This window comes from Hirundo rustica, chromosome 26, assembly GCF_015227805.2.
Source record: "Hirundo rustica isolate bHirRus1 chromosome 26, bHirRus1.pri.v3, whole genome shotgun sequence".
Taxonomy (NCBI): Eukaryota; Metazoa; Chordata; class Aves; order Passeriformes; family Hirundinidae; genus Hirundo; species Hirundo rustica.
In genome coordinates, this window is record NC_053475.1 from 2,878,374 (window position 1) to 2,988,843 (window position 110,470).

The 110,470-nt window shown below is 48.1% G+C and overlaps 2 protein-coding genes across 7 annotated transcripts; both read left to right on the forward strand.

The window, feature by feature from the left end:
- Positions 1–224: 224 nt before the first annotated feature.
- On the forward strand, positions 225–55,575 carry INSR (insulin receptor). Its single transcript, XM_040086502.1, has 21 exons — positions 225–309; positions 7,975–8,526; positions 31,461–31,776; positions 33,359–33,504; positions 33,770–33,914; positions 34,156–34,370; positions 36,633–36,759; positions 37,359–37,609; positions 37,966–38,133; positions 38,766–38,967; positions 43,590–43,858; positions 44,055–44,197; positions 45,158–45,317; positions 45,640–45,739; positions 45,995–46,062; positions 46,233–46,462; positions 47,025–47,135; positions 47,422–47,581; positions 48,384–48,513; positions 48,749–48,883; positions 49,942–55,575. The coding sequence occupies exons 1-21, from the start codon at positions 225–227 to the stop codon at positions 50,294–50,296; spliced, it is 4,068 nt and encodes a 1,355-aa protein (XP_039942436.1). The 3' UTR covers positions 50,297–55,575.
- A 2,346-nt stretch (positions 55,576–57,921) lies between these two features.
- ARHGEF18 (Rho/Rac guanine nucleotide exchange factor 18) lies at positions 57,922–108,635 on the forward strand. Of its 6 annotated transcripts, none has more exons than XM_040086548.1 (31): positions 57,922–58,078; positions 65,287–65,423; positions 65,724–66,223; positions 67,827–68,037; positions 68,673–68,787; positions 69,428–69,485; positions 69,696–69,740; positions 70,018–70,098; positions 70,461–70,566; positions 71,048–71,222; positions 83,367–83,434; positions 84,946–85,009; positions 87,906–88,050; positions 88,806–88,918; positions 89,076–89,216; positions 89,671–89,921; positions 90,614–90,739; positions 91,958–92,075; positions 92,821–93,069; positions 93,908–93,984; positions 95,696–95,874; positions 96,262–96,353; positions 96,663–96,851; positions 97,498–97,629; positions 98,612–98,724; positions 99,120–99,176; positions 99,683–99,730; positions 100,296–100,763; positions 101,465–101,789; positions 103,497–103,619; positions 103,712–108,635. In XM_040086548.1, exons 2-31 carry the CDS (start codon positions 65,409–65,411, stop codon positions 103,870–103,872), a joined length of 4,545 nt encoding a protein of 1,514 aa, XP_039942482.1. In that variant the 5' UTR covers positions 57,922–58,078; positions 65,287–65,408; the 3' UTR covers positions 103,873–108,635. The 6 variants fall into 6 exon arrangements, with proteins under 6 accessions (XP_039942482.1, XP_039942481.1, XP_039942479.1 ...); XM_040086547.2 differs by lacking the exon at positions 57,922–58,078 and adding an exon at positions 58,508–58,718; XM_040086545.2 differs by lacking the exon at positions 57,922–58,078 and adding an exon at positions 59,929–60,277.
- Positions 108,636–110,470: the final 1,835 nt, after the last annotated feature.

Genomic DNA, 110,470 nt, shown 5'->3' on the forward strand with positions numbered 1-110,470 from the left:
ACGGGGGCAGCCCCTTGTTTACTGGCCGGGGCGCCGCCGCCAGCCCGGCCTGCGCTGGAAGGGGCCGCCGGGCCGGGGCCGACACCGCGGGCAGGGAGGGGCCCGGCGCTATAAAGGGGCTCCGCGGGGGCTCCACCGGCGATGCTCGGCCGGGCCCGGCCCCCGCGCCCGCCCCGCGGGCTCTGATTCGCGCCGGGCGGCGGCGGCCGCGGCAGCGGCGCGGGATGGGACCGAGAGCGGCGGCGGCGGCGGCGGCGCTGGCCGTGGCCGTGGTGCTGGGAACCTGGTGCGGCCGCGGCCGCGGCGAGAGTGAGTCGGGGCCCGGCCGGGAGGGTCGGGGGCGGCGGCGGCGGCGGCGCGGGCCCGGCCCCGCCGTGCCCTTTGTACCTGCGCGGGGCCCGCGGGCAGCGCGGCCGCGGCCCGGAGCGCTCCCGGGTCACCTTCACCCCCGGCCCGGGGCCGGCGGGGAGGGCCCGGCGGCGGCCGAGATTGGAGCGGGCACAGCCGCGGGCACGGCGGCGGCTCCCCCGGCGCGTCCCGGGCCGCGGGGCCCCGCGCGGGCGGGCGCTGGGCCGGGGTCAGCGGGGGCCGCGCCCGGGGCAGGCGCGGGGAAGGGCACGGGCCCCTCTCCGCTGCCGCTCCCCGGCTCCTTCCACGGGCACTTCCCACGTCCCTTCCCCGTTTGCTCCCCGGGTCCCCTGCCCAGTCCCCTCCCCGGGCCCTGTCAGGGTCTCTTCCTCGGTCCCTTTGCCGGTCCCTTTCTCGGACCCCTCTCCGGCCCCTTCCCTGGATCTCCTCCCCCGATCCGCTCCCCGGTCCCTTCCTCGATTCTTTCCCGTGTCCCTTTCTCAGGCTCCTTGCCCGGGTCCCTTCCTGGCTGCCCTCCCCGGTCCCTTCTCTGATCCCCTCCCCGCTCCCCTCCCCAGCCCTGTGCCCCCGCCGCTCCTCGGCTGCCTCAGAACCGGCTCCGGTTTCAGGAGGGTTTAGTGTGGCCAGACGCGGAGGTTTTGTCTTTAACCACTTTTAGGTAGTGTGCCAAATCCACAGGTATTAAGATGGGAGAGCTCCGGGGGGAGGCTCTGTGTGTACACAGGGGCTTGTAAAATACAAGACATGGGTATAAAAGATGTTGTGTTGGAGGTCACAAGCTTGTTAAACCCACGGCTGGCTCGAGGTTAAGCCTTACGAGCTGTTTTGATGGGTTACATTAAATAAACTTGCTCAGGAAATCCTTTTAATGAGAGGTTCTTTAATTTTGGGTGATTCTTACAAATTTTTTTGACAAAAGGAAAACATTTGTCTAAAGACAGCTAGCTGGATCTGTGGGTCATGTCTCCCATAGTCAGTCTGGCTGTTGGCTTTCCCATCAGAAAAGGCAAGAGCAAGAGGATCAGTTTAAGTACAGACAATACAGTGATGGACGTTATTGGGATATGTATGGGATTCAGGGAATAAAGCGGGATATTTCTGTAAAGCAGCCTCTTTTTCCAGCACTAGGACGAGTCACATATTTCAAAAATAACCCAGTTTCTTTCCTCATATATATTTTTATGTTTGAAACCTTACAAGAGGCCGGTGACACTGCGTTACCTTGGGAGGGTCAGTCCCAGCTGCTGTGGGCAAACCTGCCCGCCTCCAACAGAGATGGAAAAGGCAGTTGACATATAGCACTAATAATAAATAAATACGTGTGCAACTGGAGTCCAGCAGTTCCTAATTTGAAAACACTATTATTACTGCCACAGCGCAGCCTGTGATTTGGTTATTTATTTAAATCATATTTGCTTTTTGGGGTTCAAGCGTGTTTGTGTTCTAAACTCCCTAATCTTTGCTGTGTTACAGCGTGGTAGGAAAATGTGCTCTTGGGTTCATGGTTGGAGGAACAGTGGCACAAGACAGCAAGGCAAAGCCTGGGCTGAAACATTTCCCTATCATTTTTTACGGTGCAGATACTTTATGAAGTATTCTACAGCCAATTCGGACCATCGGGGCCCTGCTTTGAGAGGTTTTCAGCTGCTGTGGTGTTTGATTCTGTTTTCTGGGTGCTTGGCTCTGTTTTTTGGGAATGCTGAGGTCACGGAGCAGCACGGTGGGGATGGAAAACAGCGCGGGGCCGGCACCGGCCTGGCTGGGGGGAAATGCACCCAGAGAGTTGCATAAGCAAACAAGCTGTTCCCTGAGCAACGGCTCTGATGGAGGCAGCTTTCTTGGAGATCTGTGTCCTGTGTTCCCACAGACAGCCCCCGAGGTGGCTCCGCTCTCCAGTGACAATTTTCCCCCGATCCGTGGTTCTCCTCGCGCCCCGTGAGTTTCTCTCCCCTTTGGTGCCTTTAGGCAGCGTTGGGGGTGAGCAGCAGGTAGATGGAGGCGGTTCAGGAAACAAATGGGGTGGATGATAAAGTTCACATTTATGTCCAGATCATGAGTTCTCCCTCCTCAATCCATCCCGTTTTCCTAAATATTTTAGGAATACTTCACGTGAGAGCACTCTTCTTCTCTTACATGTGGCTAAAGGTAGTTGCTGAGTTCAGGAATTACTGACAGGAGTAGAAAAAAGGGTTAAGGAAAGAAGGCCTGACCTGTGCATTAAATGAAGATCCATTTGTCTTGTTTTGGGAGGAAAGACAGGTTTGTGTATTTTTTTTTTTTTTTTTTTTTGGCCACTGTGTAAACATAATGCAACTTCTTGAAATAAATCTCGCACATGACTCATGCCTGTCAGTTCATTAGCTCTGGTATTTGGGGTGGGATTTACCTCACCTCGTTTTAGGCATCTGCTAGTGGAGCAGCTTGCTTTGGGCTCCTTTTCTGGTTAATAGAAAACTGATCAATGCAGTCATGGGAGCCTCGAGTGCTGTTCCTCCCCTTCTAAACTCTTCTCCTAAATCTGGGAGCTGCACTTGTGCTCCAGTACCTGCTGCTGCTGGGGGAGTTGGGAATGCAGTTCAGAGATCTCTACCTGAGTTGTCCTGTGGGACAAATTTCACTGTATATTGCTGTAGTAACACACTTATAAAATAGGTTGCTCTTTAGTTAGTATCATATCTGTCTGATAACAGATATTTTTGTGCTCATAAACTCATTAAGAAACTGTTCCCTTGTTCCACCTCAAGCCTGCGTTAATTTTTTATGTTGAGAGACTCGGTTTAGAATGAAATTTTGCTCCTGGGAGAATAAAGGAGGAGAAGTGAGTGCAGAAGGGCAGGGCTGTACCAACCCCAGGCCCCAGCGTGTCCCATCCCTTTTTTTGGGGACAGGCAGCGCAGTGGCTGTCTCTGAGCAGTGTAACACCCCAGAGCTTTCTGGAGGTCAATTTTGGGGTGACTGCCTTGTGGAATAAAGCGATGTTGATATGGGCAAGGTGTAGAACCTGTTCCTGCTGCCTTGGGAGCAGGGAGGATCCTCAGGTGTCGGCACCAGCAGGGACCTGGCCGTTACCCCGCGTGGTCCCGGGGCTCCTGGGGTGCTGTGCCCCCAGAGCTGGTTATCTCTGATGGAAACGAGTTCTGTTTGCTGTCTGGCTTTTGAAGGACAGCCCAAACCAGGCTTGAAAGGCCAGACTTTGAGGGGTTTGCCCTTGAGTGTGAGAGGTAGCAGGCACCTGAGATGTTCCCTGAGGTGCTGGGGGTTTTAGGGGCTCATTTTGGAGTCCATATCCAGCTCGCTCAGCTCGAGGCGTCTGAGGTGCAGAACTGAAGCTTAAAAATCCGTATTTCACAATGAGGTGGTTTTTATGTTCACTAAACAATAGCTGCAGTAGGCTAGAAGCTGCGGCACAGTCCTTCCCTCTAACCTGCTACCGGGATGCTTTCCTGTCTCAGCAAGTTATCCCAAGAATCACCCAAAAATCCTTTTCCCACTTTCCTAAAGCCGCTTCTAAAAATCAGCCTTATGTAGAACTGCAATGCTTTTGACCCAACCCAAGCAAGTGTAATTTCTCTGCAATAGTTTGTTTATTCAGTAGGCAGCAAACACTACAAAAAAAGAGCAGAATTAACTAATAGTTACCTCAGATGGTTTGCAGTCCTCCTGTGCCAGATTACGCTGGTCTTGATTGTTGAAGGCCAGAGGTCTGAAGCAGTGAATCATTAAGGTTTGGTATCCACATGATTTACTATAAACAAGGTTTAAGTTCCAGCTATTCCCCTGGTTAGACTCTATCTTGGAAACTTAACCTCTGGCATCAGATCTGGTTTCTTCATTCAGGGCCTGAAGGTTGTTACCAAACCAGTTTGTCCAAAGAGGCTTTGGCATCTTGGGATTTGTTTGATTGTTTGTTTGTTTTAAAAAAGCGTGGCTTCAGCTTGGTTTTCTGGGGGGGGGCTGATGGAACATGTCTAGGGTGATTTAGTAGTTTTTTGAGCGAGTAGCTTGGTAGCAGGGATGGAGCAGTGCTTCCTTTGGCAGCTCCGAGCTGTGCTGCTGTTTCTGCTGAAATTTAGGGATTTATGTGTAGTGGAGGATTTGCCAGTAGTTTGCACAGGAGCAGCTTTGGGCCTACTACTGGAGAATCAATTTGTGATTTTTTTTTTTTTTTTTTTTTAAATTTCCCTGAAAGCTGATTTATGTGTTTTTTGAAACCAGGTTGTCTGTGTTATAATTGATGGCTCAACTTTGCTCTCCTTCTTCTGGGATCAAACCTGCCTTGCCGTCCTACTGAATGGTTGATTAATTCCCCTGTCCCTGCAGAAGAAATACTATGGAGGAAAGCTGTGGAAAAACACTTATTACTTTGCTTAAAACTGCTTCTTGTTGTCTTGGTAACAATAAATTTATGGGGTGACTTAAGCTGCTACTGCATGAACAGGAGATATAAACTGCTGAAAATTCAAAGGCATGAAAAGATGGAGAAACCTCCAACTAAAAAGCATATTTTGTTTCAGATGTTCTTAATTCCTTATTATTCTCTTTGATCTTTGAGGTGTTAAAAAGAAGGAGCTTAGATACCAATTATCACTTAAAAACGAAGTTGAAGTAGAGCCTGAAAAATAATTAAGTGTGTTTTTTCTCTAAACGTGGGGAAAAGCAGCTGATGAACCATGGGTGTTGTACTTCCAGCTCTGGTAGATTTATATTTTTAACTCTTCAAAAGCTTCACTCATCTCTTTTTAGGTTCACCTTTAGCTAACCTCTGTTCCTTAAGGCATCTTTTCAAGATATTTGGAGCTGTTAGCCTTTGGTCACCTTTTCTGCAGCCTCCAGTGGGGAATCTGTGTCAGCGTGGGGAGAGCTGGAAGCGAGGGAGGTTTGCACTCCGTGGGGGTCTTTAGATGGTTGCAGTTTTTGTGGAGGTTGGAAGATCTTTGAGCAGCTTTTGGGCTCTTTGGACCAGGAGCAGCAGGGCTCATGGTAGTGGTGATCTTGAAAGGTTCAGGAGCAGAGTAATTTAACTGGTTTTGAGTGTTTAAGGGAAGGGGTGAGAGCTGTGAACTCCAGGGCTGCAGGGACCAGGAGTGCCAGGACACAGGGAATGGCTCCCAGTGCCAGAGGGCAGGGCTGGATGGGAGATTGGGCAGGAATTGTTGGCTGTGAGGGTGTTGAGGCCCTGGCACAGGGTGCCCAGAGCAGCTGTGGCTGCCCCTGGATCCCTGGCAGTGCCCAAGGCCAGGCTGGGCAGGGCTGGGAGCAGCCTGGGACAGTGGGAGGTGTCCCTGCCATGGCAGGGGTGGCACTGGATGGGCTTTGAGGTCCCTCCCAACCCAAACCATTCTGGGATTCAGATCATCCTCTCTCAATCCCTGCTGGCTGTGGATCTGTTCCTCTGCCAGACAGAACCATGAATTTCCTCAGTGCTGGGCACCCACCCTTGGACCCTACAGCCTACCTCAGGTAGCTCCTCCAGACCAAGCTCCTTGGCTCTGTTCCTGCAGAAAAGGAAGATTTCCAGAGCCTGGAAATGCAGCCAGAGCACTCAGAGGGCTTTGTCCTGACCGCACCTGAGTGCAGATCTTTCCAGCCCTGCTCAAGGTGCCCTGTGCAGGGAGAGTGTGGGAGCAGGGCTTGTGTCCAGCCCCTGCTGACTCACCTCGTTCTACCCAAAATGATGAAAGACAGAGGCAATTGTGCTCAGGGTATTCATGCATCTCGTGGCCTTCAGCCACAGCAATAGCCCGGAGCTCTGACTCTCCGAAGTAATTCCTGGTCTGTATTTTTTGACCTTCCCTTTTCCTTAAGGTCAGCTGTCCATTCCAACGGGCTGGAGGTCATCCTGTGGTGCAGCAGCTGGTGCTGGGTACCACCCCAGCATTGCCTGTGCGCCCCACAATAATGACAACCAAGAGCAAATAAGAACCAAGATGTTGCATTTTGAATTTATCTGGTAATTTTAGCTGCACTGGTGACTTGTAGGTTGAATTCAGTCTTTCATTTTCTTACGTGTCCTTCTGTTACTTCTCCTTTCACTGCCCTGACCTGCCACGCGTGCGCTTCTGTGGAAATTCCAATGTTATTTATTGCAGATAAATATCCAGAGCATTTAAGGCGGATCTGTTGCTCTCCCAGGTCTTTCAGCCCAGGTTGGGATGTGCAGCAGTGCAGTTTGGGGCAGAGAGGTTGCTGCTGGCTGGTCACCAGGTTGCTTTTCCCACTTTTTCCAAGGACATCCTTAATCCTTGAGGCACCGTGTGCATTGGCTTTTTTCTTCCAGAAAGCAATTTATGAAACGACTTGGATATAGTGCCAAAAAATCCCATTGGGCAATAGCATTGCTTCAAATCCCATATTAGTGTTGCCAATTTTTTTTTTCTTGCAGTCAGTGGAGCAAAATTTTGAATAATCATTAGGAAATTTGCATAGAATTTGGTTTTAACCCCTACAGCAGTGGTCTGTGTTAAACTATGAGGACTCAGACAATCCTAACTATGAAGTTTTTGTGTTCACATCAGTTTTGTAAGGCTGGCTCATCCCTTGGAGCTGTGATGTGGTGGTTTTATAGTTGGTGAATTTCACATATAGTGAGAGAAAGAGGAAAGAACCTGTGTTTGTTGTCCTTAAGTGGAGAGGGAGGACACTGGCCCAGCTGTAGACAAAAGAGAGAATCCTTTGGGTGGATGCAGTCTTGAAAAAAGAAAAATTCAGGAAGAATCCACCTGGATTTGAACATTAGGGTGTGGCTGATATTTCTGTGAAGTTGGTTTCAAAAGGGTTGTCACAGGGACTTTTGTTGTGCTGTAGAGAGGTTACAAATTTCCTTCTTGATTTCTTACCTGTGCTTAGAGTTGAAAAAAAATTTCCCTATTCAAACTTTTTTATTTTGCTGGATTCCTGTTATTCAATTTACCTCCTAATTTATGCTTCATGTATTTGTTCACTTTGCCCATTCTTTGGTTACTGGTTCTGTGAAATAAAGCGCCCAGATAGTCAAGACAGGGAGATTTGCACCCTTGAGAAAATAATAACAAAAAGAAAGCCCTCATCTGAAAAGAATGCTCAGGGCAAAAATTACTAATGTAGTAAATGACTCCTGTCAGCAGAGTCTGGGCAGGAGCGTGGGCTGTGCTCCTGTGCGTTTCCAGGTTTTTCTGCTCCCTTCCCACCATCTCTGGCCATTATTCTTTTCCTATCTTCCCCTCCCTGCAACCATTCTAAGTGACTCCCTCTAATCCCCGGGCATTAATTACACAATCTGAGATGAAGTAGGTGTGTTGCTGGCAGCTACCTAAAGAAAACAGCCCAGACATCTCTTCCCTTTGTGAGCGCCAAGCGACGTCCCAGGACTGGTGTTAACCACTGCAGTCGTGACACAGGCAGCAGGCAGGGACTCAAGATGGCAGAAAAAATGATGAAATACTCTTGTTTTGTAACCATATACCAGGGAATGTTCCCCACAGTGGATTTCTTAACACTTGAAGCTCGCCTTGCTGAGAGGGCCACGTGTCCCGAGCGGCGCTCGCTGCGGTTGGACTAAACCGAGCCTTTAGAAAACGACAACAATTTACCTTCCGTTAAATAAATGAATTGTCCTTTGCCTCCCAGTTTGCAGGAGCATGGACATCCGCAACAACCTGACCCGGCTGAACATGCTGGAGAACTGCACCGTGATCGAGGGCCACTTGCAGATCCTGCTGATGTTCAAAACCAAGCCCGAAGATTTCCGCGAGCTCAGCTTCCCCAAGCTGACCATGATCACAGACTACCTGCTGCTGTTCCGTGTGTACGGCCTGGAGAGCTTGAAGGGCCTCTTCCCCAACCTCACCGTGATCCGAGGGACTCACCTGTTCTTCAACTACGCCCTGGTGATCTTTGAGATGGTTCACCTCAAGGAGATCGGCCTCTACAACCTGATGAACATCACCCGCGGCGCCGTGCGCATCGAGAAGAACAACGAGCTCTGCTACCTGTCCACCATCGACTGGTCCAGGATTTTGGATTCCGTAGAAGACAATTACATCGTGGCCAACAAGGATGACAAAGAAGAGTGTGGAGATGTGTGCCCAGGCACCGTGAAAGGGAAGAGCAACTGTCCCCCCACGGTGATAAACGGGATTTTCATCGAGCGCTGCTGGACGCACGATCGCTGCCAGAGAGGTGAGTGCGCACGGAGAGGTCTCAGCTGGGGCTTTGCTGTCAAATTTTGACCTGTCAGGAGCTGTGAGGCCCTGGCACAGGGTGCCCAGAGCAGCTGGGGCTGCCCCTGGATCCCTGGCAGTGCCCAAGGCCAGGCTGGACAGGGCTGGGAGCAGCCTGGGGCAAGGTGTCCCTGCCATGGCAGGTGTTGAGGTCCCTCCAACCCAAACCTCTCTGGAATTCTTGGAGGCCTGATAGATGCCTACTGATTGCTACCTGTAAGCACAGGTTCCAACAAGCAGGGCTGAAAACTGACATTAGAAGATGAAGAGAAAACCTTTGGGATGGGTTTGAGCCGTTCTTTCACCTGTGTTTAGAAGGCATCCAGAATTCTGTGTTTGGTTCTTCTGCAGAGTCAGGAGCTGCCCAGAGCCCACCATTGTAATGGACTGTGGGTGTGTTTATTGGGGTTTGGGTTGGGAGTGAAGGTCCAGACTGACTGAGAGGCTGCAGCAGGTAGAAGCACAACAGTGAGGAAAAGTCTCAACAGAATAAACCCCATTCTGGAAAGGTGCAATTCCACCTTTACCAAAACCTTCCTGCCGTGAAAAGGTGTAAGATCTGTGGATGAGAGAGCAGCATTCTGTGAGCAGAAGAAGCTGGGAGCCAAGGCAGACCTGAAGGGGAAGGGAGAAGGAGAAGAGAGGACCTGGATGGGGTAGAGGGTGAAATAACAGGGTTTGGTTCAGGGGAGAAGCTGTGTTCCAAAAGCTCACTGCTGTTGCCACCCCAGTCCTCAAATGTATCAGAGTTGCTTTTAATTTCATACAGATTTGTTTTTTTCCAAACTTGGAACCGACCTTAAGCTTAGCTTTAATTATATATTTGCTTTGATTTATGTTAAATCTGACTTGACGGGGAGCAAAGTGAATTGAGGTGAGAGTGACACATTTAGGGTTGTCTGCCTTTCTGGAGGTCGTGCATCCAAACGAACCAGTGTGTCCTGAGACGAAATTAGGAAACTTGTGGGCTGGAGAGAAATTCTTGCCAAGCTTTAAAGGGCAGCTCGGAGTGCTAAGTGCCAAATTTGAGGAGGAATTCCTACCAGTATGCACAAACTAATGCAATTAATGTGGTTTCCCCTCTGCTACTCTTCGCCCCAAAATCGTCCAGCTTCCTTTTAAAGAAAGTGGTTATTTTTTGTGGCCAGAATAACAGGGTATGAGCAAGAAGATGCAAGTGTGTACGTGTGTTCCTTTTTTAAAATGAAAAATAAGATTGTAAAGCATTTTATTTATAAACTTTCAGGTATGCAGTTACATCAGCACTGAAACCTGGTTTCTTGTGCATTTCATGTGCTGTGTTTTCTGCTGTTAAATAAGGTTAAAGGTCCAATTGGCACTTTTTTAGTGCCTAGACCATAATGCCCCAAAATTCCTGTGAATTTTCTGGGGCTGTGTTGCAGCAGACTGGAACGGATGGTTTTCTCTCCTTTTAAAAACTGCTTATTTCCATGAAACCTGGAGAAATGTAACATTTTAATGATAATATTTTACCACTGGGACAGAAATCTGGGCTCCTGAGCCTCTGGTGCAAGAGTTTGTTGGAGGGCACCTGTCCAGAACCTGCCTCAGCTCAGTCACCGCGTCTGTTTGACCCAAAAATCCAGATTTTAATCAGAAAATGGTTTCTAAAGGCGCTGTTCACAGATGCTCTGGTTTTGTGTGTCCCTTGCAGAAGGAACAGCAGGGAAGCCGTGCTCCTGCATATTTGGGCAGTGACTGGAATGCACTTCCCAAACCACTTAACAAACTGAGCTTATCTTTGTTTTGAACGCTCGGATTTGGACTTTAGTTTTTTGGTCGCCGCTGTTTTGCACAAGCTGGGATCTGTGTGATCCCGTGCCTTGTGACACCTGCCCCTGTGCTTCTGCAGTTGTTTTGACAGCCTGAGAGGTTTTTTTAGACCTTTTTTTGCCTGTTTGTGAGCAGCCTTTCGACTCTGAGCGCACGCCGATGGCGGAGATTAAGTGACATTTATTTAGCGAACCTGCCGGTGCAATCGCCGCCTCCTCTGTTCTCCTGCCAGCCCTAATGTATCCTTAGCATGTGTAATTGTTTTGTCAAGATTATTAAAAGCTTGTGTGAATTGTATTTTGGCTTTCCTTAGCCTGAAGAGCCTCGCAGCAGCTCCCAGTACCCAGGGTATTAATGGCATGAAATCTTTCCCTCTGCGCTTCTGCAGCTTATCTGGGAATCTTCAGCAGCTAATGCAGTGCTGAAGTCTCCTGGCTCTCTGGATTTAAGTGTATTCTCTTTTATTTTTTTCTCTTCATCTTCTAGCCAGAATGAAATGTAGCAATTTCGGTATCATTTTCGCAGGGAAGTTTGGTTTTGCGCGGAGTTTTTAACCGGGGTCATTTGTACCCCTGGTTTGTTTAATGAAACTCGGTGCAGAATCTCCCCGTTCTGTTTTTTTTTTTTTTAAATTTTTTTTTTACATCTCTGGATGGGAAGTTGTTGCTGTCTAAACTGGGACTGGGAAAAACCCTTCAAGGATATGTAAATATTGATTGTTTTGATTTTACAGAGTGGGTGTCAATTGACAGAGACCAGTCCCAAGCTGACCGGCTTTTCCAGCCTGCTGAGCTTGGAGTCTCGCTGGAAAATATTAGGAGATGGGCAAGAAATTTGGGAGAGCACCTGTGGGAAGGCTGGGAGATGGCACAGACAATGAACTCCTGGCAGGAGGGGACAGCCAGGTCTCTTCTGCCAGGGGCAAGGGACAGGATGAGGAAATGGCCTCGAGTTGCCCCAGGAGAGGTTTAGATGGGAGACTGGGGAAAACCTCTCCATGGAAAAGGTCGTGAAGCGTTGGAAGTGTTGGAGTCACCACCCCTGGAGGTGCTCAGAGGCAGTGAGGGTGTGGCACTTGGGGACAGGGCTTAGGGATGAGCACAGTGGTGGGACTTGATCTGAAAGGTCTTTGCCAGCCGTAGGGACTCTGTTTCTCTGAAAGGTCTTGTGCATGTGGGAAGAGGCAAAGTTGGGGCAGGAGTGGGGTCCCGGTGTCCCCCATCCCTTCCACACCATTCCCTGCCCTTCCCCTGCCAGCTCTCTGTGGTTGCTCCACATTATCCCTCCTTTATTTAATTACTCCTTTATTTAATCAGGACAAATATCCCAGTTGACTCCAAAACTAACTTTTTAGTTATAGCATGGAATTATCTCCAAGGCACACATCCAAGCCTCTGAATCATCCCCCTAGCTACAATTCCAGCCTGGAATTTTTATTTTTTTTTTTTCAGTTGGTGATAACATGTTCAGGACAACAACCAAAGGATCTTCTTACAGACATTGGAGCAAAGGTTGGGGATGAAATCAGTGGGGAGGAACTGAAATCATTTGTAGACAGCTGCACCCTTGGAAAAACCTGTGGCAGCGTTGAGGATTCTGTGTCTGAGAGCAGGGATGTGTAGGTGGATGCAGCACGGATTGAGATCCGTCAGGATGTGCTTCCTCAGAGTTCTTTTGGGTTTTTTTTTCCCTTAAATCACTCATGTTGGTGTGAAAACCAAGTCGGTTCAGTTAAGGCCAACTCATGTTATATTTTGGGTAGGCAGGGAGGGAAATGTGTAGTCTGTTTGGAATTTGGGTCTAGCCTGATGCTGTTTATGGCAGCCAAGTGCTGTTCCTGTTCTGGGGGTTTTGCACCTCTTCACTGACATTTTTAACAGGGTTTTTTTTTTTCCTCACATACACAGTTATTTTATTGCCATCCAAACGCACTTCTGGGTCCTGCACTGCAGAGAGCGTCTTTGCTGAAGAATGCAGACAACAAAAATGCTGGAAATGCCACGTCCTAGACCTCGGTCTGGATCTGCCAAACATGATTTTCATATTTCACATTTTTTCCACGTCTCTTTTTTTTTTTTTTTTTCTTTCTATACGTCTGTCACTCCTCTTGCGGAAGGAACAATTCCCTCTGAAATAGGATTTCCTGCCAATTCCCCCTGCAGTCAGGCTGCTCTGTCCATGCAGAACTTGGAGCAGCCTGATGGCTTTGACACTCTAATTGCTAAGGCGGGTTCAGCCTTTTATTGCACGTCGGGTCATGTGCAAACAGAGTAAGGCAATAGGAAGGAAAAGTGGAATGGCCAAATAAAAGCTACCAGCAAAATTATCTGCAATATCAGACGGTCCCTTGGTGAGCATTGGAGGGCCGCATTCCTGGAATGTAAGGATGGATATCTGAAATAGTTTCTGCAGGGCCAAGTAGTGATAGGGAAAGGGGGAACTGTTTTAAACTAAAAGAGGAAATATTTAGGCCAGATGTTAGGGAGAAATTCTCTACTCAGAGCGTGGGCAGGCCCTGGCACAGGGTGCCCAGAGCAGCTGTGGCTGCCCCTGGATCCCTGGCAGTGCCCAAGGCCAGGCTGGACAGGGCTGGGAGCAGCCTGGGGCAGTGGGAGGTGTCCCTGCCATGGCAGGGTGGCACTGGATGGGCTTTGAGGACCCTTCCAACCCATCCTAAGATGAATTCTATAATTCTCTGCACAGGCTTCATTCCTTAAAGGATAAGACAGAATTCAAGTTCCCTTGTTCATCCTGAATGAAACCTTTGTAGGAATCTGTTATCCTCTTGATCTTGGAGCTTCTTTCTACCAGGAAATTCGAGTTATTATGAGTGTGAGCCATTTCAGGTCTGTCAGTAGGCTTCTTTTTTCCATCTAATGTCTTGTTTTTCATGATAAAAACAAAAGTTGTTTTTCCAGTAGTAAAATTTAGAATTTGTGGCAGAATATTGACTTTGTAAGTAGATGAAACAATGAAACAATTTGTGTCCACTGAAGACAATGTAAAGCAGCAGATGGAAAGGATGAGTCTGGAATAGTTGACATAAAGAGCTGCTAAAGAAAGGTTCTGTGTGGAAATAATAATGTTTTTCCGGTTTTGGTGGGATTTTTGGGGCTGTCTTGTGCAGAGTCAGGAGCTGGACTCTATGATCCTTGTGGGTCCCTTCCCAGTCAGGACATTCTGTGATTTATTTTTTTTTCCTATCATGTTGGGAAACGTCTAGAGACAAAGGGCTACGAGAGGATCTCTCTTTAATTTCCCTGTGATTTATCTGGGGAAAGTTCTGGGACAGATAAGGGACAGGTAAGGAGATGAGGAGTTGCTTTGTTCCCAAGTACAAGCAGCACAACAAAGCCCTGAGAAAAAACCACTGCTCAGCCTGAAATGTCTTTCAACTGCTGTGAAGCAGCAGCGAGCGGCGGCGGCAGAAATTCTGCAGCTCCGAACATCTTCAAGGCAAGTTTGAATAACAAAGTTCAGAGGTGTGTGTGGGAAACGCTTTGTGATGTTTACTTAGGTAGAAATATTACTTAGCAACAGCTTCCTGTAATTTTTAAGTGCTGGGAATTTCTGTGACCATGAGCTTGGGTTTATTACCTTTGTATGGGAAAGGGGTCTCGAAGCGCTGAGCAGACTCAGCCAACCTCAAGGGCAAAGATATTTTTAAAGCTTCGAACACAAAGGAAATTTTTCCAGTTGCTACTACATGAAGTGGAAGTGCTCCTTTTATTTGGAGATCTGATAAGGGCTGCCTTTTCTCCTTTTGCCTTGCTCTGACAAATGCCAGATGGAAGCTGACACCGGATAATCTCGCTGGGGTGTCTGTGCTGACCCTGCCAAGCTGCAGCTTTATGGAGGGCCCGTGGCTGGGGCGGTGGTGACACTTTGCCAACGCTGAGACATCCTAAACTAATTCACTTCAGCTCCTTAAGAGTGGTTCAGAGATTTATGGTGCTCGGGGTTGTGATGCAGCCCGCAGTTGGGGGAGAAGGGGTGGAAACAATCCCTCCGTGAAAATCACTGTTTAAGGGTATGCTCCTTTGGAAACACCAGACGTAAGTGGGGAAAAAGCATCTGGAGCAGCTTTTTTCCACGGAGCTGGGGCGATGCAAGGCTGTAGGGTTTCAGTACAAAGGGTCTCAGCTTGCTGAGAAATCCCCACATGTGCAGCTGAGCTGATGTTTCATCAGGTTCTTCACTGCTGCACCTTTGCTTAAATTTGGGGTTGGGAAGTGAAGATTTTCTGTTCCTGCCCCAGTTTCCCAACCAGCACTTCAGAAGCAACTGTCTGACCCACGTCATCTTTAGAAATGTAAATACACAGTAAATACAGAGAATTCCTTCCCATCCTTAGGAGTTCTGAATTCCTGTACAAAAACCTTGTCAAGGCAAAGGTTTTTGATGAGTTAAAAAGGAGAACAAGGTGTTTTGCTGCTGATACTGTAAAAACTGGGAGAGTTTTCTCCTCCTTTGGTTCAAGCTGCTGTTTTAATTCTTTCACCCTTAGCCTTTCCCCAAAACACTTGTTATTTGGGTCTGTGTCTGGGCCCTTGGGGAGGCTGAGAGGAGTTCAGTGCCTTCAGTGCAGTGGTTCAGCACCGAGGATACTCGAGGTGTTCTTAAATCTCTGCTCCTCAGTGCTGACGTGGGCTCCTGGGGAGCTCCAAGGGTGCTTCAGGTAGAACTTCTCCCCCTTCAAGAACAGTTCCAAGTTACCCTTTTTTTTTGCTTAAGCAAGGGAACCTGCGCTGCCCCTTGTTAGATAAAAACCAGGAGACCTGGCAGACCCGTTTTTTGGGAAATGCTGCCGTCTGGGCGTGCAAGGGGGCAGTCAGAGAATGTACAAGATGATAATAGTGAGTGACAGAGTTAACGTGTGTTGGTAATGCATGAATGGGAGAGCAGGAAATGGTTCACCTGGCATCATGTGTTTGCTCAGGGAGGGGGAGATGTGTTCCATTCAGAGCAAATCCTGCTGGATGTTCAGGGTGCTTCGGTGCTGTGAGCAAGGATGGGGAAATAGCCAGCTTGTGTATTCTATCTGTTTTCTTCCCTTTACACCACCTTCATGAAATTCTGCATTTTAAATCCGTGAATTAATTGCAAAAGTATTCTAAATTGAGCGCAATTCCGATGCTCTTTCCTGGATTTAGGCAAAATGAGCAGGAGAAATGTCAGCTGTGTGGTGGGACAGCAGTCTCTGATTTTTACAGGGAAGGGACTGGAAATCTTTGTTGTTCAAGGCTGTGAAGGGATTGTGAACTGTTGGGTCTGTACAAAGGAGTGCATTCAGAGTGTGTGAGCAGACCAACTGAAATATGTCGCTTGGCAAAGCTCTCTGAAACATCTTTTCCTATCAGGAATTTGATTTGACAAGGATTGCCTCTGTAAATAATGGCTGTGCTTAAAAAAAATCCCAGCAAAACAAAAAAAAACCACCCCAAAACAAAACGCAAAAAAAAAAAAGGTCAAAAGTCCCCAGGTGTGACCAGCAGAAAGATTATTTCTTACTGAAAGGTTGAGGATTTCAGGACCTTTTGATTAATTACAGAGCTGGGGAATAACCAGCCGTGTCCTGGAGGAAGCAACACTCACCCTCCTCTCAGCTTGTAACAATAGCTGGGTACAAGTTCAATGATTAGGCTTCCCAATTATATCCTATAATTGTCTGCAAATTCCCATTGAGGGATGTGAATGAACTTGCTGGGATGTTTATGCTGCTTAATTAAGGCTGTTGGTTAGGTGGGAAAGAAAAAAAAAAACATTGGGGCAGGGGAAGTTGTGGGGGTCCTGGCTGGGATTGCCTGCGTGGGGTGAGCCTGTGGATATTCCAGGTCCTGCTTTGACCCCAGTTTTTGTCTGGCATTGCAGAAGTGTGCAGGGAGATACGGATCACAGCCATTGCCTTGTCTTTATCTCAGTTTTTTAGATGAGGGTACTGGGGGGCACGGGCTGACGTCGCCGCAGGTTTGTCAGCCTGGCTTTTCTTTTGGCTTGTGACACGTAAAACAAACAGAGAATTAACTTTGGCTCTGTGCAGTGCTTAAATGCTGGCTGGGTGCTTTAATGGTTTGAAGAGTCTGGATTCCTTGTGAATCTGGGTTTAAACTGACAGAACAGGGCAGGACGCTCGGCACCTGTTCTTGCCCAGAAAGTTTTATCATTAGAATTCAACGCTCTGTGCTAAGAAGGAGCTTCTGTGCTCTCAGCAGGAATTCGTTAATTTGAGATTGTGTTTATTTCCTGGGCACCTTGAGGGGTGAAGGCTCTGAGGAAGATGATGATTTGAGGGAAATCCCAGCGAAGGTTGGAAAGAAAGTCCAGTTAGAATTCAGCAGAATGTTGGGATTAATTCTCTTCAGCACGTTTCTAAAGAACTCAGGGCGTGCGTGGTTTTGGTGCACTCCAGAAAGAGAAATGTGATTTTAATCTTGTGTATCAGGTCAGAGGTGCCCTTTTCCAAGGATGCCAAGAACTTCTGCTCCATTGGAATTATAACCGGGGCAGTTTCAGCTTTGCAGAGCTCAGCTCCCACTGGCAGATGCTGGATGAGTGAACTGTCAGGAATTGTGACTCTTCTCAGGTGTTATGTCTTGTTCATAGGCATAAGAGTGTGGCAGGTACTTAGCAAGATTGGTCTGATGAGGAATGTATAACTTGCAAGGTCTTTTTAGTCTGTTTTCTGGAGCTGCACACATCGAACTCTGGTGACTTAGGACTCCCACAGGATCAGTGCTGGTGTGTGGCCACATTGGAATTTCAGGGCCCTGATGTGATGAGCTGAGCCTGAGCTCAGCCTACGGCACAAGACTGCTGGTTTTTAAGTCAGAGTTAAGGGAATTTAGTGAGCAGGTTTGTCAGAGATCAGAGGGAACACCTGCGAGCTGAGCAGCGACGTCTGCGGTTCTGCTTTCTGCTCCCTCGTGCTCCTCTCAGCTCACTTTGGTCTGACCCCTGGGCACCATTCCTCATTTCAGTGGTTTTTAAGATGTGAATTTTCTGGGGCGGGGAGGCAGGAGGTCCATCCCAGTTCATCAAAACAAAGCCTTGGACTGTAGGGTGTGAGGAAGGGAGGGCTCATAGGGCGAGGGAGCGGGTAGGTTTGGAGTTGTGTAGCTGTAATTTCCAGCCCAATTTTTGATGCTTTTCTCTGGTTTTGTAGCTGTGGGAGCTGAATTATGCTGAGAGCACACAGCATGATTGCACTGCAAGGCTCTAACCCCGTGAGCAGGAGTCCCAGGGCAGGAGCTGGGGCTCTCCACGTGTTCCAGAGGTGCAGGAGTTCCTGTCCAGAGGAAGGAGTTGGGTGCTGGGATGTGATGTTTCACAGGGCACTTTGATGACACAAAATGAGGCTGTTTGCTGGCTGATTTTCTCCCACAGATGTGAAGAGCCCAAGTCTGACCCTGGGATGGATTATTTGGGGTCTGTGGCAGAGCTGCTGAACTTGGCAGTGTCGCTTGCAATAACGTGAGCGAGACGCTGTCAGCTTCTGCGTTGTTTGCTCTGAAATAGCTGCAGTAACTGGGAGTTCACTCAGCAACCTGCAGCAAAAAAGTCAAGTTCCAGCTATATTGCACTGACCTGGGCACTGGGAAATCCCTCACACAGAGGCTCCACGCAAACTGTTGTATCAGCAGCGTTTTATGATTGATAGAGTACATAAAGAGTGTTTGCACTTGAAGGTGGGCTTGATTAGAAAATCTCAAGAACTGTGCAGGAAGCCTTATCCCTGTGTTGGTTTCCCAGGGGTAAGGCATGTGCAATTCCACAGACATCACAGGATAACAAAGCATTTTTCTGTTTCCATTTTCAACTTCATTAAGCGCATCCATGTTGCGTTACGGCACTGCAAGGATTTTAATACTTCATGAGCAGTGAAAGGGTTCATTAAAATTTGAGTATCATACAAATGTTCTTCTTGTCTGTTCTAGGAAGACAATCCATTTATATTCTCTGGGTACTGCAAACGAAGAGCAGTGATTTAATGAAATGAGCAGGACTGGTTTTTTCTGTTCTTCGGTCTTTTCTGAATGTCGTCTTTCTGAAGTCAGGCCGATCACACTGATGTGTTTACACAGCTTCAGTTTGGGATGGAGGAGTCCAAGAGCTCCCTCTAAGTACCCCTCCAAAGCTCCCAAAAGCCAGAGAGGAAATGGAGCTCCTCAGTGTGATGTCTGAGTGTCTGAAAGTCTCGCCCAGTGGAGCCTTAACAGGGCTTAAAGGAATCAGGCTTTTGTTTTAAAACAGTGCTTGAAGAGAAGCCTTTAAAGCTCAATAAATTATTTCTCTGTTCATTCAGTTCTGTGGATTTTAGGTTCTGGGAATCTGAGCACTGTTTCTGACGAGGGGAGCATAGCACACAGGATAGTCTTACCTGGAGACTTAAGGATAAAGCAATTCATGTGGAAACTGATACTTTATCTGAAACAACTCCTCACCTCATCAGCATCTCTACAATTATTAAATTAGCAAAAGAAATGCCACGTGTAGATTTTCCTTAGGCTTCTCTTCCACACTCCAATACCCTTATCTCCAGAGCTGCTTAAATAATTTGTGTAATGTTTGGCTGCTCTCTCGGCGCTCGGATATCGAGTTTCTAGTGCACAAAACCAGTCCATAGGAGCTGTGTATCTGCACATGGAGTGTCCGTTTTTGTTCTGGGAAGTAGGAAATGTTCTGCTTTGAGCCTGTACAGTGTGTGAAGTTGGTGGGCGTGATAAGAAAAACGTCGCCGTGTTTTGCATGGCTCCGGCGGCGAAAGGAGGAGCAGCCGCGTGACGCTCCTTGCTCATCAGCACCGGGGGAGAGCCTGTTGTTTTTCCACATGCTCTAATCTGTGATAACAAAAAGAACTTCAGATTGTGTTTTTCAAACATGCTGTGGGTCTCTCGGTGCTCAGATTAGCCTGTGACTCTCTCTGCTGTGGGAACGCGTCCGTCCACCCAGAGCCTGGTTTGAGGTGGCTCTGGTTCAAATCCGCGCCTTGTGTTGGTGCTGGAGGAGGCTGAGCAGGACTCAGCCATCAGCTGGAACCAAGTGTTTTGCTTTGCTCTGGGTGTTCTGCAGAGGGTCAAGTGCTGGCTGTGGACTGGGGGTACTGCCAGTCTCCTCCTGGCACTGACAGATTTTGGGCCCCGTTTTGTGACTCCCAGAAACTTCAGCCGGCCAGTGCAGGGAGTACTTCCAGGCAGAATTTAACTTTAGGATGGGTTTAGACAAACAACCATCAGAAATAGCTTAGGTGGAGTATTTGAGGTGGCCTCAGGTGAGTGGGTGGGCTGGGTGGCATCTCCAAAACTCCTTGGGCTCCCTTCCACTGGCAGACTGATTCTAGTGCCAGCAGCTCTGAGCTGAGACTTGAAACCTCCAGAGTTTGGGGAAGAAAAAGACTCTTTGTCCCTGCAGAAACTGATGTGCTTCAGGTTACTTGTAGAGGAGAGTCCCATCTCTTTTTCTTGCTAGGTAATGCTGATTCGTGTAATTTTTTTTTCCCCAGAGGGCTCTCTCTATTGTAAGGTGATTTCCACCCTTTTCCCAGTGACTCCCCCATGAGGGATCTGCAGGTGTGTGGCTGTGGCGTCAGTTAGAGAGCTCTGAATAATCCTAATTGCTCTGCAGTGGACAATGCTGATGGCAGCTGGTGATTAGACCATATCTGAGTCCTGTGCTGATAAAGTGAAGGTTTTTTAGCACCGTGGCACACGCCTGCAGGGGTGGGGGATGTCAGCAGATCCTGTTCCTCCCCATGGATAATGGGATTTTTGCTACTTCTGCACTTCCCTGTGACCTCAGTGGCAGTCAGTTTTATTTTAAGAGCTTACCAGGGTATGAAATAAAGCAGAATTTTCACAATTCTGACCATTGAGTTGGAGCCATCAGCTGTTGTGGAAGGAGGATTGAGAATCCAAGATCTCCCCTGAGTTCAGTGTAACTTCGGATGATTCTCTTCCCCTGTTGTTGGCTTTGTTGAGATGGCACAACTAGTTTGGCATTAAATGCCTTCAGATTACGACTTTCTCTTGCATAATTTACAAGGAGAGCTGGATTAATGGCCTCCAAGGGTGGCTTGTGCAATGTAGTTCATGGTTTTTGTACTCGTCTCCAGTCGTTTGGTTTTCCTCAGGGTTGTGTTTGTGTGACTTCTGGTCATTTTTATCATTTCTCATTTGGCATCTGGGTTAGAGCAGCAGAAGGATGTGGCACAGACACAAAAAAACTCCAGGGATCAGTGTGTTTGTAAGGAGAAGCTGTTAAGCCAGTGGATATCTGGGAAGAGCTGAGCTGGATAATTTGTGCAGTGCCACATATTCATATACAGTGAATTACTCGAAAATGGGCATTGCTGGTATGCCAAGGATGACGAGGGCGAGTAGTAAATAAAAATACATTGCACATTGCTTGGCTCTGCAGGCAAACAGTATCTATTTCAGTCCTGCTAAGGAAATTCTTCTGCCTCGAAATAAACCGTGGCAAGCGTGTGTAGAGCTTTGGGCAGAGGAATGGGCAGGAGCTGAGGAGGCCACAGCAACTCGAGGAGTTGAGGGAAATTTATAAGGGTGCACAGAACTGATGGATTTGATACTGGTTAACAAGATACTGCATCCATTTCTCCTTTCCACTGTTCAGATCTTGCTTTGGAAAAAAATTCCTGTAGGCTCCAGGGAAAACTGAAGTGACACCTGTGGAGCGTACGAAGGCACAGCACGGTGTGGAGCCCCGTGTGGGAAATCAGTGGAGGATGGATGTGTCAGTGAGCCTGGATTTGGGCAGCTTGCTAAGTCACAGTTCATACACCGTGATAAATTCAGAAAAAAAAAAAAAGAAAAAATGTATTTGGTAGAGCCGGTTAGCTCTGCTTCCCAGGAAAATCCACCTTTCGTAGCACGACTGGCCTTCAGGTGATGCTTTGCCTTTCTCTCTCTCCTCATCCTCTCTGGAAGGTGAGGCAGGAAGGGGGATCTGGAGCAAGAAAGGAGGATCTGGAGTGAATCCCCTTCCTTTTCCCTCTCTGTTTGTTTTCAGTCTGGTCACCCACAAACACAAATTTGGTTTCAGTATCGATGTTTACAATTCGCGACTGCGCCGTGGAATCTGCCCAGATTAAAATCTTAACCTCTGCCTGCCATTTCTGTGTAGATCATTAGTTATCAGCATAATCTCCTTGTGGTTAATCTTATACTTCCTCCCATTCCATTGCCTTTCTCAGTTATGGACAGCTCCATTTTTGCTGTAAACTCTGCCTCTGTTTTGGTGTAGATTTGTTGTTCTCTCTGTCTGGATTACGTTTATGTAACGTATCTAAAATTCCATCTTTCCTCATCCCCACGTGTCAGCATAGCTTTCGTTCTTTCATGCCTTGTTTACTACAACATCCTTCCCCGTGGCCTTGAGGAAAGGAATCTTGTCCCTCCCTTATCTCTGCAGAAAGCAGAGCTTGGACGTTTTGCCTCGTGCCTTGATCGTATCATCGCTCCTCATTTTCAGGACGGGCTTTGTACGTAAAAGTAATAACCCGTGTTTGGAAAAATCAGATGGACCTTGATCTTAAACCATCACCAAGTCCATTTGTCTCTGCTTCTCACATATCAGCTCCCAGAGTCATAGAATTGTGGAATATCCTGAGCTGGAAGGGACCCACAAGGACCATCACTTATTTTCAGGGCATGCCTGGACCACGTTCCTGTGATTTGGGGGTTGCAGTGAGTGAGCAGGTTTGGCAGGAGCAGGTTAAAGTGAACAGGGATGTTTACAAGATGCTGTACATTGGAGAGTAATAAATAGTTAAATATTAACATGAAGCTTTCATGAGGCTCCCAGGTGGCATCAACCGTTGGATGATAACGCCAAATCCTTGGGTTGCAATAAAGATTGAAATTTAACAAACCATAACAACAGAAAAACAACCTTACTGTTGTGAGTAAAATTACGATCAAAGCTTTACAGGGAAATGCCCCAAATTAACGTTAAAGATTCTGGTCTTGGTCTAAATTACAACTTGTCTCTTCTGCTGTGCAGAATAAAGTACAATATTTTGCCTGGAGACGCGGTGTCAGTTTTGGGGCTGGCATATTAAAAAACCCAGCTGCCAAGCAGAGGTGGGTGGTTATTTCTGATCCCTTCCTCTAAGCTCCCATGTAATTTTGAACACAAAGTACAAGGAGCTGACTTGACCTGCTTGCCAGAGAATGGCACAACAGCACTGTTGTAGACAGTGGGTAAAGTATTTACAGCTTCTGGTCGCTATCCTGGTGTGCACTTTGTGACACTTGTCCCACCTTTAACAGTTGCTGCCGTGTTTTCAAATCAAACTCTGTGTTTTGGTAGGTTGGGCTTGATGGCCAACAGCTTTGCTTGATTTCTGCAAGTTGTTTGTACCTGCATGAGGAATCAGCTCGATTGAAAGGTGCCAGGAGAATGAAAACAGACCTGGTCTTGAGGTTTAATTTCTTTATTGATTCATTTTTTTTTCAGGGTGAAGTGCTTTGCTCTGTAAGTCCAGTTCATGAGGGGTTTGCAGCCATGGTGTGAACACCGCTGCTTAAAATGCACAAAAGGAAAATGTTTCTTTGATATTTATTCTGTCTGAGCAATATTAGGGATTCTTAGGTAGGAAACATCCAGTTCTCTGTGTGTAAATAGTTGGGGTGACAGAGGAGAGCAGGAGTGAAAACCTTCAAGGGGGAGAAACAGAAAGGTCTGAAAATTCCATGAAAATGAGAGCCTGTCCTGAGGGTTCAGTGGAAGATGAGGGCCTTCCATAGCTGAGGTTTGTAGCCCAAGAAGTCCTGTCCCCAAAAATAAGAGATGATATTGATGATACTGTCAAACTCCATCCTTGGGATCTGAATTTACACAGGACCTGACGCACCTGGGCCCTGCCTCGTGCCTCGGTGTGGAGCTGGAGAAGCTCATTTGCAAAGGCTGTCACTTCCTAAGAAGGTTAAGAACAAGTGACCAAAGGCATTGTGGGTCCATTGAGCTTGATAACTCCTCCAGGCTTCACCATATTGAGATGACTTATATATATTTAATCTATTATATGAGCAAAATGTGTGCGTACGCGTGTGTGCGAGCTCCTCTCACCACGCTTCCCATATTGCTTGTCATAATTCACACAGGAGTAAATATGTATTTTCAGAGAAAAGCCCCACCAGCAGGTGTAGTGCAGAAGATAATGAATTACTCCTCAGTTTAAACAGCAGAAGGTTGGCACAGAGGAGGCTGTTTCTGGAGAGATCTCCTGTTATCTGCCCCTTTCCTCTGTAAACAACTGAGCTCAAACCTTTCCTGTATCTCCATTCAACAACTTCTTCCACAGACCTCCACTATCACGGCAGGACAAGGTGGCACACGGCTCCAACTCTTTTATCTTGTCTAAACTCACATTTGCTGATCCTCACAGGTCCAGCATCCCCGTGGGCTTCATCTGTTCCTGGCGGGAAGCGGCCGAACCTCGGCCCCGCTTTGGAATATCTGAGACATTCCGTGTAGCTCCAGTTGAGCACGTAATTTGTGCAAGGGTTGGGAGGAGAAACGTTTGTTTTTTTTCTTGTCCTTACTGATAGATGAGATAAGAGGTGTAATGTTGTCCCGAGAAATGTCAATGGGAAGAGCTTCCTTGACGTTGTAGTAAGTGTGTTGTTTTTGGAAGTCACTGTCCATGGGAAGGGAGGCACCTGCAGTTAATTTTATCTGTTCCTGTGTAAATACAGACCTCCTAACGTTCCCAGCTCGCGGTTCAGAGGGGTCACGGCATTATGTACTGCAACATCTTATTTTATAAATAACACTTTATTTTAGTGCTGATTGTAAAATCTGGGATTTATTTGGCACTTGCTCCTTCCCGAGCTGGTGCTGAGAACCGCAGCCCTTTGTTGTGGGTTACAGCGCTTGAGTCGATGCCTTTTGGAAGGGCTGTTCCTTGGTTGTCTGTGGGGAAAAGGGAGGGATGAGTGTTGTTAGAGCAGCTCAGCTCTGAGAATAAGTGACATTAAATTTCGTGATTATTTCCTGAGTTTTGCTTGACCACTGTGGCCAGCGCAGGATTTTGGTATCACCGCGTTAACGTCTTATTTTTTGTTCTCTTCTAGTTGCTCCGTTTATTCTGTAGGTTCAGGAAGGGCTGGGGGAGCTGCTGTTGTTTGTCACCAAGGCGATCAAAAGTCCTTGTGCTTTTTACAGTCCACTGGAGCTCTCCAGCCCTGTTCCTCCCAGGCACGTTTCTGCTGCTGGTGGGGTTTGGGGTTTAGGTTTCTGCCTCTTTGGCCTCTGTGACATGAAGAAATAATTGAAGGAATAAGCCACAGTGCAGTGGAGTTTGCAGTACGTTGGTTTTCTTGCAGCAATCCTCTGTCCACCCACTCTTCTGTGGGTTTTAGATTTATTTTTTAGTCTTCACCAGACAGAGTTTTGCTTAATTTAATAGCTGTTTTCAGCCTTATAATACACTAATGCTCTGGGATCAGGTGTTGTCTTGATGTGTTCAGATCAAATAAATGCTCACAAGAAAGCAGATGATCGTGAGTGAAAAAATTAAAAATTGGTTTAGGGATAAAAATTACATCTATAGGAAGAATGGCATTTAACAACTGACTGAATTAGGGGGTCTGATTGACTGGAGGAGAACGAGTGAAAGAGCAAAAGCGATCAAATAGAAAATACTGTGTATGTACAACAGGATTTCATACATGATTTTATAAGGAGGGAGACCCATATGGATTTCCATAGCAGCGATGCTGCTCAGCACTTGCAGAAGGAAACAAGCCCGGGCTCTGTAGTACTAAATTAAGATCACATGCTTGCAACACACTGAGGAGTTACTGCCGGGGGTGATTAGTCCTTGGGTTTCCTTGTTGTTTTTTTTTTTTTTCCTTTCCCTGTTGGTTTTGTTTTTGTTTAGAACCACAAGAGCCCATTGCTGCGGAGGTCGCTGTACCGTTAGGAAATGAAATTACAGTTCCCTCTGCAGCCGTAACTCAAGCAGGACTCTGTGTGTGTGGGGATAAATTTATATGTCACATCTCGCAGCCATTTACAGTAAGAGCAGGGGGGAAAAAGCCACGGGGACGTGCAGGGCGCTGCGATCCTGTTTCTGTGGGGCTCTGGCTCTGTGTGCCCGTCATCTGACGTGACACCAGGCCAGCCCTGGCACCAGGGCAACCGTGGCACGGCCCAAACAAGCCATTCCCAGCCGTGGCACAGCCTAAACAAGCCATTCTCTGCCATGGCACAGCCAAAACAAACTATTCCCAGCCATGGCAATGCCAAAACAAGCCATTCCCAGCTGTGGCACAGCCAAAACAAGCCATTCCCAGCTGTGGCAATGCCAAAACAAGCCATTCCCTGCCATGGCAATGCCAAAACAAGCCATTCCCTGCCATGGCAATGCCAAAACAAACCATTCCCATTGGTGGCACAGCCAAAACAAGCCATTCCCAGCCGTGGCAATGCCGAAACAAGCCATTCCCATTGGTGGCACAGCCAAAACAAGCCATTCCCAGCTGTGGCAATGCCAAAACAAGCCATTCTCTGCCATGGCACAGCCAAAACAAGCCATTCCCAGCCGTGGCAATGCCAAAACAAGCCATTCCCAGCTGTGGCAATGCCAAAACAAGCCATTCCCAGCTGTGGCAATGCCAAAACAAGCCATGCCCATTTGTGGCACAGCCAAAACAAGCCATTCCCAGCCGTGGCAATGCCAAAACAAGCCATTCCCAGCTGTGGCAATGCCAAAACAAGCCATTCCCAGCCGTGGCAATGCCAAAACAAGCCATTCTCTGCCATGGCACAGCCAAAAAAAGCCATTCCCAGCTGTGGCAATGCCAAAACAAGCCATTCTCTGCCATGGCACAGCCAAAACAAGCCATTCCCAGCCGTGGCAATGCCAAAACAAGCCATTCCCAGCCGTGGCAATGCCAAAACAAGCCATTCCCATTTGTGGCAATGCCAAAACAAACAATTCCCAGCCGTGACAATACCAAAACAAGCCATTCCCAGCCATGGCAGTGCCAAAACAAGCCATTCCCAGCCGTGACAACGCCGCTTCGTGCCGCCTCCCTCCTGCCTTTCCCCTCCCGCTTCGAAACACCCCGCGCCAAGAAAACGCTGCAAAACCCACGGCAGCCCTTCAGCTGCATTAAGTGGCATTAAATTGCATTAGGCTGATGAGGTTTTCGGGTGGTGGTGGGAGGCCAGGGCTGCCTGGGGAGCTGGCAGGGTTCGGGCTGTTTGCCTTGTGCAGATAGCGGGCGGTTGGGTTGGATGCCTCCCCTGCGCAGGCAGCAAATGCATTGGCTGAGGTTGAGGGCGGTTCTCCTGCCGCAGTTGTTTTGTGTCCTGGACTCCGTTGGATCTGGAGCCTCCTAATTGCCTTGTCTGTAATGAAAATAGAGTTTGTGTAAGCCAGGGGAGAGGAGCTGACGGTGCGAGGAGAGTTTGCTGCTGGCCGCCGCACACCCGTGGTGGCCCAGATTGCCTCCACTGACCCCCATCCACACGCCCAGGGCTTGTTATTGCACCCTAAAACGATCACTTTTATTCACAACAAATCAGTCCCAAACCCATGTGCCTGCACAGCGCATGTGCAGCATCTTGATGTTCATATGTGTGGTTTAGAATTTGTCCTTAATGCGCCGTGTTCCTCTTACCCAGCCCGAACCCATGTGAACACCCAGTCCAGCTCACCCAGGATGTTGCTATTTAAACCCAGCCAGTGGCAGAGAATCCCAAAAGTAACAGCAAAACTTAATCCTGAGTGATGTTTTCCCCCTCTTTGTCGGGCAATTCACCGTTTTATTAACGGAAAACAGGAAGAAAGACCTAACACCGAGGTTTTTATTGCTTCAGCTTAATTGACTTGCTTGTTAAATACCGATCTCCTGGTTACCTGTGCTGGCTCGGGAATGTGTTTACAGTCTCGGTGTGTTTTGTTCCACCTGGAGCATAGGGAAGTGCTGAAACACGGGAGCGATCCGGAGGTAGAAATTCCTTTGCGCTGACTCCGCGGCCGCCTGTCCCCCCCCAGCTGGGCCTCAGCAGCACCGAGAAATGTCCGTATGAATCTCTAATCAGAGAGGTTTGGAAAAGGCATTGTTTCCTCAGTCTTGGGAGCCACGCTAGCAGCGAGTTAAATACTTATTCACCCCTGGAACAGCCGGTTTGAGGCTCTGGTGTCGCCGCTCTTCTCCCCGCGTTTGTTAATGTCAGGATCTTTGTCAGCTTTGGGACGGGGATTTTAAACACCCGGCTCCTACAGATGTGGGGAGGTGTCGTGGCTGTGCTGGGCAGCTCTGTGCTGGTGCTGTGCCCATGGCCCTGCAGCAGCTTTGGTGGTGCAGCCTGGTGGCTTCTGCCCCTACCCACTGTAGCTGTTCCTTTGTCCCCTTGCTTGTGTTGGTGGAGTTCCCTTTGGACTTTCTGTGAAGAATGGGGGGAGTTGATTTTTCGCCCTGTGCTGATTGTCCAGAGTCTCCCACAGCCTGAACCAGAGGCTGGGGGTTGTGGGTGTCGTATCTGAACCTCCCCTGAGCCTCCCCACGTTCCAGAGCTCCCGAAAGATCGCCTTAGAGTCACAGAATAAATATCCTGACTTGGGAGGGACCCCACAAAGATCATTGAGTACAGAAAACAATCCCACCCTGAGCATCCCTGAGAGCGTTGTCCAAACTTTCCCGGAGCTCTGGCAGCCTTGGGGCCGGGCCCATTCCCCGGGGAGCCAATTTTTTTGTGCAAAAAGGCAAATCTCTGTGGGCCATGGCAATTTTTGGGGTCTGCAGACCTCGGTGGAGAAGGGTAATGAGGTGCACAAACATATTCAGTGTTGACCTGCAGTGAAAGCACAACGTGGCAGCGAAAAAACCCAAACAAAACCCGTATTTCTGGCCCATCTGAGTCACATAACCTGGAGTAAGAGTTGTAAGAAGCCGTAGTGGAGATACTCTGGAGAGGTTTTACACGACTTGAGGTGCTCTCTAGCATGTGCAGGCTTTGATAATGTCATGACATCTGTTCAGGATCTTGGGTAATGAGGGATTTGCTCAAAACGGTGATTGACAATTTCTGGTCTCGAGTGCTTAATGGAAAAAGAGCTGTTGCCTTGGGTGCTTTGCTTTCTTCGAGCTGTCTTTGAGACATCAAAAGCTCGCGGAACAGGAAAAAGAGAAACGTTAAGAACGGTTTAAAAATAGTTTAATTGTATCTTCTGAAAACCTTTAGAGTGGAGACTTGAGGCGGTTTCTGCCCTGTGAATACTTGCAGCTGAGTTCAAAATGTGTAAATAAGCACAGGGCTTTGAAGATTAGTTTCCATAACAAATTAAATAAAAATACTGTGTGACAGAATGTTAAGTAGGTGCCATGTGTCACCGGGTGCTTTGCATGAGGGCCGGCTTTTCCCAATTACCTGTCTGCTCCTTGGAAAACGAATGCTGTCCTTTGGATACTTGAAACTTTGTAATTCTTGAGCATGAAAGAGATGGGGAAGGGAGAGGAAAACTTCTTGAGGAAATGCTGGTGGGGAACACTGGGAATTGTGCTGGCAGCGCTCACCCTCCAGCTCCATTCCTGCATTTCCTTCAAGGCTTTGCTTCCCAGCTGGAAGCTGACCCCGCGCAGGGAGGAACCAACCAGGGCAGGATTCCTTGCAGGACGTCTCTGTCCCAGGGCAGGTGTGGGAGAAACAGCCCAGGCTTTCCCCCTGCTCATAAACCTTGATATTCCAGGCTGGAATTAGTAGGTTTGATAGGGGTTTTGATTAAATTCTGGAATTTTCTGTTGCCAGTATTTCTAATAAACCGCAGCCAGGACAGCTGTTGCTACGCTGTGCTCATCTATGGCCTGGTAAGGGGTGTATAACCATTTAAAACATCCGTGCATAACCTGGCTTTTCAAACAAGCTTCCCATTTTATATTTAGTCTAATGCAAGGTGTTACCTGCAGGTTGCTGCTGTTTGGCTGTTGCATTTCAATCGAGTCCTAATTTTGACAGCTTCACAAAATAAGACCTGTTGCTAGAAAAGGGCAAAAAGTTGGTCAGCCTGAAAGGAAATTAATTTGCAGCACGTTCCAGTGCTTTTTACAATGGATGAGCGATGCACAGAGAAAACACCTGCAGTGAAGGACTAACACGGAAGCAGTAAAATATTTGAGATTAAATTGTCCTTGCGGTAGAATTTCAGCTTTATCCACTTCGTATTTCTTCAAGGGATTTATCAGGCTGGAGCAGACCAGAGGTTGCTCATCTTTAATACCTCATCTGCTGCTGCTTATTCCAAGAATGGCATTAACAGCTTTAACACACTTAATTCTGCAGTCTCCTAACATGGGGCGGAGGGGGATTTTCTTCCCAACACAGCTGGGATTGGATCATCCCAACATGTTGTGCTGTGGATCTCACATGCTGCTCCTTTGGCTGGATAAAACCAGACCACGTTCCGCCAGATAAAACCGTGTTCCACTGCTGGTCTGCTCAGGTGCCTTAGCCAGAAATTAGGGATAACATTTCACCTCTGGACCTCCCCAAATAAACCCCTCCTGCCTGGACACTGAGTATTGGACAGAAAGCTGGGGAAATGCTGAGGCAGATGGCGTTAATTCAGGATTTGTTGCTGTCTCCCTTCACCAAGGGGGCTCAGGCAGGAGCAGGAGCTGCTCAGGTGTTCCTCAGACAGAACACTGCGTTTTGGTGAGCACAAGGGGGTGTCCTGATCTGCATCTTGGCAATCCACAGCTGGATCTCAAAGGCTGTGAGGATAAATCCAGGTCCCTGTCCCCCATGTAGAACCCTTCTTCCTGCTTCTGAAGCCCTGCTTGTTGTTGGGGTTGGCTCTTGGAGTGCTGATTTCAGCTCTGTTCCATTTCCTGACATGAAAGAGGTGGTGTGTTCTGGATTAGACTTGGATAGCCTCCTTTGAATCTCTCAGACTGAGCGTGGAGATGCTGAGGGGCAGGACTGACCTTCCCTTGGCGCTCCCTGGGTTTGTTCATCCTGCCCTCCTGCTCCTCCCCGAGTTACTCACGGCGTTTGCTCTGCTTGGTTTTGAGTTCAAAGCCCAAACCGCTCGTTAAAAGTGTTGTGGGGTGCTAAGTAATGAGTAATTAAAAAGAAAACCATAAAACCCTCAAGCAATAACACTCGTGGGTGCTCTTCTTTGTGGACTTGTTGGGAGAGTCACTGAAGAGCTCCTGTTGGTGCCAGGGCTTCCTCCAGGAAACCAGGGACAGGGTGATAGACAGATGGGAAGAAAATCCTGATAAAGCTGAAGGGTTGTGTAAAAGTGCTGTTGGACATGTGTTATTTGGAGTACTGCTGTAGGAAACTTCACTTTCTTAAACAGAGAAACAAGAATCTTCTGGCTGAAACTGGCTGTGCCAGGCTGGGAAGCTCTTGCTGTGGAGTCTCATCACTCCTGAGCTTCAGAAACAACACCAGAGTCACCAAGGCTCTGCTGGAGCCTCTTAGTGCAGGACAGAGGGAACAGGAAAACTCAGTTCTATTCTTTTGAAGATGAGCATTGATGAGTTGTGAGGATAAATGGTTAGACTCCTCAAAAACGTTCTTAAAATGTGGAATTTACCCTGAAAGGTGGACATGAGGCAGAATTTTCACTGACAATTGGAGATGAGGCAGAATTTACACTGACAATTGGAGATGAAGCAGAATTTGCACTGACAATTGGAGATGAAGCAGAATTTTCACTGACAGTTGGAGATGAGGCAGAATTTGCAGTGACAATTGGAGATGGGGAAGAATTTGCACTGAAAGGTGGAGATGAGGCAGAATTTACACTGATAATTGGAGATGAGGCAGGATTTTCACTGACAGTTGGAGATGAGGCAGAATTTGCAGTGACAATTGGAGATGAGGCAGAATTTTCACTCATAATTGGAGATGAAGCAGAATTTACACTGACAGTTGGACATGAGGCAGAATTTTCACTGACAATTGGAGATGGGGCAGATGCCTGCGCTCTGTGTCTGCCCCTCTCCCAGGCAGCCCCCAAGGCAAGCAGGACCAGGCGTCGCAGCCCCTGGGCTCTCAGGGTGGCCCGAGGCCGGGCTCTCTGTGGCACTCACCTGGCCCTGGTGTTTCCCTTGGCAGTCTGTCCCCCCGCCTGCAAGTCTCAGGGCTGCACCGCCGACGGGCAGTGCTGCCACAGCGAGTGCCTGGGCGACTGCTCGGAGCCCAACGACCCCGACAAGTGCGTGGCCTGCCGCAACTTCTACCTGGACGGGCGCTGCGTGGACTCGTGCCCCCCCGGGCACTACCGCTTCGAGGGCTGGCGCTGCGTCACCTTCGCCTTCTGCCAGGAGCTGCACAACAAGTGCAAGAGCGCCCGGGAGTCGGGGTGCCACGTCATCCACAACAACGAGTGCGTGCACGAGTGTCCCTCGGGCTACATCATGAACTCCAGCAAGTGAGTACCTGGGCAGAACTGGGGGGGTTTGGCTGGGTTTTCCTCCCCTCCTTGGACATGGGGTTTGAGTGCCGTGTCAAGATCAGGAGGAGTTTCCAGCGTTGGAAACTGGTCTGCTTTAATATGATTTACAAACTAATACCTTGCTAATTCGAGCCGTTAAAAGCTCTCCCTGCCATGGGCTGGTGGTTTATTCTTCCTTTGGCTTTCCCTTGCTTCCTCTCGAGTTTGGGGAAAGTGGGAAAAGGAGATGGAGAGAGCACGAGGGAGAGCATCGACAAGCTGGAAGGGTCTGTCTGTGACGGTGTGGGAGGAGGGCAGTGGAGAGGCTTTAGCAGCCCTGCTTCCCTCCCCTCTGGAGCAGCCTCAGGCCGGGGAGCCGGGCTGGAAAAGCACAACAAGGAGAGGTCGTGGCTAATGAAGAGAGCACAGCGTCCTCGGAGTGCTCGTTCTCAGAATATCTGTCCCTCATCCCTGTAATTACTTTCATTGAGCAGGTTCAAGCTGTGCCAGACATAAACGCACAATGTAACAAACAAGTGGAGCACGAATCAAAGCAGGGAACAGCCATTCTGTCGATTCCCAGGGGGTTTTGACAAAGGAATTAAATAATTTATGTTGCTGAGCTGTTTATCACTGAAAACTTGGTTGTTTGTCCCTCAATACCATTCTGTATTGTGGTGAGTCAGATTTCCTATGAATATTGGTCACTTTGTGCTCTCATTTATTTGCTCCTGCCATAATAATTTCAGGGAATTCACCCTTAACAGGACTTTTTATGCCATTTCCTGTTTTGTTTTTCCAAAGAACGGACAAGCAGCCCCCAAAGTAGCTGTGCTGCTTGTGCAACAGCCCCGTGGCCTCTCCTGTGCTGTTCCAGGCTGCTGCCAGTGAGACCTCACAGCTCTGCTCCCTGCTTTTCCTAGAGCATTTCTTTCTCTGAACTAGTTGGGAACACATTCTTGTGGTGCTGTGACCAGGGCAAGCCATCAGCTCCTGCTATTTAAGCAGTATTTCCCCAGAGCACAAAGCACATTCTTGCCTTTTTTAAAGCAACATTGTGCGCAGCCCTCAATCAGGGGATTCCCAGATGAAGGGCCAGCTCTCCACTCACCAATTACGTGTTTGGTTATTGATCTTGAGATGAATACTGGGCTGGGATTTGTTATCTTGAAACCCCTGGGATGGGGAGCACTGGGCAGCATCGTGCAGTTTCCTCTTCACAATAATTCAGGTCACTTCATTTTGTTGTGTTGGAAGGGATGGAATGATTCACGTTTGAAGTGTGGGAGTGACAGTTTGAGACCATTTAAATTTATCAGCAGTTATTTTCAAGGCCAGGTTCAGATGGGGCTTGGAGCAACCTGGGCTGTTGGAAGGTGTGGGAGGGGATGGAATGGGATGAGCTTTAAGATCCCTTCCAACCCAAACCATTCCACGATTCTCTCCTTGGAGTTCCTAAGTGCTGCTCACTGCAGGCGAACCCCATGGCTTAACGTCCCCCCAGATCCATCCCTCTGCTTTTGGGCGTTGCTGGGGCCATCCTGCCTCACCCCTGCCCCTGTCCTGTGCTGTTTTGCAGCCTGCACTGCACGCCCTGCGCGGGGCCCTGCCCCAAGGTGTGCGACTTCAGCAAGGAGAAGACGATCGACTCGGTGACGTCGGCGCAGGAGCTGCGGGGCTGCACGGTGGTGAACGGCAGCCTGGTCATCAACATCCGCGGGGGAAGTAAGTGGGCACGGCTGGGGAGGGGGCAGGCAGCCAGGGGAACGGGCGCTGCCCCGAGCCAGGGCCCTTCCCTTGGCTGGCAGCACCCTCCAGCCTTAGGGGGACGCAGAGAAATCAGCACGAAGCATCTCATTTGGCGTTTTTTGTTAATTGATAATGGTCTCGTGAATTAACATAAAGCAATTGTTCGATGTTTTTGGGTTCCTGTGTGGGTGGTTCTCACTGTGGTACCAGAAAACTCTTCCCAATGTTTTCCTCTCCGTAGATAACATAGCAGCTGAGCTGGAAGCGAACCTTGGCCTGATAGAAGAAATCTCAGGTTACCTAAAAATTCGCCGCTCTTACGCCTTGGTTTCTCTTTCTTTTTTTCGGAAACTCCATCTGATTAGAGGAGAGACACTCGAGGCTGGGTGAGTTCTCTCAAAAGATGCTTTGTTTGAATGCTTTGAAGTACGAGGAAGTGCCAGTTCTATCAGGGTGATTTGTATTGGGAAACAATTCCCGAGTTATTTTTAAATGTTCCTCTGCCCGTGGCTTGTGCCTTACCAGGACAGACAATTTACATTCATTTTTCTTTGGTGTCTGGATTAGTGCAAAAAGAGCTTTTCATGCATCCCCTCCCAACTCACGTTTTCATTCTTCTGCTTCCAGGAATTATTCTTTTTATGCCTTGGACAACCAGAATCTTCGCCAGCTCTGGGACTGGAGCAAACACAACCTCACCATTGCACGGGGCAAACTCTTCTTCCATTACAATCCCAAGCTGTGCTTGTCAGAAATCCACAAGATGGAAGAGATCTCCGGGACGAAGGGGCGTCAGGAGAGGAATGACATAGCCCTGAAGACCAACGGGGATCAGGCCTCGTGTAAGAGTCTCAGGACGCAGCCTTGCTTCCCTTGCTCTCCTCACACTCCTCTTTCTCCCAGGATGTTTTTCCATGGCCTGTCCTCGTCCCTTTGGTAAAGCAGCAGGTGTGGCAATGTCCTGTGCCCACGCTGTCACCGTGCCACGAGTAAAGGTCCCCACGGGGTCTCCCTCTGGCAGCCTTGGTCCCACAAAACCCTGCGAGGTTTTTGGGGCTGGGAATGTATTTATTGTGTCTTTTGGAAGAGTTTAGCACAACGTAACCTCGGCCCAGGCTGGGACTTTGTGTTACTGCTGAGTACCTGATTAATGGTCATTAATCTGCTTTTCCCATGTCATGAGGCGACACGGAATAAACACGGGAGAAACGGGATTTCCACCCATCCCTGCGGCCACGTGAGGCGATTGCCATGACAACGGGCAGGGGAAATTTTCCAACAATTTTTGCAATTCCTCTCTGAGGTTTTTCACCCAACAGCTTTCTTCAGGAGCAGCGATCAGACAGCGCCTGTGTCAGCAAACGGCACGGGGTGTTGTTTTATGCTTTATGCTCTCGCTGAAGTTGTGTTTCTGAAGATGGGGTTCTGCAGACACTTAATTTGTCAGGAATAGTGCAGTAAATGCAATCCTTCTGCACCCCCAGTCCTGCTGTTTGTTCCGTTTCTGTGCCACCAACAATCCCCTTTTCCCTGTTTGGACCGGGGCTGTGTGGTGACCCAGGTTGTGGAAGTAATCAGGGGTAGGAAAACCCGGGTTTGTTCTGAGCTGGTGGTGTCTCTCTGCTCTGATTCGCTGCTCACAGAGATTCACCTGCACACAGCAAAGCAGCCACATGCCATGGGTCATGGGCTCTTGCAGCTCAGGATATCCTGTGAAGGACAGATGACACGGGGACAGAGCAGTGCCACATCCACTGCAGTGTTCCAGCAGTTGTGTTGTGATCCTGGGAGATGCTCGGGCAGGTATTTCAGCACTGACTGAGCTGGGATTTCAGATCCTGCCTCACAACCTGCAGGGCAGCTTGGCTCCTCCTGTGACTTCACTGTCCCTCTGCTTTTGAGGACAGCACTGCCAGAGAAGCACAAGGTCCTTTCCCACCCAAAACATGCCAGGATTCTGTGATCTCCAGCCCTGTCCTCATTGCCCCTCGTTGATGTAACTGTCTGTGAACAGACCTAAAAAGTGAAGATCTCTCAGCTGACTCAGTTTGCTGGTCTGGTTTCCCACATATCAACACAGGCAGCCAGGGCAGCACAGTGGGAGGAGGGAACGCAGTGGCTGTGACCTGGGAGCTGGCAGGACCAGTGAAAAACACACACGGAGCCTCTGGGGCACCACAGCTCCAGCCTGGGCAGAGGGAAGGAGCACAAGGAATCAGCTGTCTGTAAAGTTCATCTCCTCCCGTGGGACACTGAAAAAGCTCTTCCCACATTGGGGATGAACCTGGATTTGGGCAGATCCAGCTCTGCCTGTGGCTCTGAGCAGCTCCTGGGCTGGTGTTTGGTGTGAAGGCAGCTGGAGGAGACAGTTGCATTTCTTTTTGCCAGCTTTACCCTCACCCTGCTGAGCTGGTGTCTGTGCCACCCCCACCTCAAACCACAGCGTGCCAGGTTGTTTGGCTTTTTGTTTGCTTTTACATTTCAAGCCCAGCTTTCACATCGGCAGCATCCTGTTTACTAAAAAAAAAAAATAGAAAGGGGAAAAAAAAAAGCCCCTGTTTGTTCTGGATGTGGTGCCAGTGAAATGAATGTTCTTCCTCCTGTTGCAGCTACTGCAGGAATAGCAAATTCAGTCAGAGCCACTTGGGCTGGGGGCACAAAACATGTTGTGCCATGTCCCTTAAGCTCCATCCTCCTGCAAACACCCTGCTGTTTGCAGAGGGACCTCACTGCTCCTGGGCAAGGCTGGAAAGTCTTCTGCTTCATTTTTGTGGCCTCTTGCCTTCTCTGCAAACAATATTGCTGGGTTCAGCAGTGCAGAGCATCATAAGTCGTGAAATTTAGATTTCCTACTTTTTAGAATTTAGTTCAGCTCCTCTAGAGAGTCACTTTCATGAAATCATAGAAGAATATAACCTTAGGAGGGCTTCAATACCAGGCACTGATTTGAGGTAGGAATGGCTGCCAAGTAAGATAAGGTTTTACTGGGCAGCTCTCTCAGAGCCAACATCCTCACAGTGATCTTAAACTTCTAAGATAATTAAAACCAAAGCGCTTCATTCGTCAGCGTTAATAAAACTAACGCCGCTTCTCACTCGTTACAGGTGAGAACGAACTGCTGAAATTTTCTTCCATTAGGACTTCTCATGACAAGATCCTGCTGAAGTGGGAGCCCTACTGGCCCCCTGATTTCCGTGACCTCCTGGGGTTCATGCTGTTCTACAAGGAGGCGTAAGTGACCCCCCTCAGGTGACACAGCGGTGCCCTTGGGCTGCCAGAGCAGCGGCTGCCCTTGGAAGGTGCATGTTAAACCTGCTGGATGGTTTTGCTGCAGGCAAAGCTGTGCAGTCTCTGATTTGTGGCTCCTACACTGAAGTTTCCTTCTACAAAAGTGTTAAGATCCCTGACTTGTGCACAGCTACAATCCCTCATTTAAGAACAATCCAAGCTTTAGTTATTCCTGCTGTTCCAGACACGTACTTGAGCCATGGAGTTCCTCATCTCCCTGCTATCTCCATGGGATGCTGAGGGTTTTTTCCCCTTTGAGGTGGGAAAGATTATTTTAGAATCAAGGAAACCAAGCTGATTTTCAATAAAGCTGACAATAATCAGGCTGGATTTAGTTGTTGGGGTCACGTGTGTCACAGATCCTGCTCTGTGATGCTGTTGGAGGCCCAGTGCCTCCCAATGCCTCCCTTTCAGCATAAATACAACGAGCTAATTTCACTTTCTCTGAAGGGTAAAGGGTGATAACTTCCAGTGTGTCTTTAGAAATGTTTCTAAGAGCCTGACTGAGGATTCTGTTAATGGGAGCCTTCTCTTTCCTCAAGTCCCTACCAAAACGTGACGGAGTTCGATGGCCAGGACGCCTGTGGCTCCAACAGCTGGACAGTTGTGGATGTTGACCCCCCACCACGCTCAAACGAGCCCAAAGCCCAGGCCCAGCCCGGGTGGCTGCTGAGGGGGCTGAAGCCCTGGACACAGTATGCAGTCTTTGTGAAAACCCTGGTCACCTTCTCGGACGAGCGGCGGACGTACGGCGCCAAGAGCGAGATCATCTACGTGCAGACCAACGCCACGGGTCAGTGCGGCGCGTTCCTGGGGCAAAACCAGGCCTAAACAATTCTGCCTGGGGCTTGTTGTGCTAGTCCCTTGTCCAGGAAACTTCCCACTGCCCTGCTTTAGGAGGGAATTCCTAAAGCAGGGCTGAGATTCCGCATGGTGCCCATGGGCACCTCTTCTATCCAGTTTGTGTGGCCTCGTGTAAGAATCATTAAGGCTGGAAGAAACCTCCAGGATCATCCAGCCCAGCCTGGAGGAGCCTGCTGGCTGCCAGGGAATGCTTGATTCCCGTAGAAATGGAAATTTGCCTGTGCTGGTCCCTGCTCTGGCTCTGCAGGGCAGTGCAGTGACCTATGTCTCTTCCCCCTCCTGCAGTTCCCTCGGTCCCGTTGGATCCCATATCCGTCTCCAACTCCTCATCCCAAATCATCCTCAAGTGGAAGCCGCCCTCGGAGCCCAACGGGAACATCACACACTACCTGGTGTACTGGCAGCAGCAGGCAGAGGACAGTGAGCTCTATGAACTCGATTACTGCCTGAAAGGTGAGCGGGTGCTTCTCCCTGCAGGCTTTTCCTTCAGTCTCTCCCAGAACTGCCCGGGGTTCTTGCCTTGGGGGTGCTCTGGGGGCTCAGTTCTGCTGGATTCAGGACTGTTCTAGAATCAGCTCTGTCCCTCCCTGTTCTCTTACCTTAGGTGCTACTGCCAAAAGGTCTCAAAATGTTTTTTACAAAGTAATCACGTGTTTTTTCTTTTTGAGGATCCCCCTTCTGCCCTTGCTCCTGTTAAACGGAATTACAAGTTTAACAGCAACAATGGAGATGGTAAAGTTAAAAGTTTCGGTGCTGCTGGAGCTCAGAGCCAAGTTAATTTTTGAAGGCAGCTGGTGCCTGGTTTGGAGTCCCTTGAGAACACAGAATTTCACTGAGGGATGTCCAAAATCTCACCTGCTGCTCTGTGTCACCTGAACTGGGACAAAGCAGCATCGAAGCTCCGTTTCAAAAACAGCATTTTTGAATTAAAGACCTGTCAGAAAAGGAACTGCTCAGCCCTGGATGTGAAACATGGGATGCCCAAATGTGCCATGAATCCTGTGTACACTGGGTTTGGGATCTTTTTGTAGGATCAAACATCTGCCAAGACAGGCACAACTGACACTAAAACTGCTTTGTCCCAGGATTAAAGCTGCCCTCAAGGACGTGGTCTCCTCCTTTTGAATCCGAAGACCCCCAGAAGTATAATCAGAGTGAAACTGAGGATGTCAGTGGGGAATGTTGTTCCTGTCCTAAAACAGACTCCCAGATCCAGAAGGAGCTGGAGGAGTCTGCTTTCCGCAAGACCTTCGAGAATTATCTCCACAACGAGGTTTTTGTGCCCAGGTGAGAACATCAAACAGGGATCTGACTGTCCAGGGGTCAGGGGGAGGGAAATGTAATTGAGGATTAAATAAAAATACCAGGTTGGACACAGCCACATGGCCAGGCTTCCACGAGCCTCTCCAGTCCAGCTGGATCTGGGTGTTGGAATGGGGAGAGCTGAGCGCCTACCACGGATGTTCCTGCAGATGGGGAAGATCCTGCTTTCATTTCCTGCCCCTGAATCCTCCTCAGCTCGAGAATAAAGTGAGAATCCTTAACAAACAGCCTGCAGCTCCTCTGGCATCAGATGATGCCAAAAATAGCGATTTTCTTTTCCTGACTCGAAATTTTGTGGTCAAGTTTTTCATTGAGTTGAAAAGAAAGGAAAAGGGCAGTTTACCAGGCCACAGCCTCGTCCTTCAGCGTGGTATTTGTGGTCTCCCCTCACTTAGTGTGGGAAATACCTCCAATACCATGAGGAATGTGAGTGCAGTGGGTGGTGAATGTCCTGTGTTGAGTGGCACACTGGGTGTCACATTAAGTGGTGTTGAATGTCTTCACACTTCGTGTGCAGCTCGGGGAGGAAGTGTTGGGGAGCAGGGTAGAACCTGTGGCGATTTACCCTCTTCCCTGTCACGCGTTTTTGTGCTCTAAATTTATTCTCTGCTTGCTGCCCTCAGCCAGCAAACCTGCATTTGGGTCGCTGCACTGAGCGTTTCCCCTGTTAAAGCATCCCTGCTGTTCCCTGCCCTGGTGCCTGCAGTCCTCACCTGGAAGCTTGGCCAGAGCCCCTCCTTTTGCTGTTCCCTGGCTGTTGGTGCCCGTCAGGATGAGCTCCAGTGTGCCAGAGGATGCCAGGATGTGACATATTCCAAAGCAGAGGGGAACCAAGCCATGTGCAAAAGCCAAACCCCTCCTGATGCTGGCAGACAGTTCTGACAGTCTGATCTCTTTTTTTTTTTTCTTTCCTTCTTCCCCCCTCACCAATTTTACTGTGCCCAGGCTGCTTCTCAGGCCAGTTTCTGGGGTCTGTATTTTAGGAAGAAACCAATCACCAGGATGTGCCACCTTGTCAGCCTCCTGAGGAAGAAATCCCCACATCCCATGGCCAAGTAATCCTCTGAAACAAGCAGTGGTGAGGAGAGCTCCCTGCTGCCACGTGCCCTGCTTGCCTTCCCTGGCAGGCTCCAGGCTGTCGCCACATAAATCAGAATTCTTTTTCCTGTGAATGCTGTGCTATCACCTGCTCGCAGAGCCTGGCAGAGAGCAGGGAGTGTGGTTTACTTCAGGTGCTTTTTTCATGGCTCCTGAGAGTTCAGTGACCTCTCCCGAGGTGCTGTGTGGCCTCTCCTGGAGAGAAGGAACTTGTCAGTCACGGGAGGAATCTCAGGATGAGGCCAGCAGGGAACATGAGATGCCAGGGGAGCAGAAGCCCAGCAGTTTCTCCCTGATGTCTCCTTGTTTTCCATGTGCCATTTCTCCCCTCCTGGCCTGTTCCCAGCGATCTGATCCCTGGGCAGGATCCAGCCTTAGTCCAGGGCTGATCTCACCCCTCTGGAAAGCACAGGTCCTTCCCCCTGGGCACGGTGCTTACCCACTCCAGAACCCACTGTCACAACTCCTGGGGCTCAGTTTTCTCTGGCAGTGACAAAAAACCAAACTAGAAGTTCAGGAATGTTCCTCTGCTCAGGCAGAGCTGGCAGTGCCTCACACCAGGTCCCTTTGGAGCTGACCAAAGTGGCCAGCAGAAGCTTTGTTTCTTTTCCTGTGTTATTTGCCCTCACTTTGGAGGAGTTCTGCACAGACTGGAGCTCAGGGCTGGTTACACCCTGGCACAGGCTGCCCAGGGATGTGAGTCTCCATCCCTGGACATGGTCCAGCTTGGTCCTGAGCCCCCTGCTCCAGCTGCTTTGGGCCAGGGGCTGGGGTCAGCCAATCCCCAGAGGCACCTTCCAGCCTCACCCCTCCATGAGTCTGTGGGAAGCAGGAAAAGATTTCAGAGCAGGTTCTGAGGGGCAGAGGGGAGCTCAGTGGCTGCTGTTCACGTGTCAGTCCAGGTGTTCCCTCCACCACCTCTGCAGCAGGAGCAGCCCCAGTTCTCTGCCTCTGTCCTGTCACACACATTTGTGCCATTCCCAATATTCCTGGGGAGCAAGATCTGAGGAATGGCTCACTTTAAAAGTAATTGTTTTCCCCTGCTTTTCCCAATTCAGTTAATTGTACAGACAAATGTGAAATGCTTTTGCCAGGCCAGCTGACCTGGGGTAGTTTCAGGGGTGTGGAAGAGCTTGGCTTTAGGTACCAAAGGCATTTCTGGACTCCCCCAGCACAGGCCATGCTGTGTGTGCTGAGGTGACAATTCCAGCCCCCTCTCAGCCCCTGGTCACCTGGGAAGACAGGAGGAACCTGGAGCTGAGGGTTCCACAGGGAACTCCCTGGAGCTGCTCTGAGTGCCTCAGTGCAAATTACACCGGAACAACTCTGAGAGGAATCAGATGTTTGAAAATACAGAGATTTTGGCAAGAAAATTGCTGCAAATCCAGGATAATAAATATGGGAAGATTGGGGATTTACAGCTTCAAAAGCTTTTATTAACTTTCTGTGACTTGAGCAGGAAGGAATTCTTGCATTTTACTCCGTGTTGCATCAGTGGTCAAATTACTGTTTTACTTGTGAAAAACAAAATTCCCTTGAACACGAGGATCAGCTGAATTCACACTTGATAAACAGAGGGTGGAGCTTTGCTTTTATGCAAACCAGGTCCTGTTTGACCATAAGGAATCCTTCCCAAGGAGGGAGGTGGCCTGACCCAGAGCTGAACTCTGCCCCATCCTGAGGGGACACTGCTCATACCACCCACCACAGAGGGAGCAGCAGCTCCAAAAAGAGTTAATTAGTAAGAAAGAGAAAACTTAAAGCTGGAATGTGCTTGCTGAACCTGCTGTTTGCCATCCTGCTTTGTCATCAGGTGGGTGAATATTCTGCAGGAGGGAATTGTTCCCTGGGAGGGTGTTGAGGCCCTGGCACAGGGTGCCCAGAGCAGCTGTGGCTGCCCCTGGATCCCTGGCAGTGCCCAAGGCCAGGCTGGACAGGGCTGGGAGCAGCCTGGGACAGTGGGAGGTGTCCCTGCCATGGCAGGGGTGGCACTGGATGGGCTTTGAGGTCCCTTCCAACCCAAACCATGCTGTGATGGTGAGAACCTGTGAATATTTCTGTTGTGTTGTGTGCAGCCCGGTGTTTGAGGACATCTCAAACTCTGCTCTCTGCCTGGTGGCTTTTGCTGTTTTTTGAGGAACAGCGCCAGGGAAGGCAGAGGGAAGCAGGGAAGGTGGCAGAGACCTGGGAGCTGTCCCTGCTGGGGCTGGGGCTGGCCATGGCCTGGTAGTCAGAGGTGGCAGTGGAAAGTTCAGTTGAGCAGCAAAGATTTGCTTCAACAGCTTGTTACATTTTTAGAGCCTGGAGATGCCTCAAGTGTGGGTTCAGATCAGGTCGCTCTTTGTACCCTTTAATAGCTGCACACACATGCACACACACACACAAAAAGATCATCACCCCCTTAAAATACATGCTCTGGATTTCAACTGGCATTAATTCCTTTTGTGTAACTGAATACAGTTACTGATTCACCACCTTGGTTAGTTCCCGACCTGGAATTCCCTGCGGCAGATGCGTGGCAGCACATCAGAGTGTTAGATTGAGCACTTTTGGTTTGGTACTGATCCTTTCTTCTTTTTCAGTTAGGGGGGTTTTTTTGTGGGCTTTTTTGTTTTGTTTTTTTTTTTTTGGCCAAGAAAATGAAATTTTTGAATGCTTCTTAATTCTGTTGAATTTATCCTGTCTATTTGCTGACAAAACCTGACATTAAAGCTGGCTGGTGGCACTCAGGGGCAGGCAGGGAAGCTGTCACGGTCACGCTGCAGGTGCTGGTTTTACAAGTGAAAGAACCAGATTTTCAGACTGAAACGCAGTAACTTGAGGAGTTAACAAAACCACACAATGAATATATAATCAGAATCATGAGTTCTAAATGCATGCCTCGAAAAGGACTTAATAGATTCGATCTCTTGGGAAAAGGTTAAAATGCTTTGTGCATCCATCGAGGCTCAGCCTTAGGGGTGAGAGTGGCAGATGTATTCCAGAGAGCTGGCAGAGTGGCCTTTCGCTTTAGAAACGCAAATTAGTGACACTTGGGACATGTGGCACATCTGAGGTCACCCAGTCGGGGCCGTGGCGTGACCTCGTGTGCTCGGAGCTGCAGCGGGTGGGAGCTGAACTGCAAAGCATTGCAACCCTGCCCGAGGCATCCGTGAGGCAACCTGGTAAACTTAGACCCTGCTGAGAGATCCAGGGCAACTCGAATTCTCCGGCAAATACTTGAAGCTCGGATTGGTTTATTTTTATTTTATCTCCCTGTGTGCAGTTGTGCGGGGAGAAAAGTCGGGGGGATACGGAATTTTGTAAAGACGCGTGTCTTGGTTAAAAATAAAAAAAAATCCTGAGTTTCTTTGTTGCATTGCAAATATCGGGGTTCAGCTGGAGTTTTCAGCGGCACTCTGAGCTCTCCCATTTTAACTCTTCCTTTTCAGCTGGATGTGTTGACGTTGACTGTAACAACTAACGTGGTGACCCGGGTTGTTTCACAGGCCTTCAAGAAGACGAAGAGACCTGGGCTCCGTGGCAAACGCCACCGTGGTGTTGCCCACCATCCCATCCTCTCCCAACAACTCAGCAGCAGCTGAGGGTGCAGAGGAGCAGAAACCTTTTGAGAAGGTGCTGTCCAAGGAGTCCCTGGTGATCTCGGGGCTGCGACACTTCACCGGGTACCGCATCGAGCTGCACGCCTGCAACCACGATGCCCAGGAGTCCCGCTGCAGCGTGGCAGCTTATGTCAGTGCCAGGACCATGCCAGAAGGTGATTCCCTCCCTGAGCCCTGCCGTGCCTTGGTGGCTGTTCCCAGAATGCTGCTTTTCCCCTGGCAGGCGGCTGCAGAATGTAAGACCGGGGCCGTCCTCGTGTCCCGGTGGGAAAGGAGGATGCATGAGGTATTGGCAGGTGTGAATTTTGCCCAAAGACAGGAAACTAAACCTGATCTTGAACTTGGTTCTAGCTAAGGCTGATGACATCGTTGGCCCAGTTTCCCACGAGCTGGTGGAGAAGAACACTGTGCATCTGAAGTGGCAGGAGCCAAAGGAGCCCAACGGCCTCATCGTGCTCTACGAGGTGAACTACGGGCGGCTTGGGGAGACAGAGGTGAGGTTCTGCTTTCACTGCACCTTTGGAGAAGTGGCTCCACCTGGGAGCCCAGGGCCTTTAGGATTTGACAGTCCTTGTGCATACAGTGCCCTGTCTGGTCGGGCTTCCTGGTGCAGAACTCACGGAATACAAAACTGCACTGGTGAATTTGTCTCCTCTGGCAGCCTGGGATGACATCAGTAGATAATCTGCCTCTGTGGTGCCCATTTGCTCGGCAGGTTTAGCTGATTTGCCAACTTTCTGCATGGAGCTTTTGTAGAAATGTTATTTCACAGGACAGAAATCCCACATTGCTGGGTCTCAGACAAAAGGCCTTAAGTTGCACCTGAGAGGTTCAGATTAGATACCAGAAAAAAAAAAAAAAAATCCCTGCAGGGGTGCTCAGGCAGTGGAATAAGTTGACCAAAGAGTTGGTGGAGCCACCACCTCCGGAAGTGTTCAGGAGGTGTCTGAATGTGGCAGCTGGGGACATGTGTTAGGGCTGATGGTGGTGCTGCTGGGTTGTTGTTGGGACTTGGTGACCTTGAAGGTCTCTTCCAACCTTGATGTTTCTGTGATTCTGTGAAATTTAAGTTGCTTAGAGGACTTAGGAAAGTGTTGAGCAGCCCACGAGCTCTTGGGGACAGTGCCAGAGGGACACAGCTGGTGTCAGTGCCAGGGCACAGTGGCACTCACCAGTGCGGGCCCAGTGTCAATGCTGAGAACCAGGGCAGCTCATGGCACTTGCTCTCTGCAACCTGCAAATCACAAATCCAGCACAAACCACTAACGTGGAGCAGACTCAGAGCCCTTGGGTGTGTGTTTGCCAGCCGGGGAGGTGCTGCAGGAGCCCCAGGGAGCCCTCAGGGAGCCCTCAGGGAGCTCTCAGGGAGCTCTGGGTGCTGCAGGAGCCCCCAGGAGCTGTCAGGGAGCCCTGGGTGCTGCAGGATGACCCTGCCACAGCGCCTGTCCCCACAGGAAGCCCATTTCTGCGTGTCCCGCAAGCACTTTGCCAGCGAGAGCGGCTGCAAGCTCCGGGGGCTCCAGCCTGGCAACTACAGCGTGCGGATCCGCGCCACCTCCCTGGCTGGAAACGGCTCCTGGACAGAACCCACCTACTTTTATGTGGCTGATTATTGTGAGTTCGTCTTATTTTTGATGTTTAATCCCTGACAGAAACTCGGGTTATTTCTGGAGGATGGGGTGTAGCAAGCAGTGCACAGAGGGCCACATGGAGTCATTAAATATTTACCAAATACGTCTGTTGTCAAGAACCTGAAATTACTCGGAAACACATGGCTTTTGTTCATTAGTCCTCATTCTGACCAGCCCTACATTTTGATCTGAAATAGCCTCTAGTTTTGTGTTTGTTCCAATTTATTGAAGGGAGAGATTTTATCGAGGAAAAAATTTGTATTTTGGACTTTTATAATGCCTCCAACACTCTCTTTCTCTCCTAGTGAATGCTCAGCCAAATATTGCTGTTATCATTGTTCCGATTATTTTTGCCATAATAATCGCTGGAATTATTGGAGCTGCTTACGTGCTTGTGAAAAAGAGGTGAGAGCGGTTTTCTCTTGTTTTCACGAGAAACACCAAAACTCACATCCAGGAGTTTTGCTGCTTGGTTGGGAGTCAGGTTTTGTTTAGTTTCTAATTTCCATAGTGATCGCAGCATTAATTGAAGTGCAGGAAATAGGAAATCTGGGGACAGTTTATTTGCTGCATTAAATAAACTTTGGGGATTAATCAAACTGCCCTCACCTCGAGGGTGTTAGAGGCTGCAGAGCGCTGAGGAATTTTTGTCTCTTCCAGACAAACCGAAGGACCAACGGGACCCCTGTACGCATCCTCCAACCCCGAGTACATCAGTGCCAGTGATGGTGAGAGCAACCAGGGCTTATTTCTTGTGCAGCAGGATGGGGTTGGAGTTGTCTCAGTGGAGTTTTGGGGTCCTTTTGTAGAATTCAGCCCCCGTAGCGTGGCAGCTGAAAGATGTGGGGGCGCCTTTCAGAGGATGCTCAGCTCAGAACTGTTCCCCTGTGCCCGACAGTTTATGTCCCTGACGAATGGGAGGTGCCACGGGACAAGATCACCCTGCTGAGGGAGCTGGGCCAGGGCTCCTTTGGGATGGTGTACGAGGGCATTGCCAAGGACATCGTGAAGGGAGAGCCCGAGACGCGCGTGGCCGTGAAGACGGTGAACGAGTCGGCCAGCCTGCGCGAGCGCATCGAGTTCCTCAACGAGGCCTCTGTGATGAAAGGCTTCAGCTGCCATCATGTGGTAGGTGCTGGGTGCCTCAGCGCGCAGCTCGGCTCTGCTGGGCCTTCAGAGCCCGACCCTCGGCTCGCCAGAGCGGCAGAGGCAGCAGATCCATCAGAGCCGGGAACTTTCCCCCTGGGCTCCGCAGAATCCGTTCTGCCTGAGTCCTTTCGCTGCTGCTCTTTCTAAACCTCTCAGCCCGACAGCAAACCTCTCACCCTTGTGGGCTGTGGGAAATGGATTGGTAGAGAATTCTCAAAGGCTGACAGAAGGCTCACATAGTCTTGTGCATCTGTATGCAAACTTGGAGATAAAGTATGCTGACTTAGGCCATGGAATAGGACAAATATTGTTGAGAAAGAAATTGAACTAGAAACACATTTCAAATGATGACTTTGCAAATAAACTAGATATTTTGGAGAAATAGAGCTATGAAAGATGTATTGTAGGAAGACCCATGTAGGGTATTTTAACAGATGATTGGCTTAGAAGCAATCACGTTCTCAGCTCAGCTTCAGGGGGCGTTGGCTTCACCCGCTCTGTTTGGACACAGCCTTGAGGGAATTTCTCACTCATTTTCCAGGTTCGCCTCCTCGGAGTGGTCTCCAAGGGACAGCCCACTCTGGTGGTCATGGAGCTGATGGCACATGGGGATCTGAAAAGTTACCTCCGCTCTTTGAGACCTGAAGCTGAGGTAAAGACAGGAGAGAGGGAATCTGTTGTGGAACAGAGTGACTTGATTTGGGGTTTAATACTTCTTTATTTAATGGCTTTAGGCTGAAAGAGGGTGGATTTGATTTGATATCAGGAGGACATTCCTGCCTGTGAGGGGCGGGGAGGGCCTGGCACAGATTGCCCAGAGAAGCTGGAAGTGTCCAAGGCCCCCTTGGAAGGTGCCACTGCTCATGGCAGGGAACTGGATGAACCTTTGAGGTCACATCTAACCCCAGCCATTGCGTGGCTGTGATTTTTCCTGGCAGAATAACCCGGGCCGGCCGCCGCCGACGCTGCGGGAGATGATCCAGATGGCCGCGGAGATCGCCGACGGCATGGCCTACCTGAACGCCAAGAAGTTCGTGCACAGGGACCTGGCAGCCCGCAACTGCATGGTGGCAGAGGACTTCACTGTGAAAATCGGGGGTAGGTGCTGCTGGTCCCTTCCAGGCCAGCCCATTCTGTGGTCAGGAGATGCTGCTGTGCGTCGAGGATGTTGTCAAAGCGAATTGGTAAAACCGGTGTGTCGAGCACGGGTGATTCTCGCTGTCTGCCTTTGGGAAATTGCAGCACTTCCCTCCGTTTCTTCCCTGGGACAGAATTGTGTGAGCTTCAGTAAGAACAACATCTCCTGCAGAACCAGAGCAGCTTTTCTCACCTTCTCTATTCCCAAACTTCTGTCCTAAAAGTTCATTACCTTTCCAGCCTAAACTACCTGCGTTTGTCTCACCGGTCTTTGCTTCCGTGAGAATTATGGCAAAGAAGGAGTTGGGTACAACAAACCCAGTGCTGATAATCGTGTCATTGGGTCAGATGGCTTTTAAAAGTAATTTAACCCAGTTTTTAACCCAAACCCTTTTAGAAATAAGTAAATACAACATTTAAAAATAACCTGGAACCCCACAGTGTGGTGATTTTTCAGAGCTCTCTGGAGTTAAAGCCAGGGCAGTGGGATTTCAGGCAAAGGGAGTTCTGTTTTACTTAAAGAGGATGAATAAAATCATGTTTAGAATAGAAGCTATCACCAAAAAATTTAACTCTGGAGTCTCTGTTGTGACTCCGTAGAAAAAATGCAGGAAAAGGGCAATGTTTTGAACATTAATTACGAGGTGACAGATGACTGCAGGCTGGGCTTTGGCAGTGGGGGGAAGGCAACATCCATCTGGAGATGTTGCAGAGGAAAAGCAGGTTGGAGAGGCATTTAACACATCCCAATTGCTTCTCTCAGACTTTGGGATGACCAGGGACATCTACGAGACGGATTATTACCGCAAGGGAGGCAAAGGGCTGCTGCCCGTGCGCTGGATGGCCCCGGAGTCGCTGAAGGACGGGGTGTTCACCACCTACTCCGACGTGTGGTAAGTTGTCCTCTGCAATCCCCGATGGTTTCCAGCTCAGGAGCTCCTTGTTTTAGCACACATAGTTTCAACTGACCTGCTCAGAGCACAGACAAAACAAAGCCGTTGTTTTGAAACACTTCCATGAAAATGTAGTCATGTTCTTTTGAAGTGTGGGGTTTCCAAAATAGCTCTTGTCACTGGGAGGGATCCAGGATGTTTTGTTCTCACCAGGAACCTTCTCTCTCTCCCTTAGGTCATTCGGTGTTGTCCTTTGGGAAATCAGCAGCTTGGCAGAGCAGCCGTACCAGGGACTCTCCAACGAACAGGTGCTAAAGTTTGTCATGGATGGAGGATACCTGGATCAGCCGGACAACTGCCCGGAGAGGCTGTAAGTGGGCAAGCAGGGACAACCAGCACAGCTGCACTCTTTGCCTGAAGTGTGGCCAGCAAAGATGGCCTGACCTGGGGCACCTCTTAACCCCTCCTCGACTGGGGAGGAGCAAAACAGGCTTTAGCGAGGCACCTCCCAGAGAAATTCCACCAAAGCATCCTTAGTGGTCCAGGGAGGGGGCTGCCCGGGGAGGTTTGGAGTCCCCATGCCTGGAGGTGTCCAGGGAATGACTGGATGTGGCACTCAGTGCTCTGGGCTGGGTGACAAGGTGGGGGTGGGTCAAAGGTTGGACTCGATGGTCTTGGGAGGTCTTTTCCAACCTCGGTGATCCTGGGATTCTGTGTGAGGAGTCACACTGGAGCAGTTGTGAGGGAAAGCAGCTCTGGCTGGAGAAGGGAGCACAGATGGTAACTCCCTGGTTCTGGTAGCCTCTTCCCCCAGCTGCTTCTGGCCAAAACAGCACTTCCAGAGTCATAAAATAAACATGTTTTGTGAGTATCCCTATGAAAAAAGCCTGCTGTGCTGGACATTTGTCTGATGGCCAGTTACAAACTCAGTTTGAAACTCTTTATTTGTTATTTGTGAGTTCTTTCTCCTTGCTGTCTGATAACATGTGACCTCTTGCTGCAGCCTTTCTTTTGGGTGGGATGTTTACAGGACCTCTGTCCTCTGCCCAGCCTCCCATTTTCCTTGAAGTTTCGGGAGCTTTGTTATCTTTCAGGCTGAGTTAAAATTAAAAGGGAATTAATTAAAAAAGGATGACCTGGCTGTAAGCGTGTGTGCGCACACACACCCACACGGAGCCCGTGAACCACGGCCCTGTTTCCTTCAGCAGCCAAGTTAAGAACAATTGAAGGAATCGGAAGGAATTTTTCATCTAGACAGAAATAGAGAAAAAAAAGGAGTGTCAGGATCTACAGGCAGATGGGGAGGCTGGAGAGAGAACAAGCAGCCTGGGGTGTCAGAGGCGTAGCGTGGGTGCCGGGGGATCTGCCATGGGTGTCTGCACGTGGGATTGTTTCTGCTGCCCCTGACTCTGCTCTGTGCTGCTGCAGGCACAGCCTGATGCAGATGTGCTGGCAGTACAACCCCAAGATGCGCCCCACCTTCATTGAGATCATCGAGATGCTGAAGGAGGACTTGCACCCCAGCTTCCACGAAGTCTCCTTCTTCTACAGCGAGGAGAACAAACCTCTGGAGACGGAGGAGTACGAGATGGACTTCGAGAACATGGAGAGCATTCCCCTCGACCCCTCCTCGTACTCACAGAGGGACAAAGCGCTGGGGAGGGACAATGGACCCTCCATGGCCCTCAAGGGCAACTACGAGGAGCACATCCCTTACACTCACATGAACGGTGGCAAGAAAAACGGGCGGATCCTCTCCATGCCCAGGTCAAGTCCTTCCTAACACTTCCTGTTTGGCCCAAGGGTTGTGTCTGCTTTTTCCCCCCTCCACAAATCTCAGGACTCTTGTTATTGCTGCCACAGTGTATGACACACATCTACAAACTCGTCAGATTTTTAATCATCTTACGATTAATTTCTTTTTTGTTGGGTTCATTTTTTTTTTTTTTTTTTCTGCCAAGTTGACTGGTTGTCAGTGGACTTATCTGTGAACATAAATGGAAGAGGTTTCCATGGCTGCTGTCCCTTCTGTAACCATGGTTTCACAACAGGAAGCGACCGTGTGAGTTCAACTGAAGGAGAAGCGTCTGCGTTTGCCAGCAGGAGACGTGAAGTTCTCTGGTGCCTGAGCTCCAGCCCAGCAGCGTGGAACGAGAGCATTTCCAGCAGAATCCCAGGCTTTCAGGCAGGCTCTCCACTACAGCTGAAGGATTCAGCACATCAGTCGGACGCGCCAGATCCTCAGATTGACCAATAGCTGCTGCTTTCATACTTTATTTTCAAGGGGTGAAGCCCCCGGGGTGCGTGCGTGGGCGTGCGTGTGCGTGTGTGCAGTATCAACATGTGGGGTGTACCCGATGGCAAAAGAGACACTGCTGCGTTTGTACGCAACTTACAGCGCTTTCAGGCACATGGTGGGATTCTCGGGGTGTCCTGCACAGGGCCAGGAGTTGGATTCCATGATCCTGGTGGGTCCCTTCCAACTCAGCACACTCTGTAATTCTCTGTTCTCACAGGAGCTTTCCTCTTGGAAGTGTGTACTTATCTTTTTTCCCCATTTCCCTGGAGGGACTGAATCCTAAACAGATTATTTTTTATACTGAGGACTCTTGGGAGCAGGTTTTCTCTCATTAACAAATGAGGAAAACGTGCTGGGAGCTAAATGAGCAGAACTCTGAGATTTGTGGGTACTTTCAAGACCAAACGAAGTAGGAGTCCCCTGACCTGAGACACGGAGTTTTCTGTCCTTACAGCATTGAGTATATATATTGTTTGTTGTAACATATTTAAAGATGTCTTTAGTTGAAATTTTAACTTCATATAAATTATTGACTGTTTATGATCCTTTTGGGGCGACGAGAGTTTTGGGGGATTGTTTGGTCTTAAAGTGGTCCAAAGATTTCAGAATGAACTAATTTTAGCCTTGCAGGAGCGATGAAGCACACGTTCAGTTCATACTTGACAAGGCTTTGTAATAGTTTCATGATTTATACAACACAGTCACTTGGCTCCAGTCGAAGCCCCATCTTTGGGTGTTGGAGCTGAAGGACACAGAACATCTTGGCCTCGAGTCCCGCTCCTCCTCTGCCCCCGTGCCCCTCGCTTTGCCTTCCGTGCCGCGGATGCAGCCGGAGAGAGAAGAAGAGCACGAACTGGAGCCGAGGAAGGGACACTGAAGGGGGGAGCACAAAGCTCTGGGCTCTGCACGCCGGAGGTGACCGAGGTTTGCCACCTCTCTGCTGCTCCCAGGCCTCCAGCCCTGCGTTCCCCGAGATTGCCGGGACGCGGCTCGTCGGGACGCCGGCGCTCGCCGTCAGGACTGTGCTTTGTTGTGCTGCTGTTTGCAAAGACGGAGATGCTGGGCGCCCGCTGTTGGGTGAAACTCGACTGGGGCTGGTGAAACCAGCGCGGAGCTGGAGGGAGCAGCGCGGGAGCTGGGGAGGAAGATGATGGATGTCGCAGGCCCGTGTCATGCAGGAGGTGCTTGAACAGCAGGGAGAGATGCTGAGTCCTTCACTTCTCCTCCTGGAGGAGTCCAAGATCTGTTTTGTGCTCTCTGCCAGGAGAAAGCCAGGTGTCCTGGCAGCAGGAACATGGGCTGGGCCGTGACTCCAGCCCGGGCAGTGCTGCTGTGAGCAAGGCAGAGGGGCTGCAGTCCCTAGGGAAGAGCTCCAAGCCCAAGCTCAGGGGTGCAGCTGGTTCTGGGAACCTCTGCCCTCAGCTGCTCCTGGCCAAAACAGCACTTCCAGGGTCATACAAGGGGGGACGGCAGACTCTGGGCAGCACCGGGAGCTGTTGGGCCCGTTGCTGCTGGAGGCTGATCGGTTGGGCCCGGGTGGAGGGTACAGGTTGCTCCACAAATTGGGGTGGAAAACGCAGTCCAGACATGGGTGAGAACCTTTGGATTTCAAAAGGCCTCGTTTACATTTCTTCTGCTTTACAAAGTCGTAACTGTTTAGCAGCTCTATACTACACTGCAGGAAAGAAGACATATTCTCACACTTTTCTAAGGAAGAGAAGTTTTTCTTATTAGAATTTTTTTATTTATTTTAATATATAAAACACTGTAAAAAAAAGGCAACAATTTGTTTTCTTAAACACACAGAACATGTAAATTTGTATCCGCAAAATCTTGGCAAGTGGATGTGGTGGGATTATTTTTGTCCTGTTCTGGTGCAGTCTACCTCAGTGTTTCTTAAGGATATTTTTTAATACTACGCACCTCTAAACCTGTTAAAATATTCTGGTCTGGACCTATTGTGGATCAGGGAAAATCAGTATCAGCTGATTCCGATACCAGGGACCATTCATGAAGGGAATGGGAAGGAGAATGGCTCGTCACTGTTGATCCCTAATCTGAACAGTAGTGGCCAATGAACCCATTTACAAATTTGGATCTGATCTCATCCCTTAGTTCTGTTGTGATTTAAAAAGAAAAAAAAAAAAAGAAAAAAAAAAAAAGGAAAAAAAAAAAAAGAGCCATTTAAATGTTTGGACTTTAGTGAACTCATGACGCAAAAGGAGCAGGCTGCTTCCTCCTGGATCAGCATGTGCCAGCGTGGAGCAGAGACTGGGACCAGCCCTTGCTGCTGGCGTTGCATTGGGGTGGCTTGGTCACTGCTCTTCTCGCTGCGCACAGGTGACCCAAGGTCCTGCCAGTGACCTGAAACAAACCTTTCCCAGCACACCCTTGCTTTGGTAGCATTTCCAACGGCAGTGATCAGAACTGTGGGAATAGAAGATCTTTTACCTGAAGGAACATTGGAACCTCGTATTGGGTCTGGCTTTTCCACGTGGTTGATACTGGTTGGCCCTGTGAGTACACATGGTTTGAACACTCGGATGGCCGAGCCAGGGAGCGTGTGCTGCTCCACGGACACGCAGTCCCCTCCCATGGCTCAGTGTCACCTTCGCCCTGCACCAAACGGAGCAGTTGTTTGTACCCAGCACTGTGTGAAGGTTACTCATCCTTCCTACCTTGTGCCCAGGGGGAGGGAGGGAGGGCGAGTGGTACCGGTGGGGAGGGTGTCGTGTTTCTCCTCTGTAAAACAAATAACACTAGTGGTTGCTGCTCGTGGCTGTTACAGATCACACTCAGCTGTAGAATTAGGAAGAATAAATGAACATCACCCGCAAAGCCCAGCTCTCACTGCTGGAAAATCCTTCCTTGGCTCACAGCCGACACTTCAGTCTCTGCTGCTGGAAGATCCTCGCCCTGGGGACGCCTGAATGCCTCACTCGGATCTCGCTGATTCTGCTCAGAGAATTCCTGCAAGTGGAGACTCAAGTGTTAGTGAAACCTCTGGGGTGTTGCCAGGGGACCCAGCCCGGGCAGGGCTCTGTGCTGAGCCTTCCTTGGGGGAGCTGCTGCCCTTTGCTCTGGCCACATCCTTATGGGGCAGAATTCCCCAGCTGCAGTGGAAGCACAACACTCTGCTGCTGCTGCTGCTTAGGAGGAACCAAACACTGGTGTAGGAGAGCAGGTGGGATGGCTGGAGGAGGGCAGCCAGCAGTGGGAAGCTCTTTCTTTCCTTGCATTAGTATTTGTTGAAGGGTTGGCTGCTGCCCTTTGTGATCAGAGAATGCCCCACTCGCAGCACGGCGCAGCAGGACAGACCCCTCAGCCTGTCCAGGAGCTGCTGGAGCCTCCTGGGCACGGTCTGGCACCACCACATCGCCAGAAATTCCCTCTGGTGAATCAGAAGGAGCAAGAAGCTGAGCTCCGCTGAGCTTTCACCGAGACAACGTCTGAAGTGCGAGGCTGGAGAGGTCTCTCAGAAAGGTTTCCACATTAAACTCGATTGCCACTTCCTGAACGGCTCTTGCCAATCTGGAACTTCTCTCGCGGGCCAGCGCAGCGCTGCAAAGCTTGGCTGCTGGGTTAGGAACGTGTCTGTCTTGGCTGCTTGTAAATACTCTATTGTGTTGTAAAATAGAAGAGCTCAGACATAAACTCTGTGCCAGCACTGGGTTGGGAAAGGTGATGGGAACTAGACCACGCTGCAGCGATGATGGTAAAGCAGCTGTGTGGGTGTGAAGAGGCTGCTTTTAGGTTGCTAAAGGGTACTCTTAATTTATGGGTAGTTTATCTCTTTCCTCCTAAATTTGTATTATAGCGATGGGACACTTTGCTTAATTTTAGTCTGTTGGCTATAGTGTTGGTATCTCTTTTTGGGGAAAAAAAAAAATAATCTCAAAGTCGTTTCTTGTGTTACTGAGCTGACTGTGCTGAAGGCAAATAGGAAATCACAGGAGTGAGAAGGGTGCTGAGCCTCTGCTTTAGAGGAGGGAGGGAGGGAGGCAGTCGAGTTCCCTCTCAAAGCCACTGTGACACGAAGATGGACCCTGAGGTGTCCCGGGCCCTTCCTGCTACCAAGACTGGAATCTTGTTTTACAAGCCAGAACATAAAATATCTTTGTGCCATAAAACCTTACTGTCAAGGCTGTGCCAGGTGCTCCCGTGATCCGTGTGGGATGGGCTCAGAGCCCGGAGGGAGCTCGGAACTGCAGATGAACCCTGTGATCCTCTCGGAGCCGGGGACTCGCAGGAGCCCCGGCGCTGCCCAAAGAGCCGCCGGCCCTCGGAGTGTCCTGTGGTCCAGGGAAAGGAACTGCTGAATGGGTTGGAATCAAGAAATAGTTACTTTGTGAAATTCAACGTAAGATTAGTTTGGTATTTGTATGAACTTAATGGAATTTGGCCTTTTTATTACCTTCTGCTTGGCTCTGTGTTCCCTTTGCTTGGATTCTGTCCGTGAGTGTCGGTGTAAAGCCTGGACGTGTTCAGCCTTGTTAGGAGCATCACAAGAGTGAAGCCAATCATCTAGCTGACTTTTGGAGGAACCTGACTGTTGAAAAGCAACTCTAAAGTTACTGTTTTTAGCAAATCTGCTGTCATTAAATGTGTATTTCTTTTTAAAATTAATTTTCTTGTCCTTCCTGGAAGGAAGCACTTATTCTTGCAGTTTGGGCAAATTCACTGCAGCACAATGCAAGCTGTAAGGGGACAGGTAGAGAAATGACTTTTTAAATATTGTATAATAAAGTTAGTATTAACTCCTATGGTGTTGTTATTCTTTTGCCAACGGATTTGCAATCAGCCAGAAATTCTCTTCCTGGTAGTGGTTTTGTTCTCACTCCAGTGTTCCAACTGGTGGTGTTAAATATGTTTCCTTTCTCAGCCCAGAAAGATCCCTTGGGAACAGGGTCTGGTGGCTGGGAGGACCTGGAATAGTCCTGGCAGCTAAAGAGGAGCCATCAGTGCAGGTTAAATGTGGGCTCTTGCTCAGCTGAGCCCCAGCCCCTGGTCAGTCCCAGCAGCACCAGTAAATCTTGAGCTGAGGGCCCTTTACCTGAGAGCTCTGAGCTGGGCTCGACACCAAAGCTCTCTAAATCCAGACTCTCCCAGCAGCATTCCAACACTTCCACCATCCCCACTTCCAAGTCTTTTCCCACGAAAACTGATGGAGAATTTTAAGGAAGGCCATTTCTAAATCTGCAGAAGGTAGACTGTTATTTAAGCAGGAAAGGCATTACCTTTTGCTTTAGTTAGGGGAATGATTTTATTCTTGGAGTATCAAAACTGGTTTTTATTTGAGGACCCTCATGGATGGGGGAACTGGACATCAGCTTCATCTAGCACAGCCCAAAGCAAACGCTCTCTGCTTCACCTAAATAAACCACAGTTTTAGTTATATGTTAGGTGATGTTCTGTGAAGTCTTGGGGTTTTTATTTTTTTCATTCTTGCTGCTCCCACTTTTCCCTCTGCATATCTAAGGTTCCAGAATACAAATAGTACTGCAGATACCTCTTGTTTGAAATAAAGGATCAAATGTGCCATGATTTTTTTAAAAAGGAAGAAAAAAAAAAAAAACAAAAAAACCCCCACACCTTTCCCCTTGATTTATTTTTTCAGTGTTTTCATATCTAAGAGCCAAGCAGTGACATGTACAGAAAATCTTTGAATAGTAAAAAAAAAAAAAAAATCCTTGCTGTGTGTCAGAATATTGAACAATTAACTGTTTATATTAAAATTCTGAATAAATTATCCAAGAATAACTGTTCATTTTGTGTCTGCTGTCTGTGCAGCACTGAGAGCTGCTTTGCCGTGGAGAAAGCACTAAATTCACACCTTGGAATAAGTTGCAAAATAAATGGTGTTAAGGAAGAAACCAAAACCCACAGCTCAGCCTACTGTAGGCTTGTAGTGTGGAGCCCGTGGAACTCCACCTGATGGCTCTGGTGATCCCTGTCCTCGCCTCGGGGCTCTGGGGTGATGCCATGGGTGAACTTTGGTGTCAGGATTCCTTCTGGAGCATCGAGAGCTGTGGCTGTGTGATGTAATTCTGTTATTTCCTGGTCCTACCTTGGAGGGCACAGACTCCTCGCTGCCGGTTTTAAAGCATCAGAGGCAGAGGATCAGCCCCACCCCTGTCCTGTGGTGGGGCTGCTGTAACCAGGGTGTGCATCAGGAGCCTCCTGTCCAGCCCCAGCCCCTCTGGGGGTGTTACTAACTTAAACTGGATTTTGTTTCACCAGAGCCAAGATTTCCCTCCTGATCGGCTGCACCAGCGAGGTGAGGGCTGCTCCTCCTGTCAGGGAGTTGTGCAGAGCCCAGAGATCCCCCTGAGCCTCCTTTTCTCCCGGCTGAGCCCCTTCCCCAGCTCCCTCATAGCACTGACTCTCCAGCCCCTTCCCTTCTCTGGCCAAGTCTGGCCCTGCTCTGCACCCCAGTTTCCAGCCCCTCAATGTTTTTCTGCAGTGAGAGGCCCAGAACTGGACACAGCACTCAAGGGCCCACCAGTGCCCTTTTTTCCTAAGCTGATCCAGAATTCTCTCACTGTGAGAATGATCGTTAACAGACTGGTATTTTAAGATGTTTTGGAGCCGCTTCTTCTGGCACAGGCTTGTTTTCTGGGGATCCTGAAATGCAAAAATAAGCCACAAAACTTAAACTTGTTGTCTTGGGAGGTTTGCTTCCTACTGGGCGCTCTGGGATGCCGTGGGGCTCGGACAGTGGAGCCATTATCCCTCATGCCATTATCCCTCCTCACTCTTCCAGGCTGCCTGCACAGCTCAGCTTCAGCATCCCCCAAGCCGTGTCAGACACGTGGCAGGAGGAAAAGAGCTCGTCCTTGTTTGAGCCAAGGACAATTCACCGTCCCATCAGCCGGAGCAGCTGCCTGGTGTTTAGGAGCTGCCCTGATCTCTGATGCTAATCGAGCTCTTGTGGACTTCAGAGAAATTAAACCTTAATTCCTCTTTGCTCTTGTGGTTTCCTGGAGCATAGGGTAATTGCTATTCTAAGTGCTGCCAAAACTGCGGTCTCTGAGTAATTGGAGTGTGAGTGGTTCTTGTTCTGATTAGGGTTTGGCTGGGGCTGGTGAGTGCTCGGGGCTCTGGGATGAGGAGCATGTGTGCCTCAGCCCACGGGGCTTGTTGGGAAGGAGGGAACGGCTGTGCCAACAGCCCGAGCCTGCACCCTGCCAGGGGCTCTGTCTGCTGGCCAAGGGCAGGGCAGGGGCACTGCCTTGGAGCTGGAATCTTTGTCTCGCACCTGTACAGGTGAATATGGTCAGTACAGGCATTTCTGTGCTGTCACTTCACCCTGCCTAAGACAGACCTGCTGGGCTTTGGGGTTCCTGCTGCTCCACAAGGTGAAACCACGACAGCAAAGAGCTGGGACTCGTTAAGAGGAGCCGTGTGTAGGAGGCTGAGGAGCCGTGGTGCAAGGAGCCCCCGGGCTGGGCCGGGCCGGGCCGGGCGTGCGGGGCTCTCAGGGCACACACAGCGGTTTTTCCCCGAAGGGAACAGGAAGCAGTTGCGGCAATTGCTGCTCCTCGCAGCCATCGTAACTTCAGGGCTGCCAGGGCCCTGCAGCACCTGCCTCGGGGCCCGCAGCCCCCTTGGGGGCTTCGCTGGGCCCTTCCAGAGCCCCGAGCCCCGCGAGGGTGGCAGCGAGCAGCACCGGGGCACCGTGGTGGGAGCTGCGGCATGGGGCGGGTGGGTTTGTTTGTGCCGTCGGAAAGGGGAAGCGGTGAGAGGGTTGAGCCAGCGGCCCCCGTGAGCAAACCGCCCTCATGGCCGCTGCTTCCCCGCTGAGGCTCCGCTCCTCGCTCTGCTCCAGCGGCTGGAGGAGAAGCCGGGGCTGTCGGATCCGGGAGTGCACGAGGAAGCCGCCACAGAGATGCCTCCAGCCCTCAGGGTAAGTCACTCTGCACAGGCTCCATCCCACAGCAGCGGGGTTGTCACTCAAGGCCTTGTGAGGAAGCAGCTTGTCTTGAAGCCAAAAGTCCCGGTGCTGGGTTTGGTGCAGCCTCCCTCCTGCAGGAGCTTCAATGCAAAACATGGACTGGGGAGGCTCAGCCCACACGGGGTTTTTGCTCTGCCGTGAGTGAAGAGGAGGAGATGAAGTCAGGATTTAACCCCCGGGTGTCATCCTGGTGGGCTCTGGGGCAGTGCTGGGCTGGCTGGGCACCCTTTGGGTGCTGCTCTTGGCTCCTGCTGCTCCTGCGCCACAGCCGAATGTTTGCAAAGACACGCTGGCACTGCCCACAGCCGGGTTTGGGCTGTGCACAAGAGGGGTCCGTGCCCAGGACCCCCAGATTCCACTCCGGATTGCCCACTCCAGGGCTGGTCCCCAGCATTATCAGAGAGATGGAGCAGAGAGGATGTAGACAGGGCTGTACTGGGTGGGTCACACTTTGGGGTTTGTGGCCAGGCAAGAAAAATGCTTTTTGCCACCTGCTTTTGTGTTGCCAGCCCAGCCTGGGCTTCACGCTGAGGAGGTACCTGTGGTCATTCCCAAAATGGCTGGGCACTGCTCAGCGAGGCCATCAGCTGACGGCAGGGAGGTGTTTTGGTCTGGTCCCAGAGCCCAGCTGCTGCACTGGGGTAAAACCTGGCTTCTTCAGCCTAACTGAGGGGTTGGGAGTGAAGTTTGCAGCCTGTCTGTGCTGTGGGGCTGGTGCCAACTGGGAGCAGTGGGTTTGGAGGGTAGGGAATTGGGTCTCTTGGGGCAGTTTGAGATTGCTCCCACCTGCTTCCCTGTGAGGGAGAGCTGAGGAGGGCTTGGTGGAATGCCCTTGGCAGGGGACTGGGACTTGCTGTGAGCTGCAGGATGATGCTGATGTTGCAGATGGACGGGGTCTCTTGCAGTCCCTTACAGAGGCTGTGCCACAGCACTCGAAAATCAGAAAAAAGTGTAAATAGTAAGCCTTCAAAAATGCCTTGGAAGTATCAACTCTGATCCTTACTGAAGGTGACTCTTAGTCAGGTGAGAAGTGCCTGAAAGGTGACAGTCTGTCATGCTCGCAGCCATGAATGCAGCAGGGAGGCTTTGGCAGAGGGCAGGGGGGCTGTGGTGCGTTAACAGCTTGTTTTCTGTTTCTGTCTGCAAGCCTCCAGCCGCACTCAGGGGCTCTGTGTGTTCCAAGGTCACTAATCCCCTGGCCCAGCTGTAGGAAGTCACTGACCTGCCACACAGGTGGGAACGCCAGGGACCAGGAATTTCTCTCTGGCTACAGCTTCCATCAGCTGATACTTCTGACAAAACACTTGGCTTCTCCACTCCCCCCTTGGCAGCCCCTGGGCTGCAGCCTGCAGCGCTGCCTTAGACCGCGCTGAGCTCTGCCGTGCTCCGTGCCGGCGTCTCCTGCTCGGGGCTGTACCTTGCACAGGGCTCCCAAATGTCAGACTCGCTGCTCAACCACTCCTGGCCATCGTTTTCCAAGCGCTGGAAGAAGAGATGGTCCTTTAAGCGAGGTAATGGCCTGTGGGGACAGGGGGCTGAGCATGTGACGGGAGTTGGGCTGTGGCAGGGACAGCTTGTCCTGGACGGAGCAGGTACCAAAGAACCCCTGGGACCAGGCAGAGCTTGTTTTGAGGTGCCCCACACTCCTCCCTGCAGGGGACACTGCCTTAAGTGGTGGTTAATACTCTTCCTTCCATTTGATTTTCTTTTCAAGGCACATAATTGCCTCCAGGAGCTGAGTAATGGGTTAAATATCAGCCTTTCGGTTTTGTAATAAGTTTGTTTTGTGGCTGGCAGTGAGCTGGAGGTCCCGGTGCTTGCAGACAGCTGTCTCTGCACGCTGCCTGGCCAGAGTTTGGTGTTTGAGCAGATGTGGGGGAAAAGATTCCTTCAGTCTTTCAGTGAGGGCTGACGAGCAGAGCCCCCATGTCCAGAGCCCTGGCGGTTTGGGTGGCCCTGGCTGGGCTTCACTGTGTCCAGCAGCAGGGATGGGAAGTGGCAGCAACTGATGTGAACTGGCCTCATTTCTGCATGCGGTGTTGTGACTTGGAAAGAGGGAAGCGAGAGCCCCGGGAAGCAGGACATTTGCAGTCCTGGAGGAGCCAGACACTTGTGTCCTTGTGAGCAAACACTGCCTTCAGGCTGATGCTTTTGGGTACCTTTACCGGCAGCATCAGAGCTCCTGCTCCTCTTTCTGTTTCATTATTCCCCACCCACTCCCAGTTCTCTTCTGGTGTAGATGTGCAAGATCCAAACCGAGGGAAGGTTAATTCAGAGCAGGAGGCAGGGGGTCCTGCAGGCTCTGATGTGTGGTGGGCCCCTAGCAGCTCCCCCAAACCCCAGCTGGACACCCTGCTCCAGCCTCCCCAGTGCCCTGCCTGCTGGGGGGGTTTATGGGCTGGCTGGGAAGGCTCGGCTGGGCTGATTTCTCTTACAGATGAATCAGCCTCATGGTGCTCCCAAGCACTGACTGCTTTAGAGAGGGCCTGAATGCAGCCAGCTCTCTTCAGCAGGTGCTTGCAGAGCAGTTTGATCTGTTGGGGCTTGTTCTTGGGCACAAAATGCTCGGGTCTCACTCAGCCCCTCTCCCACACTGATGTTCAGTAGTGTGGCACTCGCTGGTCCACGTGGGCCCTTCCCTCAGCGTCCCCCACAGCCACTGCAGGGACCTGCACAGTGACTTGGAGGGAACCAGAGGGGCTGCAAAGCCCCCTCAGCCCTGCTGAGACCCTTCAGCTGACAGACAGCAGAGAACAGTCCCTGCTCCTTTGCCCTCCGTGCCCAAGAGCCCGGCCCCAGGGCAGTGATAAGGCAGGGCTCCGTACAGTGTGTTACAGTGTGGGACAGCTTATCTTCCTCTGCTCCTGCCCAGAGCCAATCCCCAGCGCTGCCAGTGCTGGCCATGAGGGGCCCACACCAGGCCAGGGACTGCGCTTCAGCCTGTCTTGGCACAGGGAGTTCAGCACTTGCTTTCCAGAGGTTTTTCCCTATAGCTCTGGACACGCTGCCACAGGATATGTGAAGGGCAGCTGGTGCAGGGCCAGGAAGGCAGGGGTGGGTCAGGGGAAGATGGAATAATTTTTATTTCTTGTCCGTGATGCTCTCCATGGTTTCCCAGCAGTCTCTATCCCTGAGTGCTGGGAAATGCCCAGACGTTCTCGTCTTTCCTTCCTCCTGGGATTGTTTCATGGAGCAGAACTGCCCAGTGCCTTTGTCCTGCCACGTTTGGTGTGGTCTTTCCCCAGTGGGAATGCAGACAGTGTTTGATGTTGGAGGATGTGACTGGTGTGGCCAGAGCTCACATCCATGTTTTCCTCTGACGTGTCCCCTCCCAGCGCCAGCCTGGCTCCAGGGTCACTCGGGGACATGCAGCATCCTGCACGATGCTGAGGGACAGGCAGGTGAGGGTGGGACACTGCTGGCAGGGCTTGTTCCAGTGCTGGCTGCTCTGGTGCTGTCACCTGCTGTGGCAATTGTGGGTGCAGCTCCAGTGACCAGCCTGTCTGAGGGAAATCAACACAGCCAGTTACAGGAGGGAGGTTTGACTGGAGGTCTGAACTGGAATTATGAAAATCTGTTGGGATCCCAGTGGCCTTGGGCACAGCATTCTTTCTTGAGCCAGAGCAGCTCAGCCAGCTGATCCTGCTGTCCCCACAGCATCAAACCCCCTGAGACCATCCCAGAGTGTCACATGCTATGGATGCCTGTCACTGCTTCCTTCCTCCCCACGCAGCAGCCCAGAGTTGTCATGTTTCACCCATGGGAAACTCTGGTATAGTGCAGGAACCATCCCAGCCCAGCGAGCGATGCTTCCTCTCCAACTCTGCCCTGGGAATTCCTCTGAGGAGACTGCTCCCTGCAGCAATAACCTTTTATGGTTTCCAGCCAGAGACGAATTAAGCAACTGCAATACCTAATCTGCTAAATGTTCTTCTAAAGCAAACAGCATTTGTTCTTGAAAGTGTCATTTTGTTATCCCATCTCCAGCTTCAGCTGAGGAAAGGTGACTGCTGCTGTCTGCCAGAGCCTGGGGGGCCAGATTCCCTATCCCCTTGCCACCATGCCGGAGCCTGCGTCCTTCCAGACAGGCTCGAGGGCAGAGCACGGGAGACTCGAGGTGCTCCAGAGTTTGCCACGCTTGCTGACACGTTGGCGACCACCTTGATCATCGATATGGGGATGTTCACAGCCCCCAGACCCACCTCCTTCCTATGTGTGCTCCATGTCAAACGTGCTTGCCCATCATCCCACAACCTGACGCCTCAAAGCGTTTTTCCCCGTGAGCTCCTCCATCACCCCCTTGCCCAAGCGCCTGCTCCATGCACGGTGCCAGCCCAGCCTGGGAAGTGGGAGCCCGGCAGTGCCGTGGCTGGTGCTCACACATTGCCTAAAATGGTGTCCCCGGGGCTGCCGCGCCGCGTGCCGCTGCCTCGACCCCGCGCTCGCAGCGCCTCTGATTTATCGCGTGCTGAACCGAGCGTCTGAAGCCTCCGAGGAGGATTTAAGTCCTTTGGTGGGTCTGGACCGGGTCTGTTGACTGCAGCCTATGCCTTGGCCAAATCCTGAGCCCTGCATGGCACAGGCAGAACGCAGGGAATATTTTCCAGGCCTCCAAGGAGCTGACTCCGTTCCAGGGATCCACTTTAGGGCTGCATGGAGCTTGGTGCCCGCCCAGAGTAGCCTTGGCGGGATGGCTGGACACTGCTTGGGAGGAAAAAACTCCTTGTTTTAGTTAAACCTTCAGGCCAGGGCTCTGGCCTCTGTCAGGCCACAGCCCTTGTCAGCTCCTGCTGCCTCCCAAGGCTTTGCTGCTTTCGCTGTGGGTAGTTCGCTGCTGAAGGAATGGCGAGAGCAGGGAATCTCCTTTTTCTTCCTTCCTTGGATTTGTGTGAGGGGAAGCACCATTTGTCCTGGCCTCCCTGGGAGATGCTCCCCACCTCCTGGTTGCTCCCATGGGTCCATTCTACCTTAGCCATCATCCCAGCCTGTTTGGGGCTTCGGTGGTTTCCACTGCCCACCGAGAGCTTTGGCTGCTGTCTCCTACAAGTTCATGCCAAAGTCTGTGCTGGTTCAAGGGTGTATTCACTTCAAAATGCTGATTTTTGATTGCAAGCTGAATCAAGGTGCTCTGAAGAAAGCAAAAGGTGATGTTTAATAGCTTACCAAGTCTCTGCCAGTTGCAGATGCAGCTCAGGGACATCGTGGGCAAGAATTGATCTATTCATTAAAAATGTCATGTGAGCTAAGTTTTACAGCCTTGCTAGAAAGCTTGTTTCAAATTTTCCCCGATCTTGTAGCTAGAAACCCCTCAATTAAAACAGTGCCTTCAGAAGTATTTTCTTTCTATATTATTTATAGTCCTTCTCTTGAAGCCATCACAGACATTTGAACACACTAAATGCTCCTTAAAACAGAAAATCTGGCATCTGCAGTGTGCAGTGGGATCCAAGGAACAAACCTCCAAACTCTCCCTCACGTTTGCTGCCTTTTTTTAATTGGCACCATGCAATTCCTGGCTGACTTGTGTAGCTTTATAATCCACAGCAGGATGCAAGCTTTCCAAGAGTGTGTTTTTTAACAATGTCTTTCTTAGGTTAAGGTCTTTATGCTTGATTTTCCTGGAGTGTGATGGGTTTCTAGCAGTTTCCTGCTGGTTTTTTTCCCATTGGATAGTTATGGCTGCTTACAGTCTCTTGCTGTTGTTCTCTGCATCTTCAGAGATCCACCACAGTGCTTCAGCCAGCAGCCTGGGTTTTTTTTCCCTTTGCCTCAGCCCTTTGCCTCAGCTGTGTGTGTCTCGAAGGAATAAAAAGCCTCCATGAGTCATGCATGGTTCAGGGATTGTGGCTAAGGTTTACAGTGTGTCTCGCTCCACAGGAATGTGCTTCAGTCAGCTGGTCCATCTATTGTACCATGAAACACATCCAGACCTTGGTTGGTTTCTCATTGAGTTACCAGATGGTACATGCCCACTCAGGTTCACACCTGAGAGGGGAAAATCCACCTGCCTGGGGAAAATCCAGAGGAGTGATCCAGAACCAGGAGAATGATGTGCTCCCAGTACTGCTTTGCATATTCAGTATTGTCTGGAGCCACCAATTTGCCTTATCCCTGACTGATGAAAATAAAACCACCAGTCAGTATTTTTATTCCCAGATTTCTGATTTAAAGGTCCATAATGTCAATAACAGACATCAAAATGTGCTTAATTCTTTTACTGTGGAAAAAGCCTCTGCAGCACAGGACACCCTTTGAGGGTCTGGCTGCGAGAGTGCACGCCTGGTCTGTCCCCTTGGACATGCTGCAGGGACGAGGTTTCTGCTGGCAGGAAATCCCTGCACCAGGTTCCTACAGGTCAAGGCTGCTGTGGTCTGGAGATTGCCTGGCACTGCCTGTCTGTGAAGGAGCAGAGGGCACGTGGAGCATTTCAGCGCTGCCCGATGTCACCTGTGGGTGAGCAGCTGGTTTTCCATCCCTCCCAGATGCCTGGATATGTGCTGAGACCTTCTGTGTCTTGCAGGGTCCGACTGCAAGCCGTGCTTACGAGAATTCACTAACCACCACAGCCCTGCCTTGGAGTATCCCACCCCCAAAAGGTTCCTCCCATCCCTGATCGCTGAGGATGATTCCTTCTGCACCAGCATGGCCGAAGACAAGGCAAGTGTCCTCTTTCCTGCTGCTACCACCGTGCAAGGCAGAGGCCAGGGGCAGCAAAGTGGGTGGTCAGCACCATGTCCAGAGGGGTTTGTGGTGGAGTAGGAATAGAAGAAAATGGTACTGATCCAGATTGTCAAGGAATGCAAGGTTATGTTGCTGTGAGGGACAGCAGGGGAGGGTGACTATTAGAGGGTCACTTGCAAGTCTGGCCCTGCTCTGCACCCCACTTTCTGCATTGGAGGCGTCCCCTTTGCAGGGCTGGTGTGGGGCTCTCAGACAGGATTTGTGCTGCCTTTGCAGGAGGACTCGTCTTCCACAGAGCTGGATGTGCCAGCACCAGACTTGCACAGCAGCACAGAGGATCTCCTCTCAGACTCTGCTCTCCACGGCACGGAGTATTACAAAGATCTGGGACTCCTGAGCCTGCCGTCTGCCAAAACAGCGCCAGACACGGCAGCACAGCCAGAACAAGGATCCCAGACTGTGTCTGCCCTTCGCTCATTGGAAGAGAGACCAAGGGCTCTGAGCAAACTGTCTGTGGATGTTGCTTTTTCCAATCCCGTTTCCTGCTCAGTACATTACGGCAAGGCTGACTGTCGTTTTCTGAACAAAGAACACCTGTGCCCCTGTGCAGCCATGCCAGATGATGGTACCAGCACTTCTGAGCATCCTGCAGAGACAGACAATGAGCTGGACCTGCAGGAGGCCCAGGATTTCTTCCCCACGCTGGTGAGATCTATGTCCACGTCCCGGAGGCACAGCTGGGAGAGCCCTGTGTCACCCGTGGACTGCAGGCGCAGGTACGGCGGGACTGTGAGTGGGATTTGATGTACACAATGCAGTGGAGGTGTGAGGCTGAACATCACACTGCCCACAGCTCCACATGCTGCTGGGTGGTCTCCCTCGCCTGTCAGCATCTGCCAGAGCAGCTGGACACCCACTGCTCATGTTGGGTGCCATGTGGAAGAGGAAATGCTAGGGCAGCAAGAGGATTTAATGTCTCCTTGGAATTAGGAAGACCCTCTTTTCTTGGTGTTGGGGCTGGGAAGAGGATCTCTTTTCTGTCTGGAGGGAATCTTGAGCAGCATCTGTTGCCCTGATGACCTCCATCCTCTGGCTCAAAGGGAATGTTTCCCATCAAAGAGGGATTAAGAGAGCTGTCAAATCCTTTTTCTTCTTGTCTATGAGTTGGCTTGGTGGGGCCTATGCCTGCAAGGCTGTGCTCCAGCCCTCTGCCCTCCACATGGCTGCAGAGGAGGTTTGTTTGTAGCACGGTGCTGAGCTGTGGCTGGGAGCAGGGTCAGGCCTGGCATTCCTGCCATCCTCTGCTCCTGCCACATGAATGCCTTGAGCTCCAGGTTCCTCCAGGGATGCTTTCCCTCCTGACAAATGTATTGATCTCCCAGCTGACTGGGATTTAGGTGCAAGCCAGCAAGGACTATTTTTATTTCTCCTCCTTATACGGTACCCTAAAATTATCTCAGCCTGAAATCTTGGCAGTCCATTTTCAAGCTCAGACTTTGGTTGTCAGACCTATTGTTGTCCCATGTGCCATGGATCATTCACAGTTTGTGCTGTAACAGGCACATGAGTAACAGTGGCATGGAGTGGCTGTCGGTGTCAGAGACACGTTCTGTCCCCTTGCTGGGTGATGAAGCACGTGTGAGCAGGAGGCCAGGGAAGGGGAATACACCCCACTGTTCCCTAAGCAAATGCTTCCTGAAGCCTGCCTGTGGCAGCAGGAATGAAGTGACAGTGATCTGCAGACAAAACCCATGCAGAGACTAAGATTTTCCACTGAGCTTTATCCATCATTTTGCTTCTGTGTTGTTGTCACTGCAGCAACACTTGGTGTGCAGGACACTGAGGTACTGGGGGAGCTGGTCCACCCCTCATTTCATAGAAAATAATTTTTTCCCCTTCTCAAAGCAGGGCCCTGGTGGGAGCAGGATTTATGGCATGATGCCACAGTAGTGATGTGATAAACAACATCATCTGCCACTTCTAAATGCCCAGAGGGACTTTCCTGGATGGCAGCTGACAGGGCAGCAGCTCTGGGGCAGGCAGGACAGGCTGCTGCCAGGGTGGCTGCACAGTCTCAGGGGTTGCTAAGAGATCAGTGTGAGCAGTCCAGCACTAAACATCCCGGGTGACCAGGGAGCTGGGGACTCACTGGTGGCAGCCAGAGAAGCTGTTTTTAACAGGCTCAAGACTTGGAGTCCAGGCTGATGCTTCCTGTAATTTCTTTTCCCACGTGCCTGCTGTGGGGAGTCTCCTTGCCCCAGCTGCATGAGCTTGTCAGGACCCCCCAGGCAGGGACATTGCAGGGGCTGTGCCGTGCTGGGCACAGTGTGTCAGATCTGCTCAGGTCTGCTCTGAGGATTCTTCCTGTCCTCTGGTTAGGTTCAGCCTGGATGTCACAGAGCTGGGCAGTGACCCAGAGCAGGACGATGTGGAGAAGAGGAGCCAGTCCTGCCTCCAGCCTCATGTGTCCCTCCAGCTGCCCAAAGGGGAACGGGGAGCCTGGAGCAGCGGCCGGGGTGGCACAGTGATCAAAGTGGAGATAGAGCCGCTGCACCCAGACCTCGTGGCCAGCCCCAGCTTGCAGGAGGTGGTGAGTGTGGAGGGCTGGGTACGGGGGCAGCAGGGCAAGCTGGGGGGGGCAGAAAGCAGCATACACAGGTGTCAGCTGCAGGCTGGACTCCTTCAGTGCCAGCGTGGAACCTGCAGGAATCTCAGCAAGGATGGGCTTTTCCAGATAAACTGCCCCATCTTGTGGGATAAAGGCCCTGGGAGCTGCCTGTAGTACAGCCCTCTTTTCCCATATATTTAGCTGGAATTTCCCCTCCCTTGTGCCTGTTGCCCCTTGTCCTGTCACTGCAGCTCTAAGAAGAGTCTGGCTCTGTCTTCTCTCTAATCCTCTGTCAGGTAGTGGAAGACAGCAGTGTCACCTTCCCCACCTTACACACTGCTTTGCTTTGGGGAATACCTTTAGATTCAATTAATATTAAAAGGACAATTGCATCGCAGTGCTACATGTCCAGTAAAAGCGAGCAGTGCCTAAGAAGGTTTCAGGCATGAGTGTGTCTTGCTCCAGGAGCTTCCTGGAGCCAACAAACAGCTGGGCCTAATGGTGTCTTGCATCATAACCCTGACAAAACAAGAGGGAAAGGGTGAAGAATCAGCTATGATGGAGGCCCTGTTGGTGCACAAAGCACCAAAGATTTCTGTGACTTTTTCCTTCTCCAGAAGTGTGTCAGCAGCAGGAAGAGGCTGAGGTCCAAGTCTGTCCCATTAGCCTGTGAGACCGTTGCCTCTCCCCAGATACCTCACGGTTTCAACACTTCTCTTCCAGCTGTGGAAGGTTGGTATAGACTTCATGCCATTAAATGGTTCAAGGTGTGATTAAGAAGATAAAAACCTGGAGCTGTAGCCTCCAGAAGTGTGGACGGCCTCTGCTTTCCCTTCCACGTGGTCCCAGGAGCTGCTGAAATAGAAATCCAAGCTGGTTCTGAGTCTGGCCCTGGCTAGCAGTGCAGTCTCAGCTCAGACATGCCCATCCCCAGTGACATCCCCCACATAACCTCCCTGTGGCCAGTGCATTGGTCACTCCCTACTCAAGTCCTACCTGTGAGGATTGCCCTGGAGAAAAATGTAGTGATTTCTGAGCCTGGGAAGCGGAGGGGAGGCTGGCTGCCATGGGGAGGGGCTCTGGGGTGGTGCCAACTCCTTCCCTAATGCAAGCAGGACCCTCAACAGCAAATATAATACACACTGGGGAGGTGAGGGGTAACACAGAAAAGTGATGTAGCCTTCACTTCACTTCCCTCACAGAAATGTAGAGCAGAGTCTCCTTCCCTGACTGCTCCTGGCATTTCTTCCTCACCAATCAAGACAGAGTGGGAGCCCAGCACAATGGTTAACAGGGTCCAGTTGCATAGATTGCAAGGTGGTGCTCTGCAAAGGCAAACCGGGATCCCTGCTGAGAGCGTTTTGTGTTGCAGGTGTTGAACCCCCTGCTCTGGAGATGCTGGAGAAGGACCACGTGTCCCCAGACCATGTGTAGGTATTGTCAGTCCTGGCTGGTTTGAAATGAGGGGGATCTTTGAGTGTATCTGAGCTACTGGGGATGCAACAGCAAGGGAGATCCCACTCCACGCTGAGGCACAGCTGAGCAGTTGGTCATAAACCAGCACCTGAGGCTTTGTGGGGTGCAGAATGTGCAGGGATATTTTCTAATCCCTTGCTTTTTTCTTGCCCCATCCTTGGTAGGTTAATTGTCCAGAAGGTACTTCAGGAGCTGAAGCATTACCATGGGTAAGTGTGTGGGACAGAGACGTGTGGGAAGGTCAGAGGTCTGCCTAAGACCCGGGAAAGGACACTTGGTCCCTTGAGGGGCAAATCCCCAGGATACTAGAATCACTGATTTATTCCAGTGAAACCAGGGTAGAATTGCCATGAGAAGGGCCATTTCATGTGCCTCCTCGGTAACTCTAAAAATGTTCCTGCCCCATCTAGAAAATGAGAGTTTCAGCTGGCCCAGAAGTTCTGCTCTTGTGTTCTTTGCTGTGTCTGATGCCTTTTCCCTGCCCAGGGTGAAGCAGAGAGCTTGCGTGCAAGAAGGCAACGATTCTTCTCAGCAGAACCTCACTTGGTTTGAGTTCCTGTCTAATGAGTAAGTGAGACAGCGGGTGACACACACTTCGTGTTCTGAGAGCAGACTGATTTCAGGTCCCCTCCATGTAAGCTCTACTGCCCCACTAATCCTGTGTGCAGGACACTGGTTATCAGCAGGGGTTCAGCCAGGAGTGTGGCACTGAACAAAACCTGCACACAAAGTTTGAAAGTTCAGCTCCTTATTTGCAAGGGTCTCATTAATAAATGACATGGCTGATACCCAACCAGATCCTCCAGGAGATGGAAAGCTCACACTTGGGGTCCTAAAGTAATGCTTCAATGAACTTCATCAGTGATCTCCCTAAGCTGGGCTTGGTCAGTGAATTTCCCCCTTTTTAAGATATTTTGGTCTCCTTTCAGAAATGAGGATAGTGGGAAGAGCGATAAAGCAGAGAAAGGCACAAAGGTGATGCGACGTCTGAGTTCCCTGCGGAGTCGAGTCACTGGATCCTGGCAGAAGGATAAGGTGAGAGAGAGATGATAATTTGTGGAAGAAGTTGTTAAATTCTTGAAGTAGAAAAGAGGATTTGACCGTAGGGAACAGTTAGCTGGATTGCTTTGGATGGCTGATGGTTGGTCAGCAGATGCACTGTGACCCCTAAAGTAGTGCAAATGACCCCTGAACTCCAACCCTCCTTGCTCCAGGGCATGTTCTGGATGCCCTTGGCACTGTTGTGCACAGCAAGAAGAGTGCCTTGGCTGGGTGATTGCCTGGATCACTCTTTGTGGCAGGAGGAGCCCGCAGAGGGACAGCCAAGGGTGTCCTTCATCACAAAAGGACTTAGACTAGAGGGACTGACCCAAGCTTTGGGAAGGCATTTGGGAAAAGCACTGTCATCCCACTGTACCTGCTGCCCACCAGCTCTCTGCTTGTTTGTACCAGTGGGGAAAGGAATGTGTGGGCAGTGCAAGGCCTGTGACTGGGCTGTGTTCTTCTCTTTTTCCAGGGTAAGAACAAAGAGCTGCTCAAGGAGAGAGAGAAGGAGAAAGAGACAAAGGAGACAAAAGAGAGGTGTAAAGATATCAATGGGCACCAGCTCGTGCCAGGGGTTTTCTCCAGTTGCACCAGCTGCTCACTGTGTGCCAAACCTCTTGGGAATAAAAGTGGTCTGCAGTGCCTGAGTGAGTATGGCTGTCACTGCCTGGCTCTGCCCCAGCCTGCGCTCCCTGCCTGCCCTCCAGCCCAGGCTGTTCTCCTGCCTAAACCAGCCCCCTGGATTGCTTCACTGCTCTGCCTGGCTCGACTCTACCCCACCACTCTGCTTGGCCTGGCTTGCTTGTTTCTCCAAATAGTCTAAATGATCTCTGAATCCTGCCTGGCAATTATTCATCCTCATTTTCTTTGGCCACTTGACCATTTCCTGCCCCTTTCCCCCAAGGAGGGTTCTAGGTCAACTTCTCTTTACTAATTTTTTTTTTTTTTTTTTTTTATCATGAAGTTCTGCTTTGCCTAAACAAATATCCCAACTGCCTGAGTGTAGCTGGATCTTTTAGGCTGATTTTCACAGCCACAGTGATGTCTCAGCATCCGCCCTGTGCGTGGGCACAGGGATTTCTAGAGCATCCAAAACTTTATTAACTAACAAAAAGTCAAATGTTGCCTCCCAGGACATGCATGAGTGAGACTGTTGCTTTTCAGCTCTAAGTAGTGCCAGCATGCATGGGCCTCTGTGCTCCCACTGCATCCACTGTGGCATGGCTTTGGCTGACAAACCCTGTCCCTCCTCTTGGGGGCAGGTACTCAGGGCACTGAAGAATGTTTTCATTCCCAAGGGATTGTCTGTGGGCAGAGAAAATTTTCTGGAAATGAAAGGATTGCTCTCTTTCTCCACCCTGTACCCTCCAGCAATGCTCGCTCTCTCAGAGGCTCTTAAGGTCAGTAAAACCTTTCTGGGGCATAAAGGGACTGATTGCCCTCAGACGTGTGGTGAGAAATATATTTTCCCTTCAGGGCAGCTGGAGGGAAATTGAAAAGGGGCACAGAGCTGGCTATTAGTGAGCATTTTTCAGGCATCACTGCAAAAAGTAGGAAGCAGGGAGCTGAATAAGAGTTTTGCAGATATTTAGAAAGAACCTAAACATTATGGGAGGAGGCAGAGTTGTGCCTTGTCATTCCTGTGTGAGGAATCTCTCAGCCAGAGGCTCTGTTTGCAATCCTGCATGCTGCTTTACAAAAATATCTTAATCTGTGAGGATACAGGCAGTCCTTGATACCCTCGAGCATGGAGCCATGCTCTGTATGGTCTTGGGAAATCTGAGGGCATTTAGTGTGAGTGATTGTCCTCTGAACAACCCTATGGAGATCTGTGATCTGGAGTTGGAGCTAGCTGTTGAAATGAGAGTGTGGCTCAGCATGGTTTGTCCATCATAAATACACAGGGACTGGACATGAGTTATGGTAACTTTCACCTTGTTTCCCAGCCCTTCCAGGAGGAATCTGTGTTCTGTGAACATTCAGGAGAACGAGGTGGCTGAGGCACTGGTTTGTGTTTGGGACTGTGACATCTCCTTTGGCTCTTAGCTGCCCGGACTAACACAGGGGGCAGAGCAGCACAGCTTGTTTTGTAATGTTCCCTTTGCAGTGGCTTGAACTGAGGCAGGGTTCTGAGATGTCTGTTAAAATTAATGGGCTGTCTGTGGTGGGAGCTGGGCTGGGACTTGTGGTGCGACAGCTGATGGCCTGAGAGTGCCTATATTTGGATGATGCTGGGCTGAAACCTTTGCGAGCTGCTGCTGAGCTGGTAGTTGATATCAGCAGCTCCCGTTACTGCAGCTCCGAGCAGTGTGTGGTCTCCTGACTAGTCCCTGATAGAGCTCTGGAACAGCAAGCCCCGGGGGCACCGGGAGGCCGGGGCAGCAGGCCTGCTTTTCAGAAGTGTGAGCAGCTCTGTCAGGCTCAGCCTGAGCCATGGCTGCTGCCAGGATGGGAGGGTATTTGGCTGCGCCTCTCGTTTTCTCCTCCTGAACTCACATTTGACCATCCCCACGCCTCGGCCCCCGGCCAGCCCTCGGCCCATCGCTGGTCAGGTGCTGTTGTTGCTGTTGTTGTTGCTGTTGTTGTCTCCGTGGTATTTTTAACTGCAGCACCACCACGTGGTCCAAAGCAAAACGGGCTCGTGGAAAACACAGGGAAAGATGGTGGCTAAGGAAAGGGATAAGCTGAAGAGGGAGGAAGGCTGGGAGAATGATTGCAAGCCTGAGGTCTTTCCACTGTCCATTAGACACGAAAGGTCTGGTGACTTACATGGCTGTGATTAGCTGGAGGAGCGAGAGCTCTTATTATCAGAGATACTAACAGCAGGAGGAATTCTGCATTTAATTCAGAACAAAAAGCCCTTGTTCTGTTAGAAACATGTGTGAGCTGTGAAGAAAGTGGGCAGCTCAGATAGCCTGGTACTTGGTAACTCGTTTCTCTTCCCCACTGATTCCTCCCATCCATCCTCACCCCACACGACACAGAATCTCCCAGGGGAGAAGAAGGCTGTGCTGTGTGTCGAGAGTAGAGATTCACGAGAGTCTCTGCAGCTCACAGATGTGCAGTTAGGAGCCTGGTCGGGATGAAAAACAAAGAGGAATGATTGCAGTCTCAGGGATCTTGACAACAGTGGCCACCCAAACTCTGCCGTTATGTAAACTATGAACTGTGAGCCTCTAGGTTTATTGTTCACCTGGAAATGAGAAAGCTTCTCTTGAGCCTTTGCTATCATGGATAGAGAAGGTTCTGTGCCTAAATTAATCCTCTCTTATAAACATGCTTCCAGAGTTTATGCAACAAGGGTTAGATGAGTCCCAGGGAAGCCCTGACAAGAGGAGAGCTCTCCAAGCAGGCTGTGCCATGGAGGCGAGCCAGGGATATGCTGTGGAATACAGATGGAAGGAGTATTGCTTCCCTTGAGCTTGAGCACTGGGGTAGAGGTGGGTCTTCTACGTCTTTAGTTGACTGTCAGTCTCTATTACTTCATGGGAAAGACAGAGCCCAGGCCCCCACAGGGGTGTCAGATTGACCATCCTCTTCAAAGGAAACCTATCGCTGCAACCAAAGTTTTGCAGGCTTCAGACAAACTCCTCTTTAAGAGAAGGTGCTCAGTTTAATGAATCTTCCTGAACAATATAGGCTGTGCTGGACTGTCCACCTGTCCTAGGCTGACCCTTGCTGGCTGCTTCAGTGCACTGGCTGATCTCTAACTGGTTGCTGTAACAACTGGTCTCCGGGATTTATTTAAGGCGCATTGTGAAAGAGGTTTGGAAAACCATTTCCTTTCTCAAAACAAGAAAGAGAGAGGACACGGATTTCTGCAGTTTGTCAGGCAAACATCCTCCACCCATGGCCAAGGAGAGGCCAGAATACCTCTTGGTTTAGACCTGAAATTTGGTGTGAAATTCACCTTGCACTCAGCACTTGTGCCTGCAGCGTTTTGCTTTTGGATTCCCAGTGCAGTACCAATAAGCTAATAGGTGACGGATAGTTTTGGCTTACGATAAGGAGGAATTACTTGATTTTCTGTCCTGAAATTTCTGTTCAGAGCCCACACAGAGTCCTGAGAAATCTGAAAAGCAGCAGGCAACCTGGAACTTTGCATTTCCGTAGAGAGGCACAGCTGCCAAAAATCTTCTGTTTTGGGGGGAAAAGGAGGTTTGGCTGCTGTAACATGATGACAGTGATAAATGGACTGGGAGTCCCTCTTGGAATAAACTATTACTGACAGGAGTCCAAATAAACAGAGGCAAAACCAGAGTGGCTGCGTCGGGATGTGGTTAAGGTGGTTCTGAGCCAAAGGATCTGAAGCAAATGTGAAAGTGGCTGCAACGCTGGTTGCACAGGAAACACTGAGCTGAGTGTCCTGACACAGAGCTGTCTCAGCCAGCTCGAGAGAGCTTAGAAAAGGAAACCAAAGTACATCCTATTCTCAGTGCTTCTCCTTTCCTGCTTCTCAGTTTCTTTTTGTGTCTGGGCAGTACTACCTTGATCTGGAGTACCTCCAAATGCTGCTCCTTCCATTCCTCGCTAAAACCTGAAGATCTTGTACACTCGAGCTGACAACTGCATAAGGACAGTAATCAACCCAAAACACATTCTTCTATTACAGAATTACACAGGATGAGACAGCTGGTACTATTCTCTTCTTTGCAATCCAAACCTTAGCTCTAAGCTACGGAGTCTTGGAGCTGGCTGCTGTGCCAGATTTTGCACTGATTTTGTGGCAATGCCCTGAGGCTGCACAGGCACAGCACGTCCTCTCCACAACAGCTGCAGTTGAGCAATCTGCAGTGCTTTACTTTTATATTACAGCAAAGCACAGAGTTGGAAGTGCCTAAGGATTAATCAGTCACCAAGTGACAGCCAGCTGTTTACCCCCAAACCACTTTATGCAGTGATCATTTCTTAGTAGTGCTGACAGGCCCCAATAAACAATTGGGACCTCAGTGTACTCAGTCCTGTAGAGAAGCAGCACAAAAGGGAACATTTTGGAAAAGCTTGCAACTATGAGATGAAGATAAAAAATAAAATCCAATAAACAGGTGGCAGTGTGGAAACCAGAGATCACATTGGCCTCATGGCAGGGTTTCATCACATCTCCAGCCTATACAGTGGCAAGTTCTTTCAAAGCAGCATGGGAAAGCTGCAGGATGGATTTTGAGGGAAGTTTGTAATCATGTATGTTGTGTTTTCAGGCTCAACAGGCAAGTAGGATATGTGTGATTTAGAATATGACAAACTTCCCATCTGCATTGTAAACCCTCAGAGTGAAATTGGGAGGGGAGGATGGGTGGTGAGCTCTTCCCAGTTTTCCTGCCTGCACTGAGTACTCCAGCAGCCTCATGCTAGGACATCAAACCCTCTTGGTGTCAGGGTAAAGGTGTTTTTTCCAGCAAGCACTTTGGTTCTATGAGTCAGTGCATGGATCTCCTGCTAGGGAAGGTAATTCCCCTTTGCTCCCATCATTTGTCTGTGCAGGGGTCACTGACAAAGGCCTGGGCAGGCAGCTGCTGTTGAAGGGCAGATAGGAAAGCCAGCACCTGCCAACCCTGCGGGCACTGCAGCCTTGCCTTGGCAGGGTGTTCATAAACACTCCAGCACGTTGGGATGGCAAATCCCATCGGGCTTTTAATAACAAATTATGTATTTCAAGTCCCAGGCAATGTGTGAACACACATGAAGTGCCACGCTGAAGGTGTCACTGGGGCACCACATCCCATCCTCTTTTCTCTGGAAGGAACCGTGTGCCCTCTCTGAGGGGAAAGTGTGGGCTAACGGTGGCCATGTACCCTCCCTGAGGGGAAAACGCAGCTTGGGAGGGCCGTGTGTCTTTCCTCAGAAAAGTCATGGGTTCTGGGCAGCCGTGTGCCCTCCCTGAGGGGTAAACGCAGGCTGAGGACGCTCATGGTGTCCCCGAAGGGGACATGCAGGTTGGGGGCCCTGTGCCCTTCCTGAGGGAAGGTGCAGGCTATGGGTGGCCATGCCCTCCCTGCACGAGGAAGGAGCAGGCAATGGATGGTCCTGTGCCCTCGCTGAGGGTGAAACACAGGTTGAGGATGCTCGTGCCCTCTGTGAGGGAGAGGTGTGCTGGGGGCCCTGTGCCCTCCCCGCAGGAGAAGGCAGCAGGTTATGGGTGGCCATGTGCCCTCCCTGAAGGAAAGTGAGGGTGGCTCAGCTTTTCCTGGTGGAAAGCGCAGGGCTGGAAGGATGGTGTGCCTTTCCTGAGGGAGGAGGACAGGTCAGGGGAGACATGTGCCTTCTCTGAGGGGAAAACAAGAGCTTTGAGAGGCTCTGCCCTCCCTGAGGAGGGGAGCAGCTGGAGTGGCTGTCTCCTCCATGAGGAGAACGAGGGGGTCAAAGGATGGTGTGGAGGGCGCCGCTCCACCCTGAGGAGTGCTCTCCCTCAAGGAGGGCGGAGGCTGTGGGTAGTCGTACCCATCCTGAAGGAAAACGCAGGCTAAGGGTGGCCGTGTGCGCTCCCTGAGGGGAAAGCGTGGGTCACGGCTGGGTGTGCTCTTCCCGAGGGAAGGAGCAGGCTAAGTGTGGCCGTGTGCTCTCCCTGGGCAGCAGGCACGGGCTGCAGCTGCTCATGGCGTCCCTGAGGGGAAAACACGGGCTAAAGCATGTCTGTGTGCCATCCTTGAGAACCTTGCGACCTAAGGGTGCTCATGCCCTTCCTGACGGCTAAGAGCGGGATATGGGTGGCCAGTGCCTTGAGGGAAAAGTGCAGGGTTAAAGGTGTCCGTGTGCCCTCCATGAGAGAAAAACACGGGTTAAGGGTGTCGGAGTGCTCTCCCTGAGAGAAAAACACGGGTTAAGGGTCTCCGTGTGCCCTCCCTGTGGGGAAGGAACGTTCGGGCTGCGGGTGCTCGTGCTCTCTCCCTGAGGGGAAGGCACGGCCCCAAGCTGTCCCTGCGCTGTCCCTGAGGGGCCGGGACCCTGCTCGGCCGTGCCGCGGCGCGCAGGCGCACCCTCGTCCCCATTTTTCCTTCCGGGACACGGGGGCGTTTCCTGTTGCTGTGGCGGCGGCTCCCGGGACCGAGAGGGAACCGGCGGCTCCCCGGGGAGTCCGGTAAGAGACCGGGCTGTCAGCGCGCCCGCCGGCCCCTGGCTCCGCTCCCCCGGCCCTAGCGAGCCCCCGGGCACCAGCACCCCTTCCCCGGGCCGCGGCGCGGGGACCGCACGGCCCCGGTCCCTGTGGGGGCAGCGGGGGCTCGGAGGGCTCCGAGGGGTTCCGGCGTTTGGCCAGGGCAGCGGGTTGATCTTCGCTTTGCCCCAACGCCGCAGGTTTACAGCCGTCCCGACCTTTGCAGCTCAGGGCTTCAGCTGCGGGACGGGACGCAGCTTGAAAGATGCAGTGTTTACAATAGAAAGCTCTTTCAAGGGCTACGGAAGGAGTGAAAAAACGTTGATGTGTGCGGTAGGGAGGCGAGCGGCTGTAGCCTGTGTGAAACCGGCTCTGTTTATGCCACAGCTTGAGTCTGAGCATCCTTGTGATCATTAAATCCCGCACCTCGTCCTCTCGGTTATTACACCCATTGTATATACTGGTGCTGCAGGAGCGACAGAAGTCTGGGATGTGCGTGAAGAGATCTTAAATGCGTTAGGGAAAAGGTGGTGAAAAGTTCCGTTTGTCCACAATTGCGAAGTCTGACCCATTTTAAATATTCCACGGCTCTGGCTCCTTGGGGAGAGGAGCGGGAGATGGTATCAGCTTAGCTTGTGTGTGCTGAAAGGAAACGCTAGGAGTGGTGATGGATTTTGGAGGAGGAGCAGGGAAACAGGCAGTGATTCGAACAAATAGCTTTCTGAATGTTTCTGGTACTATATTTGGGTTTGCTGCTCTAATAAATAAGCATAGTTTCTGAATATTATTTGAAGATTTGGTATGTCACCAGGAGAATAAAGGGCTGCTGCTTAGTTCCTTTTCACTCCCCTCTTAAGAGAGTTTTATGGGAGGCTTTTTTATTTGGCCCTTTTTGTTTCAATTTATAAAAGTAATAGTTTCTCTTTGGCACAGTAAAATAGGAGAAACCTGTGAAACATTGCTCTCAGACAGGAGCCATCGGACATCATGTGTTGTAGTTCCACCTACTGTTTACCTATGAAATATTTTAAATACCTTTTACGATTGTCATAGTTGCTGCTTCAGTTCTGTATCATAGACTGGGGGAAGGGTTCAGCATGAGAGAATTGAATTGGGGCTCCTGTTTCTTTTAGGATAACATGCAGATTTTATTTGGCATTGTTTAAAAACGAGAACTATTGGTTGTTTATGTGTTTCTGTGCCTAAAGAAAACCCTGTGGCCACCAGACTTTGCTCTGTTGGGAGTCACACAACCCTTCTCTCTGCTTCCAGTGGATATTTTGACAATAAAACCAGATACAGTGAGCAAGTAATTATAGGTTGTTTTGGAGACAAAGAGGAATGCTCTAACAGGGAGGCTGAAACTTGATAATTTAGTGCTGTTGCTCTCTGGCGTGGACTGTCTCTGTTGCAGAATGTGAAGTATCTCATCTCCCTGCACCCTTCCAGTTTTTGGTTTCTGCCTCTGCGTAATTAGACAAGTGAGAAAACAAGTAAACACCGACCACTGGAGCCACTAGGACGAAGTTAAATCTGCTCCGAGTTCCACAAGATACCTGACCTGGATTTACCCAGTACAGAAACTTCCTCGTGTTCCACTGAAGCTCCTCCTCTTTCCTGAGGAGTTTTATCGCAGTCACTCTGCTTTTTCTGGAATGCTGTGGTGGTTTGAAATGTTTCTTGGCCGTTGTGTTGTGCTTCTCTGTGTATAAATGCAGAGTTTATGTTCAGTGTTAATCATTCATAGGAGGGTTGTTTCCTTTGTCAGTTCAGGAGGGAGGAGTTCCCTGTGTGGTGTAAGGGTCAGGAAGGAGGGAAGAGATTCTCTTTGATCCCTGAAGCATTGGACAGTTGAAAACAGGAAAAAAATATGAATGTTATTAATTTCATAAGGAAGTTTTTTATCCTTGGTTCCCTTCAGCTGGTTGGATTTAATAGGTGGTGAATATATTCTTGAACTCCTTGTATCATTAGAACCACTGTTAAAATCTGTCCCTGTTTGAACTTAGCTGCTTGAAAGTGTTCTTTTTTTTAATCTGTCATTTAAAAAATAAACAAAAAAATCTTTGAGATAAAGTCAGTAGTTGAATTTTAAGTTAATCACAGCATTTTTGTCTGTGAGTTGTTGTTTGTAAATGGCCTTTTAAGGGTTATTTTATTGGTTATTATTGGGCAGTACCGTTCCAGACCAAAGGTCAGGGTCATAGTGCTCATAATGTCTGGTGAGTCATAGGTTTGTCCTGGAATCCAATTCTGGAAGACATTTATAGGACATTGGCAGTGTCTCATCCCCTGGAAGGTGTTCCATCTGGGGAAAAAATGTCTTTGCCTGCCCCTTTCCAGCCAGGTTTGTTGCCCTCTCATACTGCGAACTGTTGATGCTTTGGGGTGTTGTAATGTGCTGTCCAATAAAATGCTCCTAGGTTGTAAATTACTTTCTGTGAGCCATTGGGAGAACATCTCATTAATAAGGAAAGTTTTTTTATTATACCAGGTAGTAATTTCATTGCTCTCAGTCATGAGCAGGATCTTTTCGGATGTTTATGAGCCTTTTAGTCTTAAATATTTCTTTGCTGGCTGAGGTCCTGGCTTTAGTCAATCATTAAGTCATCCTTGGCACAGGCCCCTGCAAAATGCTTCGAGTGAGTGACAGTCCCTGTAGTAAGCAGATCTGGGATAATGTGATGCTCCCAAAATTCTCAGCCTTAATTCCAAACCTGTTGATTAAAGCCCAGGAACAACCCTGGTGGGTTTGCTCTGGTTCCACGCTGTGTGGTTCAGTCGCTCTGGTACCCTCAGCTGTAGCAGTGGTGCTCCTGTCCCTACCCAGTCCAGGTGACCCAAATCCTTGGACCATCTCGGTGCGTTGGCACTTTGTCTGGTGGTGTCAGCACTGGCCAGAGCTGCAGCCCTTCTGCATAGTCTGTATCAAGATGAAATCCTTTGGAGGGTTTGTTTTTCCCTCTCAAATTAATTTTTTTGCTGTTCAGTGTGTGATTGAGGGAGAAGACAAGGAAGAGCCTGGGCTGCAGTCCTCTGAGTTTTTACTTTTGTCTTTCTCAGGAGTATCTTATGTGCCTCTCCAGTTTGGGTAGAGCTGGCTGACAGAACTGTCCTTTCTTCTTTTTCTTCTTTCTTTTCTTTTTTTTCCTGTTATTTCTTTACACCTGTAAACAATCCTTCATGTATATCTCTGCTCTTAAACATCAACCACCATGTGTGCAGGTTCCTGTCCCTTCTTTGCTTTCCCCTGTCCCTCATGTCCTTCATTCTTCTCTGCTGTTTTTTTCACCCCTGCAGTTCTCTGATACCATTTTCAGAGAGGCTTAATAAGAATGCAGAGTAGTAAGAATAAATGCAGAAATCTTACATGCATAAAAAGGAAACCACAGCCACTAGTATTCAGAAGCTCCTTCTCATCCTGTATTAGAGTGGCCTTCCTTCAGCACTGCAGAAGTGTTCAACAGAGGAAGCTGGAGCATGTTTAATAAAATGAAGTATGCTTATAAAAAACAGTCTTCTGGCAGGTTTGAGATTTCTCTTATATGGGAAAAAATAATACCACTTTGAAATCATTAAATAAATGCATTTCAAATAGTCTCATGGAGAATCAGGTCCTTGCATTCAGCTGTAGTTTCCTGTGGCTTTTCTGTAGCGTTTCCTGTTTTCTAGTATGTTCTCCACTGTTGTGTAAAGAACCTTTCAGCACTGGAAGGAAGTCACACACAGCACTATTAGAGATGTCAGCTGATTAAGTGAAAAATGCCTACTGAGAGTGCCGCAACCTGTTATCTTTAACAGAGCAAGGGCATTATTTTAAAATTGAAATATGTTTTTTTTAAGTGAGATCCCTTTTACAGTTACCTTAACAGGGAACCCAAGCTTTTCAAGTGAAATTGGTCCTAGTGACCATTGAGAGGAAAAGAACTACTGAATGTAAGCACTGAAAATGAGTAAATGTCGAAGCACAGGAATATCTAATTGAAATTTGATGTTTCTAAGTAACTGTATCACAGAATTCCAGATGAGTTCCGTGGATTTCAGGGCTGTGTTGGAAAGCAGTGGCTGTAGGAACATCAGGCATCCATGGGGCTGCCTGTTCTGCCCTGAAGGGAGCCCATCTGTGAGCGGGACTTGAAGCCAACGCAGCCTGACGTCAGGGAGAGTTTTCTCTATTTGCTTTTGTGTGGTGATTTTTGTCCTACAGTTTGTTTCTTTGTCTCAGGGGAAAAGGGATTTCCATTGTCAACTACTTGTTTGTTGTTGAGGCAAGTCTTTTAACAAGCTCTTCGTTCCCCCGTGGTAGGTGGAGGCCTTATCGTTGCTGAAATAATTGAATATATTTGTTATTCTCTACAAAGTTTTAGGAGTGATAGTTTTGATACATTTTTCTCGAATATTTGCAGAGGCACATACATATGAAATTAGATGTGGTGCCTTTTGGTTTGTGGCGTGGGGTGTGGTAGTGGTAGGAATATCCCAAATAAGAGAAGTTGTGGGAGGTGATAGTTTTTGTGGGGGTGTTTTTTTTGTGTGTGTGGCAGGCACTTGGGAGCAGAACTCTGCACTTCATTTCCCGCACTTGGGGAAGCTGTGTAACATGTGAGCATCTTGCAAGTCTGTGCACTCAGTCTTTCTCTCACTCTTGTTTTTATATCTTTATTAATTTATTTGTGTTTAAAGCCAAGTAAGTATTTTGGCCCTGTTCTCTGGCCTCTGATGAAATCATGGAAAACACAAGTGAGCATCTCTCTTCGTTAGCCAGGAGCCTTAAGCAGATCCCCGGTCCTGGCACCAGGCGGGGGTGGTTCTGAAGAGACCTTAAATAGTTTCTCCTCTGTGCTTTAAACACAAACAGGCTTTTCTCTAGCAGATATGGTGTTCATCTTTCCAGTTTTGCTCTATTTCTCTTTTAACAGGCGTGTCTGGCAAAAGGCAAATCCTGGTGTCCTTTACTCAGTTGTTGGTGTCCTGCTTTGCTTTTGATGAAGGATCTTGTTTTATAGATGGGCAGAAAGGCTGCAGAAAATGTTTGGCACTATCAGTTCCCCTCCTGTTTTCTTAATAAGTAGTTATCAGGAAGAAAAAAACCCCGAGATTGGATTTTATTATGCTATTAATAGTTTAATGGCTTTTGGGTGAGAGGGCTTCTTTGGTTCTTGCGTATTATTCCTGCACAATTCCTTTGTGCAGCTGGAAGGGTGGTAATGCTGTGGTGCTGGTAATGCTCTGATGATTCTGGAGAGTGTGTTGATCTTTAATTTACTGTTGTTGCTGCAGCTCCCAGCAATAGTCCGTGCAGAGAGGCAGCTGTTCCTGTGGAGCCAAAGAATTGCTGCCCCCTTGATTGGTATCAGTTTTGGATGGAAAGATGTGGAAATGGCCTTTGCAAAGATGAGGAAAGCTGTGCTCCACAGAGTGGAGGTTGGGCAGAAAACTCATGCATTCCAGAGTGGCTCTTGGTTCTTGCATGTGTGAATTGCACTCAGTGGTGCAGTCTTACTGAAAAAACTCGAGGGTTTGGTATAAAATCAAGAGCAGAACGTGCACAACAAGGATGCTTGCCACAACACCTGAGCTTACGCTGCATCTCTTCCAAAATTTAGATCCTTTGTGTGCCATTATTCCTTTCCCTAGACAGGAAAGAAGAATAAATAAGATTTTTTTTTTTTTTTTGTGTGTGTGTGTGTGTGCATTTCAGATTGTGCAGTGAATGTCCACAAGAACTGCAAGAGTTTGCTGACTGAATGCAGCAGCGTCAGACCCAAGGTGGGCTTTAGCATTTGTTCTTCTTTTACAATAACAAGGCTTGACATAATATGTTTAATTTATGCAAGTGATTTAATTTACATCAGTACAGAATCTTGCCCTACATCTTTGAGGCATCAAGTAGTTATTAACTTGTTATTATAGTAATTAATGATAATGTATGGAGGGAAAAATAAAGTGAAATGTTTTATGGCTATACTATGAATTACTTAGCCTGTTCCCCAGAACTGTGACTAACCCTAAGAGTGCTCAAACCTGTCACTTTTTTGGGGAATATAATTGAATTATACCTTTGAATGTTGTGCCATCTCAAAGCTGATGGAAGAGCATGAGGGGTGGAGGGGAATTTGGTCGTAAGAGTTGCATATTATTTCTAAGCTGGAAAATGCAGAATAAATTATTTAATTTAGGAACTGTGATGGACCTGGTCTTGCTATGCTGTTTATTTTTTACCTCTGTCACCGTGGTGCCTGTGATTGCATGTAAGGTCACAGGTTGTTTCGCATAGATGTCTATCTGTTGGGGGTTTTTGTTCTGGTATTGGTTTTGAAAATCATTTTGTCCTCCTTATAACTAATAATACTTGAGGGAGTTTTGTTTTAACCTGCAAGTGCTGATGATTTCAGAGACTGATAGCAGATTAGGGAGTACTGTGAGGGGGAAAAGGGAGAGCAGAGCAGCTCAGACCTGAGCAATTAGAGGTTAGAGGAGGTGTATTCAGCCATTGGTGATATAGAATGAAACTCTTCTGAGGGCAGAAATGTTCTTGTGGGGGTTTGATATATAATTTTAAACATCTCAGGGTATTGTGAATTTCCCTTTTAAGCTGAAAAATTCCCTTGCTCTCAAGCTTTCATTTCCACTCTTCACCACCACCCAAAACTTTGTGGTTGAATCAGCCCTGACAAGCCACTCCTGAAGAGAGCAGAGAGGGAGTGGTGGCACAAAATGGGGTGAATTCAGTCAGAAATGGGAACCCCAGTGGGAAGCTCCCCAAAAGCCATTTGTTACAGCCTGTTTTATTTATTTACTTTTCATCTTTGAGAACTTGCATCTCAATGGTTTTTAATATCCTAGTGTTGCAAGAAGGACGAAGTTTACCAAAGATGCAAATTGAAGTAGTCTGAATTTTGGTTGAAAGTGGCTGGGTTAGTTTAGTCAGTGTTGCTGGGAACTAAACAACAGCAAAGTGTAAGTGAAGGCTGTCAACATGAAGGGGTTGCTTTCATCCCATAAATTAATTATCGTAGCTTTAATTCAGCTGTAGTTTCAGTTTTGATTGATTCTATTTCAGCCTGATTTATACTTTGTGGCATTTAATACAAAGTGTTAACGTCTATATGTCATTCGCTTGGCACATAAAAAAATCAAAGCTGTTATTGTGTTAAATCTTTTATATTCTCAGTGAACATCTTCACTTACAGTTAATGCTATAGGATAGGAAAAATCTGATTCATTTTGGACTGAAAGTTTGGTCTGGATGTGTAAGAATATTGTATTTTTTCCTATAGCAGAAAGATTTGCAGCACAGACCATCTGGATCTCCACAAAGTTCGCCCCAGTGCATTTCCCCAGGTTTGTACTAAAGAATGATTTCTGTGCTCAAGGCTTATCTGTTCAATTGCATTTTTTTCTTTAATATGTTTTAAAGGCTATACACGGTGTGTTATTGAAGTATAGAGAAGGTCTCTTTTAATAAGATGGTTTCATTTTTTTTTCTATTGGGAATGGCTTAGAGGCTCCTAGCAATCTCCTGTGTGTTTTTATCTTTTTATCTTTTTATTTTTCTTTATACCTTCTTGCTGTGTAACCTCAAAATATCATGGTGGAAAGGGATCAATAAGCTCGTTTTTCATTGATTGTCTATTCTCTGGCCTCTGAAAAGACTAGAACTGTGAACTTTGTTTTACATCAGATTTTCATAATTGTCTATTTAAAACTTGCCTGCAGCTAGTGGTTGCTAGAAATCTCTAAGACAAGCTAGCACTAATGGTCTGAACATAAATCTTTGTTGAAACAAAGTGAGGAAAAAGGATCTGGGAGGGAAAAAAAACCAAGAAGAAAGAACATTTCTATTGCAGCATAGGCTTCGAAATATCTTTTTGCTCCTGGAAAAGACCATCCCAGTCACAGGTGTCTTAAATGCCATTTTAATTTTCCAAGATGTTACAAGGTCTGCATTAACAGAACAGGTGACTGTCAAACACAGCTGACTTGGATGTCTGAGCATCACTCTGGGTGTTTCAGGTGTTCTCAGGTACCACTTGCATTGCAAGGTGTTCTCTTCATGAAATGATTCTCCCCAAGAGGCAGCCCAGGGGATAATTGTTATAAGCAGATAAGTGGCTGTTTGCATTACCCAGAATGGGTCTGTGCATTTAGGAGAAAATGCAGAGACTAAAATAGGAAGCAAGGGCTAATGAAAATGGGAGAAGTTGTCTGTAGGGCTGGTCTGTGTGAGGGGAGCAGCGATCGATGTGGGGCACAGCAGTGTGCAGACAGTGCTAATTGAACTCAGAAAATGGCTTGTGGGCCATGCAGGCTCTGCTAGGCACACAGTACTCGTTTGCCTTAGTCAAAAGCAAAGCTGGAAATTAAAGGAACAGCTGATAGCCTGGGCATTGTATGTTGTTAGCCACAGCATAACCCTGCAGACTGCAGTGCCCAGCCAAAAAACCCAAAGATATTGTCTCAGTGTAAGAGAAAAATTCATTTTAAGAGAGGTATAAACTGTGTTGAGTGTCCCCATCCCTCTCCCCTTGTTTTGCCTCTGAAGATTTTTAGGTCTGGCCTATCCTTGTATAACAGAACTTCATGTTCCTGGCTTGTGGAGCACAGAAAGGGAACTTGATGGCCAATAATTTCAATACTTGCCCAAATGGAAACACAGGGAATTGGTTATTAAGCCTTTGCTTAAGAAATCTGGCTGGACAAATCTTTCAGACACTTTATTTGTCTCCTTTTGGGGCTTGGAGGGGATGGAAAGGACTCAGTTTACCCAGTTTGTTGTAGACTGACAGTGTACTGTGTGTGTAGCTAGGAGGTTTCAAACCCAAATAGGTTTTGGGAAAGGTATTTCCAGCAGGAAAAGATGTGGTGCTATAATTTCTATTAAATGTCATTGATGAAAACCTCCCCTGCAGCCCCAAAACAATTCTTCTGTCAATGATGATGAAATGAGAAACAAGCAGGTATAGAGCACGGGATATGAAAAAATGTGGAAAAACCTGTTTCATGACAAGAACCACAAATACCTTGATTTAACTGTGCCTCGCTGAGCAAGGTAGAAGCAGGAGAGAGAATTATTAGTGAAGGTACACTAAGGAGGGCAGGCTGAAAAAGGGGAACTTTTAAGGCTGGGTGGACACCAGTGTTTTTACTAGAAAAGTGATGCATAAGCCTTATCTGGGAGCTGGAGACCCCCTTGAACTGCTACAGCAGCAGCCCCTGGTCCTGGAGCAGCCTCCTGGACAGGGGGCTGGGAGAGGGCTGTGTCTGTCCCTGCGGTGACAGAGCCCTGGGCTCAGGGATCCGTCAGATCCCGCTGCCATGTCCTTAAAAGCTCTTTGAAAAAGGGCAGCTCCAGACCTTGTCAGGGATCAATTCTAAAGATTGTCTGGCCGAGTCTTCATCTTTGATGTTCCTTTTTTAAAAGGATGTATTTTGTCTCCTGTTCCTTATCATTTATTACAGACATTAGTACTAAATAATTGTATCCATTTTTTATAAGTCTATTACAGGCTTCCACGTATTGTGTAATAGTGATTAAAGTTTCAAATATCTTTCCAGTTCACAGTCTGTCTAGATTTAAAAAGCATTAAAAAGCTGCAGTATTAAAATTAAATTTAGCTCTGGTATCTATTATGTGCAGCATGTGTGCATGCAGATATAAATCGCTGTGAGCAATAAACGTTGCAAAGAACTTGCAAGGTTTTTTTCTGTGCTCTCTGATTTTTCTTGTTTGCCATGAAATGTTCAATGCCCTTATACGGTGGGGTGTGAATAATTGTGTGTAGGTTCTGGTGTTTTACTAAAGGAGAAGATACTTTGCAATTTCCACACTAAATGGGCACAGTAGGGACCAATTTCCTGCACTTCAGACCTGCTGATTTAGCCAATACAGTAAGTTAAGTGGCAGCTTTACATTTCTAGAAGGATCACAGGTAGTATAAAAACAGAGCATCTCTGGGGCCACTTTACTGTGCCAGGTCTGAGGGCAGCCAGTGGTGAGCATGGGGAATACAAATTCAAAAAGCAGCGGCAGAAGCAATGCGATTCCAGCTCACCCCGAGCTGTCTTTTTGTGGTTCCTTTTCAAGAAAATGGAATGAGAATGTTTTTTTTGGACAATGAGCTCCTGACATCCAAGATCCTGTCAGTTCTCCGTCCGCATTCCGAGCGAGGGCTGAGAGCAGGCGAGCTGCAGTGCACGCCTCATTTTCTGAGTACCAATTCCATTTTTGCCTCTTTAGCCACTTCTCTGAAGGAGCAGCCCCGAAGTCTTCTCCTGGGACCGGATGGCACCCCAGCACTGTCCCGGAACCTCGGGATGACTATCGCCCAAAGAGGACATTCCCAGCCTTCACTGAACACTGCTGGAGCTGTTAATAAATTTGGGTGAGTAAAATGCTTCTCTTCTAACCCACTGGCTTCAGCTGCCCCCCACTTCCCCAGTGTGAAAAGAAAAATGAGAATTCATGTCATGTTTTAAAGCTCGGAAGAGTTTTATTGAGCTTTTAATTCTGATTTTTCCCTGAACAATGTTTTTTTTCTTTTCCTTTTTGTCTTTAGTCTTTGTCTTCTGTCCTGTGTCACAAAAGATATTGCATAAAATAGTGGAGTATTTGAGTGTTTCTGTCTAGGTTATGGTTTTCATGGATGCATTTGTCTTGAGAACTGCTGTGAAATTCAGTGATCTCGTCTGAGTTCGGCTGTTCTAGGTTGGGCTGGTGCTGACTGGTGTAGGAGGCAGCAGTGTTTTAAATTGCTAAATACCTTCATTAAAATAGTAGGCAAACTCAAGGCTATCTGCTGTTTTAAGTAGCTATTTACTTTTGATGTGCCCCAGTTATCCTCCCTTCCCAGTGAAAGTGCCCTTTGTACTCTGAACTGGCTGTGGATTGTCACCAGGTGATGTCCTTGTAAACTGTCATACCAGAAGTTACAAGCTTTGCTCGTGCTGCTCTAATTAAACTGCAATATTTCAGTGTTGGAGTTGCTAAATTGATTTAACTGTTTAAAGAGCACAGTGGTATCTTATTTATTTATTGTAAGATAATTGCACTATAGTTTAGGAAAGATGCTTGTTAAAGAAGTTGGATTTTTTTTTCTTTTATTTTAATTGTTCTGGTCTAATTTCTTTGGCCATTTAGGCTAATTTCAGGAGACATGGATGAAGGGGATTCAGGCTTTATAAAATTTAAGCAGACTTCAGATGACGTTGTCTCGCTTGCACCTTCAACAGCAGACTCCATTTTTCTGGAAGGTATGGAATTTCTGTGCTTTTCAGGATTGTTATGCAACTTCTCCCACGGGTTTGAAAGCAGCATCGAGCATGTTTTTGCTCTTGTTATTGATGGTAAAGAGGGATATGGTGAGAAACAATTTAATAATAATAGAAATTGAATCTGCTTTTGGTCTAGATTCATATTCTGTGTCCCTCCGGAGTGAAATAGAAACAGATGCTCATGAGTTTGAGGCAGAGTCTTGGAGTGTTGCAGTGGAACAACCTTATGCAAAAAGGCAAAGGAAAGATGTTATAAAAAGGCAAGATGTAATTTATGGTAAGAGTATTTGTTATTCTTAAAACTTTTTTCTATTTCATAGTGCCACTGTTGCGAAACAAAGCAGAAATCATTTTTGTTGGTTCCCGTTTTGATTTGTGCTTGAAAACTAGAACTGAGTGACAGTTTTCCAGTGTGTTACCTGCATTAATGTGTGTATTTCCTTGTGTGAATGCCTTTAAGCATCCCATGGGTTTCAGCAGGGCTCTGTAAGCAGCAAAGCCCAGCTGTACAATTAGGGAACAGCTCAACTGCCACTGGGAGATGTCCTTAAATAAGTAGGGTCAGTCACTGCTGGGTTGGGACATTAGCAAGGCAAATTTAAGAGCTTCACATGAGTGATGCAAAGACTGTAGTGAAGAAGACGATCGTGGCTTTCAGAGCCTGCTCTTATGTCTCACTGCTCACTGCACAGCGTATAAATGCTTTCATTTCTGTGTTTCCCCTTGCCCAGAACTAATGCAGACTGAAATGCACCATGTTAGGACACTGAAAATAATGCTGAAGGTGTACTCCAGAGCCATGAGAGAGGAGCTGCAGTTCTCAAATGCAGTCATCAACAAGCTCTTTCCCTGTGTGGATGAGCTGCTGGAGATGCATGGGCAATTCCTGCTCCAGCTGAAGGAGAGACGAAAGGAATCCTTGGAAGAAGGCAGTGACCGAAATTATATAATCCAGAACATTGGAGACCTCTTGGTAAAACAGGTGTGAATTAAATCCTACCAATGATATTGACACTAAAAAGCTACCTGTGAGGGTGAAGTTAGGTGATGCAAAGATTGATTTCATCCTGGGTTGGTGGTTCTCTTCCCAGTTAATGTGGGAGCATGACACCCAGGAATATATCTAGTCACAAATAACGTGAGATGGTCATTAAATGTTCTCTGGGCATGCACATATACATTGTGTGGGGTATGTGACTTGTTTGGTTCTATTTTTCATTTATTCCAAGACTAAAATAACAATAGTCCTAGTGTCCATTCCAAACTTGGCTCTCCTTCAGGTAAAGCCAAACTTCTTCATCCTGATCTTTTAAAAACCCAGTCAGGATCCTTTGAACTCATTGCAGCTTTAGCACCATTCTGGCATGGAGTGGATGCAACAATTTTTTCCATTTTTTTCTGCCCTTCAACTTTTACAGTCCACAGACTTTTTAAGTGCAGAAGTCCAGAAGTAATTAAAAAAAAAATCTCATAATTACAACCATCATTTAATATTTGGTTATCCTGTGGCATTACAAGCCTCACATGTCACACTGCATAAATCTCTCATTTCTGGTACAGAAGAAATTGCAATACAGAAGAAATGTCTCAGAAACCATGTTAAACCTGGGGTTTATAGTGGAGGTAGGTTTACTCCAAATGATTCATGTCTTTCACTCTTCTATTTCCAATTAGTTTTCAGGTGAAAATGGGGAGAGAATGAAAGAGAAATATGCTGTGTTCTGTTGTGGACACAATGAAGCTGTTAGCCATTACAAAGACCTACTCCAAAGCAATAAGAAGTTCCAAAACTTAATAAAGGTAAACAATAACCAGAAGTCTCCTATTCTGACTATGCAAAAGATACTTCACTGTTTTGGGCTTTGTTTTGTACTTGAAGATCCCTCAAATCTGAATGATCAGGGTTAGAGGCATAGTCTCATTTTTTGGTGGGTTGTGAGCTTCTTGTATTTTAGATCATTTGAGCTATTTGGAGACAAAGCCACAATTAGCAAGTGTTACATTTGAGGCAGGCTCTTGAGAGCACCTAGGACTGGGGAGTAGAGAATTTGTTCTATTCAGGGCTCTGTCCTGCTGTGTGGCCATCAGGGTAAATTGGTTTGTTAATAAATTAAATCAATGATAAATGCTGTTGATGAGCTGCTGTAGAAAAAGCAGGGGCTCTTAGTCAGATTTTGCTCACGCCATCATCTTTCCAGACCCAGGAGATTGGCTACAGGGTGTTCTTTAACATGCAGTTAATAGGAAGGGCTGAAGAGGCACGGCCCAAGTGGAAGCTGTAACCTGAATCTCAGATGGCTTTGCAGAGGCCTAAATATTCTCATTTTCCAGTCACCAGTAAGTGATACTGTGTGAACTTTCCAGCACAGCTCTGTACTTACAGCTCATCTTAGCCAGGCACCTTTAAAGTGAGAACCCTTCACTTCCAAGGAACTAAATAAGCAACCAGAGTTTTAAAACATGTAGCTTCAGTCCTTGGAGAGAAAGATCTTGGTACGGTGTTCTCCTGCTGCCAACTGTGTGCTGTACCTGCAGATTAACTGGTGCTTTACAGTCCTCCCTTTCTAAACAGGAATGTGTTTCTGTAGGTCAGGCTATTGGGGAGCATACAGTGGTAAAATAAACACTTAATTCTCTCATTATTGATCTGATTTGACTGGTAGGTGCTTGGGTGTGGTTTTAAAACCACAGAACTTTTCTTTGTATTTAAGATCTGACCCTGTTATAAAGGGTGATCAGATAGCAACAGGCAGTCAGACAGTTCAGATTTGGAAGGTTCCTTGATTGACTCCACATTCAGACAACAGTAGTTGAAAACAATACCTAAGATATTTTCCAGTAATAAAGGCAAATTTTTGAATGCTTATCAGGAGTTTTGCTTTAGTAGAAGAGTGCAGCTAATTTCATGGTGCTGTGTCGAATGTACAGAAGTGTTTTGGGGCAGAAAGCATGTGAATGGAGAGGGAGTTAGGGCAGCACCATGCACTGTGGGTGTGACGAGTTTGTCTTGTTTTCTAGAAAATTGGGAACTGTTCCATCGTGAGGAGGTTGGGTGTTCAGGAGTGCATCCTCCTGGTCACGCAGCGCATCACCAAGTACCCGGTCCTGGTGGAACGGATCATTCAGAACACAGAAGGTGGGATGGTTCCCGCAAGCCTCACTCTTGTCACTTGGTCCATTTTCGGCCATGTTTTGCATGTTCTTACCTCAGACAGGCTGGTACCTGCTTTCTTACTTCTCTGTTGACCTTAGAGGGTCAGGAGAATCCCAGACTGGTTTGGGTTGGAAGGGACTTTAAAGTTCATCTCATTCCACCCCCTGTCATGGCAGGGACACCTCCCACTGTCCCAGGCTGCTCCAAGCCCTGTCCAGCCTGGCCTTGGGCACTGCCAGGGATCCAGGGGCAGCCACAGCTGCTCTGGGCACCCTGTGCCAGGGCCTCAACACCCTCACAGTGGGGAATTCCTTCCCAATATCCCATCTAGCCCTGCCCTTCTTCAGCTTAAAGCCATTCCCCCTTGTCCTGTCACTCCAGGCCTTTGTTAATAGTCTCTTTCCTTCTTTCCTGTAGGGTCCCTTCAGGCCACACTTAGATCACTCTGAAATTTCTCTTTTCCAGGCTGAACATTCCCAATTCTCCCAGCCTCTTCTCAGAGAAGAGCAGCATTTCAAGTCTGCAACCACAAACCCATAGTAGTTAGACCTGTTGGTTCAATAGCTTTTCAGAGCTTTAGGTTATTAAATTTTATTTTTAAATTTAAGCTCTTAGAAAATACTGTTAGATGTCCAGTATGGAAACCTTATGCTAAAATACTTGTGGATGGCTCATGTCTTGTATTCTGGAATTGAAAATGTGGCTGACTGCTTCTCTTTTCCCTTAGCTGGAACGAGGGATTACGAAGAGCTTACCCAGGCCCTTGGTTTAATTAAGGACACCATCACCCATGTAGATGCCATGGTAAATGAGTGCGAGAAGGGGCAGCGACTCAAGGAGATCATGCACAAAATGGAGCTGAAATCATCTGGGAAATGCAAGAATGGGCTTTTGTTCCGGAAGGATGACATGGGCCAGAGGCGGCTTCTGCTGGATGGGATGCTGTACTGGAAAGCTGCATCAGGGCGGCTCAAAGGTACAGCACCACCGAGGGCAAAAACACAACTGGGAAACAAGATTTATGTTGGGTTTTGGTTTTTTGTTTTTTTTTTGTTTTAGTAACTGCTTATTACTGATCGATTGGGTATAAAATAAGATGACAATAACCTGCTTGTTTAATAGGATATTGGAGGAAATAGCACTTGTTCTATTCTTGGCTTGTCCAATAAGTATCTCTGTAATGGTGTATGATAAGTTCCTTATGCTGTTTGCTTATTATCTGCCTGATCTGCTTCCCAATTCAAGAGGGAAGTCTTCAGGTGGATGACAAAGCTTTGAGTCATCCTGACTTAGTCTCCTGTGGAAAGGCATTATCTTGTGCGAGCTCTGCTTCACACTTTGCAAAACCTGTGTCATGTCAGCCGCATGACACTTAATTCTGCATTTGCCAGAAAATCAAAGCAGCGGCCTTCAGGGAATATTTGAGCAGCTTCATTGCTCAAATGTTCAAGGAGAGGCTTCAGTGGCACAGAAAGTGCAGCCAGGAGTAGGTGGGACCCTGAATGGCTGCAGTTCCAGAAGAATCTGTTGAGAGAGACGTGTTCCCTCTGGAGTGCTGGAGTCCGTGTGTAGGATGTCTGTGTGGGTGTTCTCAGGCATTAAATGAGCTCTGTTTCAATCAGCTGGTTCTGCATGGTGCAGCCTGGCTGGGGACAGCCCAAGTGGAAGGCAGTAACAAACCCAGTATTGCAAATGATGACATACTATTCCCTGGCCTGCAGGAAATATAAGTGAAGTGATTTTTGAGTCTGGACTGGTCTTTCTGCTTTAAAATATGACTTTCTTTCCTTTTTTTGTCTCTTTTTTTACTGTAGATATTCTGGCAGTTCTGCTCACTGATGTACTGTTGCTCTTACAAGAAAAGGACCAAAAATACACATTTGCATCTGTGGTACGTGTTGTTCTCTTTATTTAATACATGCACTTAGAGGATTTATGAAAGTGACAGAAGAAACACAATTAGGGATGTTGGAGGTTCAGAAAGAAGATTAAGTGAATAAATCAGGCACGTATTATGGAATCACTTCTTCTGAAGCACTTCTGGCACTTGTTGAATCCTTTCCCCATTCTCCCAGTACAAAAAGTATTTCCTTGCATTGGCCAGTTGTAGCTGCCACATCTCCCATGGTTTTCACTGCTTCTCTTCTTGTGCTGTGACTTTCATGAGCTTTGTTAGGCTGAGATTTTGTACAAGTCATGAACATTGCACATGCTAGAACTGTGCTTTGAAAAACATTTGCAAATAAATCCTGCTCCTGTTTAGTGTGCAGAGGAGGAATCTGCCATCTCAGTTAGGGACACGGTAACTGTGATCATAGTGCCCTGAGATTTACTAGGGGCAGAGAACTTTCCTGAAATACTTGGAATAAGCATTAAATACAGATGTTATTACTGCAGCACTCCAGAACATTCAGTGAATTCACTTGCTTTTCTAGGGCATTTCCACAGGTGTCCTCAATGAAGTTAATTTGTACATTTTGTCCTGATCTAGGTTCACTGATGGCTGTTGTAGGACCTGTAACAGAGAAAACTCTTCTATGTAATTGTTTTCTTGTTTTTTTTTTTTTAAGACATTAACATTAGAGCTGAATTCTAATGGCAAAAGCTATTTTGGTGACCTCAGGGCTGTACAAACAACTGCTTTTCAAATTACCCTTCTCCTAATGCACAGAACAGGGTGCTGTGTGGTGGATTTTTTTTTTTCCCCTCTGGAAACGTGCTCTGCGCTTAGAGTCTGACCAAATTTTTTTTCATCTTTGTATGTATACAGTTCATTTGAAATTTGATATCACTTCTGCATAAATAAATCAAGTGAGGGAGCAAATGGATCTGCTCAGTGATTCTGTTTTTCCAGTGACCTCTGCTCGTGGCTGGAATTGCAGTACAGCTGCTCAGAGGAGCTGGCAGAAGCTGGTGTTCCTGGTGTTTGCTTCACAGTTCCGTTCTCTTATCATGGCTCTAGATTATTCTCTGAAGCTTCAGCCGTCACAAAGAGCTGCTTTATCCTGGGAAGGAACTTTCTAGACTGCATATGTTGGAGCAATGCTGGAGGAAGCTTAGAGAGGTTTTTAGTAACTAATATCCCTCCTGTAAATGTGTTTTCACTGCAAAGGCTGACAGCTAATCCAGTTAATCCTCATTATACAATACACTACCTGTCACCTGGTATCATTTTTATCAGGGCCTGACACCCTCCAACACCTCTGTTTTATTTCTTTGTAGCCAACATAAAGCCTCTAACATTTCCTCTTGTTCTCTCCTTTCACTTCACAGTGTGTCATTAAGCTTTTTGTTTTCTTTTTCATATTTTGGGTTTGCCTTCTTTTGAGCCTGTTCTTTACTTCTGGGACTCAATGGGAATCTTTAAATTGACACAGGCTTTGATGTTCAATTTGGTTTTGACATGTACATTCTTCATTCCATGTTTTCATTGATGGTAGAAAAATGACAGCATAAAAAGTGTCACATGAAAAGGTCAGAGTTATTTCACGATGTTACAGCTCCTGGTGGCTCTGGATAAATAGGAAGTGGGGGCAGCTAGGAAACACAATTCCTAAAGAACACATGTAATGTACTGCAATAAATGGTATTTTATTTTACAGGACTCTAAGCCACCAGTTATCTCACTGCAGAAGTTGATTGTGAGAGAGGTAGCTAATGAGGAAAAGGCAATGTTCTTAATTAGTGCTTCCTTAAAAGGACCAGAAATGTATGAAATTCACACCAGCTCCAAAGAGGAGAGGAATTCCTGGATGGCACACATCCGCAGGGCTGTGGAGAGGTAAGGGAGCAGGGAAAGCAGGAGGGACTAATTTCTTGCTTGTCTTCTCTTGACAGCACTCACAGGTGTAAATTTATCTTTTAAATCCATTTGACTCTCCCTAAACTTTCTTTGTGAGACTTCAGTGTGCAATATTGTTTGTATTCATTGGGAAGAAACCACTGGTAAACATGAAAAAAAAAACTAGTCAAAGACTTTATCCTGCTTTTATTAAAAAAAAAAAAAAAGGCTCACTGATGTCAGATGCAGCAGAGCTTTGGAAAAGGGAGGAGGATTGACACCCAGGAAAAACCACAACTGAGGCAAAAGCTTCAAGTTGAATCCTGAGATGGTTTTAAATGATCTCACATGCAAATCAAACATAAATCCATCTTTCCCTTTGGACAGCTGTCCTGATGAGGAAGGAGGAACTTTTAATGAACCTGAAGCAGAGAGGAGGCTGGCTGAAGCAAGAGCTGCAAAGTTAAAAGATTTTCAAGGTAATGACTTAGTTACATATTCCACAACCTGCTTCTCAGCATTATTTGTGATTTATGGCTGTCTAATTCTTTATCAGGATATGATCAAGCTTCTCTTTCATTAGTCTTTCAAGGTGGCCTAAGGTTCTGTAGAAATAGTGGCTAAAGAAGTCTAATAAGCTTTCTCTGCTCCATAAGTTTTCTCCTTAACTGTTAATTATATCTCTGCATTTGATGCTCTGGCCATAAAATGAATGATAATCTCCCAAATTGAACACGGTTCTGTGACAGCGACAAGGAAGGCAGGACTGAATTTGTTTCTTCTTTCAGAGCGTTTGAACATGAAAGATGACCTGATCCTGCAAAGTCTCACTGAGAAGCAACAGATTTATCTGGAAATGTCTGAGGTGAATGGCTTTGAAGACCATTCCCAAGGATCCCGAGCCAGGCTGCTTCTTCGGGGGGATATCTCAGAGAATCTGCAAGGAGAGGCCATTCTGAAGTCTGCAGTGACTGAAGGTGAATGGAATGTGGGAATGTGTGGGCATTCACACAGGTGCTGGGGTGGGGATAAACACCCAGGATCTAAGTACAGGCCCTGAAAATCATCCTCTAATAACATAATGCTTTTATGTAACACGGTTCAGACTTCCTCGTCCTCAGGACCAAGCTGCAGGAAAGGTGAAGTGGGTTTAGGCAGAAGACCTACACAGCTTGGATTGTTTTATTTTTAAGGATCAACCAGTGGAATCTTAGGACGAGTCTGTTCAGAAAGGGTAACAAAGTGCTCTAATAATACACAGTCCTGAAATGTAATATTATAGGAGGGTTATCTATTAAAAACAGCCTCTCTAAAGATAGTATGTTTAGAAAGAAAATAAGCAGAAACATAGTTTCTATTAAAAAAAAAAAGAAGGAAAAAACACTCAAGGCTTGATGATCTTAACTTGCAGTTAAGAGCTCATCTTCATATGAAGAGCCTTTCCTGCAGAGCCACTCACAAAGGAAAATAAGGAAAATTCATCTGTACTACAGGGCATCTCAGACTGCCTGTACTTTTAGTGGATTTGATGGTTGAAATGTTTTTTTTCAGACTCATTAGCCTGATAACTTGTATTGCTGCACAGACATGGCTGTTTACATGACACGTTCTCCTCTTCCCCAGCTGAAAATCTCCAGGACTTTATCTTCACTCACTTTGGTAGTGCATCCTGTCAGCCTGAGGATGGCTCAGGACTCCCCCGGAGAGCAGAGACCTTTGGAGGATATGACAGTAGTCCCTCAGTTTCAACTAAAAGTAAGAAAGGGAACATTCAGCATTTTTCTGATCTTTTTACTCTGATTACTGTACGGAGAATAAACAAGGGGTTGAGGCTCTCATATAAGGAAGCTTCACCAGGCTCTAAAAAGGAAGATCAGAGCAAATCTCCAGCATGTTGGATCTTTTGCTCCTGATACCAACACTAGAGAGCAGAGTAGGGCTCCCAGTGATATGCTGAGGGCGTTACTTTAACCCGTTCTTTATAATTACCACAATTCCGCACAGAACTTTTAGTTTTGTTTGAAAAGAATGAGCTTGACCTGAAAACCTAGAAAATTTGAATTCAGCTGTCTGCTTTCATTATGTCGTGAACACTTTTTTCTACCTTGTATCTGCACAGTCACTAAAGGCTTGCTGAATCCTTAGATAATATAAATTGTCCTTTTGACACAGATAATTTATCAGTTAATTAATGAAATAAGAGGAAAGACCAGATACTATTTATCTCCATTTTGCTTCATGCATTAATTGAAAAAGCGAATGGCTCTTATTTCACTGGTTGTTAATCTCCAGAACACTTTCTGATGTCTGGAAGGCTCCATACATCTGTCGTGTACTTTTTACAAGCGGGGGTCCTTCTCCCCTTACCTCCTTCCACACTCACAGTGGTGCTGCTGTGACTGCAGTATTCCTGCTGACCAGTATTCCATGTCATGAACTTGCAGTTCTGGGAGCTGATTATTTTCATGCAGACGTTGTTGCTTCACTTAAAATAGTGCAACGTAATTTGAACTTACCCTCCCTATTTATCTTAACTCAGTCTTCTCAAGTTTTTAAACTTTTTTGAGCAGCCTTATGTGTCACTGTTGCCTGATCTTTCACTCAGGATCAGCATGGAGAAGGCATGCAGTTGCATTTTGGTTCAAAATCACCATGTTTTTCTGCTTGCTCTGGCACTCACGGAGTTATCCCAGGCCCTGTGCTGGTGTGAGCTCCTCACACTCCTGTTCTATTTCAGGCACGAAGAACAGTGGTGGTGACCAAAGGCAGTGGGACTGGAGAGGCCCTGCACTGAGTTCAGATGTGCAGCTCCATGACCCATCTTCTGATGCAGAAGAAGGACCTCAAACTGTATGTTGAACTTATGAGGGATTTAAATGCTTTTCCTTGTGTTCCTCATCATGATAGTACTGCAGAACAAATCTCACAAAGTTTAAAGTTGTCATAGCTGGCAGGGCTGGACTTGGAACAGCTTTGTCTGTAAAATTACTTGACTCTATTTAGGATGTCTTGTGGGGTGACTTGGTAGCTCAGCACTTGAGAAGAAAGATTATTCACTTTTCCATTCGCTCTTTTGATGCTGTACCATTAACACAGGCTTTAATCACCACACTGCTGTTTCAGCTTGGCTTATGAATTCAGTATTTTTATTGTGTGTCCTTCAGTGCATGGGAGCAACCCCAGCTTTTTCTGCCAGTGCCCAACAAGTGTCCCTAACACAAATGTTGGTTTTGTCTCCCTTACAGAGTGATGGGACGAGGGTGGATGACAGCAGTGGTTTTCAGCCCACCGTAGAGTCTCAGGTATGTTACTTCTGCTGTTAAGAATTCCAATGGCAAATAGCCATAGTATAATAATAGCATGTAAAATCAAACCAAACCACCTCCAAAACTCAGTGTTTGCCATGTCTGTGGAACCCAGCACATTAACAGCTCACGGGCCAAACTTGCCTCTGGATCCCTGTGAGGTCTGTAGCTGTGCAGTGATTCAGTGCTGGGGTGTGGGAGGAAGTGATGGTTAAATAGTTCAGGTGAAGAGAAGATGATGAGGACTTCTCCATGGAATCCCAGGGAGATTTGCTGAGCACTGAATCACATCTGCACAAGGATAATAAACTGAAATTCCTTGTGCCTGCATTATTGGCTTTTGCTCTGCTAGAGTTCTCTGGTGGCCATGCTTCCATTGTATGTGTTTTTTACAGATACCATGGATTATTTTCACTGCTTAAAAATAATAATAATAAAAAAGTCTAAAGCCTCAAAACAGAGCTCTGCTCAAGTGCCTAATGTTTTTTTTTCCTCCTCTTCAGCTTGTCCAAAGGATACAGACACTGTTACAGTTGCTCTTCAGTCTTCAGGTAAACCATTTTTTACCATCCAAGAGATTTATTAAGCACTAAATGTAATACAATTTATGCATGTGTGGAGAGGAGCTACTTTGAAAATATTCCGTAGAGCTGAAATGAAGTGCAGAACCTGAGACTCAAGGAAACTGTGCCTGGTATTTTGGAGGAAGTGTTAGAACTGTTGTCTTAAGTAATTATTTCCTTTTTCCTGCTCATTTAATTCTTTTCCTGCTTTGAGCTCTATCTGCTCTCTATGGCTGTCTCATTGTTCATACACGTGTGTATGACTTAGTTGTTTTTACTGTTACCTTGTAATCAGCAATATTTTGACTGTTTTGATTCAGGGTAACAATTCTAGGTGAAAGAAATGCCCAATTTGACACACACAAGCATCATTTATGTGCTTGGCCACCTTCAATGTCATGTCAGTTACCATGGGCTGTAGGACCTGGAATTAATAAAATATGCTGTGGAAGAAAAAGACTGTGACCTCACCTGGTAGATGCTGTTGTCTCCTGCTTAGCTGTGCATATTTTTTGGACCTGGGTGCCTCATGCTGAACTTTTATCCCCTGCAGGCTGTGATTTCTCAGCAGGACAGCTACATCGAGGTGCAGCGAGCCACCATGGCAGACCGCGAGAAGCAGTACCGGCTGCAGTCCACCCGAGGGAATCTGCTGCTGGAGCAGGAGAAGCAGCGGAACTTCGAAAAGCAGAGGGAAGAGCTGATGAACGTCCAGAAGCTCCAGAGCCAGCTGAAGCTGGAGCAGCAGCGCCTGGAGCGGGAGAGGAGCCGGCAGCAGAGGGAATTTGAACTCACGGAAGCGCGGCTGCAGGAGCAAGCGGAGGAGATGCGGCAGCTGCGGGAGAGGCTGAGCCAGGACAGGGAAGAGCTGGAGAGGCAGAGGGAGGCCTATCAGCACGACCTGGAGAGGCTGCGGGAGGCCCAGAGAGCTGTGGAGAAGGAGAGGGAGCGCCTGGATCAGCTAAAGAAGCTGAAGAAGCAGAACACAGTGTCAGGCACCTTCTCCCCAGAAATGGGCCAGGTGAGGGATTGGTTTTCTCAGTTTTATTCCTAATGACCCGCTGGCTTCTGGATGAAAGTTGCACTTGCTGCAGCACCAACCTGTCTTTGCCATTCACTGAGCTCCTTGAACCATCACCTGAAGTAGCTGGTGATGGCTTCTCTCAGAGAGATCAGAGCTTGATCAGAGCTTCCCAATGTCTGTGAAGTTCCACCCAGATGCCTGGCAATGAGAATGTTTTTTAAAAACGTAGAAATGGAGAATAAGTTCTTTTCAATCGTGTTGAAAATACTCCTGACTGAGTAGTTTTCAAATTCAGGAACTGTGATTGCAGAAGCTGTGCTACATCAACAGCATTTTGTGCAGTTGATTTCTAAAAACGCTTCTTGTGTTTTAAATAAAAATTTGGAGGTCTGATTAAATGGGTTCATTGAACCTTTCTGAAACTCCTGCTTTCTTTCCGCTCTGTCATCACCCTTGCAGTCTGCTCTTTCCTAGGTTCACTGTTAAGCACTTTGGAGCTGCTGAGGTTTTTTTCCAGAGTCCAAGGACTTACACTCTTGCTCTTCCTCCTGTTCCTTAGGAACCTTTAGGGCTTTGTCTACCCTCTTCTGCTTTGCACTAGGAAGTTCTCCGTGCTCTCAGGGCTGGGAGTTGTCTCTCCTTGTACTGGAGAGGCTGAAAATCCCCGTTTGACCTAGAATGCCATTTTCCTCTTGCAGAGCCAGATGATCAGTCATTCCATCAGCTTCAACGGAGAAGGGGTGGAACCATCTGCAGCTGGCTCCAAATCCTCAGTGAGAGTGAGCTCGGTGGCCGGGCTGGAGTACCTGGAGCGGCCGGACCTGGCCCGCAGGGACAGCACCACCCTGGAGAACCGGCCCTCCCTGAAGAACGAAGTGCCAATACATCTCCTGAGTGCAACCAACCAGATCCAGAAACCAGCTGCAGTCCAGCAGCAGATCCCCACCAAGCTGGCCACCTTCACAAAAGGAAGCAAGGAGAAAGGTGGCAAGAACAAAGCATCTCATCGGACAGACAGCTCAGGTATGTGTGATTTTAAGTGTGTTTAAATGCATTTCTGATCTCCACCAGGATCACGGGGAGACAGAACCCTGCAGTTAAATCTCTGTGTGAAACCCAGAAATTAATATGCTACAAGTTATTGGTGTGTTTGCTGCAATTAAAATCTCTTAACCTCCTGAAATCCTGTTAGGAGTTCCATGTCTATACTATTTGAATTGGAAGTGTAACCCAAAGGGATAATAATGTTGAAAATGGAGTTTTGTGTTCCAGTAAACAGAATGATGGTGGGAAGTTTTAAACCTGGATGTAAAATCTTCTTGTCTAATGGTAGTGTTAAAGAAAAAGTGCAAAACCAAAAAAAAAAAAAAAAAAAAAAAAAAAGGAAAAAAAAAAAGCTGTTGTGCATGAGTAAACTGTTTTGAGGCTGGCTTAGCCTTTTCTTGCTCTCTGTCCAAAGCTGTAGTGACATTGAATGCAGTGCTTTTCTTAGCACCAGTCAGTCATTAAATACAGATCTCCAGGCCAAAATTGAGATGCTGTGTGTGTTGTAGAGTTGAAAGGGGCTAATTTTGTCACAAATAGCAGCAAGTGAAAATGCAGTCACCCTGTCCTGGTGTAATTTCTGCTTCTAACTGCTGGGTACCGGGGTAGTGATCTTTGCCAATGACAGACACACTAAAAACTGTTTTATCTCTACCACTTAAAGTAGCCCCACTGCCAGCTTAGGGGCATGACCTGTAATTTTAAGTTATAAAATTATCTTTTTAGCATTGTGCCGGACTCGGCAAGCTTGTCCATCACTCTGCTGCAGAGGACTCAGGGCCAAACCTGACAGGGAGAGCAGGGGCAGTGGCTTTGGCACATTGCAGAAACATCTGTCTCTGTCCTGCATAAAGTTTAGTGCCTTTGCAAACTTGCTTGTGGTTTTGCACATAAATGAAGCCTGTATCTTCTTACCCTGCATAGCAAATGGTGGTAATATAAAGTTCTAATGCCACATCTCCCCGGTTTATTTTTAATAGCTCTTACATAATGGTCTCTGCAGTGGAAATGGACTTAATGGTGTTTTTCTGTAATTTGTATGAAAGGTATAAACCACAAATATATTGGTCTCTATTCTCTTGTGAGCATTAGTGGGCTTCATGCTTGTTATGCCCATGTGTGGATCTTAGAACAAAATGGAACAAAACTTTCTGTACCAGAGGCAAAACGCTGTGTATTGAATTTGGGTTTTGTGACATGTAAGGAATGTGTGCTGAAAGAACGAAGTTCTTTAGATCCAGAATAGCCATTTCCTGATCTGCTTTCATTGTGGAAACTAAAAAACTGAGAGGCTGTAAGACCAGAATCAGTGGGCTGAGCAGCTGTGAGACAGATGGAGAGCAGAGACAAAAGTTCATCACAGCCCTGCGTGTTAGAAGTAGCACAAATGGCCATTTGCTATTTGAATTCTACAGACAAAGATTTTTATTTTCTCTCTGTCGTGCTTGATAATGCTGGGTTTTAAATCTGAGATTGTCAGGGTCTGCCAGTAACTGAACTAGGAGTTTCAAGGAAGAGAAAAGTATTCGTAGTTTAAACAGCTGAAGAAATAAGTAGGACCAGCTCTTTGCGGTTTTGCAGCTTTCTTAGGTGTGTAAAGGTGTTAGTAAAGGCCCCAGCATGAAGTAGTGACATTTGTGAAGTGCTGCTCGCCTCAGATACTAATTTATGAAATATTTTCTTCAGCCTCGGTTGATCAGAAGCAGCTGCTTCCCCCCAGGCTTGTTGGACGAGAGGAGGCTGTGCTGAGAGGCAGGCGGTCAGCAAGTCCATCCCTCCCAAGCAGCCAGACCGCTGCATTCCAGCCAGGTATGCCTTGGCCAGCCTCTCTGTCCGTGGAAGTGCCTCAGGCTCTCTCTGCAGTGTCACGAATGTGTCTTCTTCCATTTTATTCCCTCTAGAACTGTATGGCCCTACAGATGCTCAGCCAGAAGCACTTTCATCTGCCTCAGCGACCCTCTTCAAGCCCAGTAACATTCAGGTTCAGCCCCTGCTGCCCTCTCAGCCCAGTCCGTTGAATGTGCAAGATGATACCAGCAAAGAGGATGTCATTTTCTTCTAACTGAAGAAGAAAAGTGATTCATTTGAAGATGAATCACTTGACACTCTGTTTCAAGAACTCAGGCCAGTGTGCACCGTGATGGAGACCCGACATGGATGTCTTCTGATCCCTGCCCAGTTACTACAAGCAAGGACCAGCCCAGGATTACTGTTCTGCCTTGTTGGCTTCTCTGCCAGCAGCTCAAAATGAGGGCACAGTAGTAACAATTTGCTTTTAAATTCTCCAGTGTGTTGACACGTGGCATGGCTATGTCAATTCAGAGCATGTTCAAATTTTGACATTTATTGTAATGTGCTCTTTTTGGAGAATGTAACTGTTCATGGGGCACCATCTTGTAAATTGTTATTGGTGATGTTGAACCACTCAGATTTTTATGTAAAAAGTTTTAGTAGTAGGCCCCAAAATGGCTGCAAATTTTTAAATCTGTTTTCCCAGGTCCAGGTCAGTAATGGGTTGTGTGTTGGTAACCAGGTGACAGCAAGCCAGTCCCCTCCCAGCCAGGTGTGCCAGGCACTGTGAACCCGGTGGCACAAGCCCTGTGGCCAGGTACAGTGGAAGAGAAGGTAAGGTGAGCTTCTGAGAGCGTCTTCAAGGGGCAGGAGCTCCACCTGTTTGTGGAGGAGAAGGGTTGGACGTGTGAGAATTCACAATGATGATGAAGAGTTGGACTGAACGCACATTTCATTGGCCACCAGCGTCGCTGGGATCCCGTCTCCCTGTTGGGGACAGCAGTACAGCTTCCCAGGCAAACTCATTGGTTGGTTCTGATTGAACTTAGAGACTTGGATTTTGTTCTTTTCTGAAGACATGTCTAAGAAAGAGACGTTGGAATGCAGTAATTTATTCTCTTGTTTAATCCTGTTTTCTGCATCCTTTGTTTGTCTGTTAATTTGTTGGGACTTTACTCCCAGTACCAGAAGATATCAAAGCTGCTTTTACTGCAGAGACTTCTCTGCAGCATCATGTTAGGAATGAAGGGAATAAGAACTGTTTGGTTTTAGAATTAAAAATAATTTTGCTAAAAAAAATACTCTTAGCTAAACCTGTGTTTAGCTGCTTCCAGCTAAACCAGCTTTGATACCTCTTGTGAAATGGGTCAGTTCTTGATCATGGAATGATGGTGACATTAAGTGTCCTGTTGAAAAGGCATTATTTCCCTTTGTAGTAATTTGCACAGTCGTTTTGTGTTGTGTTTTTCACCCTGTGTCTCGGATTCTTTTCCCACCCTCACCCAAGGATGTGTGTTCTGGTGTGTGTGGAATGTGACTGGTCAGGTAATGATGCACAGGAGAGATTGTTTAGGGCTGTTACAGAATTAAAGGAATCAGGATCTCGAAGCTTAAAATCTTGGATGAATACCTTTCAGGACACGATTGATAATAGCTTGTTTTATATATCTTTAACTGATTTAAGGCGATTTTAGCAGTGGATGGAAGGCCTGGTCAGTTCTCCATCCAGTCTCATGGCAATGGATCCAGTGGAGTTTGCCAGTCTCCTCAAATCACTGAGTTGTCCCTGTCATTAGGCCCTGTGTGATATTAGTGATGTCTTTAAGGCCATAACTTCTCTTTGCTTGAGAACTTTAAAGTTATTTCAGTAGTTACAGTGCAAGAAACTTTTATCAATTTTCAACAGAAAACAACAGCAGTTTATATTTTCAAGTGGTGATAATTTGGGTTATTCCCTTCAGGCAAGAAATTGAAAAACCCAGATTTACTGGTCAGGGGGAAGATAAGCTACAATATACTGAGTAGGTCTTAGGGACAGGCTCACCTGCTGGAACAGTTCTTGGATTTAAGGGGTTTTTTCTTAGCTGAGTGGTGCTGGTACAAACCTGAGGCAGTGGCACTGAATTCAGTGAGAGGAAATTCCAAACTGTCTGGCTCCTTACCAGACTTGGGACACTCCCCCAGCCTCCAACAAGTGAAATTGCACACACTTGGCTTTAATACCAAAGGAATGCTTGGTAAATCAGCAGCACTGCAGAACCTGGAGTGATTGTCAGCAGGAAACAGAGAGGGACTGTTCCACTCTTGATTCAGTGTTGTTGGGATTCCATATATTTGGTGACTGGAACAGAGTTCCACTCCATATTCAGTTTTTGCTTTCCAAAAAGTTTGGAATGGAGGGGAATTCTTAAAATCAGTGTAACTCCTGATCCATGCAGCAGTGTGAGATCCAGCAGCTCTGGAGGACTGGCACTGTTTCTTCCACTGGGTGATGTGCAGACTCCAGTCGCCTCTGGTCCCCTGGAATTTCCCTTGGAAGCAGCAGGAATGCACAGGATGTTCTGTCCTTCATGCTGTGGTTTGGGCCACTCCTAGTGAAAACTCGATGCCTCCATTGCCTTAAATTACCAGCTTTTTAGGAGTTTTAGCCCAAGGCTAAGTTGCATCAGTGGAGTAAATCACCTCAGCCAAAAAGGGATGTCAGTTTCAGTGCTTGGAAGCAATTTTTGGAAACATCTATTTAGGTTTATTTTGTTCTGTCCTAAAGTATAGGAAGGAGTGTTGAAAGGGCTGGAGCAGCTCATTGGCTGCTTTCTTCTGTGCAGTGGACAAATTTGACTATAGAACAGTGACATGTGGAAAATGGAAGTCTGCAGCGAGGTCCCATTTATTTTAATGTTTTAACTTAAATATAACTTTTTTTAATACTTCTTGTCAGCAGTGCTTGAAATAAATTTTGGCTGTTTAACAAATGGACCCAGGCCTGTGACAGGCCAGGCTGTTGGATCAAACTCCAGAAGCTCCTTGGAATATGGGTCTGTAACTGAGAAATGACCTTAGAAGTCATTCTCTGTCCTCAGTGCACGTGTCTGGCAGCTGCCTTTATGAAACCTGTTTGCACCCTGAGCAGAGATGGTGTCTTCTGTCACTTAGGTCGTCCTGGAGAAGGTTTTGGAATTAGCAGGTGCTGTGATACCTCATTGCTACCAGAGTGTGGGCAGGAGATCCATAGAAGGCTGAGGGAAGGAAGTGAATTATTTTCTTTTAATGAATATGACTTTCTTTAAAAGAATCATGGGTCTCTTCACTCGTGCAAAACTGAATCTGTGAAATTGTTAACAAATCACTCCAGTTGAGTGAACTGGTTTTGGACTCTTCACTCAAATTTAGTTCCTAGGAAAATAACTCTTCTAGGTAAATTAGTTTGCAAAGTACTGCTGTGTCCTGGGCTAAGTAACCTGCTATCAATTCTGAGTCACATCCTTCCTATTGGACTTCTTGATCACTTCAGATAAAACTTTCCTTTTAAGTGATTTCTGAGGATTAGACAGTTCAAACTTCTGTGCCTCCCAGGTGCCTTTTGGCTTCTTTCTGAGCTGGGGTGTGGAGGAAATGCCAGCACGAGCTTTGAACTGCCGCCATGTTTGCTTGGTGTCACAGCCTTAAAATTATCAGCATGTTTGTCCTTCAATGTTGTGATGTTGCAATGTAGAGGCTGTTTTCTGTGGTTCTGATTTCAATTTGAACTCTGGTGTTAAGGAGGCTTCCTCTTTCTCTTCCCATCTGGAATGTGGAGGTTCCGTGTTCCAGGCTGAGGATGCCCCTGTGGCCACTAGTGCTGAGCACAGCTGCCCTGTGTGTGTTGTGGATGCTTCCCTAGCTTTTAACTGTGCTGTCTGTGGATTGTAGCTGTGGCATGTCCCACGAATTGAGATCGCTGATCGTCCCCAGCGTGAGGCAGAAGAATTGGTGTTCCTAGAGACGCTTGCTCATCCAGGTACTCGCCTTCCTGCACAGCTAGGAGTCATTCTAAATAATTTGCAGGCAGTTTTGTCTTTCTGAGTAGTGGTCAGATGACTCTGCATACATGGAACTTGGTGTTTGTCATTTGCATTTACAATGAGAGTCGAAACTTAAACTAGGAAAGGGTTTAAAATACTTATTTCATTTTACTTCTAACTCTGCGGAATGGGAGCTGAGGCTCCCCGGTGCTGCTCAGTGGAGTCCCTATGTGTTGTGCCCCCCATGCAAGGGAGTTTGGAGATTTTGTTGTCTTCCCCAGCAGTTCTCACATTAACCAGGAAACAGATCTGCATGCCAGGTTACACAAGTGCTGTAGGCAAAGCAAAGCCTTTCCCCTGCTCTCTCTTCGAGACCAGACCCAACATCTTCGTAACCACTGGCGACTTCATCGTCCACCATCAGCACGTTCCTCTTCAAACAGCATGTGTGCGAGCTCTGGTTCATAACATTTGTGCCATGTTTATAAATCAGTTTTTTATATTTTTGTACTGAAAGAAATTGGAGCACTTTAGAAAAGTTGATTTCAAATTCCATTTCTGTCTGTAGCCGGAAGGAGATCTCTCATGGGTGTAGATCCTGTTGGCATAAACTGCGTGCATCTCACTCAGAGCTGTGAACTCTCTTGACGCTCTTTAGTCTTAGGTCTGGTTTCTAGGCCCACCTTGCACTGTAAAGATTTAATAAATAATCATGGTCCATGGTTAAATTGACCATTTTGTTGGGGAAGAATTTGGTTTTGTTTTTTTCGTTAGGGTGTAAACATTGTAAATATTTCCTTTACTGTTGATACTGCAGTAGCAACATCTTTGTAGTCTTTATTTTATTTGTAAAGTTGATGGTTAAATGTTAATATTCTGTTGAATTGTGCACTCTTGATTAATTGTAAACATGATCTTAGCACACCAAATGATGATTTTTACAATGATTGCAATGTTTCTCCACTGAAGGATTTCAGAGCTGCAATAGGACTGAAACCAACTTCTAGCAATAAAAAAAAAGAACATTTAAAAACTGTCTGCCTTTATATCTATATAATTATTTATTGTTGTCTATTTGAATGAAGATCAAAGCAGCTGCCACTTCTCACGTGCTTCTCATTTTCTTCCCTGCACAGAAATAATGTGCCACAGGAACAAAACTGTGATGCTTTTCCGAGGAGAGGACGGAGCATAGGAGGTGTTCAGTGCAGAATACAAATAGCTGCAGCCCTTGGCAGTGAGGTGAGCACCTGAGGGAAAGATCAGCTGCTCCCAAACATCTGAACTCTGCTGGTGAGAGAGAGAGAGAGAGAGGGAGCTTGGTTAAGTTGCTTACATTAGCGTGGAGGTGCTTTGCATGGTGCCAGCCTGAGACATGCCTGGCTCTGTCCCAGGCAGTATCGGTTCCCACTTGGAACAAGGATAACAAAAATAGAAACTTTCTCCCTAGTGCTCGTGCCAGTTTGGCAGCCCTTGCTGCCAGCACCATCCCATAGCCTCTGGCTGGGGCTGCTCCTCCCAGCGCTGCAGCAGGCTGAGTTTCCTGGTGAAATCCCCACTGGTGGCACAGCTGGCAAGCGAATCCAAGAGCTGAAACCTCCAGCCATTTCTAGAGAGAAGAGATGCAAAACCAGGGAGACAGCGGGAGAACTGGGCCTTGGATTGGTGCTCTCAGGGAGGAGGGAGAGGTTTATCAGCAGAATCCTGCACTGCAGCCAGGGGTGAGGAAAACCGGGGTTGGTGGCAGTGCCAGCAGTGTGCTCCGCCTGTCACTGCCTTTGGGGGTTATCAAAGCAGCTTTGGAGGGAGCCTGGGCCTTTGTGTGCAGGAGTCAGTAAAACAAGCCAGCATTTGTCAGCCTCTGAAGTGCATGTGACAGCTGGGTTGTGACACAAACTGGAACGCCACTGGAAAAACAAATTTTTTTCTACTTTTCCATAGACATAAATAATCAAAGACTTCTGGGCAGACCAGTGTTTAAAATTTGGTCTTTATGGGAGCGAACAGGCTGTCATGTGAGAGAATGACGTCTCAAAGTGAGTGTGTATAGAAGCTTTTGCTTGTGCTCTTTTTAGGAAAATATTTCTTCCATCTGTGGAGCTCCCGGGAGCCGAGCCACAGTGCTCGCTGGAGATCAGTCACTGCCTCTGTGCTTCCAGACCTCGTGTCTGTGTCACCACAGCAAGGCCAGCCACTCCATGTCCATTTCTAAATATTTTTTGGCAGCAAGAAGTGGAATCAAAGTGCTTTTGTGGGAGACAGCAGGGAGGGAGAGTCCAGGAGAAAAGCTGAGAGGAGCTGCACTGTGCTCTTGTGCAGCTGTTTTCATGTCAGACCTGTAGGAATTGTGTTTGGAAGACAAGAGCCTAGGTCAGGAAGATCCAGGGTTAACATGGCCCAGAGGGATCCCTGCAGCACAGATTCCCACTGGGAACTGCCCAGCTGCAGCAGCCCAGAGCTCAGCAGAGGCAAGTTTAAATCCTGGGCAGAATTTGCATCTGTTAGAAGTTCGGTGCTGCTGCAGCCATCCCTGTTCAAAGGTGTGTAGGTGTTGCTGCGTTCAGTTTTTGCCACAAGAGCAGGGCAGACATTCCTTGGGGATTGCAAACACCTTTCCTGGCAGTGGCGCTGATAACGCTGTCACTCTGTGAGACACGGAGGGTGTGATTTCGGGGAGGGTGTGACTTCAGGACACGACTGGGACTGGCGGTGCCTTCAGAGCTGGTAACTTGCTCTCACCGATATCCCAGCAGCTCCGCCCTGCCTTGTCTCTCTCTCCAATCTGTAGCTAATTAACCCGAAACCCAAACCACATTCTTTCTGTGGATGAATCACGCCGAGGCCATCGGCAATGACCAGCTTTATGCT

Coding starts and splice junctions, on each gene's coding strand:
- INSR (XM_040086502.1), top strand. CDS start 225: ATGGGACCGAGAGCGGCGGCGGCGGCGGCGGCGCTGGCCGTGGCCGTG. Junction 37,610..37,965: donor CGTGCAGACCAACGCCACGG/GTCAGTGCGGCG, acceptor CCCCTCCTGCAG/TTCCCTCGGTCCCGTTGGAT. Junction 43,859..44,054: donor TGCCAGGACCATGCCAGAAG/GTGATTCCCTCC, acceptor ACTTGGTTCTAG/CTAAGGCTGATGACATCGTT.
- ARHGEF18 (XM_040086545.2), top strand. CDS start 60,202: ATGTCAGACTCGCTGCTCAACCACTCCTGGCCATCGTTTTCCAAGCGC. Junction 71,223..83,366: donor AAGTGGTCTGCAGTGCCTGA/GTGAGTATGGCT, acceptor TGTGCATTTCAG/ATTGTGCAGTGAATGTCCAC. Junction 89,217..89,670: donor AAGGCAAGATGTAATTTATG/GTAAGAGTATTT, acceptor CCCCTTGCCCAG/AACTAATGCAGACTGAAATG.